Genomic DNA, 120,880 nt, shown 5'->3' with positions numbered 1-120,880 from the left:
GCACAGCCCATTTCCTTTCTTCAGAGTTTTGAACCGGGGTGTCCCCCATGACCAGAATGGACTCCCTTCTCACCTTTTGGAATCTCTAGTCACCTTAATGTTCATTTCAAGCTGTTATGTGAGGGGTTTCCTGATTCACCCAACTGCTTAGTGACTTCTTCCCAAAACCACATTGTCTTTATTTTGTGAATACTTATATGTGCATGTATTTTTCTTCCCTTTTAGAATGTAATCTCCTTAAAAACAAAGCAAAACAAAAAAATGTAATCTCCTTGAGAGCAGGGACTGCTTCATTTTAATTTTTATATCCCTGGCACCTAATACAGGACCTGGTATATAGGAGGGGCTTCATAAATGCTTGTTGACTAACTGATAGGTTGAAAAGACCTTAGAACATAAGTCCAGGTCCCCTTCTCTTTGGCCTCAATTTTCTCCTCCATAGCTCTAACATCCTATGGTTGTTATTTATCATTTCCTCTTGAAATAAATCCTCTATATGATTTACCTATACTTATCAGTAGTTCTATCATTCCCTCCATCACTCATACTTGAAAACTTAATATTATTTTTTACTTTTCCCTATTAGTCAAAGAACCTGGGTTCAAATTCCTGCTCTGCCATTTATTATTTGTGTGAAATTAAGCAATTAAGAGACCTCTAGGTCTCAGATTCCTCATCTGTAAAGTTAAAAGTTCTAACTAGTGGACCCCTTCCAGCTTTAAATCTATATGTAAAATGATATGCAATAAGGGTAGCTAGGTGGCACAACGGATAGAGGATCAGCCCTGGAGTCTGGAGGACTTGAGTTCAAATCCAGCCTCAGATACTTATTAGTTACCTTGGGCAAGTCACTTAACACAGACTGCTTCCTGTATGGGACAAGTGAAAGTTTCTCATGTTAAGATGTAAGCTATGCTCCATAAATGTAGTAAGGCTTCAGCATGAGCTGGGGAAGGGGGTTGTGCACCAGCCGCCCACCCCCTCCCTTGTTTTGTAACCACCCCCTCTGTTGTTTTGTGCCTTAACTTTACCAAATAAGGCAATCTTCTAGCTCCCAAGCTAGTTTTGAGTAAAATGTATCTCTTGGGTTCTAAATACAGACTGTGAGGTCTCTTGCCTCAGCCAATGAGGATGAAGAGATTGAGACAAACAGGTGGGGAGGGGGCTTTTTGGAGTGGTTTGTCTAAGACTATGTATACTGCTTGCTGTTGTTTGTGCTTCGCCTCTCTACACCAGTCTGCCCTGGGTAGGAGATGCCCAGCTCTCTCCTGAGACTTGCTAGAATAAAACCTTCTGTTTTCTACCTGGAGATACCTCTTGAGTTTTTATTTGGGTAAGTGGTCTCTATTCCAGTCACTTCCCAAAAAAATCATGTGTAACGATATCCAATCATAATATACAATTAATGACCAAGTCCTGTGAAGTTTTCCTTTGTAATGTCTCCCAAATTCCTGCCATCTTTTTCATGACCACTACCACCATCCTCATCCAGGCCCTTATAACATCATACTGCCATCACCCCAGTGGCTTCCTAACTGACCACTGTGCCTCCAGCCTATGCCCAACTAATCTATCCTATTTATTACTGCCAGTTTATAAAACATTGGTTTTATTATGTCACTCCCGTACTGAAAATCCTTCAAGAGCTCCCTATTAATTGATCTGAACATATGGTTTCATCTGTGTGATGAAGCCCTGGTTTGGAAACTTCCTCCATTGATTCAAACAGATTAAGAACTCATCTGTAACTTACAGTCTTAGAAAGCTGCTTGGAACACAGAAAAGTGTCTTACTTTTACAGTAGTCACACAGTTAGTATGTGTCAGAGGCAGAACTTAGGCCCAAGTCTTCCTGACTGCAAGGCAAGGCCAGCTCCCCCTTTCTTATGGGACAAAGTTTAAATTCCGTAGCTTGGCTTCTAAAACTCCCTATAGTCTGTTTCTAACATACTTTTCCAACTTTATTTTTCATTCTTCTATTATTCTCTGCTCCAGCTACTCATTATCCTAGAAGAGATCATATACATTTCTACCTTCCAGATTTTCCCCCATGTTTTCTTGATGCTTACTCTACTTTCTTCCCACTTCCAGAAACTGTCTTTCAAGACTTGATCAAGTTTCACCTCCTCCAGGAAAGTCTTTCCTAACTACTACAGTTAAGTGTTCTCTCCCTCCCTAATTTCATCTGGGACTCAACTACAACCCAATGACATAAGGCAATAAGTATGATCATCCCCACTTTATAGATGAGAAAACTTAGGCTCAGAAAAGTTAAGAGACATGTCCAGGGTCATAGCTAATAAGCATCAAAAACAGGATTTGAACCCAACTCTTCCTGATAAGGATTTAGCATTTACTCATAAATAAGAGTGTTTATTTGGCAAAAGTTTGGCTCTTTTCGATTGTGTTATCGTCTTCTATTGTTACTAATTCATTTTGTTATGTAACTGTTCATGTTTGTGACTGTTTTGAATCCTTTGGGGGCAGGGACTGGGCATTATAGGCTATATTGCCCCACTGTGTCCAATGGTGTGCTTTGTTCATAGCAGGTACTCAATAAATAACCAACAAAGGACAAACTAACAAAAATTAAAGGATCATTAGATGTACAGAGCCTAAGAATTTATGATTTTGTGTGGGGGAAAACAAAAGTCTAATAGGACAGGAAAATCATCCTGTCACTTCACTCAGTCAGGGAAGAAGACTTCATGGGTTTATTTTAACTTTTAAGTTTGAAGGAGAAAGAAAGCACTAACCTGCAGACTACTTCCAAATCAAGTCAACAAGCATCTATAAAGCACTTGCTAGTGCCAGATACTGTGCCAAGCACTGGGAATAGAAATACAAACAAAAAGAAAGTTCTTGTATTCACGGGCTTACATTGTAATGGAGAAAACAATGGGTAAAAGCCCGGTGGGGGTAGGGTAAAGGTACTGGGATGGGAGCATGGTAGAGAAAATTCTGAAAGTGGAATGGAGCCTGGAGAAGAATGAAGACTTGGCTCCCCTGAGAGCTTTTCTCCCCCCCCCTTCTTATTTATATGTATGTATTAATGACTTTGTTTAAAATGGAGGTTCTGGGAAGAATCAGCCAATCAGAGGAAGGGGCTGCAGGGGAAATCCAGAGGTGAAGTGAACTTCCAGGGTAAGGAGGCTTTAGGGGTATGGTAGAGGAGGTTCAGAGGGTCAGGAATGAATCCTGATGAGAAAATATATTGATATCAGTCTTTGCAGAAAGCCCTTTGTCACTGTCTCTCTTTTGTTTGTTTTTTGATGGAGAAAGAAAGCACTAAATTGTCAAACAGAAACAGTCCTAGGGCAAGTTACCATCTGCCTATTCTATTTTTATTGTTGGTTGTCCTTTGATTTTGAAGAGGACCAATGACATCATAGGATGATGTCTTGACTTGTGAGTGATTTGGATTTAAGTGAGGCAGAGTTGCACAAAGGCGTAAAGCCTCTTTCTGTCTTCCAGATTCATTGAAGTCCAGTGGCAGGACAAAAGTCAAGACAACCTGCAGTGGCCTGGGATGCAGTGGGACACCTTGGCTTCTACGATGTCTGACCAAGCTCTAAGAGCTCCACAGCACCTCTAAGAGCTCCACAGCACCTACTTTCAGCCCACTTCACAGTCATTGGAATTGTTCTCACCACCACCACCCCCATTCCACTAGGGGAAGTCTTTACTTGCTTGGGGTAAACATCCCTCAACTCATTGATGGGTTTGAGGCCTGTTTCAACCTGGTTTAGCATGTCTGCCGAGAAGGTTTACCAGAGTGTGGTCACTGTGTGGGTTACAGTTTCTTGGAGGCACAGGTGAAAGTTGGGTGAATCAGATTGACTCCAGAGGTGGATGAGCAGCCCGGAAAAGGGCTCAGCAAGCCCTCATACCAGAGGCAATAGTCTTCCTGGTACGTCTCATACTTTTTTAAAGACTCGGTCTCCTCATCTTGCCCAAGCAAGTCTCTCCCTCTCTGATCATCATGGGAGCTTTCACATGCTCCACTTCCAACGTGGGCTGGTTAGCATGTACTTGGCCACTTGGTGGTCCTTCATGATACTTTAGCCCAGTGCAACTCAGAACTCCTAAGCTCAAGGAGATGCACCAGCCTCAGCCACCTTTGCAGTAATGTATACTAAAGTGCCACCACACCTGGCTCCATTGTTCTTTAATATTTAATGTCCTCTGGACTATTGTTCAATCAAATCCCAGGTCTATGGGGGGGAAAGATCATAGATTTAGAGTAGGAAGAGACCTTGGGGTCCAATCCCCTCATTTTACACATGAGGAAACTGAGGTGGAGAGGAGCCTGGGCAGCTTGCCCAGGATCACAGTTAGTTTGTGTCAGAGGAAGAATCTGAATCCAGCAGGGCCTTCCTCATTCCAAGTCCGGCACCTGATCCACCATACCACATTGCCTCTATTATTATTGTCGTTAGTAATAATTATAGTTAAATGCCAAAGATGTATTAGGATATAAACAAAGTGCAAAAATAATCGCTCCCTTCAGAGTTCATAGTCACCTCAGAGATGGAAAATCTTATTTTCACTTTACACTAGAAGAAAGAGTTCAAATTCTTTATCAGGTGGCTAACACTACCCCTTTTCTAGTACCCTTCCCCATTGCCACACACATTTCTATTCCCCTCTTCAAGATTTCCGAAAACAGATTTTTTTAAATAAAAAAAAAAAAACAAAAACCAAAGCAAAAACCTTCTCATTCCCAGCCCCAAAGAGGTGGGCCACATGGAATTTAATAAAGCCTGTCATTTAAACTCCTAAAGATGAAAAGTGGTATGATCACACAATGTCTATCCTACATTTTTAGGTGCTTTTCAGTTTTCTCTGCATGTTCATTTCATCTTATTGACTTTCCTGCTTCTGGTTTGTCACTGGACCTCTGAGCTGTTGAAGATCTTTCACCCGGATTGTTGTCAGTCTAACCACCATTTATCTATTTTGTTGTTCACAACCTGTGATTTCATTGGCATGGTGAACTCCCTGTGAAGAAACTCACGTGTAGATGAGTAACTCATAATTTCAGAGTTGCTGGGACACTGAGAGAGGCTTGTTCAGGGTCACACAACTACTATGTTAGAAATAGGATTTGAATCTAGGTCTCCCCAATTCCAAAGGCTACCCTCTCTAACCATCACATCATCTGCCTCTCCTATCAAACAAGAACTAAAATTTTTTTCTCTTTTACATTCTCCTTTTTTCAGGCATATGCAAAAGCAGTAAATTGTCATTTGCGGGCTACTCATCTTTCTGCTGAGCCAAATAAAAACTAGGTAATATTTGTGTTTTCCATCTGAAAAGAATTTAGTATGATGTGAACACTTTTTATTGCTGTCTACTGCTTTTCCCCAAAAGTGATAATGCTAAGGGATAATTCATAGCAGCTTGCATTTGACTCATAAATCACTGCCCTCCTAGGAGCCATGGACAGAGCTCTTCACATATTAAATAATAAATAAAAATTTGCTGGTTGATTTACCAATAGAGGGTTCACCCTCTCCCCATAAAGCTTTTGGCTGCACCAAAAGCAGACAAGATACCTGAATTCTATTCTGCACAGTGAAGAATAAGAATCCGAGGGACTGAGGGACCATTGAATTTGAGGACCTAAAAACTTTGGAGAACTCAAGATAACTGGAGGGATCAGAAAACTCTCCTACTCCACACCCCTCCCCCCTCCCTAAACAGGATAATTCTTTTTATTTGCAGCCACTTTCTTTTCTATAAGCTTTCTGGAAGAGGGCTGGGGGAGGATAGGGGGGTTGGAGGAAAACTCTTTTCATGAACTGCCAAGCAATACAAAGGCAGTCACAAGAATAAATACCCTTCTACCAATTCAGAGAAACTTCTTGAATCCTGGGAGGTTCGAATTAGTAACTCATTAGCAATGTTTCCCTAACTAAGGCTCTTCAGGAGACCAAGGAAAGACATTCCTCTGGAATCTACCTTGCTGTGATTTTTGGTTATCCATCAGATTTCCTAGTCCAAGGCAACATTGTGTAGCAGGTGATTTTTTTCTTTGATATCTTCATCCTCTCATTTCTGTATTCTTATGACATCTCCCAGTGCCCTAGTGCCCTTTTGCCCTTATCCTGCAGAATCCACCTCCAGGCTTCCAATTGTCTGTCCAGAAACTTCTTTGGTAGCATTCTACCCTTCCTAGAAGTGTCCCTGCTCCAAAATTACCTCTTCGTGCACTGGATTTGAAGTTAGAAGACCTTGATTTATATTTTAGTTGTACCAGTTATTGCCTGTATGGCCATATGAAGAAATTTCACCTCTCTGGGTTTCTAATTCCTCATCTATAAAATTGGGAGTTGGCCTAGATGATCTCCTAGGCTGCTTCCAATTGTGTGATCCTATGATCCCTACCATAGCTTCCTCCTCCCCCCAGAAAAATTTCCATTGGCTGTTGATTGGTTGAACTGATATCTGCTTATTAAGTGTTAGTAATAATAGAAATCCTGTTGAACTAATTCACCACAAGGTGTGAGTGACTACTGGGTTTAATTCTAAAAGAGAGTAATTTCCTTTTAAAAAAGGAACTGGGGAGGGGTTAACCCACAAATAGTCTCTAATTGGTAGACTGTGGGTGGAAACATTTTTGAGCAGGGTCTAGAATCTTTCTGTCTGTTCCTTGCTAACTCAGGGTTATAACCTATAATCCTCCTGCCTGCCTCTCCCCCTCCCTCCACTACTTCCCAGTGAAAAACAGTATTCAGCTGCTTTGCATCTTCTGAAAGGTTGCTGACTGAGACCTGAATTATAATATTCTCTACAGCATAATGGATAATATGAGAATCCCTTTAACTGCAGGTTTCAAAAAAAAGAAAAAGAAAACTGAGGCCCAGAAAGGTGATGTGATTTGCCCAAGGTTTCACAGGTAATAAAACAAGAGTTTGGGATTTGAGCCCAGGCCCACAGATTTTAGAATGAAGCTAACAACTTTGTGCAACTCTGCCTCACTTGAATCCGATTCATACTCCAGTCCAGACATCACCCTCCTGATGTCACTGGTCCTCTTTGAAAACAAAGGATAGGGGCAACTAGGTGACACAGTGGATAGAGCACTGGCTCTGGATTCAGAGGACCTGAGTTCAAATCTAGCCTCAGACACCTGACACTTATTAGCTGTGTGACCTTGGGCAAGTCACTTAACCCCATTGCCAAGAAAGAAAGAAAGAAAGAAAGAAAGAAAGAAAGAAAGAAAGAAAGAAAGAAAGAAAGAAAGAAAGAAAGAAAGAAAGAAAGAAAGAAAGAAAGAAAAAGAAAGAAAGAAAGAAAACAAAGGATGAACAACAGCAATAGATTCCAAACCCAGTATTCTTTCTACTAAATTTGCCACCTGTATGCTTCTATTTGAGCAGTTAGGTGGTGCAATAGATAGGACGATGGGCCTGAAGTGAGGAAGACTCATCTTCCTGAGTTCAAACTTGGCCTCAGATACTTACTAGCTGTGTGACCCTGGTCAAATCACTTCATCCCGGTGCCTCAGTTTCCTTGTCTGTAAAATGAGCTGGAGAAGGAAATGGCAAAGTACCCCCGATATCTCCGCCAAGAAAACCCCAAATGGGATCACAAAAGGTTGGATGCAACTGAAAACAACTAAATGACAACAAATGGTTCTATTCAGTGGTTTTATAAAAGTCTATGTGAGTTAGCTCACATCAGGTTTGACTGCTCTGGAAAAGTGTTGACTTTTGTCCCTAGCAAATAAATTGGAAGAGGACAAGGGTAGAATCATGTCCTCTACTAATCATTTTCCAACATCAAGTGGCCCGTTCCAACAAACTAGAAATGGGCAGGCAGACTAATCTTCGAACAGGTTGTTGTATATTTGATGAATGCTGGGAACAAGCCACAAAGTTGAACAAGCCATTATGCAGCGTGATGGGTTATTCATTTAAGCAGGGTGTGGGCCTTGCTTGATTTAAATAGTGTGTCAGGGACCAATCAGACCTCATCTGCCTTAGTCATACAGACTAGTCCAGGAGCTTCCTCAAACTCTGGAAACTTGAATATCTGTGGCTGAGAAAGGTGAAACTTCACTGGGCCAGATCCAAAGTTACAACCCTCAGTCACATTGCCCTTTACCCTCAGCCCTGCGGAGGAAAAGAAGTCAAGGCACGTGACCTATTCAAGTACCTGGAAACCACACCCGTAAGAAAAGAATGTGACTGATTTCCTTTTGAGTGAATAAAAGATAAGACAAAAGAAAAGGTGGAAGAGAGACTGGGTGATGGAGAGAGACAGAAAAACGACAGAGACAGGGAGGGAAAGAAAGACTTTTTTCTATTTTTTCTATTTTATGTCCATTCAGAGGCCTTAGATGCTTTAGAATCATATGGTACTTTTGTATCTCAGGCCAGATCCTGTTTAGAAACAGGGGAATGCACTATATCAGTGGTGGCAAACTCAAATAGAACCGAGGAGGGCCAATAAACAGTACATAAATATCCCTGTGGCCTGCATGTTGACTCAGTTTTAAAACACAATATTATCTCTCTCTTATTGTATTTTTATTTATTTTGCTAAACATTTTCCAATTATATTTGAATCTGGTTCTGGATGCATTCAGGAGGGCTGTAGGCCACATGTACCCCTGGGGCCAGGTGTCTAACGCTTCTGAACTAGATGACTTCAGAAGGTCTCCCTGACTAGCTAGAAGTAAGGCAAAATAGAACTTCCATGACATGCATTTCCACCTTTCCTTATTTATGTTTTTATTTAATGTATATTTCTAATATCTCTGTCTTCATCATTAGGGTCTGTCTTAGATTGTTTTAAATTCCAAACCATTAGGAAGGACCCTTAAAGTTTTGGTGTCTAGAGATCGAAGGTTCTTAAATTTTGAGTTGGAAGAGACTTTGGAGTTTATTTAATACAACCCTTCCATTTTACTGGTGAGAAGAGTCATTCTCATAAACATTAAGTGATTTATCTAAGGTCATACAGGTAGCAAGTAGCTGAACTAGGATTTGAACCCAGATACTTTGGACTCCACAAGCAGCTAGGTGGCACAGTGGATAGAGAGAATGGGGCCTGGAATCAGGAAGACTCATCTTTTTTTTTTTTTTTGGCTAGGCAATGTGGTTAAGTGACTTGCCCCTGGTCACACAGCTAGTAAGGGGCAGATTTGAACTCAGTTCCTCCTGACTCCAGGGCAGGTTCCCTATCTACTTTGCCACCTAGCTGCCCCAAGACTCATCTTGATGAGTTAAAATATGGCTCCAGACACTTATTAGCTGTGTAACCCTGGGCAGGTCACTTCACCCTGTTTGCCTCAGTTTCCTCATCTGTAAAATGAGCTGCAGAAGGAAACAGCAAACCACTCCAGTATCTTTGCCAAGAAAATCCCAAACAACTGAACAACAACAACAAACTTTGGACTCCAAATCGAGACACTCTTTTCAGTATACCATTGAAGATGCTTGACAATATTACTTTCTTTGTACAGAAAGTAATAAGACTCTTTATACAGAGTCTAGCAATGCGTGATACAAATATAGGTATTTAATTAAGACATCTAACGTAACAGATCAATAAGATGGAGTGCCTTTGTTTCAGGTTTTGAAGTAAGCCATCTTCTACCTTTATCCCTTGCAATCCTCTTATGCAGAAAATGCAGTTCCAGCATTCTGAGACAAGGCAAGTCGGAGAATGTGATCCCTTCTCTCTTTTAATTGTGTTCTTACATAATGAAAACTTGTTGCTGCCTGTGCCAAAAATAAACAAGAAAGAAATTGTTTTGGGCATGATGGAACACACCTATAAGCCCAGCCACCAGGGGAGCTGAGGCTGATGTATCACTTGAGTTTGGAACTTCTATGCTGTATGGTCTGGGGACCACACTGTTTGGCACCAGCATAGCGCACCCTTCAGGATGCCCAGCGAAGGGCAAACCTACCCATGTCACTGGTGGTTAGAGCTTTCCATGCTTTTCCAGTAGTGAGATCAGGTCCGGGAATGGTGGCTATATTTTCACCTGGGGTAATGAAAGGGGAGCTTGTCTCAACAAAACAAAAAAATGTTTGGAATTGTACCATCTTCTGGCTATATGCATCTTACACTTCACAAAGTTTTAAACAAGTGGCAGTTTTTCTTCCACAGCCTGGCAGAAGTGGAGTTGAAGTGAGTGCATGAATAGTAAGAATGTAACTTCCCTTTCTTTTTTCAGTCACAAATACACAGGCAATTTTTTTACATTTAATAGACAATTAAAGAGAGCTTTTTTAAGGAAAGTGTAAACTTTGACCACCAAGTTGAAGTTTTGGTACAAGGTGAGTGACTCTCCCCTCCTTTCCTCCCAGTTCCTTCTTTAGGAATGTAAAATAGTGGGCAACACTTATTTACCTATGTTCCTCATGAATTTGTTTTTAAAGGACTTTGAAGCTTATGGACCCTCTGGATCTGGATTTGGAACTACAAGGAACCAAAAAGGCTTAGGGCTTGTCCCACTGTTACACAAGTACAAAGTGGCAGAGCTAGGATTTTAATCCAGATCAGATTTGGTTTTTTTGATTTTTTTTGATTTGTTTGTTTTTAGGCAATTAGGGTTAAGTGACTTGCCCAGGGTCACACAGCTAGTAAGTGTCAAGTGTTTGGTCTGAGGCGGCATTTGAACTCAGGTCCTCCTGACTTCAGGGCTGGTGCTCTATCCACTGCACCACCTAGCTGCCCCTATCCAGATCAAATTTGAATAATAATAATAGCTAACATTTATATAGCACTTATCGTATTTCAGGTGCTGTACTAAGTGCTTTACATTATTATCTCATTTGTTCCTTACAGGCAACTCTGGGAAGTAGGTGCTATTACTTGTCCCCAGTTCACAGATAAAGAAATGGAGGCAAACAAGGGTCAAGTGACTTGCCTAGGGCCAGCTAGTAAATACCTGAGCACAGACTTGAACTCAAGTCCTCCTGACTCCAAGCCCACTGCTCTGTCCACTGTACCATTTACCAATTAAATGGTGAATTACAGATGGGGTTGACCTGCTAAATGCTTAACAACTAGCTCTCCAAAAATGAAATATATACAGGATACACTTTTAAGTTTAATTTACATTATTAACATTTTCTTTATCACTTTCTTAAGTCTAGGCAATCAACAAAATGATAAATGAATCCTTGGTTTGTCGTTAGGTCATTTTCCAGTTGTGTCCAACTCTTCTTGACCCTACATCCCTTAAAGGATGTTGAGGAATCTTTCTTAAGTTGTAGAAAAAAAGGCTCTTCTCACTAGATTTCTTGTGATTCAACTCCAAGCACAAGAAAAGATGCCCAAAGGATGATGTAATAGAAGTTTTCAAATACATAAAGTATGCTAGTCTCCATTTCTATGGAAATGAAACAAATTCTTGAATTTCAGCATGAGGAATTTATACCATACACCAGGGATAATTTCCTGACCCTGAGAGCTGTCAGACATGAAGGAGTGAATGGGGGAGAGGAGGGCATGCCATCTCCTCTGTACATCTGTTGCCTAGCACAGCATTCTGTACAAAATCCACATGAAATAAATATTTATTGAGTTTGTTAAATTTTTAAAAATAGGTCTATATTACTGGGTATGGTTCTTCATATTGGGATCCTCAGAGTCAGAGGTAGGAAGGACCTCATATGTATTACCTTACATATATTTATCTGATAACATGATATATCCCTCTCCCCTGAAGAATGTAAGCTCCATGAGGGCAAGGGATAGTCTACATTTCATAGACTATAAGTCCAGGGCCTAGGGCAATGCCTTGCCCATTATAGGCTTTAGATTGCTGGACCCGGAGTCAGGAAGGCCTGTGTTCAAACACAGCCTCAGACATTTAGTAAATGTATTAGTTATATGACCTTGGGCAAGTCACATAACCAATCTGGATTTTAGTCTCCCTCATCTATAAAATGAGGAGTTTAGACTAGATGGTCTGTAAGGTCCCTTCTACCTCTAATATCCTATGAATGATTCCATTAAATTTAGATGAGGATTTTAGATTTCAGGAAAAAAAATATTTCAGGGAAAGAGGTGGAAATAACATGAGACTGGGTTGGGTGAATACAAAGAGTAAGGTCACAAAGGTTGACTGGTAAATATTTAACAATCAGCTCTCTGGGAAGAGGAGGAACCAAAACCATGTACACAGGACACACTTTTAAGTTGAATCCACATTACTAACATTTTCTCCATCACTTTCTTTAGTCTAGACAATCAACAAAATAGTAAATCAAGCCTTAATTTTTAGCATTTGCCTGTTTCAAAGATGTAAATGCTCACACTGAAAATTTAACCAAAGTTCGAGCCAGTTCCATCATACCCATGATTTGAATCTTGTTGAGTCCTACTCTTCATGATCCCATTGGGGATTTTCTTGACAAAGACACTGGAATGGTTCACCATTTCTTTCTACAGCTCATTTTACACATAAGGAAACTGAGGCAAACAGGTTAAGTGACTTAACGAGGGTCACACAGCTAGTAAGTGTCTGAGGTCAAATTTGAACTCAGGTCCTCCTGACTCCAGGGCTAGTGCCGATGCACCACCTAGCTACTCTACGGTCTTGGCCTCACTTAAATCCAATTCACAGGCAAGTTAAAATAGTGGTTCTCTTTGAGAACAAAGGGTGAACAACATGAAAACTCACTAGCTGTGTGAGCAAGAACAAGTCATTCCACTGAATTCTGAATTGACCTCCCCCCTACCCCCTGCCCATTTTGTAGATGAGGAAACAGAGAGGGGGAGTAATTTGCACCAGGTCTCAAAAGGCAGTCACTAGTAGAATTAGGATGCTGGTCCTGGTTCCAGGGTCCTCTGACCCCGAATCCAATGCTCTTTCTGCTACCACAAACTATAAGTCTATCAATAATATTGAGGCTTTACTAGGACTGTTAGGACAAACACCAATAGTTAGACTACCCATAATTTTGTTGGTGTGGGTAATTCTCCCACCAGTGAAGATTATGGTCTCTGAAACTTAGCGATCTCCGAGAGTTGGTGTGGCTGAAAAGCCCACCCTCCTGTGGCCCAGCTGGTGATGAGCCTTCCTGAACTCTGTTGGGCTAGCCCTTGAACAGCAGACATCTTCCAAACCTGTACAGCTTGGCAAGGCCTACAAGACATTGTTCTCTACTGGCATCGGTTCAAGAACCCAGGCTCAACTTCACACCACCAGGAGGCATCAGTGGAGGACTTGAGTAGAGGATGATTAGGACATTTTTTTTGGGTCCAGATCTGTGGTTAAGTCAAACTTAAAAAAACAAACACATATTCCTTTTATTCCTAATTAAATTTTTAATACGTAGTAAGCACTGGCTATGGGGAAGATAGCAAATAAGAAGAACTTGAATTTTGTTTGGGATCTTCAAAAAAGGATGCATAATTTTCACCTTAACAAGCCACTCCAAACAACTTTCCTCCCTTACTTCAAATCTGGGCCTATCTCAAATGCCCTTTTACAGTCTGTCTGAAGTATATGTGCTGATGGATAGGAGCTGCTTAATTTTATATCATTGTCCAGACAATAGGCATCCTTTATCTACTTATTTTTCCTCTGTGGATTGTTATACTAAACTCTTTTGAGTACTTGAGGGTCTCATTTAAGAGACTCTGTAGTATCCTGAGGTTTGATATAATCAGCACAATGCCAGCCACCAGAAGGACCTCACTTCTTCCATTTGGATTCCATAGTGGATTTCCTCTATGACAAACATCTTTAGTGAGCATGAATCTCTTTGTTTTATGCCTTATTTGATGCTATATGGCTATGAGTCATGGAACACCACAGTCAAAAAATGTGGGTGACCAGATGGCAACAGAGAGATATACAATGGGAATAAGTAGGCAACAGAATATTCAAAATGATGGCTTGCATGAAAGAAGTAGTATAAACATTATCAGTCAGGAAGATAATCAGAAAAGGAAGTGATCAGTCCACGGACCTAGGATGAGGTGTATCATACTGATGTATGTCCTAGGTGCTGCTTTGATAACCACATGATATCAAAAGGCGTTTTGACACACTTTCTTGGCTGTGCTTCTGACTCTCTGGACCTTGCCACTGTAACTCAGCTGCCTTTTTGAACCTAGAACTTCCCTCAGCACCTAGAGCATCCTCAATGTGCTTCCATGCTGGCCCCCTTCTCTCACTGGTCCTTCTGGGGAACCTTCATTTTATTTTATTTTATTTTATTTTTTGAAGAGAACAAAAAGTTTGATGTGGGGAAATAGATACGCAGGGTCATTTTGTTACTTGAGTTAAATTTAACATACAATCTTTAAAAAAACAAATTGGACATAATACAAATTCACAATTAAATATATATGCAATCCTTTTTCTGTTCTTTACATATTGAAATATTCATTTTAAAGATTCCATAATATCAAAAAAGAAAATGAGAGGCTTAACTGGACTGTCAATCCTTAAAGTGCCTGCTTGTTCTAAATCTATGATTCTATAAATCTATACAACAAAAATATAGTGTTAAGACAATTTCAAATAATGAATGTAAACAGCAAGGTGCTATTAAAATTTGTTAAGAGGAACTTTCATTTTAGGGAAGGGTTGGGGTTGCTTCATTTCCTTCCTGGCTATGATTCTGACTCCCTTGACTTCCCTACCATGCCCCAATGCTCCTCCACCTTTTTAAAACAAAACCCTTTTATGTGTTATCTTCCTCTATTAGAATGTAAGTTTCTTGAAGGCAAGGACCACCTTTCTTTTTGCTTATATTTGTATCCCAGCAATTGACACAGCACATAATAAGCACTTAATAAATGCCTGTTGTCTGCTTATTGCCTTTCCAGCCTGTGGGGTGGGCTAGCTTAGAGGATTTATGTATGGGAGGACCTAGAGAAAAGTTACATAGGATGAGAGGTCAAGGATGGAGATGATCCATACGAGTACCCATATCCACGCAATTATGGAGCCATTGAAGTATTGAAGTATGATCTAGGCTCTGGGAAGAAAAAGATGAAACATGACACAATTTCTGACCTCAAGGAGTTTCCAGTCTAGTGTGAGAAATTTTCCATTCTGAGTGTCTGTGAGGGAAAAAAATGGAAAGCTTGATTTCAAAATGTACTTTTAAATATTTTGGCAGACATTATTGGTGTAGGTATTTTTTCTCTTAATGCTTCTTACAACCCTTCCATGAGTTCTCACATCTTGTGTAATTTTTGTTTATTTCTTTCCATAAAAGTTCCATTCAACTACATACCTTTCTATTTTCCTTTTAATCTTTATATTAATACATGAAGCTTCAAAAAAAGTATTTAAGGGAAAAGATTAATTAAGAGAGGGAAGACACTAGAATTAAGAGGGATGGAATTTTAGTTGGGACTTAAAGGAAAGCCAGGGAAGTGAGTAGGTAGAGTTAAGGAGTTAAGGAGAGAGCATTTCAGGCTTGAGGGACAGCCAGAGACAATGTCCAGATCGCCTAGATTTCCCCCTGGTTAGATGGAAGTCCTTTTCTTTTTTTGTGCGAAGTTGGCAGAGATTCCCCTTAAGTGTGAAGCATTCTGCTAGGCTTAGGGGGTTGTGACCTTTGTATAGTTCTGAAGCTACCTCTCCTCTGCCTGTGTAGTTTATCCTCAGACCAGAGCTACTATTGCCAATGGGAAGTCCAAATCTTCCAACCCTTTGAAGATCACAAGGTTTTCCATTGGTCAAAGGGGCTCCCCTCTCTGACCTTCCCCCAAGTGATGCCTACTTATGGACTTGGCTGTAGCTGTTCTAGTACTAGGCTGGCCAGGTACTGAAATTCTGGATTTCAAATTCACATGCTGTTTTATCCCAGCCCCCTGGGGCATGACTAATTTTCTTCAGCCAAGCCCAATATACTTCCTGTGCAGTGTCATCTCATTTTATCTAATCCCCAGGAACATTTCAAGTTGATCACAGACATTTCCACACTAGTTTATGCCTTTGATTGATTGATTGATCAATCCAATAGAAGTGTCCAAGAATTGTTTATACCTACTTTAATCTCTATGTTTAATTCTAAGATTAACTCTATGTTTGGAGACATTTTCAGCAGATAAAGGCAGTGGGGCCTACAGCATTTTGTTATTTACCTTAATTGGGGTTGAGAGGTATGAAACACCCCTTTTATACTAGGTAATAAATTCCCTAAAGGAAAGGTCTACCTCAGGTTTTTTCTTTTCTTCTCCCTGCACATAGTAGGTGCTGGATAAATATCTGTTTAACTTATTCAATTTTAGTTTTGGAGTGGTAGGAGTGAAGAAAGGGAAGGACATTCCAGGCCTATGACTCAGCTTAAGAGAAGGCCTATGGAAAAAAAAAATTGGATAGACAGGAAAAAAGAGCTTTCTAAGGGTGTGTCTAAATACTTTTGGCAAGACAACAGAGTGAGTAGTTGTGACTACACCCAATTTCCCTGCACCACCTCCAAACAATGACAAATACATCTTTTTTTTTTTTAAAGGAGAAGAAAGGGAAGAAGCCCTTACAAGAAAATCTTTTATAGGAAAACCTCCCAAAGGAAAATCTTTTGAGAAAACTAGCACTAGCAGAAAAAGTTAAACAAAGAAAGTATTAATGAAAAAAGAGGCATCAGAATGTTACTAGAGAATAAAAGAAAGTGAGGATAAATCTCCAAAAGGAAAGAAAAGTAATGTAATAACAATGACAGCTCTGAAAGAGAGAATGCATCTGTTTCAAAAAATTCCAGAATGGTTTACAATTATAATAAAAGATATGAATGAAGAGCTGGCATCTCTACAACTGGAGATAAGATGGCCAAAGGAAGAATTTAAAGGGGACAAATATGAAGGTTGATAACACGAAAAAGATAATGGAACATTTTAATGAAACAATGTATTCTCTGAGAAATTGATCAGCTTAGAGTGACTGAAAAAAATTCAGAGATGGAAGAACATACAATTGAGAACAAATTTAAAATGGCAAATCTGGAAAAAAAGACAAAAAGCAAAATTTCAGATCTCCAGAAAACAAAGAAACAGATAGAAAACAGCTTAGTGAGATAGCCTCAGAATTATTTATTTCCTTGAAAAATATAAATAAAAAATAATTTTAATACTATATCCCAGGAAATCAAATAAGAAAATTGTGTGGAGGCATTAGAAACAGAGGGCAGGATGCAAAAGACCAGAATCCACAGGATGCCAACAGAGAGGATCTACATTTAGATCCTAAATTTAACTCACCCAAAAATGGTAGTTTCATAGTCCAAGAGAAAATCTTACAAATCAGAAGGAAACCATTTATATGTTGACGAATACCAATTTGAAATGTACAAGACTACTTGAGGGCATGAAACGAAAGAAGAAATTTAGAGTCTGGTATAATAAATAAGGGAAATTAGTAATCCTAATTAACTATCCCCCCAAATGATTCTTCAATGATATCAGAAAATTTGTATTCTGATGAGAAATCCAGACCTGGGAATGGTCTTCAACTTGCGGATCAACTAAATAGCTGGAGATAATCCAGAAGTCAATGTTAGTGTAGCAATTAGAGCTGCTGCTGGGCTCAGGGGACTTGGGTCTTTCACCTCCCTCTCCACTAAAGAGCCCCCTCAGCTCTGAACCTCGGCATCTATGGACTAGGTTCAGTCTCAAAGGAGCCTGACCACCTACAAAAGGGAAGAGATTAAGAAAAATAGGGGAAGAGAATAAGCAATATATAGAACCTATTATGTACTAAGCACTGTGTTAAGTGTTTTTACAAATAGTATCTCATTTCATCCTCACAGCAACCCTGGGAAGTAGGTGCTATTATTATCTCCATTTTACAGATGAGGAAACTGAGGCAAGCAGAGGTAAAGTGACTTGTCCAGGGTCACATAGTTAGTAAGTCTCTGGGGCCATAGTGTATTCAAATTCAAGTCCTTCTGACTTCACACTTCACATTCTATCATTGAGGCCACTAGCTGCCCCAAAAAGGTTTATTAAAAGTTAATGGGGGCAGCTAGGTAGCACAGTGGATAGAGCTCTGGCCTTGGAGTCAGGAGGATGTGAGTTCAAATCAAGTCTTACTAGCTATGTGACCCTGGGCAAGTTACTAAACCCCGATTGCCTCAGCAAAAAAAAAAAGCAAAAAAAGAAAAAGAAGAGAAAAGTTAATGATGAGCTCAATCATCTTAGAAAGCCTTGGAAAGACTTGCATGAAATGATGAGCAAAGTAAGCAGAATGAAGAGATCATTGTACATAGAAACAGCAATATTGTTTTAAGAACAACTTTGAGCAAGTACTGTCATTTTGACTATTATAAATATACAAATTAAAAATAAACATGCGATGAAAGATGCTTATCTGCATCCAGAGAAAGAACTGATGTATAGAATAATTTTACACACACACACACACACACACACACACACACACCCCTATTTGTGTCTAATAGTAGCCATCTCTAGCGTTGAAGGGAGGGAGAAAAAAAGGGGAAAAAAAAGAAATTTACATAATAACTGTTGTATATTTTGAGGGAATAGCAAGTTGTACATGGTAAATTTGCAGTTTCATGTGCCATCATCTTTTTATTATACTGTGTTATGGAAATGCTTGTTTTGTTCTATAAATTGAAAATAAAATAAATTTGTAATACAAAAAACAGTTAATGGGCTACAAATGACTCTAAAATCTTGTATACCCTTTGACCAACAATACCACTACTAGGTCTGTACCCCAAAGGGATCAAAGAAAAAGGAAGATGACCTATATGTATACAAATATTTATAACAGCTCTTTTTTGTGGTGGCAAAGAATTGGAATTTGAGGGAATGCCCTTCAGTGCTGGAATAGCCAAACAAGCTGTAATATGTGATTGTGATGGAATATGATTGTGCTGTAAGAAGTGATAAGCAGGATGGTTTCAGAAAAACCTGAGAAGATTTACATGAACTGATGCAAAGTGAAATGCATAAAACCAGGAGAACATGGTACATAGTAAGGGAAATATTGTATGATGATCAACTATGAATGACAGATATTTTTAGCAACACAATGATCCAAGACAATTCCAAAGGACTTATGACAAAAAATGCTATTGACTTCCAAAGAAAGAACTGATGCAGATTGAAGTATACTTTTTAAACTTTCTTTATTAATCTTGGTTTATTTTGGTCTGTGTTTTCTTTTGCAACATGGCTAATATGGAAATGTTTTGCATGACTGCACATGCAAAATTTATATCAAATTGATTGTCTTCTCAAGAGCAAGGGAGAGATGAGAGGGTGGAAAAGAATATACAATTCAAAATTTTTAAAAAAGAATGTTAAAAATTTTTGTTTACATGTAATTGAGGAAAAAAACAAAACAAATGTTAAATGAGAAAAGGAGAAAAATTAATGCTGTATGAGAAAGTGACTTCTACTGTTATTTTAAGACACACTTGGTATAAAGGTTATTGAAAGAGAAAAAAGACTAGGAATTTGAAGTAAGAATCCCTTGGAAAGGGAACACATAGAACCTGATCATCTGAAGGAGGTGGGGAGAAGGCAGGCAGGGAGAGGGCTGAGGAGAAACAAAGGAATACATACTAGTTACACTAAGGAGAAATTGTAAAGTGGACCTGTCACTTCCTTTTTGTGCTTCCATTTAGAGACTTACTGCCATACTAGACAGTAAGAACTCCTAATAGGCTGGGGCACAACAAATACTTACTGAGAAGGCTCTATAGGGCAGTGGATAGAGAATAGGACCTGGAGTCAGGAAGACCTAAGTACCTTAGCCTCAGTTTCCTCAACTGTAAAATGGAGATTATAATAGCACCTGCTTCCCAGAGTTGTGAAAATCAAATGAGTTAATATAAAAACATTGTAAACCTTAACATACTTTATAAATGCTTTTATTGTCATAATTCGTATTATTTATGTGGGTACTCTGTCCTCTAGTGTAGATTACACTCCCTACATACTTTCTTGTCCAAGGTTAGTACTGTCCAAGTCTTTATTTATTTATTTATTTATTTTATTTTTAGGCAGTTGGAGTTAAGTGACTTGCCCAGGGTCACATAGCTAGTAAGTATCAACTGTTTGGTCTGAGGCCACATTTGAACTCAGGTCCTCCTGACTTCAGGGCCAATGCTGTATCCACTGCGCCACCTAGCTACCCACCTGTCCAAGTCTTAATCCATGAAACCCAAAATGGAATTATGAAAATCTGCATTTGTATATAGTAAATGCTTACTTGGTGTATGATTACCTACACCAAAGAAATCATAGGTCCAGTCTAAACAAAAAGCTCTTAGCAAGTAGTTATTACATAGAATTTAATTGAAATGATGAAGTGAGAATTAACATTTCTTTTATTTGACTTTACCAAAGTATTAAAAATAGGATGATTTTAAATTACTCCTTTTTTCCAGACCTATCATTTCATTGGTATAGGGAACTTTCTTAGAAACCACTTTTCTACCAGTGGGGATCAGCCATTATCCTGAAATGTATACTCTTGGAAAGACTAAATGATTTGCTCAGGGTCATAAAAGCAGTCAACATGCATGCATTATGTGCTTACTATGTGCCATGCACTGTGCTAATGGCTCATGTTATAAAGCCAATATGTATTAGAGGTAGATCTTGAACTCAACTTGTGCCAGCTTGCTTTCCATGATGACACATTGCCTTCATAAGTCACCATTAGTGCATCTAAAAATTATTTTACTTACAGAAATTCAATTTAGAGGCCAATTTTTTAGAAACTCATCAGTTTCACAAATTGAGGGCCTCTGTCTGGCACTGTAGCACTAGAGCATTAGAGTATCTCAAGAAAAAGGCATTGGTCTATGTGGGCATTATTATCAATTCTGCAGATTATTGTTTATAGAATGAATCTCTATCTCACAAGGAATTTAAGATGAAAACAGTATAGTCACAGAGACTCTTATAGTAGTTAGGGACTGTGCCGGGATGTTCTGATAATCAGGAATTCATTAAGGCTTTGATGATGGGCCTCTTCACTGGGAAAATATTCTAGAAGGCCAGTGGATGGTATAGGCCTGTCATCCCTGCTACAGGGAGAGGTTGAGGCTGGTGGATTGCTTGAATTCAGATGTTATGAGATGCATTAGAGCTAAAGCTCATTGAGTATTGGAACTAAGACTACACCACTATGGTGAGTCTTCAGGAAGCTGAGGGCCACCAGGATGTCTAAGAAGAGATGAACAGGTCCAGGTCAGAAAAAATGGAGCGGGTTTAAAGCTTCTGTGCCAATCAGTATTAGGTTCTGGCCATGGTTAGCTCTTTTATTTACACAGGAAGAAGGAAAGAGGGAAAGAAAGAAAGGAAGGAAGGAAGGAAGGAAGAAGAAAGGAAAGAAAGGAAGAAAAGAGAAAAGAAGGAAGAAAGACAAAGGAAGAGAGAGAGAAAGAAAGAGAGAAAAAGGAAGAAGGGAAGGGAGGGAGGGGAAGAGAAGAAGGAAGAAAGGAAGGAAGGAAGAGAAAGAAAGGGAAGAAGGAAAAAGAAATAAGGAAAGAAAGAGAAAAGAAGGAAAGAGAAATAAGGAAGAAAGAAACAAAGGAAGAGAGACAAATAGAGAAAGAGAGAGACAAAGAAAAAGAAAGAGAAAGAAAGAAACAAAGGAAGGAAGGGAGAGGGAAGAGAAGGAAGAAAGGAAGGAAGGAAGGAAGAGAAAGGAAGGAAGGAAGGAAGGAGAAAGGAAAGAGAAAGAAAGAAAGAAGAGACAAAGGAAAAGAGAGAGAAAGAGAAAAAAAAGAAGGGAAGAGAGGGAGGGGGAAGAGAAGAAAGAAGGAAGAAAGAGAGAAAGGAAGGAAAGAGAAAGAAAGAAGAAAGACAAAAGGAGAAAGACAGAGAGACAGAGAAAAGGAAAGAAAAGAAACGAGGGGAGGGAAGGAAGGTGGGGGAAGAGAAGAAGGAAGAAAGGAAGGAAAAAAGAAAGAAAGGAAGGAAGGAGGGGAAAAAGAAAGAAAGAACGTCTAAATGAGACCAAAAATGGCAATGAACATTTTCAAACATTTACTCTTAGGAAGATCAGACTTATCTTCTCCTACCTTAAGCAATCTATGTAATTCTTGTTCCACACCCTAGACTCATGCTTCTATCTAGATTATGCACTGTTATCCTCACCAACTGACTGAATCTACTGCTTGTGTGGGAGGTGTTAAAAAAAACCCTTTTTTTAGAGAGATAATTGAATCAATTGAGGGAAGTGAAGTGTTTTATTTCTGGCGGGGTTTCTTGAATAATTTGTTATTAATTTTGTATTTTGCTTGAAATATTGCTGTTGTCTAGTTATGTTTTTACAACTTTGGGGGGTGTGCGTGTGTGTGCGCGCGTGTTTATTAAGTGTGACTTTGCTTTGTCTGTGAGTGTCATAGATTCCTAGATATGAAACATAATCACTTTGTGATCATTCAAATCTGCATTTGTGGGTCGATGTTTGGAAGAAAGATTGTCTTGCTCCTTTGAAAGGAACAAAAATGTATAACTTTGGAATATCTAGGTAGTTGCCTCTCATCTTCACAAGTAATTTTTCATCTTTTAACAGACTGTGTCAACACGACATAAAATACTGATTATCAAGTATAAAAAGCAATCAATCTTTTTTCAAAAGTTTTTATGACACCCCAAAATTGGCTTGACTGTTTTTTCTCCTTCTGAATTAATAAATGTTGAGATGAAGTCTGACTTTGTGTGCTGGACCTGAAGTCAGGAAGACTGATTGGTTTATGATCTGGTCTTTGATACTTCCTAATCTAACCCTGGGTAAATCTTTTAACACACAAATCCCTAGGACATAGTCTATAGCTATATAGGTAGATTTTTATCTCCTTCTTTAGAAGGAATTCCAGGCTAGATGGAGTCTCGCTTCCCTGTCCCTTCCCCCAACCAAAAAACCAACCCCACCATCCTAACAACAAAAGACCTATTACATATTATTTCTGTAACAAATGATAAGTGAATAGATGTTTTGGCATCGTATAGCTTTGTGCATCTTCAATTGTGTAAATACCAATTTTCATATAAAAACCTCCAACCTCAGGGTTGTGTGTTTCTGTGTGGTTTCTGGTTGTGAGTGTGTACTGAATAAACTGGCTTGCTTAACTCACTTCCTGCCTTCAGGGTTCTTGGTGTTTCCAAAACAGCCTTGTGGAAATTCCTTTTGCCTTGGTTTCCCTCCCCCTTGACCTCAAAGGATAAGCTAGTAAAGGTGAGATATGTATATATATCTCCAGTTTAGCAGAGGGTCTGGCATGCAGTAGACATTTAATAAATATTTTTTAATTGATTGATTAATTGAAATGCTTAGCATAAAACCTTAAGGAAGTTCTTACTGTTCATATAGTACTTTTTGTGTATATGTGTATTTTTCTTACAGAATATACTTAAGAGAATCTCTTCCATAGTGAAAAGCTCTATGGACTAGCTATTCACCTACAAGATGTAGGTAGCATAATACAAGAGCACTGGGCCTGGAGACCTGAGTTCAAATCCAGCCTCAGACACACACTACCTGTGTGACCCTGGGCAAGCCACTTAACCTCTGTTCGCCTCAGTCTCCTCATCTGGAAAATGAGCTGGAGAAGCAAATGGCAAACTACTCCAATTTCTTTTCCAAGAAAACCCCAAATGGGGTCACAAAGAGTTGGACATGACTGAAAGCAACTAAACAACAACAAAAATTAAAGTTGTAGAGCAGGGTTGATATGCACTGATGGAGGAATTATGAGAACAGGATTTAAAGCTAGAAGCTACCTTAGAGATCATGTAGGCCAGAGATTTTAAATGAAAGATCCACAGACCCCCATGGATAAAGTTCAGGACATGCTTGAACTTGAATGGGAAAAAAAAATGGCATCTTTATTTTCACTAACCAACTGAAATCCATCATTTCCTTCAACAATGAATATAACTATATAACCAATGTCAAATTACTTACTGTCTCAGGGAGGGGGGGAGGTGAGGGAGGAGGAGAGAGAAAATCTAGAACTCAAAAAATATTTTTTTATTAATTTATTTTGATTTATCAACAATCACTTCCATGAGCTTTTGAGTTTAAAATTTTTCTCTCCCTCCTTCCCCACCACCCTCCCCAAGACAGCGCATCATCTGATATAGGCTATACATATACATTTCTATTAAACATATTTTCACATTAGTCATGTTGTAAAGAAGAATTAGAACTGATAGGAGAAACCACCAGAAAGAGGAAACAAAACAAAACAGAAGAAAAAAATAGCAAATAGTACGCTTCGATCTGTATTCAAACTCCATAGTTCTTTCTTTGGATGTGGATAGCATTTTCCAACATTAGACCTTTGGAGATGCCTTAGGTCCTCTCATTGCTGAGAAGGGCTAAATCTATCAATGTTAGTCATCGCACAACATGGCTGTTACTGTGTACAATGTTCTCCTGGTTCTGCTCACCTCACTTGACAAGTCTTTCCAGGTTTTTCTGAAGTCTGCCTGCTCATCATTTCTTATAGCACAATAGTATTCCATTACATTCATATACCACTCAAAAACATTTTTAAATGAATATTAAAATTTGCCTTTACATGTAACTGGGGGGAAAATAAACTATTATTTAAAAAACAATGAATGTAAGCAACAAATATTCTAATAAGGGGTACAAAGATTTTGCCAGACTGCCAACGGAGTCCATGACACACAACCCCCCCAAAAAAACCCTTAATCTAATCCAACCCTGTCATTTTACAGGGGTTGGGGAAACTGAGGTTAATTAACTTAAGTTGTCATATTTGGCTCAATGTAGAGATTGATTTGTATAGAATAGACCAAACATCTACTTGATTAATATTTGTCTTGAATTGACTGACCACACATTGAATTGATGTTTGGCCATATATCAAGGTTGTCTCTGGTTTCTTTCCCTTGTAAGAGGAATACTGTCTTTGTTGTATTTATCTCTTTTCCGGCTTTTAGCTTGAAAAAGTACCTTGTGAGCTTTGAAAGGTCAGGAGAGTGAGCCACCCTAAACCTGGGAGCTGGAGTCCATGCTAGGATTTGCCTGAATTTAAAGAGAGAGGATCAAAGTCCTGTGGACCTGCTTGACTCTGTCCAGCAGCCGCAGCAGCCATTTGCATTCATTCATCCATTCATCATTCATCCAAAGCAGCTATGCATTTGGAAGTGAACTTGGTGGGATGAATGCTATGTAGAAACTGTTTTAAGTTTGAGCCCACTCTTTCCAGGGACTGAAGCAATGTAGTAGAGAATATACTCTCCCTATTTATCTCCACCTATTGGCTTCCCTGTCTTCCTTTAAGTTCTGATGAAAGTCTCATCTTTTACCCCAACCTCTCTTAATTCTAGTGCCTTCCCTCTCTTACCTACCTCCTCTTTATCTTGTACATAGCTTGTTTGTGCACATTTGTTTGCTTGAGGGCAGGGATTGCTTTTTGCTTCTTTTTATACAGGTATATTATATTATATTATATATTAAATATTTTTTCTTTCTGTGCTTGGCACATAGTTTATAGAGCATTAGTAGTAGGAAAAAAAAACCTTTAGGCTTCTTAGCACTTATTCAATCTAGGACAGAATGAGATATTGATGGAGAGATGGCATTGGACTGGATTGGCAGCATGTAGGAATGATGGAGGAGGGAAAGGAGAGAAAGGGAAGGTGAGGACAGGATATAACTGAAAGGGGTGGGGAAGATACTAGTGGAGGGATCGGATCAAGATGAGAAATCAGAGGAGTACCTGGGGAGAGGTAAACGGCAGGTCCTTTATTTCAGTCTTCCTTGGGAATCAAATCTTCTCTCTGCTAAGTCCTGGAAAGCTTTCATCAATCCAATGCAATTCAAAACATTTGCTATTCTGTAACTCCTATTTCTGTACTCAGCATTGTGCTAGACCTAGAAATACAAGGCAGCCCCTGTCCTCAAAGAGTCTGCATTCATTCCTCTTCAGGCTGTGCTCTCTGGGACTTTCTATCCAACGCCCCAGAAATCTTTTCACCCTGGAGCTCATTCTGCCCTGAACTCACATGTTGGAAGTACCTCTCACTCTGATTGGCTGGTTCTTCCCAGGATCCCCGAGTGCAGGAGGAGGCCCAGGCCAGGCCAGACATGTCTTCATTTCCCCCAGGTTGCTCTCCTGACTCTCTCTTTTTTTAAATTTTTTTTTTAATTTTTAGGCAATTGGGGTTAAGTGACTTGACTAGGGTCACACAGCTAGTACGTGTCAAGTGTTTGGTCTGAGGTCCTCCTGACTTTAGGGCCCATGCTGTATCCACTGTGCCACCTAGCTGCCCCTCAGACTTTCTCTACAATGCTCCCAAGCATGTCTTCCTCCATTTCCGATCCCTTTTATGTATTGTCTCCTCCCATTAAAATACAGGCTTCTTGAGGGCAGGGATTGTCTTTTCTTGGCTTGTATTTGTATTCACAGCACTAAGCACAGAGCCTGTCACATTGAAGCACTTAAAATAGTACTTGTTGACTTGGCCTGGGCTAGGCTTAACATGGTATTGGGTGGGTGGGTGGGTGGGTGGGGATTCATAAAACAGCGTGTAAACTCACAAGTTTATACAAGGAAGGAAGAGGCACAAACAGCTAAAAGATCAGTAGGAGGTGACATGTGAACTATGGATTATGGGAGACAGAAGCAAGGACATGGGGGACATCCTCTGCAAAGGCAGAAAATGGAATATTTGGGGATTACAAGGAGATCACTTTGATAGGATCACACAAAGAAGAATAATGAAAAATAAGTCTGGAAAAATAGACTGGAGGTAAAGCATGAAAGGCTTTATGGTTTGTTTCTTTTTTAGGCAATTGGGGTTAAGTGACTTGCCCAGGGTCACACAGCTAGTAAGTGACAAGTGTTTGGTCTGAGGTCGCGTTTGAACTCAGGTCCTCCTGACTTCAGGGCCAGTGCTCTATCCACTGTGCTACCTAGCTGCCCCTCATGAAAGGCTTTAAATGCCAAGTGAAGGAATTTATGTTTTATCCTAGAGGCAAAAAGGAGCCCTTTACTTCAATTCTTCCAGTGATAGGAAGTTTATTTCTTTGAGCTTATTCCACTACTGTACATTTTAATCCTTTTATTCAATTTCTACTGGAGGTAAATTAAGGAAATCAATTTATCCACTCAAAAGATTTTGAAGTCATGTATTATTTTGATTTTAGACCCTTTAGATTTAGATTTTGTTCCTTTCTCGGCAATAATGTGCAATATTAGCTTTAATTGCTAATAGCCTGTAAAACTTAAAAAAAATATAGTCATCATATTTGTTGTTGTTCAGTCATGTCTGATTCTTCATGACCCCATTTGGGGTTTTCTTGGCAAATAAATGTACTGGAGTGGTTTGCCATTTACTAATCCAGATCATTTTACAGATGAGGAAACTGAGACAAACAGGGTTAGATGACTTGCCCAGGGTCACACAGCTAGCAGGTCTGAGGCCAGATTTGAACTCAGGAAGAGGAGTCTTCCTGACTCCATGCCTGGTACTCTATCCACTGTGCCACCTAGCTGCCTGTGATGTAGTAAGGAAATATTAACTTATATAAACTCCTGCTAGTTAAAAATGACAGCTTTCCAATAAACGTTTCTTTTCCTTTTTAAGCAATTGGAGTTAAGTGACTTGCCCAGGGTCACACAGCTAGTACGTGTCAAGTGTCTGGTCTGAGGTCACATTTGGACTCAGTTCCTCCTGACTCCAGGACCCATTGTCTATCCATTTCACCACTCAGCTGCCCCCAATAAACGTTTGTTTAGAAATGTACCTCCGTATTACATTAATATACAATGCTCCAGTTATGATTTACATAAGCTATTTTACTGGAGAAATGCATCTTTAGGAAATTATATTTATTTTAATGAAATGTGGCACCAAATGCAAGCTGCCAAGAAAGTCTCATGACTCACCCAAGAAGGTGTTTACAAAGGGAAGATTATGCAAAATAATTGCTGTGTTCACATGTTCTCTGATGAAACCCAAGTCTCATGCTGTGTGTCTGCAAAGAGATCTTATGGCAAATTCATTTAATCTATCGTTGGCTACACCAAGATACACTGTAACTAGAGACCAGCAAGGCACAGATGTCAACAGCAAGAAGAGTTAGCACTTCCTTTTCAGATTGCCCTGACTCTTGGGTCACATCCAATGATGGACTGATGCCTGGAAGTGCCCTCCACCAGGGAATTATGGTGAAAACACTTTTCCTTGCCATACAAAAGAGGTAGTTGCTTATGAAGTCAAAAAAAGAAATGTTTGGATCTTTTTTTTTTTCACTTCAAATAATCCTTACAGGAGCAGCTGGACAGAGTGTAAGGTGGGGTTAGGGGTAGAGGAAGGAAGACAGAATAAGTCTACAATTTCTCTTTCAAAGCAATGGGGGCAGAGGGCTTTGCTTCATGTGAGCCAGTCAAAGACTTAAATCATAAGACAAGTGCTTCCCAAAATGGAAAGTTTTCAAAGGAGGTAGTATCCCCTAAACAGAGCAGAGGAAACAATCCATTTAGTTCTACTGCGTGGCGGAGGTACTTGTTAGCATGTGCTACGCTCATATAAAGGGGCAGCTAGATGGTGCAGTGGATAGGGTGCTAGGCCTGGAGTCAGGAAGACTCATCTTCCTGTGTTCAAATCTGGCCTCAAACACTTACTAGCTGTGTGACCCTGGAGAAGTCACTTAACCCCATTTGCCTCAGTTTCTTCAATTGTAAAAAATGTCCTGGAGAAGGAAATGGCAAAGCACTCCAGTATCTCTGCTGAGAAAACCCCAAATGGGGTCACAAAGAGTCAAACACAACTGAAAATGTCTGAACAACAATACATATTCATGTATGGCTTAAAATGTATTTGACACAAATATATTCACACGTAAATGAGTCATGAAACTGGGTTATTCACTTAGGAAAGTAATGGACCGACAAGTGATTGGTGTAGCCAAACCACCTCAGTGCCCTTTAGCAGCTGCAGTGTTGAGTCCTTGGGCTAAGACACCTCCAGAAAGCCTCAAATGTCAACCTTCACATTTCTCCCCTCACTTGGGCTTTTGTCTTTGTGATTGGAGTTTTCTACATTTATGACATAGGGATGCATTCCTCCCTACTCCCACCCCCCACCGGAAATGGGGTAGGGGCCTCCTGACCTCATGCTTCAAAATGACTCTAAAAGAAGGGCCAAACCAAGATGCAGAGAATCAGAGGAAGACTCATATGAATTGATGTAAAATGAAGTAAGTTGAAACAGGAAAATAATTGTAGGAGAAGGCATCTCTTCTCCCTTCTTTGAAGAGCTGGGGATGGCGGCAGGGTAAGGGTGGAACACTACAAAATATCAGACTTTTTTTGAATGTATTGGTTGACTTTGCTGGACTGTTTTTCCTCCCGCCTTTTGATTCTTTGTTATTCCTGGAGGACTGGGAGGGAAAAGGGTTACTTTGGGGAATGTAGGTAATGTAAAAGCAAAATATATAAATAAAATTTATTTTTAAAAAAGGTCAAAACCTCTTTCTCACCTCAGCTCTAAAGGGAATACAGTATCTCTACCTCCACAAGGGCAAAAGTAATTCTCCATCTCCTCACTTCTATCAATAACACACAAGCTAGGACTGGCGGTGCCACATTTTTATAGAGTACAATCAAGATAGCATAGGAAAGGGGTTAGTCATGGTAGCTAAAGTGTGAGCCCCAGCTGCTTTTGGCTGGCAGCCCAGGAGGGTCAGGTCTCCAGTCTATGTCTCCCTCTCTCTCTTCCTCCTGTGCTAGCCAGGAAGAAGAGTGGCCTGGAAATGATTGACTCATAGTTAAACTGGGATTTAGGGACTTTGAGCTAACCCTTTAGCAGCTAGATGGAGGAAGCAGCACTCAGGTGACCACAAGGAATTCAAACTTCAACATGCCAGGCATTTATAGTAGTCTTTGGGCCATTCCCTTTATTTATCCTTCTCCAGTGCCTTCTTCAGCAACCCAGAGTTGAAGGAAAAAAAAAAGCCCAGAGAAGGGCTCATCTCTCTGACTCTTCATTCCAGCCCTACTCCTCTGTTTAGTTTAGTCAGACAGATTTTTTTTCTATGGCATCTTCCTCCTTCTGTGGTCTCTTTCTCTTTCCTATAATCCTTGTTAGGCCGAAGTCACAGCATTTCCTCCAAACTTGGGAATCTGGCTAAACCCACCTGTCCAGCAAGCAGGTCAGACTCCTTCCTCTAATTATCTCTATCCCCCTTGGGGCGTGGTCAAAGACAAGTTTTGCTGGGTTTGGAGTTCCAACTCCAGTTAGGGCCCTGGGGTCCCAAATGAGGCAAAGGTACTTTTGCTAAAATAATAATAACAATAACAACACCAGTGATAATAGTGACTAACATTTATATAGTGCTTTAAGGTTTGCAAAGTGTTTTACAATGCAAATATTTTCTCATTTTATCCTCACAACAATCCTAGGATAAAGGTTTTCTGGTCATTTCATTTTTTTTTTTTAGGCAATTGGGGTCACACAGCTAGTAAGTGTCAAATGTTTGGTCTGAGGCCACATTTGAACTCAGGTCCTCTTGATTTCAGGACCGGTGCTCTATCCACTGTGCCACCTAACTTCCCCCTCTGGTCATTTCATTTAACAAACATTTATCAAACATCTCTTAATAATAATAGGCAGCATTTATATGTTGCTTTAAGGTTTGCAAAGTGCTTTACATATAATCTCATTTGATCCTCATAATAACACTATGTGGTAGGTGCTATTATTACCACCATTTTACAGATGAGGATGCTGAGGTTCAGAGAGGTTAAGTGACTTGCCCAGAATCACACAGCTAGTAAGTGTCTGAGGCAGGATCTGAACCCAGGTTTTCTGAGCATTCTATATACTTCAAGACCTAAGCTGTCTCTTACCTGCAAGGCACTGGAGATACAAAGATGGAAAACAACACAGTCCTTGCCCTCAGCTTATGCCATAGGTACAGTGCATTTCTTCAAAATTTCAATGACTATCATGTTGTCATGTGGAAAAGTCATTAGGCTTGTTATGCTTGTCCCTAAAGTGCAGAAAGGACTAGGAGCAATGGGTGAAAGTGGGAGAAGCAAATTTAGCTTAGATATAAGGGAAAGATTTCCTAAGGATTGGAGTTACGTAAAATGCAAAATACTGCCTTGTGAATTTCTCCCTTATTGGAGGTCTCTAAGCAAATTCTGGATGATCATCAGCCAGGCATATGATGAAAAGAGTTCTTGTTCAAATACACTTAAATTAGATAGCTTCTCAGTTTCCTTTCAAATTTCAGATTCTGATTCTCTGAGTCTGTAAATGAAAGAATCCTTCGTTTCCTAATTTGGGGTTTCACTTAACCAGTACAGACTGCAAACTTTCTACTACAGTGTAGTAACTGCTCAACAAGAGATATCATGGTCACAGATTCATTAGTCTATGGCCAACGTGGTGACTAATCTCTGCATTCAGCTAGGTTGGTCCTTTTTTTCAGCTCAGTTGTTTTTCATTTGTGTGCCGACTTTTCATGACCCCATTTAGGGTTTTCTTGGCAGAGATATTGGAATGATTTGTCATTTCTTTCTCCAGTTTATTTTACAGATGTGGAAACTGAGGCAACCAAAGTTAAGTGACTTCCCCATAGTCACATAGCTAGTAAGTATTTGAGACTGGATTTAAGTGATGAAGATGCATCTTCTTGACTTGGCACTCTATCCATGGCACCATTTAGCTGCTTTAGAAAAGAGATATATCTTGCATTGCTTGTTCCAGATGATATGTATACAGTTCAGTGTGATATAAGGTAAGGATTTATGGAGATGAGGGAGAGGTGCCAACTAAGTATCCTAGGAAAATCTGAGGAAAGAGGGAAGTCATTCAATTGGGGAATAGTGAAAACTACACCAATGAGGAGACACCCTTACTGGACCTTAAAGGAAGAGGAAGATTTCTGTATAAGGGGAGGTGTTCCTTCTTAGAAGGCTAAGGTTCTGCCTATTCAACTTACTTTGATCAATGTCCAACATGACACCGTATCACAGAACATTTGACAAATTTTTTTTTGATAAGAGTGATGATTTCTTCATAATTCTCAGCCAACCAATTGATCAAACAAATGAATGTTTGTGTTTCCATGTCTCTGTCAGAAGTGGGGTTGTTGGATTGGAACTTGGTACCTGATTGCCCTTGAGTTTGCCAACACCAGCAATAAAGCTCACTGGAAGAATATTTATGGTTTTGTCTGGAAAACTCTCTTAAGTGTAGCAAAGGTAAGAGGGAAGGTTCAGAATTTGAATTTGGTGCCCCGAAGTCCTGAGTCTATAGGACTCAGAGTCCTGCCAGAAAAGGATTGGTGCTTTTAGAACAATGCTGTGTTAACTAATCCCTGGATAGAGGCAACATGTTGTGGCGGTAGTTGGAGTTGTGATGGCTGGATTTGGAGTCAGGTAGACCTGGATTCAAAGCCTGCCCCTGACACTTATAAGCCTTGTGACCTGGGACAAACCACTTTAAGCCTGTCCTTCAGGCTGTTTCTTAGGACTTATCTTTTAAATCAAAAAGTGATAATGACCTCTGTTGGTGGATGGATTTCCCATGCAAGCAGCTCCCTACAATGCTGAAATCAAAGATTCTTCAGGTATACCTTAGGACTTCTGAAGGGAGAAATGAACTTTTCTATTATACTAAATAGTTTACCCTTTGGGATCAAAGTCATCTTTAGGCAAAATCATCCAATGGTTGAAATTTATTTTTAGAGTTACTCCATCCTCCTTCCATTGCTCTTCCTTTTTGTTCCCCCTCTGCTTTTCCCTGAGCTCATGTACTGCCCCGTGGCTGTTCAGACACTTCCTGAATTCTCTCCTCCCCCCTCCCCTCCCCATTCACTTTAGAGTCCTTCAGTACTCTAGTCTTTCCTCTCCCCGATAGCTCACAGGAAAATTTCCCTGGTGTATTTCTCATTTCTTCAGCTAGGGCCTGACTAGATACCTGGAGCTAATATGATATATAGTAAATTCATGCTGATTGCTTAATAATAATGATGATGATGATAATAGCTAGTCAGTGTGATTTCACATCCATTATCTCATTTTATCCTTTCTACATCTTACCTATGAGGTAAGGAGTGAAAATGTTATTAACCAATTTTGCAGATGAAGAAACTGAAACTCAATTAGGCTATGTGACTTGTTTGGAGAAATAGAGGTAAGAAGTGGCAGAGCCGAAATTAAAAATTGAAGTCTGATAACTCCTACATATGTATGTATGTGTATGTGTGTGTGTATATATATATATATATATACACACATACATACATATATTATATATATATTATACACACACATATACACAGGTATACATACATATATAGAGAGAAATTATATAACTACTATACATCATTATATAAGTTATATATTGTAACTGCATTTTTCATATTACTGTATTGCTTTTAGTACCATATTACCCTTTCTAGGCAAACTAGTTCTACTTTAGCAGGTTATTCAGGGCACCTTCTTTAATGGTGGAGCTTCCAAGAATAGTGGTAGGCCAGTAAAAAAAAGTAACTGAGTAAAGGGGTCTTGTTCCATTTCTCAGATCAAATTTTCATTCATTCATATATACATTAAATAAACATTACTTGAGCATCCACTATGTGTAAAACACTCTTCTAGGCACTGTGGGGAATACTCAAAAGAGTAAGAAATATTCTCTGCCCTGCAGGAGCTTACAATTTAATAGGAAAAATAAAATGTACAGTGAAATGAGCACTGGATTTGGAAGGCAGTTAGGGGGTGCAGTGAGTAGAAGTACTTGACCCCAAATCAAGAAAACCTAAGTTTGAATTCTGTCCCAGACACTAACTAGCTGTGTGACTTGGCACAAATGAGTTAATAATCTTTTTTGCCTTAGTTTTCCCATCTATAAGATCATTATAATAATAGCACCTACCTCCCAGGATTGTTGTGAGGATTGAATGAGATAATATTTGTAAAGCATTTTATAAACCTTCAAGCACTATATAAATGTAAGCTATTATCATTATTAATAATCATCATCAGAGGACCTGTGTTCAAATGCTGGCTGTGCCTTGAATACTACATCACTCAGGCAGTGGCAATCTTGATTTCAACTTAAGTGTTTAACTTAGAATCAGTCAATAAAATCAATAAGCATTTATTAAGCACCTGCTATGAGCTAGGCATTATGTACTAAGTACTGTTGATTAGAAAAGTAAAACAGTCACTGCTCAAGGAGTTCATAGTCTAATGGGGATCAATATGGAAACAACTATGTACAGGATAAATTAGAGATAAGCAAGAGAGGAGAGAATTAAGGATATTAGGAAAGGTTTCCTGGAGTTTTTAGCTGCCTTTTGAAGGAAAACTAGGGAAGCCAGGGATGCTTTAAATTCCAGACTTTTCCCACTGTACTATGCGACCAGAATACAGAGGTCTTTTTTTATTCCTCCGTGAATATAAGACTTTGCTTTCCATATTTGAGACTAGAATTCAGATAAACCAAGGGTGGGGGAAAAAAAGGAAGTCAATAGAGATAAGGTTGGTACCTAAGGGTTTTCTAGTGATAATATTAGTAAGTCACATTGACATAGTACATTTGTGGTTTGCAAAAAACTTTTCTAACAGCCTTGTGAAGTAGATAGTAGAGGTATTATTCTCAGAGTTTTACTGCTGAGGCTACTAAGTGGTAAGGTAGCTGGCTTATTGTCACACATGCAATTAAGTATCAGAGTCAGGATGTAGCTCATTGTCACACATGAATTTCAGCGTCAGAGCCAGGATGTGAACTCAGGTTTCTGACTCTGAATGCTGTTTCCATTAGGCAAGAGAAAGTTTTCTGAGCAAGGCAGGGGCAGGTTTCTGGGTCTGCTTCAGGAAGATTACTCTAGCAGACATAGACCACCTTCCCTAATCATGCCTATTTTTGAAACTGCTTTTTTTTTCCACCTTGGGGCTCTGAACCCTACCCTTACTGGCTCCCTTTCTCCCTATGACCTTACCTTATCTAGATTCAGTTCCCAAATATGTAGGGCATGACTGTTCTCACTATTTGGGGAAAAAAAAACCCAATCAAAAAACAAAAACCTCCATCTCATGTGCCTAACCACACAGAGACTAGGTCAGATCCAGAGATAAGGAGCCCTGAACCCACAGCAACCAGAGATAAGAAAAGAATCTGGCCTTTTTCCTTCATGTGGAAATGGGAAAAGATTGTGAGCCTTTGTGTTCTCAAGGATACTCAAGGGCATGTCACCACACCCACCTTTTGATATGGCCTGGACAATTATAGGGAGAATTGCAAAATGATTTTCATGCAATTATAGTGAAAAAAAATAAGCTTAAATTATTTGAAGATGAAACCACAGTTAATTGAAGGGAAAGGTGGTATAATGCCTAACATTCATTTTTTTCATATTAAAAATTATTTTCCTCCCCAGTGTAGCGCTTCTCCCTTTCTCTTTTACATTACCCTCTGTTCCCCACATCCGTTCTCCCCAGTATGGGAATCATGAGCCATGATCCAATCAACTCTGGTATTATTTCTGGATGAGGTGTGTCATCGGCTGGCCCCACTCACTATCCCTGTAACTTTCTGACCAAAGTGCACCTTCCTAGGCACTGCTTTCCCCCATTATACAATAAGCTACAGAGTATGTCTGTTTTTCAATTTGTATCCCTAGCACTTAGCACAGTGCTTACTTGGTTCATAGTAAGTGCTTAATAAATGCTTTTTAAATTCTTCATTGGTTCATTCAGGTTTCTACTTGGGTTGCTTTCCAGAAATCACCAGGTGTTTGGGAGGGGTTTCAGTTTGTTATAAATAAGCCCACCAAGCCCCTCCCTAAGTAGAGCAAGGCTCAGTTCCTGGCCAATAATGAAACTACGGTCCAGAGTGAAAGAAGAATCGTTTACTACGTTTTTTGCAAGAAGCAGGTGCGTTCCCTGCAACAAGAGAAATGCGTTGATAAAGAAGCGGGAGCAAGCTTTTTAACCTTAGCTTTCGCCCAGTGCAGCCCCTCCCTTCAGAGCTCAGACTGGTCCGAACTCTTCCAGGTTACAATCTTCTGGAAACCACCCATCCCATGTTCCTCCTTGACATGTTTCTCCTCCCTCATCATGTGTCCCATGTTATGTAAATCAGCAAAGTTCCCTCCTTGGGGTATGTCAGATAATATGTATGAGGCTAATTAAGCATGCATGTTAGCAAAAACTTGGTGACGGTCCCTTTGATCCTGACCAGTTTGAGCCCGTTTCAGCCTGGGCCCCCTCTATCAGAAAGTTTGCAGCATCCTCTTCTAAAAGCTGATTGGTTGGTGGTGCTCACACCACCCCAACACTGCAACATCCTATGGAAACCTAACTTCTTAGTATTATTATTTCTCACAAGTTCTATCCCTTTTATTCGTGCTTTCTTGTGCTTAGATGATGAGTTTGCTTTTTTTCTTCCCTCTGAAAACCTTGCCCTCTAGTAATACTTTATTCATTCTCCATCAGCAGCTCTGCTTGGTTTCCACTCCAAGCACACTATGCTGGCAGCTCAGGGTACACGCTGCTTTTTAGCTTCCTTTGTGTATTGTCTTCTCCAATTAGGTTTAAGCTCCTTGAGGGCAGAGAGTGTTTTTGTGTGTGTTTGAATCCTCAGAGCACAAAGTAGGCACTCAATAGATGTTTATTGACTATTGACTCCCAAAGGAAAAGGTCTAACACCTTATTGGAGCTAGGTTCAAATATTTGGGATCTAAGAAGCACTGCGTTTGAAAAGTACATGAATCAATCTATAGCCATCTTTAGAAAGTGCCAGAGAGTTCCACGAAGCAATCAACTCTAAATAAATTACCTGATGGGTAAACAGCGGAATTGTTCCAGGCCTTCCCCATCCAGAATCAAATGGGATGCCATGCAGAAATAACCACGAATACAGCCAGGCCTCATTGGAGAACCTTTCATCTGAGGATCTTGTGGGGAGATGGGAATAATCAGGTAACCAGGACCAGACGTTTTAAACCAAAGCACAGTTTATTGAATTTGCCTGTAAAGGTAACTCTGTCATACAAATAAAGTCACACCATTCAGGGAGAGAGCAATGTTTTTATAGAGCCAGAGAGGACTAGGGATGGAGTATGTGTTTCTAGGACCTTGGGGAAGATCTTATTTCATACCTCTTTGTCCATCGAACCCAGGACATTGCAGTTAAGCAGTTGGGGTGCAAAACAGGACATGTTGATACTTTATTCCAGGTTGGTCAGGGAACATGATGAGGGGGCATTAGCAGGTGACAGAATGAAGGGGTCAGGATCCATAATTCCTCTCTCTTTGTGTTATAGAAGCACGATATCCTGACAAAGAGCCATGGATCATATTCTTTTTTTTAATCTTTATTTTTAAATTAATTTTTAATTAATTAATATTAAAATATTAATAGTTTCCTCCAACACATGTAAAATAAGTCTAACATTTAAAAATAATATTTTATTTTCCCCCAATTACATGAAAAGACAATTTTAAACATTAAATTTTTTAAGATTTTGAGTTCAAATTTTTTCCCTCCCTCCCTTAGCACCTCTTTTCTAAGATGGTAAGCTATTTGATATAGATTATATATGTGCAATCATAACATTTGTTTTTTAAAATTTTCTTTCTCTGTTTAAAATTCTCTTTTCCCCTCCTTTCCCCTCCCTCCCCTCCCCCCTCATTGAGAAGATAAGCAATTTGATATAGGTTAAACATTTGCAGTCATGCAAAATATATTTCTATATTAGTCATGTTATGAAAGAAAACACAGACCAAAAATCCCCCAAGAAAAATACAGTTAAAAAAAAGTATGCTTCGATCTGCATTCAGACTCATTAGTTTTTTCTCTGGAAATGGATAGCATTTTTCATCTAAGTCCTTCTGAATTGTCTTGGATTATTGTGTTGCTGAGAATAGCTAAGTCTTTCACAGGTAGCCATTGTATAATATTGCAGTCACCATGTATACTGTTCTCCTGGTTCTGCTCACTTCAATTTGCATGAGTTCATATAAGTCTTTCCAGGTTTTTCTGAGAGCCCTTGTATCATATTCTTGCAAGTGGGCTGGGGTTACATGAAATGGTCAGAGGTGCCTGTGGAAGTTAGGGTTTCCAAAGATCTGACAATCACAGAGTAGCTGGGGATCCAAAAGCTGCAGTGGTCAGCCATCCTGAGGAGAGAATGAAGAGCCCTTTTAGTCTCAGGGGGCTGTAAGTCAAGGGACTTAAACTTATACTAGGAAACAATTACACTACGGCCATGAACATCATAAAACATTATAATCCCATGTTTCCTTCAATGTCATAAAAGTTGAACAAACTTAGTGAAACAAAAGTCATAATCTCATACATCCCTTAAGGAGACACACCTTATGAAGCAGATTCTATAGGTAAACTAAATCAGGTTACAGATTAAATGCTAATTAAAATAATTATTTATATAACTAAAATATTAATTTAAAGGGTTCACAATGGACTAGTTGAGAAGGAAGATTTGCATATCATCAGTTAGCTAGGGTAGCTGACAAATAACTAAATCACTTTAAGAAGCTCAAACTTCTCTTTCGCTCCTATTTGAAGGAATGTCAAACAGTTAACCTTATTATTTTAAGTTTTGGCCAGGTCTAATATAAGTAGAAGATAGGCTTTCAGTTGACCAAAAGTTGCAGGAGGAATGGCCCTGATTCTCAAACAATAAATAAAAGGAATTTAGGTATACCTCTCTTACAGATAAATATAAATGTCATGAAACATTAAACGCAAAATAATACAATAATAGTCATCAATATTATATAACATCAAGGCTTCTTGTTCCCAGTAACCCACTCCCAATGTCCATTTTGAGTCCCACTTGTGCTCATCTGCTCCTTAGAAACTTCTTCCCTTGGAAATTCTAGAATAGGCCTCATTCTTACAGCAGCTCTGCAGTGGGCTTTTCCTAGAAGATCTACTTCTCTGGTTCCAAATCACTTGTAGTGATTCCCTATTTTATACTGCTAAAATCTGCCAGTAACCGAGACTCAGTAAAATTTAATAGTACAGCCTCCTAAATTTGCTTCTCCAGTAACTAGTTCATATGGTGAAAACCAGTTCAAACCTTATGGAGCTAATCCTATTAACAACAGAACTATAGAACATCAAATTAGAAACCTGTAATTGACCTGAAAATTCAGAGAATTTCAGTTTTTACATACCATTTGCTCATACTATCTTTACCCTGTACCTGACACGGACAATGCTGTCTGCAGGCTGAAGGAATTTTAAAAAGGACCTATGAAGGCCTGACTTGGAAAATGAGCCCTTCTGCCTCTTAATATTATCAGAGAGACACTTCAAAATAGGAACAGAACATGATTTTAAAATTTATTTATGATTATTAATATAATTTCACATGTAAAATCCCTAATCTAATTTTGAGGACTTACTACTAAACCATACTCAAAGCCTGTATAGCTCATTAGAAACCTTTGGAAGCCAACCATATATGTATCCTAGGTCTTAGAAAACAGTCTAGTCTTATTCTTTTCTCAACGTTTACTACTTCATCCAAATTATAAACTTGTCCAAAGAATTATAAAACTATGTATACCCTTTGACCCAGCAATAGCCCTATTCAGTCTGTTTCCCAAGGTGATCAGAGAAAAATGAAAAGATCCTATATGTTCTCAAATATTTATAGCAGCTCTTGCTTTTTCTTTTTTTAAACAGTATTTTATTTTTTCTAATTGCATGTAAAGACAATTTTTAATATTCTTTAAAAAAAATTGAGTCTCAAATTTTTCTTCCTCTCTCCCCTCCCTGCTCTCTAAAATGATAAGCAATTTGATGTGGGTTATAGATGTGCAATCATGTAAAATAAACTTCCATATTAGTCATGTTGTGAGAGAAGAGACACACCAAATTGAAAAAAAAAACAAAAAAATTAAAAAAGTGATAATAGTATGATTTGATCTGTATTCAGACTCCATTTAGTTCTTTCTCTGCGTATGAATAGCATTTTCCATCATAAGTCCTTTGGAATTGTCTTTGATCATTGCTTTTTTGAAAAGAGTTAAGTTATCAAAGCCAAAGAACTCTCTCATTTTCATTGCCGTGGAGTATCCTTCCGTAATCTCCTTTACAAATGGGCTCTGTGGCCTAGCGCCCCCTTCCCCCGAGCCGGGTCATCCGCGATCGTCCGCCGCAGCCCACTGTCTGACAGGGGCTGCTCGGGAGCCGCCACTAAGGTTTACATCATCACAATAAGAACAAACAACATGGCAGCAATCCCGTCCAGCGGTTCACTCGTAGCAACCCACGACTACTGCCGAAGGCGTCTGGGTTCCACTTCCAGCAACAGCTCCTGTGGAAGTGCTGAGTATTCTGGGGAAGTGATCCCCCATCATCCTGGTCTTCCCAGATCAGACAGGCCACTGGTGGGCAAGCTTCTTCTTCGGGAAGTCGAGTCATCCATTCATAACAACTGTAATGGAATCCCCAGAGCACTCAGGAACTTTCCAGGTTGCTCATGGTACGATCACCTGTGACCTGGCTCAGGAGGCCACGAGGAAGCGGCATGTCAGCGAGCCCAGCGAGCCCAGCACTGGGCCTTCTGCATGAGCAGCAGCACCCTCCTTGCTGCTCCCCCCCCTTCTGAAGTGTGCTAGGCATCAGAGCCCATTTCCCCCTTCCCTCCCCTCCCCTCCTCTTCCCCCCCTTCTCTCTCCCACCTATTCCCTTAGAATAGACAGGCTGCTTAAGTGTAGAAGTAGTTGTTGTGCGCGTGTGTTTTTTTTTTTAAGGAAAACAAAAGCAAAACACCAAAAAATAGTAAAAGAAACCACACTGTTATTGTTTGGTTTTTTTACTATCTGAATCACGTATGTGCTTTCCAGCAGCCTCAGTAACCTGTTTACTTTGCACTCAAAGGAAACTAATAAACTTTGAGCAGCCTTAAAAAAAAAAAGAGTTGTTACTCATAGTTGATCATCACATAATGTATGGCAGCTCTCTTTGTGGTAGCAAAGAACTGGAAATTGAGAGAATGTTCATCAGCTGGGGAATGGCTAAACATGTTGTGGAATATGATCATGTTGCAATACTATTGTCTTCTAAGAAATGATGAAAATAATAATAATAAAAAAAGAAATGATGAGCTGGTTGATTTTAGAAAGACTTGCATGACATAACAAAAAGTAAAATGATCATAACCAAGAAAACATTGTATACAGCAACAGCAGTATCATTTGAAGAATAATTGTGAACAACCAAGTTATTCTGAGTACTATAAATACTCAAATCAACTATAAAGGACCTACCTCCAGAGAAAGAACTGATAAATTGAAGTAAGCATATTGTGGTTTTATATGTATTTTATAAATGGGTGTCAAATGATGGCTTTTTCTAATGTGGGATGGGGTGGGAAGAAGGAAGACTTAAAATTTAACAAAAAATAAATTAAATTTAAAAATTGTAAACATTAACATTTCCATCTATCCCCCTCTTTTGAGAATATATGTTATCTTTATATCATCCTGAAAGAATGTGATACTATAAGGACCTACTCTTATACATGAATATATAACTATTAGCAAGGAGATGGCAAACCTAAGAACTTATTCACTGTGATGATTGAACATTTCTGAAAGAGTTTCTGGGTAAATTATAATCAGTTTTATTAACTAAATCTAGAAATCAGTCCAAAACATAGGCTTATTGTTCCCCTCAGTGAGCAAAGAGACAGAGCTTGTCTTTGGAAAGGGGGTGTACCTGAGGGTAGAAATCAAAACTGATTGGTTAACAAGTAATGAGAGAATGAATATTATAATGAGAAGTAGGCTTATTCCAATGAGGGTTATAGGGTACTGACACTGAACACTCAGATCTGGTGAAAGAGAATTATTTGTATCCATATTACCCATCTGACAAACGGGAGAATTCACATTTTCCCAGATCTCTCTGAATAAAGATAATGAGCAGGAATCCACCAATTCACCTAAACTTAGAATTTCTTTATTCTCTTTGATTAGATCTTAGCCTTCTTGGCTGGGTAAATCTTACCCAAGATTTCCCACAATGGTTGATTTCTGGATGAGGAAGTAGAAAACCCTGTAGTTCTAATTTAATGATTGGCTATTAATATATGAAAGAAATAATCATTTCTTTCATCACTTAATTGCTTGGGATATAGAGTTGACCACAGATGCAGATTAAAAATAGTAAGATCTTTCATGCTTGCATGCTACCACAGTAACTCAGAGATGTTTCAGTATTTATCTATCAATTAATAGATTTAATATTGCAATGACAAAAACTTGTACTATTCACCTGCCCTGATTATACAAATTTGCTATAAAAGGAAAAAGGAGGGACATGTGACAACTGTCCTGTCAAGTGCACAGTCTGACCCAATATAAGCATGACAGGGAAAAACAAAGAACTCCTCAAGCTCTGTTCGATTCCAGGTAAAAGTCAAAGATAACAGCCAATAATACAACAAAGTTTCACATTATTCACAAGGTATCATGACTAAGCTCAGAATTAACCAAGTGGGAAAATTTCCTATTCAGAAAGGGAATAGAACAATGGGGAAACTATGTCAAGAGGATCTTACCTTTACCTCTGAAAGGGTGGCCCTTCAACTTTTCCTAGGCACAGACCTCTACTTGTAGTAGATCTCAGACTGCACTCACTCTGGGAAGCACATAGCATTTCCCTTGCATGGTAGACTATAGCTCAATGACAATTCAGACAACCATGTCTGAAATCAAAACTCAGAATAATGTTAAATTATAGTCCCAAGATATCTTACCTCAGATAGCAAAATTTCATTAATCATAGCTTAGGGCTAGGTTATTATTGTTGCTTTCAAATTGCAGTAGTCATTAACAAAAAGCACAAAGTTTAAATCCATCCTGAAGCAGAAATCAAGTATTTAGAAATTAAGAGTGACCACATTCTGGAGTCCCATACACACAGTGGATGCAAAAACCCCAGAAAAATTCTGGCTACTGTAAACTTTCAGACTAACAGATACTTGTATTACCTGTTAACCTCTAAAACAAAATAAAATCTCTAAATCTAAGTCCTATTGTTACTAAGTTGGCTCAAAGATGTATTATAATTATATTATATATATATATTATATATATATATTATATATATATTATATAATTAACAGGTAAAATTTCATAATGTTCATAGGTGATGGCAAAACAATCTATCAGACAGAACTTACTCTTTACTATAAGTAAAGTCCTTCCCCTTTGCCTGGGAGTGGTCTTAGTCCCTCATCAAACCATTCCATTATTTTTGCAGCTTCTTTCATAGGGTTAATGAAGTTGCCCAAATAGAAAGTCCCAAGGAACCTCACAGATAAGGACAGCCTAAGAGGTCTATGGTACTCTTTTCCCAAAAAGGAAGTTATTATTATTAGAATAGAATAGAATAGAATAGAATAGAATAGAATAGAATAGAATAGAATAGAATAGAATAGAATAGAATAGGATAGGATATAACAATATTTAATAATATATAATATAACATAATATAATAACAGGAAGATATTATTATCCATTTTAAAGCAAAATATACCCAATTAAATATCATACAGTTTTAAACTTAGTGACCACATTCTTTACCTGTTCCATTTATAATCCAAGAGCATCCAGATTAAAAAGGAAGTTACTTTTCTAATGATACAATTGTATCACCCTCTGGCTATCATTTTTCTCAAAGTAATAGCAGTTCATATATGACAATTTCCCAAAAATCAGAATACAAGAAAAATTAGAAGCCTAACAACAAATAACATTATAGATTTAAAAAACACATCACAAAAGTTTCCCCCAGTCAAATAACATCAATTCAGCTGAATGTATTTCCAAATTCTCTTATATAGAAACTAGTTCATCTATCAATTTGGTATTCTGTACCAATTGCATTCAAAAAGCAGTATAGGATAATTACACTAAATAAAAATAACAATAGCTAACATTTATATAGTGTTTACTATGTGATGAAAATCAGTTCAGATCCTATGGATTAATCCTATTAACAACAGATCAATAAGAAGAACACCAAATTGGGAGCCCATAATTCACCTGAAACTTCAGAGAATTTCAGTTTTTACATAGCACTTGCTCTTTCTACCTTTGCCCAACCCTGTATCCGATATGGACACTGCTATCAACAGGCTGAAGGAAGAATCTTAAAAACAAACAAACAAACAAACAAACAAAAAACCCATGAGAACCTGACTTAGAAAATGAGCCCTTCTGTCCCTTAATAATGTTAGACAGAAACTTCAAAGTAAGAAAAAGATGATCTTAAAATTTCTTTATAATTATTAATGTACATTTTAATTTTATGAATTAAATCCTTCATCTAATTTTTAGAACTTATTACTAAACATACTCAAAGCCTGAATTTCCCATTAGAAATATTTGGAAGTCAATTGTATATATACATACATATGTACATAAATACATGCATACATATATACATATACACGAATACATATATACACACACATGTGTGTGTGTATATATATGTATACGTATTTATATTTACACACACATGTGTGTGTGTATATATATGTATATGTATTTATATTTATACAGCCTAGGCCTCAGATTCATAAAAATGCATGAATATATAACTATTAGCAAGTAGTGGCAAACCTAAGAACTCATTTACTCAGTTGCTTAGAATATGGAATTGACCACAAATTCTATAATCATAACCACGTTCCTCCTTTTTCTTAGCAATTGGGGCTAAATGACTTGCCCAGGGTCACATAGCTAGTAAGTGTCAAGTGTTTGGTCTGAGGTCGGATTTGAACTCAGGTCCTCCTGACTTCAGGGCCGGTGCTCTATCCACTGCGCCACCTAGCTGCCCCTCCTTTTTCCTTTCATAGCAAATTTCTATAATCTATAAACAGCAAAAGTTTTGTTGTTGCAATACTAAATCTATTGATTAATAGTTAAAATGAAAATATCTGAGTTACTATAATAAGATACAAGTATGAAAGATCTAAGTATTTTTTTAATCTAAATTTGTGATCAATTCCAAGGTCAACCCCTCAACCTTTCTGGAGCACAGATATCCCCCTGTAGCAGTTCTCAGACCTTTTGGGCGACACATGACATTCTCCTCGAATGGTGGACTATTGGCTTAATAAGACAATCATACTTGGAATCAAAACTCAGAACAGCATTAAATTACAGTCCCAGGAGTTTTTATCTGAAATAGCAAAATTTCCCTAATTACAGCTTAGGGTTGCACTATTATTATTTTTCTCAGGTTGTGATAACAATGAGCACATATAAGGGCATCTTATTTATCCTTCATTTATAAATTAAGAATAACCACATTCTGGAGTTTCACATACACAGTGAATACATGTTAGTTAATTCAAAACCCCAGAAAATGCTGACTGCTGTGAGTTTCCAAACTGTACTGCCTATTAACCCCAAGGCCAAAATGAAATCTTTGAACCTAAGATCTATTGTTACTAAGCTGGATCAAAGACATAACTTCAATACGTACTATTTATTAACAGGTCTAGACTAGTGCTTTCATTAAAGTGGAAACACCTGGTATGGAGTCTTCTTCCACCAATGCAGATATGCAACCGGTCTGTAAAGTATTCTTAGATAATTACTTGGGAAACCAAGATGTTAAATTACTTGCTTAGGGTTAAACATTTAATATGTGTCAGAAATTTGAACCTGACCTTTCCTAACTCCAAAACTTTCCACTATACTCCATTGTCTCCCATGGACCTTGTTATAGTCATTAAATTGGGAATAACTAAATAAGAGAGAGGGGAAACAATCAGAACTTCCTGATAGATGTGAACATTATTCCCAGAAACATTCTTGTCCTAAATGACAACAATTCCTTATTCAAAGGAGTGAGAAGGCAAATAGTAAAGAGGACAACGAAAATCTCCTTCTTACAAAGGTTAGGATGGAAAACGCTGCTGTGTCCAGAACTATCTGCTAAAGCAAAAATGAAAGGAATGGTTATTATTTTAATTTCTCCAGAGGAGAAAACTCACCATTTTACCTAAGTGAAAAAAAAAAAACCCAAAACCAAAAATCTAATAGCCACATTTAAGAGGGAACAAAGTTTGAAGAAATAGCACAGATGCTCCCCACCTTGGCCCAGAGATAAGAGTGACTAATCTAAAACTGCTCATGTGATTGTGTACCTTGCCCAGGGAAGAAAACACTTTATGACTCATCAAGGAGGAAATGTGTCTGCTTTCTCGGAAATGTTGGAGAAGACAGGTAGAACCCTCAGCTGCTCAGGAAGGCAGATGAGGGAAAAGATATCACGTTGAATTCAAACGCAAAGCACCTATACAACTTCCAAAACTGGGAAGAGATGATAGCCAGCATTTAAATATCACTTTAAGGTTTACAAAATGCTTTACATATGTTATTTAATTTGATCCTCAAAAGAACTCTATGAAGTAGATATTACTATTATACCCATTTTATATATTCTTTATATATTTATGTATTTTTCAATTCAGTACTCTTTACTTCCCAGAAACTCAACTAGAGATTTCATCATGTTCTGAATTTTTTTAATGGAGGAAATAATATTTTTATTGGAGTCCAAAAGACAATAGACATAAGAAGTTAAAAGAGGGAACTGAGGTGCAGGTACATTTTGGAGTGGCTTGGTTTTTGAGGAACTGATTTTAGGGGCATTCCATAACCATATGTATCACCTTCCTTGTGAGAAATCCCCAAAAGGAAGCTGCTTATTTGCCCTTGTGAATAGATTATAGGATTTAGAATTCATCTAGTATGAACCTCTCATTTTATAGATGAGGAAACTAAAGTTCAGAAAGATATTTGCCAAAGATAACGATGAAGCAGTATTTGAACTGAGGTCCTTTGACATTAAACACAGGGCTCCTTCTTCTACATCACAGAGAAGTTTGACATTTAGAGCCATAATGACAGATGAATGAAGCACCAGACCAAATTAACAAGGAAGGAATTTAGGGAGCTTGTGTGGTTTGTCCTTCATTCTCGAAGAGGACCATGACATCAGGGAGATGATGACATGACTTCCAATTGACTTTGATTTGAGTGAGGGGAGAGCTGTGCAAAGTCACCAGCCTCATTTTCTCCTTCAGAACCATCTGGGTCCAGTGGCCAGATATAGATCAGGATGACTGGAGATGGCCCAGGATGCACTGGGAGACCTTGGTCCTTTTAAACTAAGGTCTTTTCAGGACTGGAAAAAAAAACATTGACACTGGAGTTGGAAGATATGAGTTCAAATCTCTCCTTAGACATTTACAATCTATGTAATCCTGGGCAAGTTCCTGACATGCAAAATATGGAACTGAACTCTGAGGTTCCTTCCAGCTCAGAATCTATCACCCCATGAGCTTCATGAATGATCTAAGAATAACTGCCCCAGTAATCTACTTTATTTTGGATCTTTGATTATAAGATTGCTTACAAGAGACAAATTAAAAATAATTACCAAAGTAAACCTGGTATATTTTTAGGATGTAAATACATCAAGAGGGGAGATAGGATGGCAGAATGGATAGCATCAAGCCTTTTAGGTGTGGGTCCTGCCTTTGACACGTATTAGCTTCAGTCACTTGACTTCATCTATATTGGGGAAAGGAGTTTTCAAACCAAGAGTTCACCACACAGGTAAAAATCATAGGTCTAGACCAAAAAAACAAAAACCAAGGACAACAAAACCACCTTCACTGAAGCAATGAGACTTACGACCTATTTTCATAAAGAGGACAAAAAACACACATAAGCACACAGACCTCCTCTTCTTTCTGTGGGAGCTCAACCATGCAAATAAAAGCAGTTACTCAGGAGACCATGGTGAGAAGAGCATGGGTTCAAATTCCAAATTTGCTGCTAACTACCCGTGTGACTTTTATCTCTCTGGGTCTCAGTTTTCTCATCTGCAAAATGAGTGAGCTGTACATTGTGATGTCTAAGGTCAATTCCAGCTCTAATGATCTATAATTCTGAGATGGATCCTCTAATCCCTCTGACTCACCTAGGTCAAGGAGCCACATACCCCTCTACCCCTTGAAAAAAGTAAAAGAAAAGCATTTAGAAGCCACTTAGTACCTTGTAACCCTGTTCACTACAACATTAGTGTAACCTGTTTTTTTCCCTCATCCACTCCAGCATTTCTCAGTTATTTTAATTTGCATTTCTCTAATCAATAGTGATTTAGAGCATTTTTTTCCCATATGACTGTTGATAACTTTGGTTTCTTCTTCTGAAAATTGCCTGTTTATATCCTTTAATCATTTATCAATTGGGGCATGGCTCTTATTTTTATAAATTATAAAGAAATTTTTAAGAAGAAAAAAATAGGAAAAAAATTTAGCAAAACTGATTGATTGATTGATGTATAAAAAGATCTGTCATTGTATGCAATGTTCCATACTTGAGGAACTTCACTTCTACAGTTCTTGATGCAAGAAATTGCAACCTCTCTGGATCTCAGTCCCTTCATTAGTAAAATGAGGGGACAGAGTAGGTTACTTTTAAAATCCATTCTAATCCTAAATCTAGGATCCTATGAGTTTGTTTATTGACAAGTTTCGAAGAAAACTCTCTCTTTTGTGCTTATGCACAATTTGAAGCATGTTCCATATTTATTAATTCTGGGATCTTAATTATGCACTTGCTAATCAGTAGTAGCTAGGTGGCACAGTGGATAGAGTGCCTGGCCTGGAGTCAGATTCATTTTCCCGAGTTCAATGGCCTCAAACACTCACTAGCTGTGTGACTCCAGTCTGGAGAACAATTTGGAGCTATGCCCCAAGGGCTATAAAACTATGACCCTTTGACCAGAAATACCACTGCTAGGCCTGTATCCCAAAGAGCTCAAAGGAAAAGGAAAAGGATCTATGTGTACAAAAATATTTATAGCAGCTCTCTCTGTGGTGTCAAAGAATTGGAAATTGAGGGGGTGCTCATCAGTTGGGGAATGGCTGAACAAGTTGTGGCATATGATCGTGATAGAATACTATTGTGCTATAAAAAAATGACAAGGCGGGTAGTTTCAGAAAAACATGGCAAGGCCTGTATGAACCAATGCAAAGTGAAGTGAGAAGAACTGGAAGATTGTTATGCACAGTAACTATAATGCTGTAATGATGATCAACTGTGAAAGATTTGGCACTCTGCTCAATACAAGGATCAAAGACAATTCCAAAGGACTCGTGATGAAAAACAAATGCTATCCATCTCCAGAGAGAGAGAACTGATGGATTCTGAGTGCAAATTGAAGTATAATTTTCCTACTTTGTTTTTTTTTTTTTTGCTTTTTTGGGAAACATGGCTAATATGGAAATATGTTTTGCATGACTGAACATATATAATTAATGTCATATTGCTTGCCTTCTCAGTGGGTAGGGGAGGGGATGGGAGGGAGGGAGAGAAGCAAAATTTAAAAAAAAGAATTTTAAAATAAATAAATAATAAATTAGAGAGAGAGAGAAAGAGAGAGGGAATAGGGCTCATTTTGTTCTTTGTACCTATATCCCTACTACCTAGCATAGTGGGTGCCTGATTTATAGTAGGTGCTTAATTAATACTTGGTGAATTTAATGTATCGTGGTACTTGTGTATATGATTAATCCTCGACTATTTTATAAATTGTTTTGAGGGCAGGCACCACATGCCATTTTTTTAATACTTGTGGTCCCCGTGCCAAGCACAATGCCTTGCAGCTAGTAGATGCTTAATAAATGTTCGTTTATTTAAAAAAATTCTTTGTAATAAGTGATGGCTCTCTGGTAAAGGGTGGTAGGAAAGATACAGGGGAAATCTAGGCAATGAAGAAACCACAGACATTAACAAAAATCTATTTTTAAAAATAGGTGAATTTTTCTTAAGGTATAGGGTTCTTTTCCTAGAGTCAAAAGAATTTCTTGGTGAGAAAGCTGATAGGAGCTTTTGGAAATTCTGTTCAGTGACCTAACATTTTGTGTATTTTCCCAGCCTCCTCTGTGATGGTTGCCCTCCTCCGAGAGAGTGATTGTGTATGTTAAATTATGGTACAAAATCATGGTGCTGACAAATTACAGTCAACCATTTCTAGTAGCAGAGAAGACATTTATAGGTGTTTCCCTCATTCTTCATCTGGGACACTATCGTGCCTGGGTAAGACCCACTCCTCCCCTACCTGTATTGGTTGGTTAGCTTTTCCCTGTCTCTGCCAACCCTCACCTCTAACCCACTTGTAACATTTATTCCTGGCTCCTGACTTTAAAAAGAAATATAACTAAATGAAATTCTGAGGAGGTGACCCTGGCATCTTCAGACACAGTTTTTTTTTTATCTTTAAATTGCTCCCAACTTAGAGTAATTGGCTGAGTAGTTGGAAATCAGAGATTCAGCAGCACAGAAGAACTGATGATAATAATAACTCACGGTTATATAGGCTTGACTATTTTCAAAACACTTTCCTCACAATAGCCCTGTGAGGCAGATAGCACTACATTATTATCTCTATTTTTCACACATGACAAAACTGAGGCTCAGATTTGCCTCATAGAGACATAGACTGATATATGATAGATAAAACACTTATTAAGTTCTTACTAGACGTCAAGCATTGCGCTAAATAAGTGCTGGGGATAAAAAAAATTCAAGGGGCAGCTAGGTGGTGCAGCGGATAGAGGTCTGGACTTGGAGTCAGGAAGACCTCACTTCAAATCTGGCCTCAGACACTTGACACTTACTAGCTGTGTGACCCTGAGCAAGTCACTTAATCCCAATTGCCTTACCAGGGGGAAAAAAAAAAGCAAAAACAAAAAAATTCAAGAACTCAAGTTAGTCTCTAGTCAATGAACATACATTCTAATAGAGGAAAGACAACACATAACTGAGAGGTGGAAAGTGGGGGGGGAGGTAGAGGAAGGTAAACGGTCTAGCGTTAGAAATTCAAAGTCAGGCCTTTAGACTCTGAGTCCTGCCTATCTTCCACATATTCTTGCTAGACATTATCATTTTAAGAATAATCCTTAATTTGTGTGGCAGTTGATGTGCACAGGTATTGTCCTAGGTCCTTATCGCTGAGACGTTTTGTCCTGGCATTGACTCATTTCCTTAATAAGATGTGAAATTCTACGAACAAGTGAGATTTCATTGTTGTTCAGTCCTATCTGTCTCTCCGTGACTCCATTTAGGGTTTTCTTGGCAAAGATACTGCAGTAGTTTGACATTTCCTTCTCCAGCTCATTTTACAGATAGGAAATTGAGGCAGAGTTGAGTGACTTGTCCAGGGTCACACAACTAGCAAGTGTTTGAGGTCAAATTTGAACTAAGCTGAATCTTCCTGACTCTTGGCCAGGCACTCCATCCACTGAGCTACCCAGCCACCCTTTGGTAAGATAGTAGAAGATTTGTAAATGTTTTTGATGCCCTTTTGACACCATGCTGAGGATGCTTGATAAGGCTAGTTAACAACCTTGAGCTACATTTCTAGACTTTAAAAAAGAGGTAAAAAAAACCCCTGAAGATCTGGGGAAGTAGAGAAAGAGAAGAGAAGGGCTGAATAGAGACTTGAACTCCATTTCCAGGAAGGACTAGGCTATATGTGTGGTTGCTTAAGGGAACTATCCAGCTACAGAGATGTGGGGAATTGGAGTTCTTGGACCAGTAGAGAAGTACTCCTAGTTTCTGGACCAAGCAAGAAGATCAAGCAATGTAGCCATGGCATGGAAGACCAAACCCAGAACTTTCCTTTACTGGTATCGTCCATATGTGATCTGTGCGGGTCCACGAAGGGGAGTCAACTCTCAACTGATCCCCAGCCCTTTCTCTTTGTTGGGAGGGGTGGGGTGTCCTCCATCCAGGCTAGTATTATTCTAAGTCAGGAGGACTGTCTAGGTCCCTGGGAAGTGGTTGCTTGACTCTCTAGAAACACTAAATTATTTCCTTTTTTTCAGGGACTGAAGGTGAAAGACTTTCAAAGTAAGTCTGAATACTACTTGGGTCTCCAGGGAGGTAGTGCTCATGGAAAATGAAAGGGAGTTGTCGTATCTGTTTATGGACTTGATGGTAAGTCCTTTGCATTTATTGTTGCAGAGTTAAATAAAGCTTGCATTATTTTTTGACGTCCTAATAGCGTTAGTGCTTACAGAAAAGCTGAAGGTCCTCATCCTTTTATGTAGCTGTCTAGACATGAGCAAATCTCACATTCCAGGGAGAGCTTTGGAGAAAAAAAGAGATTTTGGAGAGAAGACTAGTAGAATTGAACATAGTCCATGTAAACCCAAAGCTTTTCTTTGCCTTGCATTCTCCGGTGTTTCAAAATGTTTTTACATGTATTATCTCATTAACTATAGTTTAATATTAACGAGTATTTAAGATGCAGTCTTTATTTCTAAAATACTGCTTAGACTTTTCTCAAGGATACTGTCATCAAACTGCAACATGCACAAACACACACGCGCACACACATACATACACATAAACGAAACAAGATTAAAAATAATGTATGTATAAACTGAAAGAAATTGAACAGAATGTCACACCTGCATTCAATACCAAGTACCAAAGAAAAAAAATTCCTCTTGCTACACTTCCATTAACTGGCACCAACAAAGTTTTCTTTGTTTGAGCTCTTCCTCTTCACAGCATTGACCCAAAGATATAGTAGCTGGATTATTTACAGGACAGAGGCCGTATTGTAATAGCCCGTGGTCAAGATTCCAGCTTTATGTCTTGCTCAGGAAAGGAAATTTACTGTGTAGCAGTGAACCACAGTTTGACAAGTAGTTCTCTCAATTTCCAACATCTCTCTAGGTTGCCTGAATTCATTATGAAAAATGACCTGGCATTCCCTCTACCACATCTCTCTCTCTCTTTCCCTTGTGCTTTTTCTAGTATTACCCCTATAGGCAGAAATTTCTGGGCCTGCAAAGCTGAAATTTACATATACATATACCCACATATACATACTTATGGGTATGTATGTAGGTATCTCTATGTATATACTCCTGCACACAAATCAACCCTCCCAAGCACACCATGTCATTAGGACTAGGCTCTAAACTTATGTTTTTGCCTCCTGTGCAAAATTAACCAGTTAGACTGAAGACTGTTTGGCTTACTTCTTTGATGTCATAACAATGATAAACAAGGGAAACTGGGGAAAGATTTAGGAGTTTGCTGGAATTGCCTTCAGATGAGTCAGTAAAAAAGAAAAGGAAGTAGATGAGAATAGGCCCTCACTGGAGTGGTTCTGGGACTGGGACTGGAGTTGGAGCTAAAATAAAAATTCAGAGAATCCTCAGTAAGAGCTGGTTGCATGACCTAATGGATAGGACTCTATACTTTAATTTGGGAGGACCTAGGGATAGAGTGCCGGGCCTGGAGTTGGGAAAATTCATCTTCCTGAATTCAAATCTGGCCTCAGAGATTTACTAGCTGTGTGACCCTGGGAAAGTCATTTAACTTTGCCTCAGTTTCCTCACCTATAAAATGGGCTGGTGAAGGAAATGGCAAACCACTCCAATATCTTTGCTAAGAAAACCCCAAATGGGGTCACAAAGAGTCAGATGTGACTGAACAATAACAAAAAGGTTCAAGTCCTCAGACTCTTACTAGTTATATGATTTGGGGTAAGTCTCTTGACTTCTTTGTGTTCTAGTTTATTCATCTGCAAAATAGAAGGGGAAAGAGAGGAAGAAGATTGAACCTGATGGTCTCTAAGTTTCCTTGCAGTTATAAATCTATGATATGAAGGTAAATATGACATGGCACTTGCCCTCAAAGAGCTTACTACCTAGTGGGGGAAAGAAGAAATCGCTATTGTACAATGTGGTCTTCTCTGAGAAATTTCTTAATACTTTCTGTTGTTTACATTGGATTTCATATGTCTTCATTTGGAATTAGGGTTCAAGTATAAAACTATGATTAGAATAGAAGAAAAGTTAAAAGTAGGGGTAGCCTTAAAGATCATGTAAATTGACTTCATTATTTTGAAGCTAAGGAAATTGAGGACCAGGAAGTCAGTAAGGTGCCCAGTCACAGAAGAAGGCCCTGGTAAGGGAAGGACAGGAAGCTAGGCCTGCTGATCCTTTAGCTCAAAGGTTCTTAACTTGGGGTCTATGGATCGAGTTCATGGAGGTCTATGAACTTAGATGGAAAAAAAAAGTATGCCTTTATTTTCACTAACTTCTAACTGAAATTTAGTATTTCCTTCAATTATTCAAAAATATTTTTTCTCAGAAGAGGTCTATAGGCATCACTGGATTGCCAAAGGAGTCAATTTCATGACAAAGCAATGCTTAAGAACAAAAAATGCTTAAGAACTCCTACTCTAGCCCTTTGCTCTTTTGCTACATCACTATTAAGTCTCCCTGGTTTTTAATAATTCAGCATCCTTTAGGCATTTTTTTCCCTCTCACTTTCTCTAGCCTTCCCTTAAACACAATGATCACCTCTGTACCAGCAACTTTCTTCCAGAATCTTCTCCTTTATTTTGGTGGTTAACAATATGAAAATACAGCAGACATTTGATTATTTCAGAAATTTCAGTTCTGAACGAAGAGTGACCAGTGAGTTTCATCCAGCCTTCTACAGGGACTCACATTCTGAATCTGATTTATCCTACCTGGATTGCTTGACTCTCTCCACTCCCACCCTCCCATTCCTTTTAATTTAATTCTGTCGGACCTGAGAATTCCAGATCGTTTGATTTCCCTTGAAATGTTTTCATTTCCCTCTGACCCATTTCCTATCTGTTTCTTCGGGATGGGAGCTGAGAGAAATGCATTCATTGGTTGTCTTCTCATTTGGGTTGGCTCTGATGGGTATCATTAATCATTTCTTGATGGTGAGCTTAATTACATGGAGCAGCCTGTAGATAACCACCCAGCCCAGCTGCTAGCTCCTGTGAACAAAGTCCTACCAGGCTCCCAGGACAGGAGTAGCTTAGGGTAGAATAATTACTTCCAATATTTCCCAGGGACTTGTGGTTTAGGTTCTCAGCGTCTGGGGACTTTGGCCAAATGTATCGGTTCCATTTTTTTCAAAACTGTCATGCTTGTTCCTTAGGGACAAGGTTCCTTAGTGTATTGAAGTTAGACATGAGGCATACTTTTGAAATGAACCCTGGAATCAATGCTTCCTTTTGGGGAAGAAGTCAGAGGGGTCCCTCCTAGGAAGAGATCTAAGAAACTGAGACATACTCTGGTTCCCAATGTTTAGGGCAGATTTATAGGGGAGGTAACGATGGAAATGCCATATTTCTAATCTCCAGACATCAAATATAAAGTCTTTCTCTCAAGAACTAGAGTGTGACCTTAATTATATTATGAATTTTCCAAGACATAGTCCTTCTAATTTCTTGGAAAAATGGGTAAATGCACTCAATTGTTTCTGAGGCCAATGGCCAGAGAGAGAAAAGGACACCATGTTTTGCATATAGCACAACACTCAGGGTTCAATCAGCCAATCACTAAGCATTTATGCTGACCACCTTGTTGTTACTGCTATTTAGTTGTTCAGTCATGTCCTACTCTTCATGACCCTGAGAACCATCCTGTCCATAGGGTCTTCCTTCTCCAGGGGATTAAAGGAAACAGAGGTTAAGCAGCTCGCCCTACAGGTAGTAACTGTCTGAGGCCAGACTTGAACTCAGGTCTTCTTGACTCCAAGCCCACTAAGCCACCTAACTGTTTACTAGGCAAACAGGAGTTAAGTGACATGCCCAAGGTCATACAACTATTAAGTATCTGAGGCCAAATTTGAACTTAGGTCTTCCTGACTCCAGGCCTAGCACACTATCCACTGAGCCATCTAGCTGCCTCGTATTGAACATCTGCTATGTGCAAATAGAACACTGTGGATACACTGTGAAGATACAAGAGAAATATAAATATGGTACCTCTAAGGAGCTTATATTATTTTTAAGGAAACATGACAAATGAAATAATTAGAAAACAGTACAAGGCTATATATGCTGAAGTGACAGATTGTGTGTGGGGTAAACTGTACATGCTGTAAAGAAAGCCTAGGGGAAGAGAGGCAGCATGGTCCAGTGGAAATAGACCTCCATTTAGAGTCCAAGGACCTGGGATTTAATCCTAGTTCTTCTGCTTAATACCTATGCGACTTTGGGCAAGTCTTTTTAACCTTTCTGGGCCTCAGTTATAAAACGAGGAAATGAGACTGTATGACTTCTGAGTCCTGGGAGGCAGAAAAGAGGACTGCCTCCAAAATTAAAGAACCTGGTTTCAAATGCTACTTCTGACACATTCTGTTTCCTCATCTGTACATGAGGGTGTTGGACAAGATAACCGCTGGGGTTCCTTCCAATTCCAAACCTGTGATCCTACGATCAACAGGTACTGAAACATTGTCTTCTAGAAAAAATAAGACAAGCTAGTGCTCATAGGATAGACTGCTGTTGTTTTGTCTGACTCTTCATGACCCCATTTGGGGTTTTCTTGGCAAAGATACTAGAGTGGTTTGTCATTTCCTCTTCAGCTCATTTTACAGATGAGGAAACTGAGGCAAACAGGGTTAGATGACCTCCCCAAGGTCACACACCTAATAAAGTGTCTGAGGCCAGATTTGAACTCAGGTCCTTCTGATTCCAGGCCTGGTGCTCTAGCCAATGAGCCATGTAGTTGCCCTATAGGATTGATGGAATTGGATAAAAAGAGGAGTCAGAACTTTAAAAGATTGGAGGATAAAAGATAGAAGGCTGGTGCAGTTGCTCTGATCTTTGTATTACTGATGAAGCCAAGAAACTTAAAGAAACTTGGGCTGAGATGATCCTCAGGGTACAAAGACTGAGCTAGAGTTAAAATGCTCAGTCACTTAGTGGTTAGGCTGTTGCTTATCCCACCCTGAGTCATTTCCCCACTATATCCCTATGGATGTCAAATGAATATAATAATACTTATGCTAGTTGCCTGGCAGGATTGTTGTAAGGAAAGAGCTTTTAAAACTTTAAAGCACTCTAGAAATGTGATGATGATGATGATGATGATGATGATGGAACAGAGCAATCTTCCTCTTTCTCTCTGTTAAATTTGGTGGCCCACTCATGACAGTATGAGGAAGGTCCCGAAGAATCCCCCAGAAAGGTTCTCTATATATGTTTCTGAGGGCAGCAGGATGTTAAATCTCGCCTGATTCCCTGATTCGTGGTACTATCTTTCTTCCAGCTGTTCCACCTTCATCACACAGCTCCAGGGCAGGCTTCAGGCTGCTCTGAGTCAGCCCAATCCTAAGACAAATGCCTAGAGAGCCAGTCTCTAATGATGATTGTTAATGTGTTCAGTGCCCACCTTTTTAAAAAAAAAATTATGGCTATCTTCTGTTTTTACATTACTTTTCTTAAAATTTATTTATTTATTTTTGGTTTTTAGCATTCACTTCCACAAGATTTTGAGTTCCAAATTTTCTTCCCATCTCTCCCCTCCCTCCATCCCAAGAAGACCATGCATTCTGATTACCCCTTCCCCCGATTTACCCTCCCTTCTATCAACCCCACCTTTCCTTAGCCCCTTCTCCTTCTATTTTCCTGTAGGGTAAGGTAGATTTCTATACTCCATTGCTTGTGTATCTTATTTCCCAGTTGCATGTAAAACCAATTTTTTACATTCGTCTTTAAAACTTTGAGTTCCAAATTCTTTCCTTTCCTCCCTCCCCAATCACCCTCATTTACACTACTTTCATTTCCAGATATATTACTCTCCCCTCCTCTACCCAAATAGCCATCCTTCGTAACTAAGAATTTTTTAAAGGAGAAAAAAAAGCAATGAAGCAAAATAAACAACACATAATTCCAAACTGACAGAGTGCAATACTAAAACGTAAAATATTAAAATAACTTCTCTCAATTTCAGTCTCCTTCTCTATAAAATGGGGATAATAATAGCACCTACCTCATAGGGTTGTTATAAGAATCAAATAAGATAATGTATATAAATCAATTTGCAAAACTTAGAGCACTATACAAATCTTAGCTTTTGTCATTCCTCACTCACAGCCTACCACTCCTGTAAAGAAGAAAGATGAGCTGATAGTTCTCTTGGTTGGTTGTATTGGGACAGCTATCTGGATGAAGTAGACTCTCAGATTCCTGGAGGATGTTGGGAAGGGATCAAGATGGGATGTTGAGGTGAGGCAGTGGAGTTGAGCGGGGAAGTAGAAGACTCTGGACTTCTCTTGAGACTTCCAGAGAAGTCTAGAGACTTCTACTTCCCCTTTTGGCCAAGGAAAAAGATACGTTTGGCCTCGAGGCTTATGAAGTGCTAAGCCAGGAAAATGTTACCATATCATTTTTCATTAATCTCTAATAACTTGGTGAAAGTTAAAGCTATAAAGAAGGCATTTTCATACTTGAACTGACAATGAGAAGAAAAGATCAAAGTCACCTGGTTAGTTTAAAATAAAATCCTCTCTTCTCACAGTTTTACAGGATCATCTTGGAAATATAAAAATGTAACCTCCTTCCCCATCCATTTTCACAGTCATTTGCAGATGGAAAATTTCACGGAAGACTCTCTCCCCTCCTGTGATCCCCTTAGGGAACAATTAATTGAAGATTTGTTCTTTTCCACTTAAGCAACAGATTTTTTCCCTCTCACCTGGGTCTTCACATGGAGGTGGAACAGGAACGTCTGGATTTGTCTGAACAAAAATCACATTCTAGCCTGTACCCACAGCTTCTTAACCACGCCAAAGTGCTGATGCTGCTAAGCATGCCAAGAAAGGGAATCCTGAGACATCCCTGCCCTGGCTTTTGTGCATTTAAAGGCCTGACAGGGTGGTATAGTGAGAGTCAGGAAGATCTACAGTCTAGTGGGATTCAAGTGCTACCTTTTATACCAGTTTTGTAAGCCAAGGCAAGTCATTTTAACTCTGTAGTACCCCAGGTAATTCTCTAAGATGAGTTACAGTTCAGCATTGGTAAGATAAATTTCTTCATTGGGAGCTGCTATAACCAATGAAATCATAGTTCTGGGAAAGAGTCATTAATAAGGAAAAAAAATCAAATGTCTTTGTGAACTTTCAACTGTTTTTATGCAGTCTGGTTGTTTTTATTCTTTTGATGTATCAATTCATTCCAAGACTATTTCATTCAATCAGATGACAGAATGATACAGCTTAGCAACCGGTTTGATTATTTTTGAGGAATTGATCAGCTATTTTGTTATATTGATCAAATCAACAAGTATTGAATAACAATAATAACTACTTAATATTTATGTAACACTTTAAAGGGGTAAAAAGTGCTTTATGTAATATTGGACAACTACTACTTAATATTTATACAATACTTTAAAGAGGTACAAAGTGCTTTATATGGTATTGAACAACAATAAGTACTTAATATTTATATGTTACTTTAAAGGGTTCAATATATACATGTATATATATATACATATATATTATACATATATATGTGTGTGTGAGTGTGTATATATATATGTGTGTGTATATATATATATATACATATAAACCTCAGAATTTTAGGGGCTAATGATTATGGGATCATGGATTTCATGCTACAACAAAACTTGGAGCTCATCTAGTCTGATTCTGTATTTTACAAATGAGAAAACTGAGACATTGAGGGGTTAAGTGATTTGCTCAAGATTACATAGGCAGTCAATGGCAGAACTGGGATATTTCGGGCACATTGCTTACTATTGGGGTCTAAACAGAGCTCTACAATGTCTTTTCTAAAACTGGGATTCAGTAATAATACTCAGAACATAAGACTATGTACTTACTAACATCTTACTAAAGGTACATCTTAAAGGCAGTTTGGTGTAGAGACTCGAGTTGGCCTTGGAATCAGGAAGGATTCAAGTGCTGCTCCTGACAAACATTGGCTGTGTGAGTCTAGGCAAAGCACTAGACTTCTCAGTGCTGCCAGGCAACTCTCTAAGACTAAATTATGGAGGAGGGGTTGATGGGCATTGGCTGATGTTCTCTGAAATTCCCTACATCAATGAGATCAGAGGTTGAATTCAAACCACTCCTGCTTTCCCCAATAATAAATGCAGCAAAATCTCAGATTCAGGTTATATCAGCTTAAGGAATCTAGTTCAACATGTATTTATTTGAAGGTGGTACTGGGTACTGGGCATTAGACATGTGGATATAAAAACCTGAAAAAACAGGCAGTACCTGTAACCTGAGGGTCTGAGATTCATATGGAAATGAAGATGATAATACCTGTATCACTTTTCTCCCAGCATTATTATGAAACCCAAATGTGATAATATGTATGAAAAGCATCTCCTTCTCTGAAATCCTACAGGATTCGCAATTTCTTCTTCACCATTTAGCATTCATCTATGTACTTACTGTTCACCGTTGTTTCATGTATATTCATTTTTATCTGCCTGGATTATAAATTCCTTCAGGGTAGGGGGTCTTCTTTTGTGTCCCCTTTCCACAGCACATAGATGGCCCAGTGCATAGAGCACTCAGCCTGGAGTCAGGAAGACCTGAGTTCAAATCTCAGATACTTACTAGCTGTGTGACTCTGGGCAAATCACTTAACTCTGTTTGCCTCAGTTTCCTCATCTGTAAAATGAGTTGAAGAAGGGAATGGCAAACCACTCCAGTATCTTTGCCAAGAAAACCCCAAATGGGGTCATGGAGAGTAGGATATGACAGAAAGGACTACATAATCCATAGTATCTAGAAGAGTGCTGAATGAATATTCATTGAGCAACTCTGTGATATAGTGGAAAGAATCCAGGATTCTGAGCCAGAAAACCTGTGTCTGAATTCCCATTCTGATGTCCCCATGGGCAAGGCACTAAATCTTTCTCAGTATGTTTCACCTGATCCCCCCAGGCATTAGTGCCTGCTGTCTCTTGAAATTATTTTGTGAAGACCTGGATTCAAATCCTGCCTCTGACCCACAATAGCTATGTGTCTTAATCTCAGTGCCCTAAGTAACATTTTAACAGTAAAAATTAATTGGTCACAGTGGTAGTTTCTTCAGTGGGAGCTTCCTAAACAGATGAAATCATTGGTCCAAAAACAAACAAAACAAAATAATCATGAATTATCTTCTCCCTCCTTCCCCTCCAACCCCAAGTAAGCTCCTTGAGGGCAGTAACTGTTTCACTTTTTTGCCTTTCATACTCAGTGTCTAATTGGGCTGGAAGTCAGGAAGACTCATCTTCCTGAGTTTGACTGTGGCCTCACAAATTTACTAGCTGTGTGACCCTGGACAAGTCACTTACCCTCTTTGTCTCAGTTTCCTTATCTGTAAAACAAGCTTGAGAAGGAAATGGCAAATCACTCCCTTCTCTTTGCCAAGAAAACCCCAAATGGGGTCATTCAGTGCCTATCATAGCACGTTATACACATAGAAGAAGCTTAATTCTTAATAACATTAATTCTTATTAATAGAATCTATTAATTAATTAATCTATTCTTAATAATAGAAGATGAATTGAATTAAAAAAGGGAAAATAATACATTTACTATCTAACTCACAGGGTTATTGTGGGAAAAACAAAGGGATAGGTTAGATAAAAGGTAATGAAAGACAATGTCACATACAGGGTATCCCAAAAGTCTTAGTGCAATTTTAAGCTTTAATTGTTTTAATGTAAGCTATTAAATTAATAAAAGCTATTAAAGCTTAAAACTGCAATAAGACTTTTAGGATGCCCTGTATTAAGAAGTTATACTCTTGAGAGGAAGCTAGGAACCAGAGGGTAAGGGAAACAACAGAGAATATTTGGGGAGAAGGTCTAAGGAGAGAGAAAGAAGCAGGTACAATTTTGTCAGTGGAGAATAATATAGAGCACTTGCATAAAAAGAGGAAATAGATTAGGAGTTTGACAAACAGATGAGAAGCCTGGTACAGGGGTATGATAAAGTAGTGATGAGGGACTTTTGTTATCACAGTAGAGAAAGAGTTTCTCTCTCTCTCTCAAAAGTAGAGCAGCTAGTAACTTCTTAACTTGACTCAGTGATAATTTAATCCTTCAAAAAGTGGAGAAACCAACAAGGGAATATTTTCTTTTCTATCTGATTTTCACTAACAGGGAATAACTGGTTTTGGGGAGTTGAAAGGATGAGAATCCTGAAGGGAGAAAGTAACCACTTTATCTAAGAGTTTATGACAGAGGAGAGGAAGTCCAATTATTGTCTGATGTGTGCCCTAGATTTTGGGAAAGCGAATTCCATAGGCGTGAGAGAGCAAAGCTAGGTGGGATGACACAAAATAAAAAGCTGCTGGGGAAGCCAGCCCAGGAGGAATGGGAGATGCTCCAGAATGAAATTTTGAAGATTCAAAGGGAAACAATTCCAATGAGGAAGGAAAATAGGATTTGTCTAATGAGACCTATGTGGACACACGGGGAACTCACCAACCAACGTAGAATTTTAAAAGAAATGTACAGCAGATAGGAGCAAGGCCAGGGCACAGAGAATAAATATGAGTGTGACGTGGTCTTATAAAATAGCATTAGGAATGTTAAAGCTCAGAATGAACAGAGCCTAGAGATTAGGGTAATCTAAGGATAAAGAAAGAGGCATTTTGGTGTGTTTTTAAAAGCCATATTGGGGAAAAAACAGAAGAATAAAAATGACTAATAGGGATTTGATACCCAAGATCAGCAAGGGTGTACTATGAGAAAAGGTAAATGCCCTTGTTGAATTCAAGAATTGGAAGATATGATTGCTGAGCTACTGTCATTAAAGTTTGAAAGATCATGGGAAATGGGGAAGGAGGACAAATGTCATCTCAATTTTTTTTAAAAAAAGGAAAATAATAGAGTCTGAAAATTCTAGGTTGGTGAACTTAGTTTTGATTCCTGGGAAAATTCTAGTTCGGATCATTAAAGAGATGGTTGGCCAACATCCAGCTAGGAAAGCAGTGATTATGAAGGGCTTCGTCAAGAACAGGTCATTATGAACCTCTTTTCTTTTTTGATGAGATTACTGAGCTGGTAGCTGAGGGGAACACTACAAAGACAGTTTACCTAGACGTTAGCAAAATTTTGGATAAAATATCTCACAAGATTCTTGTGGAGATGGAGAGATGTGAATAAGACAGCAATATAATCAAATGGATGATGAATTGGTTGGATGGTTGGATTCAAAGATCAGCTGTTAGTGGCTCAGCATCAACGTGGCAGGAGGTCTCTGGTAAAGTCTGTTTGACTCTTTAAGTTTAACATTTTTATCAATGACTTGGATAAAGGCATCGATGGTATGTTCATCAAATTTGCAGATGACAGCTAGCATCTTGCCACTTAATACACACATAGGAAAGAAGGTTTTTCAGTGCAGGAGTAGGTGAGTTGTGGGAGTCGAAACTGGAAAGGCAGGTTGGTGTCAGAATGCGGCCAGCCTTTAAATATGAATACAAAGCTTGGATTTTCTTTGTCAGAGGAGTGATTTCCTCCTTTCTCTGTGTGACCCTATTTATATAGTGCCAGGTACTGTGCTAAGCACTTTACGAATATCACCTCATTTGATCTTCACAACAATCCTGGGAGGTAGGTGCTACTATTATCCTCATTGTACAGTTGAGGAAACTGAGGTAAACAGAAGGTAAGTGATTTGTCCAAGGTCGCACAGCTAGAAGTGTTTGAAGCTGGATTTGAACTCAGGTCTTCCTGACTCCAGGCCCAGCATTCTATTTACTGTGTCACCTACTTGCCTCATCTTTAGACTTCATCTGGAATATTATGTTCAGTTCTGGGCAGCAGAGGAGGGCAACAAGGGTGATGAAGGGCATAGAGTAAATATCATATCAGGATTAGTTAAAGACTATGTAGGTGGTGCCATAGCGCATAGAGCACCGGACTCAGAGCCAGGAAGACCTGAGTTCAAATCCAGTCTCAGACACTTACTAACCATATGACCTTGGGCAAGTCATTTAACTTCTGTTTGCCTCAGTTTCCTCATCTGTAAAATAGGGATAATGACACCTACTTTCCAAGGTTGTTGTGAGGATCAAATGAGATAATAACACTTCTCTCAAGTACTATATAAATGGCCCAGGTGCTATATAAATGTTAGCTATTGTTATTATTATTAATTACTCAAAGAGGGGTGGACACATTAGAGGTTTTTAAGTGTATTGAAGGGCTATCATGTGACAGAGGGATTAGATTTATTCCATTTGGCCTCAGAGAACAAAACCAGAAGCATTGGGTAGAAGTTGGAAAGAGGCCAGTGCCAGGCACTGTGCTAAGAGCTGGAGATACAAAAAGAGGCAAAAGACAGTCCCTGCCTTTAACGACCTTACAGTCTAATGGAGGAGACAACAAGCAAATATGCACAAAGCAAACTATATACAGTATAAATAGGAAATGAAGAGGAAAAGACTGGAATTCAAAGGGGTTGGGAAAGGCTTCCTGTAGAAGGTGGGGTCTTAGTTGGGACTTAAAGGAAGCCAAGAAAGTCAGTAGTCAGAGAGGAGGAGGGAGAATAAGGTGATGTCAGGAAAAGCTATGTAACAAACAGCACTGTCCTAGAGGGGACTGGATGCCTCAGGAGGTGGTGGGATCCCCTAGTGGGGTCTTCAAGCAGAATTTAGACATCCACTGTGTCATAATGGGGATTCCTTTCACATATGGTTTCAACCAGACAACTATTGAAGTCCCTTCCAACTTCAAATTCTGTGATTCTATGATTATAATAGAATATGGCTGTTCAGTAAGAAATAGGGAATATAAAGAGTTCAGAGAGCACTTATGTAAATTACTGCAGACTGAAGTAAGGAGAACCAGAAAACAATATAGACAATGACTAAGCTAAGTCAACTGAAGGGATTTTACAGAAAGAAGGGAAACTGAACCCTGTGTAATTATAATGACCAAGCATGGACCTGGAGAAGAGGTATGAAAACCGTCTTTTGTCCATCCTTTTCAGAGGTGGGAGACTAGGGGGATGGAATGTTGTATACACCGTCATATTTGGTTGATACGGGGTTTTTTTTTGGCTGAATTGCTTTTCTCTTCTTTAAAAAATTATCTGTAACAAATACAGTTAATCACTGTATCACTTTAAGCTTTATAAAGTGCTTTCCATGTGTTATTTTATTTTATTTTACTCTTACAATAACTCTGTGAGGGAGGTGCTGTTATTATCCCAGATGAGGAAACCTAGAAAGGTTAAGTGATTTGCAGAGGGTCATACACCTATTAAGTGTCTGAGTCAGACTTTGAACTCAGATTTTCTCCGTCTTCAAGGACAGGGCTTTATTCATTATGATACCTAGCTGTTAGAAGAGATGGCATGACGGGTGAGGAGAGGGCAGGGATATATTTAGGAATGAATGTGATGTAAGATCAAAAGAGAGAGATAAATTAAGATTTTAAAACTTAAAGGGGTCTAGAAATATGAGTTATTATCATTGTCTGTTGCATCCAGTGTTTAATGAAATCAAGAGGAAAAGCAGCTGCCCACAGGGATTGCTTTTGTTAGTGAACAAACATTTATTAAATACTCACTCAGACTGGCAAATGCTTGGACTCTGCCCTCGAGGTTGCTTATTGTCTAATGGAGGAGACAATATACAAAATAAGCAAAACCCCAAAACATCCAAGATGCCCCAGACCCTGGTCCTCCTCCATTATCATCTCTCGATCTTGCCCACATCCAAAGGAACCACAAGGTGGTGCCCATGAGCCTCACTGGAAAGCTTCCCATAAGGCAGAGTTTGTCAACATAAACTGACAGTTGTCAAGGGATACAGATGGTCTGGTGGTTCAGAGCCAAATGGGGTTCGGAAGTGAGGGGGTGGACCCGAGAGGTTGAAGTTGGGGGTGGGGGCAGGACTCCTACAGTCTGCCTCCGGGCAGATGCTTTCCAAATCCAGCTTGTTTAAAGGGCTTAGGTGCCACATTAAGCATAGCTGAGACCCAATCAAGGGGCTATGGAGGTGAAGTGAGTAGGTGTAAAGTCCAGAAGATCTTTTGGCTCAGGAGTCCTTAGCAAATGAATCCCTGACTCTTGCCCTGGTCTATGAGTCGGCAAATTCTATTTTGTCTTCACCTTGGTTCCCCTCTGTGACCCTCGTCATGTCACCTCTCTAGACCTCAGTTTCTCTGTCCCTAAAATGGGAAGAGCAAAGTGTTTTTTAAAAACCTCATGGAAGACGGTCCATTCAGAGTTAACATGGTGGAGATTCAGTTTCCTTCTTTGACCATTCTTTTAATTTTTTCTCTTATCCTGCCCCCAATAGAGAATTTACTGATTACTTCTTGACATTGGTCAGGCCCGGGGCTTGATACTTTGACTGAGGTTACTCTTATTTGGATCATCCTTCTCTCCTTTCCCAAATGTCTATTACAGGATTTTTTTTTTCACTTCAACACCTTTTCTAAATGTACTGCCTGCTACGTGATCCTCAGTCAGGTCACTTTTCTAGGACTCTGTCTTCTCATCTGTTAAAAAAAAAATGATCTGACCATATGATTTCATTGGGACAGGGAACTGAAGGTGAGGAAAATCCCTTTATCAGGCCAGTGATTTTTAAGAGATGTAAGGATCTTTGTATAAACTCCCTTTGTCTCATGCAGATCAATAGCATGGGCACCCAGGAGATATGTGATTTACCAAAGGTAAGCATCCAGTCACAGTGTCAGAGATGGGACTTGAATTTCGGGTTTCTTGACCTTCTGCCACCCTCCAAATTGGACTTCCTAGAACCATGCCTAGGAGGACCTAAGCCACTCCACTAAGAACTCCCTATGATCATGCAGCCTCCTCTTGGCCCAATCATTTTTTTCTGTCCCACTTCCTCTTGGGGACTCTTACCCCACCTTCCCTTTGCAACCGTAATCAAAGTAGCACCACCATTGGCCAAGGAAAGGTTGTGTGAATTGATTGTACTATTGTTCCATTTACTACCATTCCAATTTCTGGACCATAATGCTCTTCTCTGGCCACCACTTCTCTGTATGTGTTGCCTCCATTATTAGACTGTGAGCCCCTGAGGGCAGGAACTGCCTCTATATTGTGTTTATTTCTCATTCTCTCTACCTTCTATGCTATGCTACATCTCCATTTACAAAAAGGGGGGCTGAATCAGATGATCTCTGTGGTCCTTTCCAATTTGTCTCAAGTTCAACGAATCCTGTTCTATAGCTTTTCTGTGCCCAGTAGATTAGCACTTTCTATGCCCTTTCTAAGTTCCCAGGATTCACAGAAGGTATGAACCTTGTTCACTGAAATGATCTGAAATGATTCCCACTTTAAGATTCCAAGATTTCAGGAAATCCATGAGTTTCTGGGAGCATAAAAGGAAGAAATTTCATTTCTTGATAATTTCCAAGTGAATGGAACAGTAAACATATTAAGGAAGGGAATAATTTTTGAAGGAAATTATGTTCAGCTATCTTGGTAAATCTGGTGTTTTCGCCACATAAGGCAGCTAATTTTATTCTAAAAATCTCTTAACAATATCTCTCTTTTAAGGTGACTAACAGTACTTGACTCATAAAGATCAAAGCCTGTTTTTGCATAGCCCGACTTGATAACTTCAGTAATTTATGGTAACTAGCACCACAGTGAATGTGTGAATTTTATGCTTACTTTGAAGCATGACTTGACAATGAATTCTGGAGTGTTTCATAAACCCTCCTGAGACTTCATTTTTAGCTTTCCAGCAGGTGTAGTAGAAAGAGCTCTCGTCTTGGAAATAGAAGATCTGGGTTCAAATCATGACCCTGCCAACACATAGCTGTGGGATATTGGGAAGACACTTCACTGATCTCTGGTTTGACCACCAGACTGGACCAGGGTCTCGCTACCTGCCTTCCTACTACTACTTATGTCCACCCACCTGTGCCTCTTTGCTTTCAACTTCTAGCTCAAGGACTAATAATCAAACTTACGCTATGATTGCTACTGTGACAATATGCTGTCCTATGGTTCCACTTAGAATCCCCGTGATACTGAGTCATGGGCTGTGTGGCCCACCACTCCTTGCTCCCTCCCATACCCATTCGTGTCAACCTCATCCAACCCATGTCCCTAATCCTCTCTACCCTATCCTTCTCTGGTGCCCTCTGAAACTCCCATTCTTTTATAAACACACTGTCCTTTATGTTAGATCTGAATTAGAAATTACTTTGTGCGTGTTTTGTATTTTATTTTCTATGTATATGTTGTATCTTCTCCCGGTAGAATATAAGCTTCACGAGGGCAGGGACCATATTTGTTGTTGTTATTGTTGATTTATCCTCAGGGCCTAGAACAGTGTCTGGCATAGAGGAGATGCATAATAAATGCTTATTAAATTGAATTGACCTCTCTGGGCCTCAGTTTCCTCCTCTGTAGAATGGTGGGGTGGGGGTGGACAAGATCATCTCTAAGATACCTTCCAGCTCTGATGGACTATATCTGTGAATTTCACTGTGAATGATATGAATTTGATTATTCCTCAATGCTGGACTCTCTTTTTTGCTCTCAGATTTTGCTCATCAATTTTACAAAAAAACTTGAATTCATTAAAAAATTTTTTAGTAAATTAATAAATGTGATACAAATTTTCTTTAAAATTTTTATTGGTAATTTATTTGTTCCTAAAGTCTATCTTTCTCCTAAAGCATAATCAAGAACTAGAAGGCAGGATGTTAGCCCTCTGACTACTTAGACTGCTCTAACTGCTTAGCTTTCTCCATCATGTTCTCTAGGACAGTTAGTTTACAAAAAATTTTATCACATATCAGTCAAAATTTTTGAGCACATATCCTACCATATACACATATTTATTTATTTACAAACCATGTATGTATTACTGTACTAATAATTGTGTATATTGTAAAATTTATTTAAAAATAGACATGAAAAGATCACAATTGTAATAAAAGCATTATATAGTGCTATGTGAAGAACTTTATATATGTTACTTCATTTGATCCTCACAACAACCTTGGGAAGTAGGTATTATTATAATCCCCATTTTACAGATGATGAAACTGAGTCACAAAGTGACTTGCCCAGGGTCATACAACTAGTAAGTGTCTGAGGCAGGATTTGAATGCGGGTCTTCCTGATTCTGGGACAGCTAGGTGGCACAGCAGATAGAGCTCTGGGCCTAGAGTAGGCAAGCTGTTGTCATCATTGTTGAGTTGTTTTTCAGTCATGTTCAATTCTTTATGATCCTGTTTGGGGTTTTCTTGGCAAAGATATTGTAGTGGTTCGCCATTTTCTTCTCCAGCTTGTTTTACAGATGAGGAAACTGAGGCAAACAGGGTTAAGTGACTTGCCCAGGGTCACACAGCTAGTGTGTCTGAGGCCAGATTTGAACTCAAGAAGATGAGTCTTCCTGACTCCAGGTTTGGCACTCTATCCACTGTGTCACCTAGCTGTCCCAGGGTCAGGAAGACTTGAAGTCAAATATGACCTCAGACATTTAGCAGCTGTGTGACCCTTAGCAAGTCACTTGACCCTATTTGCCTTAGTTTCCTCACCTGCAAAATGAGATGGAGAAGGAAATGGCAAATCACTGCAGTATCTTTGCCAAGAAAACCCTAAATGGGGTCACAAAGAGCCAGACATGACTGAAATGACTAAATAACAACAACTTTCTGACTCGAAGTCCAGCACTCTATATGCTGTACCACCTAGTTGCCTAGTGTGAAACAACATTTGATCTTAAAGTCAATAAGGAGTTTATTGAGAAGGGCATTGAAACGGTCAGACCTGTATTTAGGAAAATGGCTTAGTGTGGGGAGGCTTGAAGCTAGAAGACCAATTAGGTGTCTATTAGAATAGCCCAAGTGAAAGGAGAGGACAGCCAGAATTAGCATGGCGGGTGTGTGAGTAGATAAAAGAACAGATGTGAGTGATGTGTAGAAATAGAAACAACAAGATTTGGTAATTGATTGGGTACATGGGGTGAAGGTTAGCGAGGTGTTGAAGATGACCCCGAGGTTGTGAAATGGAGTGACTGGAAGAACAGTGATGCCCTTGGGGCAGCTATGTGGCATAGTAGATAGAGCACTGTTCCTGGAGTCAAGAGGACCTGAGTTTAAACCCGGACTCAGACACATAACACTCACTAGCTGTGTGACCCTGGGCAAGTCACTTAACCCCATTGCTCCATTTAAAAAAATATCAAAAAAAGCTATAAATAAATAGATTAGTGATGCCCTTGATAAAAGAAGTAAGAAGGATGGGTAGGTGGTGGCAAAGAAGATGTGGTGAGATCTACAATGCAGATCACAACCTACTCATGTTTGCTATACTGTGAGACTCACTTTGTCTCACCCCTATGGAGAAGTGTGGGCTTTTACTGCCTAGTGTCTGATCCCAAAGGATAGAGTCTGCCAGCTAGGTTGGCGGAAGCAAGGAAGTAATCTGACACGGGAGAAATGTTCCTAATGGTACCTGAACAACTCCTGCTTTGCACGTCTGAGTAGAGGCCAGGTTATAGCTACCCTGAGGAAATATCAGACTCAGAAGCATGTGTATAGGGGAGGAGAATTTGGGAGCTTGCACAGTAGATGGAGTGGGCTGAGTGCTAGTGGTTAAGTGTGGGTATGGTTGTGCTGGAGATAAAGCCTGAGGGTTGGCTATCTTGAGGAACCTAAGACATGACCTGTCTTCTCACTCTCCAATTGGTCGGTCAGGCCATGTCCCCCTTAGAGACCTTCAGTCCAGGGTTCCCAGCCTACAGGTGAAAAAACTCTGGATCCTCAAAAGAGGGCTCCAGACATCAAAAAGAATCTAGTACTCTTCAATGGAACAGTATAGTACGGCCATATCACAAAAGAGATTATTTTATGCAGCATTTCCCCAACACTAATGTCTTCTCCTTTCTTGTAATCAAATTTATGAAGAACATCTGGCCAGCTTCTGAAGCACAGTACCAAATTCATCTTAATGGCAGGCAAGGAATAGAGTGGGGGAAGGGATGGGGGTGAAGGAGCGGGGGAGAGAAATGCCAGAATTGCTTTGTGGGGAAAGGGATAGTAAGAGTCAGTAATGGGAGACAAAGCAAAATGTCCGGTTAGTTGTGAATATCATTTGACCCACTACTTTAAACAGTTGCCTTGGAATAGGAGAAGGGAAAAAGACATGGAGTTCTAGGGAATCGGAGGCATTCAAAGTAGACTTACAGTAGAGGTGCCTGTGATTAAACATGACTTCCTATGAAGTCAAGAAAATAATTTTATTGTTGAAAATAGTGACAAACTGGAGGGGGTCCAGGGAAGGGTGACTGGGATAATGGGAAGACTAGAGACCCTTCCATACTAGGAATACTTGAAGAAAATGGAGATGTTTAGCACTGAGAAGACTTGGAGGGGAGGGCATATCAGTAGTTTCCTTCAAGTATCTGACAGGCTATATTGTAGATGAGGTGCATATACTTGTTCTGCTTGGCCTCCAAAGGACCAAAGAGAGAATATCCACAATGAAATGGAATTTCTAGTGGCAGATTTAGGCTGAACACTTAGAAAAACTTCCCAGCCCTTAGAGTGGGTTGTAAGTGGAATGCAGTGTTTCAGGAGGTGGTGAGTTCCCTATTACTTAGTCAAGACATCACCCCTTCCTCTTTGAAAATGAAGAATGTGGGGCCGCTAGGTGGCACAGTGGATAGAGCACCAGCCCTGAAGTCAGGAAGACCTGAGTTCAAATGCGGCCTCAGACCGAACACTTGTCACTTACTAGCTGTGTGACCCTGGGCAAGTCACTTAACCCCAATTGCCTTAAAAAAAGAAAAAGAAGAATGAAAAACAACAATAAGCAGAGGCAAGTGACAACTTATTGGAGATGTCTGAAATTCCTGTTTAGGTGAACCAGGTGAAATCTGAGGTTCCTTATAACTCTGAGACTGTGATTCTCTGAAGGGAAGGGGAAGTGGACACCATTCTATAATCTCCACTTTCTCCCTGCCGCCTTGTGGTTTTGTTCAGGGACAGGAATAATTTCCTAACAAAATATTACTCCCAGTATCAGTTTAGAGAGCCAACAGAGCAATCAATCAACAAGCATTTGTTATGGTCCATGCAGGGGTGTGCTGGAAAATGTTTAACAACTGGCTCTCTTAAAAACAAAAGCCAATATTGCGTGTACAGGACACACTTTTCAATTTAAATCTGCGTTACCAATGTTACCCCTGTCCTAAAGCCCATTGGTATAGGATTATCTTCTTTTTTCTTTTTTTTTAATTTTTAGGCAATTGGGGCTAAGTGACTTGCCCAGAGTCACACAGCTAGAAAGTGTCAAGTGTTTGGTCTGAGGTCAGATTTGAACTCAGGTCCTCCTGACTTCAGGGCTGGTGGTCTATCCATTGCATCACCTAGCTGCCCCAATGGGATTATCTTCTTATTGGTGGAGATGGATGCCCTGCCCTAATAAAGGGCAGGATGAAGTTGGCTAGAGGACAGCATCAGCTTTCTTCAGTCTTCTTTGGGACTCTTCAAGGTCGGACTTCTGGCTTCTAGCTTCCAGAGTGAAGATGGAAGAGGCCAATCCCACTTCAGTTTGCTGAAGGAAAAGACTAAGAGGAGTCTTATAAGAGGAGCTTATAGTCTCCATCACGTCCCTAACGCTAGAGACTTCAGAGAATTTCATTTTGGATAACATCCAGGATCTCTCTCTTGGTTAAGCTGAGTTATCTCACTTCCAATGGGAGAGCTCCTTCCCTCTGGTATGTATTATTCTATGTATATCTTCTCTCATTTCATTTTGCTATGATTTAGATAAATGGGTTTTCTTTGCTATTAGCTATGTGTGTTCATCGCAGAACTGGTATTAGGTGAGACAGGGGTTAAGCCTTGGATATAGAGCTTCGGGTTATCCTTCTCCCTAATAATAATTACAAAGAAATCAGAAGTTAGATTGAACCTGATCATATCTCCCAACTAACAATATTTAAGGAAGCAGATAGACATAATTCTAGCCTGGTACAGACTCTCTGAGGAGAGAACAATGGTCTCTAGCCCCAACTTCTCACTTCTCCTGGTATGAATGAAAATATCCCTTGTAGAAGGGTGGGAGTAGAAGAGTTCAAAGATATCTATTTTGGCTTCCTATGAACCACACAATGACACCCCCATGCTACAGATTCAAGGGATAGCTGTTACCACAGGAGTACCTCCTTACACTGATATTGTCTTTATTACTTTCTTAAAATCAACAAAACAATAAATCAAACCCTGATTTTTAGTGTTTGCCTATCTCTGAGGTAATAATACAGAAAATTTAGCAATAGGTTAGAGATCCAAGTACAGTCCTGGGTGCTAGGGATACAATATCAAAAATAAAACCTTCCCTGCCCTCATAGAGCTTGCATTCTTTTGGGAAAGTCAATATGCATACAAACAGTTAAACAAAATAAATACAAAATAATAGGATCAGAGAGGCAACTGAGGGATCAGGGAAGGAGTTTGCTAAGCCAAAACTTTTAAGAGAAAGAGAGAGAGGGGGAGAGAGAGAGAGAGGGAGAGAGAGAATCAGATATGAGAGACAAACCAGTGCAAAAACATAGACAGACCCATAACCCACGAACTGTCAAAACTGGCCCATGATATAACTGACATTATTCAGTGGAGAAACAATTTATATTCCAGAGTGAGCCACAAAAGACATAATGATCTCCTCTTTCAGGCAAGTGAGATCCTTGTTATCTGTGCATTGAAAGGGAGTCTGGATCAAATGCTCCACATGGCTTCTGAGAATGAGCCTGCAGGGTCCCCTCCCATTTGTCCCGTTCCTCCTCTCCCCTCCTCTCCACTCCCTGTACTGTTTCCCAGACTACAGGTCTCTGTTTTTCATATTCCACCTCCATGGTGCTGCAGACCAGAGAGAAAGCTACCTGCTCTTTTGGTCAGTGGGAGTATTCTGGAGAGCCTCCTGACAACTGGCACTTCAGAAAAGGTCATCAAATATCCATCTGGAAATACCTGAATTGCTCGAAAAATGTGATAGACCTCACTCAAAACTAAATAGGGGGAAGAGAGCAAGTGGGATTCCTTTTGGGAAATTGTCATTTAGTTAACACTTGCTACACTTATTAAGCATTACTGTATTTCAGGCACTGTATAAGCACGGGAGATACAAAGAAAGGCAAAAACACCATATCTCTTCTCAAGGAGTCCACTTTCTGATGGGGGAGACAACGTGAAAATAACTCCATATATGCATCCTCCATGTATGTTTGTTGTTGGGTCTTTTCAGTCAAAGGCAATCTAAGAAAGAAGGCACTAGCAGAGGGAGGACTGGGAAAGGACTCTGGTGGAAAGGGGGGCTTCGAGTTGTCTTGAAGGAAGCCGGGGAAGCCAGGAGGTGGAAGTAAGGAGGGAGTAAATAGAGGACAGCCAGTGAAAACACATGGAGATGGGAGATGGAGAATCATGGTCAAGGAACAGCAAACAAGTCAGTGTTGCCAGATCATTGAGTATGTGGAGGGGTTAATAGAAGAGGACTGGAGAGCTACTTAGTCAACAAATATTTTTTAAGCACCTACTATGTGCCAGGCATTATGATAAGCACTAGAGATACAAAGAAAGGCAAAAAGCATTTTCTGCTCTCAAGGAACTCACAATTTAATGGGGAAGACAAACATGCAAACAACTACAGTTATCCCTTCCACATCTCGACTTCCTCTGTTTCCATATATCTTGGGTCAGCATAAGAAATTAAGTGGGAATTTGGGGGGAGTTTTGAGGAAGCCAAAGGCAACACAGAAAAAGTTTAGAAACTCAGAAATACATAAAATATATGTATAGGATTGTATAATGTCAACTTATTTTATCTTTTAATAACAAAATAATTCAGATTTCTTCTCTGGTACAGAGGGAGGGCCAAAAAATTTTACACATATTTTCCAGATTGCAGAGATGCCATGCCCTTAACTCTCTTAATGTAGAAGAGTTAACTGTATATACAAACAAAGATATATAGAATAAATTGGAAATAATCAACAGAGAAAAGGGATTAGAGTTAAAAAGGATTGGGAAAGGCTTCCTATAGAAAGTAGAATTTTAGTTGAGACTTGAAGGAAGCCAGGAGGCAGACTGTGGAAACTTAAGAAGAGAGAGGAAAGGAAGTGAAGTTAACTATTGTGCGATAGTCTTCTCAAGGATAGAAGAGGCAGAGTTGCGCAGGGCTTTAAAAGCCAAACGGAGGACTTTATATTTGATCCTGGCAGTAACAGGGAGCCCCTGGTGTTTATTGACTAGAGGAGTAACATAATCAGACCTGTGCTTTTAGGATGATTGTTTTGGCAGCCAAATGCAGGATGGATTGGAATGAGGAGAGACTTGGGATAGGGAGATGAGTGAAGAGGCAGTATTATAAGTCCCAGTGTGACTTGATGAGGATCTGCACCAGGATGAGGGATGGTGAGTGGAGAGAAGGGGCATATACTAGCCATGTTGTAAAGGTAGAAATAAAAACAATGTAAGAGAGGAATGGAGGATGACACTAACGTTGTGAGCATGGGTAACTGAGAGGATGGTGATGTTCTTGAGTGTAATAGGAAAGTTTGGAACAGGGAAGCATTTTGGGGCAAAAGACAATGAGTGAGGGGGCAGCTAGGTGGTGCAGTGGATAGAGCACCAGCCCTGAAGTCAGAAGGACCCGAGTTCAAATCTGGCATCAGACCAAACACTTGACACTTACTAGCTGTGTGATCCTGGGCAAGTCACTTGACCCCAAATACCTAAAAAAACAAACAAACAAACAAACAAAAACACGGAGTGTAGAAATTGTTACCTCACACTTCTCCCCCAAAACAAAGGCCTGTATATTAGTATCTGTACTGGTCTGTACTATAATCTCCTAAGAATTAAGACACATTTTGGGGCATGGCCAGTATGGGGATTTATTTAGCTTGATTATGCTTATTTGTTACAAGATTTGTTATTATTGTTGTTCTGGTTTTTTCCAAATGGAAGGGAGAATTTAAGGGAAGGGGCAGGAATAGCAACAATAGGAATATCAAAAAGGAGAAAAGAAATAAAAAAGGGTTATTGTGGCATCTTTTTTAAAAATGACCAAAACAGATCATAAGGTAAAAGAGACAGGACAGCCATAAAACCAATGTGTGGCATTTATTACATAATTTTAAAAAGAAATGCAAACTTTATGTAATGAAAATATGAGGTTTCTTATGCAAGCCTCTTTTTCTGTTCTCTGTACATGGAAATACCCATGTTGTCAATTTTTGTCAAGTTAAAAATAACAAAAAATATTTAGCACATATAGGTCCTGGGCCCACTTTGCCAATCCCTGCCTTGCAATGGTAGGTCAGGTCCCCAGAGCTTGGCTGCATCTCCCCTTAGGTTCTACATGTAGCCCTAAGGGATACAGAGTGTGTTTCTAATACTACAGGCTTAAGCTCCTATGTGGTGTGTTCTTCCCAACAATAATCACTAATATCATTGACCAGTGCCAGTTAAAATTTCTGCAGTATCATTTAACTAGCTGATATCTTCAATGATATTATCAAAGAGTGTTTAACATTGATTAATTTTTACAAAGACATATTGACTGAGAAGCTATAGTAAGAAGTACAAAGACCTCTGAAATTGAGAGCCTATTCAAATTTAAAGTGGTTGCTACAAACATTCATCCCATCAAGTCCATTTCTGAGTGAAGCATAGACGAGTCTTACTTGTAGGACACAGTGTTTTAGTTTCCTAATGGATTCTTTGCACTCTGGTTCATGCAGGTTGCTGTTCGAGGTTATGGTGATTCCTTGTCCAGCTCAGCTGTGGTGGCTATAGCAATCTCTGCCATTGGCTCCCAAAACTGGATCTCTGGCAGAGCTGCTGACCCTTTGAAGCTCATAAGGTCCTTCTGTCTCCAATATTCTTTTACTCAAGCTTATGAAGGAATAAACACAGCAGAGACAGAAGAAATATCAGGACCATGCATTCACATGGCAACTCAGGTAGGGAAATGAGATAGCCATAGCTATAGTTGCTACTGAATACCACTGCTAACTACCTCTCTCCCCCACCCAGACATTCAGACTATTTCTTCTTCACTTGAAAGCTGCCAGGAGAAAGAGCTCAAGTTCTTCCATTGGAGCTTTTGTTCCACTGGGGCACACAGTCCTGGCTCAATACTCAATCTTCACCATTAGTTAAGCAGACAGGAAGCAGTCAAGTGCCTGTACGTGACTTGGGTTGGGAACAGGATCCTTCTATTATGAGTTATCAAGAATTTATGGAAGCATTTTCACTAAGTATCTAGTTGCGTAGACACCCAGTAGAGAAAACTGTGCAGATTCGAAGGAAAATTGGCCAGTCCCCTACGACAAATAAAAATTATTATTATTTTTAAATTTTTAAATTTTAATTAAATTTAAAAATTTTTAAAAAGACTTCAGACTATGAACTTGGTTCCTTGGTTAAGTGCCAAGGTTTTTCATTTAGGTAAAACCAAGGACATTGACACAATATTATGTCTTAATATTTTCTAAAAGAAAAGGAGGCTTTAATGGGTATTATTTCCATGATGTCTATTGGCACTTCTGTGTGGAAATAAAGAGAAGAAATCAATTCCATCACGGTTTACCCATTTCACTGATAAACTTTTTGATTTTAAATGTTGCCACAACCTCTTTTCTCTCACTATTCTAAATGGCATAGAATCTTGTATGGAACCATAGATTTAGGGATGAAAGGGACCTTTGAGGTCATCTAGTCAAAACCTCTCATTTTATAGATGAGGAAATCATGACCCAGAAAGTGCAGTGATTTCCCCCCAGGTCATACAAGTAGTAAGTGGGTAAGTTGGGATTCTCAGCCTTTGGTAAAGGTACAATCCAGAACTTTCTCCTAGGAGGGATCTTATCTATCCAGTCTCCATCCAGTCCCTGTGGTAGCAGGAATTTTTCTTGAATTTCTCAGGATCATAGCTCTCAAGTTGGAAGGGAATTAAGAGGCTATCTAGTCCGTACCCACCCTCTTCATTTTAGAGATAAAGAAACAGGCTAATATTTTTTTCACTTTAAGAATTCCCAATTTTATTTAAAGATTTTCTAAATTGATTTAGGCAACTTTGAATAATGGGATTTACATAACAAAATCCTGAGACAATAATAAACAAAAAAAAGTTTTTAACACACCAAATTAAAATTTCAAGTTCACGGGTTTGTGTTATACCAAAAAGTATATACTGAAACAAAATTGAATTTATACAAATTTCATAATGAAATAATAAAAAGGCAACACACGGTGATGGAACCATAAGAATGAAAATATAGAAATAGCATATAATTATTAAATGGAGAACTGGTATGGATGAAACAGGCTAATTTTTAAAGAACCGCACTACCTGGCCCCAACCTATCGTTAAGCCCCATTGGACATTACTCCGCCACCCACACTCTACCATCCGTAAACTGGTTTGTTCTTTGTTCCTCACGTTCAACACTCCATCCTCTGTCTTCATACTCTTGCACTGGCTGTTCTCCATGTCTGAAGTATTGTTGTTATTGTTATTCAGTTGTGTCTGACTCTTTATGATCACCACCTCACACCAGTACTGCCCCTGGGGTTGTCTTGGCAAAGATACTGGAGTGGTTTGCCATTTCTTTCTCCAGTAGATTAAGGCAAATAGAGGTTGAATGACTTGCTCAGGGTCACATAGCCAGTAAGTGTCTGAGGTTGGATTGGAACTCAGGCTGTCCTGACTCCAGACCCAGTGCTCTATCTACTGAGCCATCTAACTGCCTGGAATATATTCTCCCCTTACTGCCGCATCATGGAGTCTTGCTCTTCTTTTAAGAAGCAACTCAAGGGGGCAGCTAGGTAGCACAGTGGATAGAGCACCGGCCCTGGATTCAGGAGAACCTGAGTTCAAATCTGGCCTCAGACACATAACACTTACTAGCTGTGTGACCCTGGGCAAGTCACTTAACCCCATTGCCTAGCAAAAAAAAAAAAAGAAGTAACTCAAACACTGACTTCTGCATGAAGACTTTCCTGATCTCCCTAACCACCAATGCTCTTTCAAATTCCCTTCACTCCTCTTTACCTATTTATATTCATTCGCTTTACATTTATACTGTATATATTTGTGTATGTACTTGCTGTTTCCCTGATCAGAATGGAAGCTGTTTGTGAGTAGGGATTGTTCTATTCTTTGTGCTTGCTTCCCAACCACCTAGCATAGTGTCTAGCTAATAATAAATACTTGATTATGTGAATTACCTAAAGCCACATTGGTAGTAAGCATCAAAGCTGGGGCTTGAACCTAGATTTTCCAGCTCCAGAGTTAGCATGCTTTCCATTTTACCATGTTTACCCTAAGCAAGTCACTTAACTTATGCCAGTCTCAGTTTCCTCATCTGTAAAATGGGAGTAATAGTTACTGAGCTAACCACTCCACTGCATTGCCACTGTGAGGCAAGCATCTTGGTAACCTTAAAACACTTTATAAACGTGAACCATTTTTATTATTTCTCCACTAATATTTTGCTCCTGTGCATCATTATCACACATATGTAACTGTCAATGCATTTCTTATTCTCTTCTGACCAGAGACGAAGAAGACTAAGACAGTCCCAATAGCACGCTAACCTTTGCCTTCCTTTGACCAAATAGAGTCCAAGTGGCTTTGTCAGCTCCTGCCTATGCTCAGAATGAGTCACTGGCAAAGAATGTGGGTATCCAAACATGCACAGCTTCTGAGAGGTGTTAGAATATCTCTTTCTTGCTGATGCAAATCTCCACCCACTGAGAAAAGGGCCCTGCTTCACACATCACTGTACACTGGATTGCCTCCAGTTGCTTTACTTACCGTTATACAACTTATCCCCACACCACCTGATAGCTTCAGACAAAATTAGCATTGCATAAATACGTTTGTATCATTTCTTTGCTGACCAGAATAAGAGCCCTTTTACTGTGGAGGTCTGAGATAAACCATAGGCAGCGGCTGCTGGTGGGGACCCGCGGTAGCCTATCACTAGGGCATGGTTCATCATTCAGTGTCCCTTAGAATCCTGGTTGTTTGGCTGCAGGTGCTCCAGGATGAAGAATACTAAAGACAGACATGCTGGGAAAACCATATGGTTGTAAACGAGGGAAAAATCTGGATTTTGAGCCCATGATAGTTCAAGAAAGAGAATAACAACCAGTGAGAGAATAGAGACTCCAGTAACTATTTTAAAATACATTTGCAATTCTAGGCTGGCTGAGATACAGGGAGAAAGAAATGTGACATTAACAATAATATGGAGAGTCACCTAGAACTTCAAAGAGACATTGAAGGATCAGAAGATCACAGATGTCGATTTGGAAAGGACTCCAGATGATATTGGTAATTTGTCCCAAAACCTGACTCTGTATAGGTCTTGCCTTCACTTTTTGGCCTACTTTTAAAGTATTTTATAGATTTGGAAACTGAGGCCCAGAGACTTGTTGCTCAAGGTAACCCAGATAGTGACAAAGGCAGGATTTGAGCCCAGATCCTTTGGTTTCAAATCCAGTAATTTTTAAACTGTAATACGAAGATGACACTAGAGTTATTTCCCCAATAGTAGGGATAACTTGTTGGCCTTGTCTTTCTTGTGATGGACCGGGTATGTTGGCAGCATTTGACTGGCTGGGTTAAGGGCTCATGGGCCAAAGCAAAGTTAATTGGCTCACAAAGGGCATCAAAACCCATCATCTAATTGGGTAAATCTACATCATTGCTCTAACCCAGAGAAAGCAAAACCAAGGACTGCAGACCACATCATCAGGCAATATTCCCCAGCAAGGCCTAAACCAGATTAAGATGAAATTGGGAAATATTTAACAAAATAAATAAAAATATGATAAAACATAGATAACATTACATTTTAAAATTAAGTCAACATTTATGTTTGACACCCCTAGAACTAATCTAGATAATTAGGGAATAACCAATGGTAATTATAAACAAAACTTTTGGTTCAATGCAACAGTAACCTTTGACTTTCCAAGAAGATGACTGAGCATTTGTGAACAGCCTTGCAGGATAACCAGAACCTTCTGCATGCTCTAGATGAGGGGGAACCAACATGTAGCACCATCCCTGGAGAGACTGCCTAGTCATCTAGTGTCTGTGGAATTTTCCTGCCCTGCTCTATGGAGGTCATCTACACTTTTTATTGTTGTTAGTTGTTTTTCAGTCATGTCTCACTCTCTGTGACTTTCTTGGCAGAGATACTAGAGTAGTTTGGCATTTCCTTCTCCAACTCTTTTTGCAGACAAGAAAACTGAGATAAAGAGGGTTAAGTGACTTGCCCAGGGTCACACATCTAGTAAATGTCTGAGGTTGGATTTGAACCCAGGAAGATGAATCTTTCTGCCTCCAGGTCTGGTACTCTATCCACTGCACCACCCAGCTGCCCTAATCTGAATTTAAAGGGGCAGCTAGGTGACACAGTGCATAGAGCACCAGCCCTGAAGTCAGGAGGATCTGAGTTCAAATGTGGCCTCAGACCAAACACTTGACACTTACTAACTGTGTGACCCTGGGCAAGTCACTTAACCCCAATTGCCTAAAAAAAATTAAAAAAAAAATAATAGCACCTAATCTGAATTTATCTATGCCAATAAGACAATCAGAGGGGCTGGCAAGATAATTAAAGGGTTTTGACTCCTCCTTCTTATAGTAATTTTACAAAGTTCCAGGGGGACCCCCCCCCAAAAAAAGAGGAATTGGTATAGGTTCCTAGCAGCTAGAAAATACTGCCAGAAGCTTGGGTGAAACTTAGCCTAAAGATCAACCTGCATTTTCATCAATCCTGAGATAAACTGCAGAGATGGAACAAACAACCCACCAGCTGTGTGACTTTGGGCAAGTTAAGTGGACAAGTCACTTAACTCCTCTGCATGTCAGTTCCCTTATGTGTTGAGAGGATGCATGCTGGGATTGGAGTCAGAGGACCTAGATTCAAATGCAGTTATTGCCACCTACTACTTGGGGTGACCTTGGGCAAGTCACTATATGTCCTCGGGCCACAGTTTCTAAATAAGGGGACAGACTAAGTGGCCTCTAAGGTTCTTGCCAGCTCTAAATCTGTAATGTTGTGAGAGGCTCGATAACCCCAAAGGGTTTTCCACCTTCCCCAGATTTCTAAAATAATAATTTTATGTTTCCTCAAAAATCATACCATGTTAATTTAAAATAGAAAGAGGGAGAAGAAGAAAGCTCTCCTTGTCATTGACAAATCCATAACCAATTTGTTCTACCATTTTACTTCCTGTCCCTCCTATCCCTATGATGCTGAGAGGCAAAAGAGATCTCTTGGCCAATAATGTGACCAAGCACATGTACAGTGGGGGAGGGGCAGGCATATTAAGAGCAAGACGTATGGAGATTCCTGATTTAGCCTTGCCACCTTTCTGCAGCCATGCCTCTTGATTCTCTGTGATTCCTTGCTTTTTTTTCCTATGCACTGCTTCCCTGCTGGATTCCCCCCACCCCTCACCCTACCTGCTGGCCTGATAGATGCCCTGTTGGCCTCTAGATCTGTGCTCTGCACTTAGCTGGTATGCCTCAGTGTTGATGGACTTGATCTTTTTTTTTTCTGTTGGTCTCAGTGGAAAAGCAGTTTGGAACTGTGCTCCCAAAGATACTAAACTCAAGAAAACTGTTTGACCCAGTGATACCATTTTTAGGCTTATATTCCAAAGAGATGGGGGGAAAAGTATGTACAAAAAATATCAATTGTGGAATGGCTGGACAAATCATGGTTCATGAATGTGATGGGATGTTATTGTGCTGGAAGAAATCCTGAGAGGGATGGTTTCAGAGAAAACTGGGAAGGTTTATATGAATTGGTGCATAATGAAGGAGGCAGAACCAGGAGGGATGGGGAAAGGGAAAGGTCATATTATCATATTAAAGAAACAGAGAGAGAGAGCTCTTTAAATTTGAACAGAGCACAGAAATTATTCAGAACATCTCTGCACTTGGAGTAAAGGCTTTGCTAAGTTTTTTACTGTTATAAAACATATTGCCCCCCTTTAGGGAATAGCGCCCTTTCTGGAAATAGTCTGTGTTCTTTTGTGCAACTGTGTAGTACGGTGGTACAGTGGAAAGAGAACTATACCTAGAGACGTAAGACATTACACTGAGAACTGCAAGGGACCTCAGAGGGAGCCCTTGGGCCTATATCTACATATATATCATATGTAAGATATAATACATAATTCTATATACATCATATATAATGTATGCATTATGTGCATGTACGATATGTATGCAATATATGTATTATATATTATTATGTATACAGTATTAATTACATATATACATAATATAAAGACTATGTAATATGTGATTATACACATAACATAATTATATGTTACATGTCATATCTTATATATCGTAATACATTATAACATATCAACAGAATTGATTCTGTTAATAATATACTATTATTAATATTAACTAATAATAACATTATTATGACTTACTAATATTATTATCAATAGGCCTGTACATTGCTATTTGCAAGGAGCCATTTGGCCTCTGGGTATATTGGCCCTTATATAATATGACTTGCACAGAAGGGGACTAATAGTAGTATAATGGAAAGAGCACTGACTCCACAGTCAGAAGAAGTAGGTTCACATCTCCCCTCTAACATGATCTTGGGCAAGTCATTTAATTCTCTGTATGCCTTGGTTTCCTCATTTGTAAAATGAAGGGTTTGGATTAGATAGCATTAGAAATCCCCCTCTCGTCTCTGGACCCACTGACTATCACTTTAAAAAAAAGTCGCTGTCTGTAGGGAAGTTACCAGGGATCAAAGCGGAGAGGAGAGGACACTTTAGAGTCAGGAAGACCTGGGTTTAAGTCCTAACTCTGAACATATACTGGCCAGGTGACCCTGACTTAACCTTTCAGTGCCTTTTTCTCATTCAGTCATTTTTCAGTTGTGTCCAAGTCTTGGTGACCCCATCTGGGGTTTTCTTGGCAGAAGTCCTGGAGTGGTTTGCCATTTCCTTCTCTAGCTCATTTTATAGATAGGGAAACTGAGGCAAACACAGTTAAGTGACTTGCCCAGGACCATACACCTTACTAGTGAGTGTTTGAGGCCAGATTTGAACTCATGAAGGTGAGTCTTCCTGACTGCAGGCCCGACATTCTATCCATTGCACAATCTAACTACCCCTACAGTGTCCTAGGCAACTCTAAAATTTTAAGTTCACAGGAGGCCATCAAATCCAACATCTTCGTTTTACAGGTGGGAAAAATTAGGCTCAAGCAAGTTAAATGACTTGTGCAGGGTTACAACTACTAAGTATCTTGGGTGGATTTGAACCCAGGTCTTCCTGACACTAGGTCAAGGACCCCATCCATTATACTTAGCTGTAGGTGCCAATTTGTACTATCAGAAGTAGTTCCTTTCTATGAAGTCCCCATACCAATGAAATCATAGACCTGGTCCTAAAAAGGTTATGGTTATATTTGAGGGAATGACAAAGCCTGTATGAGCCTCTGAATCAAGGATGGAAAATAATTTGAAGTGTTTTCAGAGAGAAGGTATATTGCTGTAGAAGGTGAAGCAAGTCTTAAGATAGGCTCAGCACTGAAACTAGGATGGGCAGCTGTCCTGACATTCCTAAGGAATTCCATTTTCTGAGCACCCAGACTGGGCTCCCAGAGAGATGGGCTCTTGGCTGCCCGCTTCCTTGGTCATCTGTCAGTAAAAGTCCTCATGCCCTGACAATAAGTGACCCGAGGATTAAACCACCAGCACATTTTGGCCTGTAACTCCCTCATCCTTCATCTCCAGGTGGCATGTTTCTGATCATATTTCAGTGTCTGGATTGCCTAAAGGTAACATGGAAGGAAAGAAGGAGGGAGGGAAAGAAGGAAGGAAAAGAAGAAAGAAAGGAGAAAGGGAGATAGGGATAAAGAGAAGGAGGAAGGAAAGGAGGGAGAGAGTGAAGGAGGAAAAGAGGAAAGAGGGGAGGGAAGGAGGAAGGAAGAAGGGGAAGAAGTGAGGGAAAAAGGAAGGAGAGATAAAGGTAAGGAGGATGGAAAGGGGTGAGTGAGGGAGAGAGTGAGGGAGAAAAGAAAGAGAGGGAGGAGAGGAGGAGGGAAAAGGGAAAGAAGGGAGGGAGTGTGGGAGAAAGAAAGAAAGAAGGAAAATTTCTAAAGACCTTGAGATGCTTACATTGGAGAATAGTAACTATCATGCTCTTCCCCCTATCTTCCTTCCCATTTCTCTTTGGAGGTTGGAAAATAATACTATCTAAATTTAAATCAAATCTTCCTCTTTGATCTGAGCATTCTGATTCTGTGCTCCCAGCTTTCATAAATTCCCTTCAAAAGGGAGCTACAAATAAAGCCAGAGTCCTTAGTGGACCTCTGACTTTAGGATAAACAAGTCATAAAATGCATCATCTTAGCTATTTGGAGATGCTCTGAAATAGGCCCTCTGAACTTACAACTCATTAAGGCCCTTTTTCCCATCTTAATAGAAAAAATTACCGTAATTTCTCAAGGGAACCATATCTTTTGTGGGACCTCAGAGAGCGGGGATCGGGTAATTTAATTTTTATGACATCAGTGTGGTCCATCTCTTTTTCAATCTTTCCTTGTTTTCAATTTTTCTGGGAAATTGTCTTGTATGTTTTCCTGAAATATAATGGCTAGATGCTTTTCTTCATAGTGTTCAAGAAGCTGGGTAATTCTAACCTTAAAATGCCCCCGACTCTTCTCATTGATCTGTCCTCCCAACCCATCTCTTTTGCTTCAGTTTTTCTAAATCCTTTTTCAGTTGGGCTATTTTATGTGTTTGTTTGGCTGTTTCCACTGTTATTCCTACTTTTCTGTCCCCCAGTAAAATGATTCTAATTTTCATTGATTCTATTAATACATTTATATTCTCCACACATATTTCTTAACTGCTAAGTTATGTCATCTTGTCCTTAAATTTCACACACTCACCCAGTTCCTACTTTATTTCTTTTTGTGCTTTTTTTTTTGGCTAATTCTATTTCTCCCTTTAATTTTTCAGGGCACTGATGACCTATTTTATAATTGATAGATAAAACATATATTAAGGACTTAATAGTGCCAGGAATTGTGCTAAGTTCTTTAGGGATACAAATAGAAGAAAACAACACAATTCTTACCTTCAAGGATCTTAATATTCATTCTAAAAGGGAAGATAGTATATAAAGGGCTAGGTGGTGGGGTGGAAGAGGGAAAGAACCTATAGATATAAAAAATTTATAGTAGCACTTTTTTGTTGTTTCAATTAATTGGGGAAAAAGTGAGTGCCCAAGAAATGGAGAACAGCTAAATTAATTATGGTATAGGAATATAATGGAATATAATTGTGTTGTGAAAAATGGCAAAAGGGACAGATTCAGAGAAACCTGGGAAGACTTATGTGAACTGATAGAGGGTGAAGTAACAGGAACCAAGGGACTGATTTGTACAATTATTACAATAGAAAACAATTTTGAAAGACTGATCAATGCAAGTGGCTAGTCATGATGGTGAAGAATGCTTCGCTCCTCTTGGTAGAGAGGTAGTGGACTGTGCAAAATGAGACCTACATTTTAAGATATGACCAATGTGTGAATCTGTTTGCTGGAATATACTTATTTGTTACAAAGGAGGGCTTGTTTTTTTTTTTAGGAGAAAGGAGAGTTGTGAGAAGAATAAGAGGTAGTGATACTGATGCAAAATTTAAAAAAAATAATAAAAAAAATCAATAAAGCATTTTTTAAAATATGGAGTGCAGAAAAGTTCAAAAAGGGACACATACAAGCATGGCAGTATTGATGCTAACATGTTAAAACATACTTTAAGAAACTCACACTATACACAGAGATTTATGTTTTTAAATGCCTGCCTCTTTTTTTTGCTCAACTTTGTATATGGACGTGTTTATGTTTGACAAGTTCATAATAAAAAAATTAAAGAATGTTGCCTAAAATACAAATGTTACCTTGAGAGGTGCCATAGGGAGCCTTGTAAGTAACTTGTCTTCAATGAGTCTCTGAGGTTGTGTTTAGGCAGAGTAGCAAAAATCAATCCAGTCATGAACTGATGCAAAGTGAAGTGAGCAGAACCAGAAGAACATTGTATACAGTAACAGCAACATTGTGTGATGATCAACTATGAATGACTTAGCTCTTCTCAGTAATACAATTACTCTCAGTAAGACAATTCCAAAAGATTCATGAAGGAAAATGCTATCCACATCCAGAGAAAGAACTGATGGAGTCTGAATGCAGATTGAAACATACTATTTTCACTTTCTTTATTTTTTTGTGTTTTTTTTTTCTTTTGGTCTGTTTCTTCTTTCACAACATGACTAATATGGAAATATGTTTTACAAGATTGCACATATATAACCTATACCAAATTGCTTACTGTCATAAGGAGGAGGCAGTTAGAGGGAGGGAGAAAATTTGGAACTCAAATTTTTTTTAAACAAATGTTTAAAATTGTCTTTATATGTAAATGGAAAAAATAAAATATTTAAAAAGAAAAAAATCAATTCAGTCAGAAGTTTACTACAATTCCTAGGAACCATTCTAACTCCAGATTTTGGTTCCAATCTACCTTTCTACCCTTTCAGTCAAATCAATCCATATTCGCCACCAATTTATACAAAACAGCAGAAACCCTACAAAATTTTCCTTTTTTTCTCCTTTTACATCTCTAGTCACAGGCTCAGTAAACAAGCAATAATAATCTAGCATAGGATGATTATATTTTTGTGCCCAAGGACTTTTTTCTGAAGGTTCCCAAGGACTCTGATGCAATGAAAAGTACATTGGATTTGGAATTAGAACATCTGGGTTCAAATATTGCCTCTGCTACTTACCAGCAATGTGACCTAAGGCCTATCTCTGAACCTTTCTGGGCATCTGTTTTCTAGCTGTAAAATGAGACAATTGGACTAGATGATGTCTAAGGATCCTTTCATTTCTAAATCTGTAACCCTGTGATACTCGTCTTTCTCTGCCTGGCCTCATGTGCTGAACAATGGTGTTTCAAAACCCCAGGGAACTCACCCTGGGGCCCTCAAATATAATTTATTTTGTCCAACATTTCCCAACCTAGAAGCAAATCATTTCCTGCAGTAGACAAAGTTATTTTAGGCTGCACTTTTTTTTGCCCACTTACTTCATATTTATGAGCCTCCTGTGGACTTCACATCATAGCCCCTTAGTTACCTCACACTTTCAGAAATATAACAAAATGAATGGTGTGAACTCTTTTCCTGCACAGATGGGAAAGGCAGGTGTAATTGACCGAATATACCAGCAAAGTCTTTTCTTTTCCTTTAGCATCCTCAGAAAGATGACAATTTACCCATCATCTTTTAAAAACAGCAACAGGGGGCTAACAAACTGGAAAAGATGTTCTGTTTGCCTAAAATTCTAGACCTACATATGATTATTCAAATAAGTCCTACAGTGTTTGTGTGTGTCCTGGCATTTACGGTTATTGTCTGTTTTAGTTTAAACTTTCATAAGGTTCACAGTATGTGCATTAATAAAAACTATGTCATTGTGTCACAAAATTATAAACCACAGAATTATGTTGATAAATTGACTACTGATTTTTGCCAGCCATTCTGCCCCTAAACAAAATTTATTTCAATTTTTTAGGAGAAAAGATTACTTACTAAACTTCAGATCTAACATCTTATCATATGCACTATCGTGTTATCTTATTTTTTGTTTGGTGGGATGCAAAATACCCAAAGGACTAAGAACTGGTTTCAAGTACAGATTGCACCACTGACTGGCTGTGTGGTCTTGAACAAATCCATTTAACAACTGTCCTGCTCAATTTCAAAAATCCTGCTCAGTTTCTTCACATGAAAAATGATGGGGTTGGAGCAGATGAATGAATGAAAAAGCATTTATTAAGCTCTTGCTATGGTCCAAGGATAATGATGGGATACACAAAGCAAATGTGAGAGAGTTCCTGCTCCCAAGGAGCTCATACTGCGGGGAGGCAGAGCCAAGATGGTGGCATGAAAGCACTGACTTGCTTGAGCTCTCCCCCAAACTCCTCCAAATACCTGTAAAAAAATGGCTCTAAACAAATTCTAAAGCAGCAGAACCCACAAAAAGACAGAGTAAAACAAATTTCCAGCCCAAGACAGCCTGGATGGTTGATCGGAAAGGCATATTGCATCAGGTGGGGAGAGGAGCTCAGGCTGCAGTGAACCTGGAGCAGGCCTCAGAGGAATGAATCACAGGCAGCTATGGCCGTTTCCAGACTCCTCAATCCACGAATGCCGAAGACAACTTAGAAGGTCAGTGGGAAAAGTCTGTTTCTGCGGTGCTGAGAGAGGAGCTAGGTCAGAGTCAGATCCAGAGCACACAGCGTGGGCACCAGGGCTGTGGCTGTGTTCTGAGCTTCTGGTCCACAGACTGAGGGGGAAATCAAGCGGCTGATCAGAGGGGGACTGCAGGGATCTCTTTGCTGGTGCTGAGGCAGGAATCTCTTGCTTTGCCCGTGCTTGGATCTGGGTCACAGTTCTGGGTGGCAGTCTTGGGGTGAGGAGGAGCACTGGCCCGGTAGAGCTTGTCGTGGTGGTGGAGAGGAAGCCCTCCTCACAATTCCAAGAGAGAAAAGACTGCTTGTGGCGGGTCACTCAAAGACCAGAGCACAGGCCAGGAAAAGAGTAAACACCTCAACCCTTACCATACCACCTTGGAAGAACTGAAAATTTACAGGTCCCTAGAAGTATCTCTGAAAACAGCTGTACAAACCCCCGAAGCTTGGGCCAGTACATTCTCCACATTGGAAGCAGACTCTTACCTTAACAAAGAGTTTGAAACTCAAGTAGTTGGCTGGGATCATGAGCAAACCTAGCAAAAAGAGTCAGACTATATTATCTTACTTTGGTGACAAAGAAGATCAAAACATACAACCAGAAGAAGACAACAAAGTCAAAGCTCCCACATCCAAAGCCTCCAAGAAAAATATGAATCTGTTCCAGGCCTTGGAAGAGCTCAAAAGGGATTTTGAGAAGCAAGTAAGAGAAGTAGAGGAAAAACTGGGAAGAGAAATGAAAGTGATGCAAGAAAATCATGAAAAACAAGTCAACAGCTTGCTAAAGGAGACCAAAAAAAAGACTGAAGAAAATAACACCTTATGGCAAAAGAGGTCCAAAAAGCCAATGAGAAGAAGAATGCCCTAAAAAGCAAAATTGGCCAAATGGAAAAGGAAGTCCAAAAGCTTACTGAAAAAAATACTTCCTTAAAAATTAGAATAGAGCAATTGGAAGATAGTGACTTTATGAGAAATCAAGACACAGTAGAACAAATCCAAATGAATGAAAAATTAGAAAACAATGTGAAATATCTCATTGGAAAAACAACTGACCTGGAAAATAGATCCAGGAGAGAGAATTTAAAAATTATTGGACTATCTGAAAGCCATGAAAAAAAGAGCCTAGACATCATCTTTCAAGAAATTATCAAAGAAAACTGCCCTGATATTTTAGAACCAGGGGGCAAAATAGAAATTGAAAGAATCCACCAATCTCCCATTGAAAGAGATCCCCAAAGGAATACTCCTAGGAATATTGTAGCTAAATTCCAGAGTTCCCACGTCAAGGAGAAAATATTACAAACTGCCAGAAAGAAACAATTCAAGTACTGTGGAAACACAATCAGGATAACACAAGATTTAGCAGCTTCTACATTAAAGGACCGCAGGGCATGGAATATAATATTCCAGAGGGCAAAGGAGATAGGATTACAACCAAGAATCACCTACCCAGCAAAACTGAGTATAATCCTTCAGGGGAAAAAATGGTCATTCAGTGAAATAGAGGACTTTCAAGCATTCTTGATGAAAAGACCAGAGCTGAATAGAAAATTTGACTTTCAAATACAAGACTCAAGTGGAACATGAAGAGGTAAACAGGAAAGAGAAATCATAAGAGACTTATTAAGGCTGAACTGTTTACATTCCTGCATGGAAAGATGATATTTATAACTCATGAGACCTTTGTCAGTATTAGGGTAGTGGGAGGGGAAAAAGTATATGTATAGATAGATAGATAGATAGATAGATAGATAGATAGATAGAGGGCACAGGGTGAGTTGAGGACGAAGGGGTGATATCTGGAGAATAAAATTAGGGGTGAGAGGATTATACTAGGAGAAGGAGAAAGGGAGAGGTAGAATGGGGTACATTATCTTGCACAAAACAGACAAGAAAAGGTTCTTACAGTGGAGGGGAAACAGGGGAAGGTGAGAGGAAATGAGGAATCTTATTCTCATAGGATTTGGCTTAAGGAGGGAATAACATACACACTCAATTGGGTATGGAAATCTGTCTTACCCTACAGGAAAATAGGGGAGGAAGGGGACAAGAGAGCAGGGGATGATAGAGAGAAGGGCAGATTGGGAAAGGGGTAATCAGAAGGAAGTACTTCTGAGGAGGGACAGGGTCAAAAGAAAGAATAGAATAAATGATGGGGGGCAGGATAGGATTAAGGGAAATAGAGTTAGTTTTTCACAACACGTCTACTATGGAAGTGTTTTGCATAACTGCACATGTATGGCCTGTATTGAGTTGCTTGCCTTTTCAATGAGGGTGGGTGGAGTGGGAGGAAGGGAGAAAGTTTGGAACCCGGAGTTTTAGAAACACATGTTTAAAAAAAATGTTTCCACATGCAGCTGGGAAATAAGAAATACTGGAAATGAGGTACAGAAATCTATCCTGCCCTGCAAGAAAGTGGAAGAGGAAGGGGATAAGAGAAGGGTGGGGGGAGAGATAGAAGTGAGGGCAGACTGGAGGATAGGGTATTCAGAATGCATGCCATCTTGGGGTGGGGAGAGGGGCAAGATGGGGTGAAAATTTGGAATTCAAAATCTTGTGGAAGTAAATGTTGAAAACTTAAAAAAAAAAAGGAGCTCATACTCCAATTGGGAGAGACAACAAATAAAAGAAAGGTCCACAGTGAGCAAATAGAAAGGTCTAGAAGTCCTAACTGTGCCAAGAGAGGTCTGATGACAGAGTCCAAGGGGACTTAGATATCAATACTGAGTAGGTCAGATGACAGCAAGGCATATGGTATGGACTAGGCAGTGTCAGAGCTAATGGTAAGGTCTGGTGGTCCACCATCATACCAGAAGGAATAGCATTGGTGACTCCCATCTTGTTTGAGTGGTATAAGCAGTCTGGTAATATGAATGGGGTCTGCGCTGCCAAGGGAGGGGACAAAAGGAAAACAAGTGAGATGAAATCATAATTTAAACCAAGAGAGAGAGAGACTCTGATTTCACTCATGTGAAAAGTCAAAAGTATACAAAGTCTCTAGGGAGGCAAGCTAGAGAGGAACCAGCCTTCCCTACATGTCTATAGATCGCAAAGTCTTTTTACATGTCTTTTTACTCCCAGCAAAGAGCTCAGTCAGTTGCGCATTTACTGGTATATTCTAATTTGTAGAACTTTTCTAGTTTCTGTTTTGCTCTTTTGCTTGATAAGTGTATTTTTCACTATTTGTTATTTGTGATGATTTTTTGTATTAATAGCATTTTCCTTAGGGTTCTGTCCTAGGGCCTCTTCTCCCTCTATTCCACTTCACTTGGGGATCTTATCAACTCTCAAGGATTTAATTACCATCTCTACGCCAATGATTCTCAGATATACCTATCCTGCCTTAACCTCTCTATCAACCTCCAGTCTTGAACCTCTAATTGTCTTTCAGACATCTTGAACTGGATGTCCTGTAGACATCTTAAAGTTAAAGCTGAACTCATCATCTTTCCCTCTACAACCACTTCTCCCCACCCCTTCCACCTTCTCTATCACTGTAGAGGGCAACACCATTCTCCCAGTCCCTCAGGCTCACAAGCTAGTAGTTGTCCTGGACTTCTCACTGTCCCTCAACCCTCATATCCAATTAGTTGGCTGTTGATTTCTCCTTGGCAACATCTCCCAAATATGCCCTGTTCTATCCTCTAACACTCCCACCACTGTGTTGCAGGTCCTCATCACATCACTCCTGGACTCTTAGAGTAGCCTGTTGTTGGATCTGCCTTCCTCAAGTTTCTCCTCATTCCAATCTATCCTCCATTCAGTCACCAAAGTGATTTTCCTAAAGCACAGGTGTGACCATGTCATCTCCCTATTCAATAAACTCCAATGGTTCCCTATAGTTTTCAGGATCAAATAAAAAATGCTTTGCGTGGCATTCCAAGCCCTTCATACCTAGCCCCCTTCTACCTTTCCAGTCTTCTTATACCCTACTTTCCACCACATCCTTTGATCCAGTGACACTGGCTTTCTGGCTATTCCACAAACAAGACACTATCCCCTAGGTCTGGACATTTTCTCTGACTGTCCCCCATGCTTGAAATGTTCTCCCTCCTCAACTCCACTTATTGACTTTTCTGGCTTTCTTCTAAGTCCCAACTAAAACCCCATCTTTTACAGAAAGCTCTTCCCAACTCCTCTTATTCTAGTGCTTTCCTTCTATTATTTCCTGTTTATCTTGTATATGGTTTACCTTGCATGTATTTGTTTTCATGTTGCCTCTCCAATTAGATTGTAAGCTCCTTGAGAGCAGGGACTGTCTTTTGCCTCTTTTTTTTTTTTTTATCCCCAGTGCTTGGCATAGTGCCTGGCAAAAAGTAGGAACTTAATAAATGTTTTATTGTTGTTCAGGCATTTGTATCTTGGCTCTTCATGACTCTATGGACCACAACATACCAATGTTTTCCATGGGGTTCTCTTGGCAAAGATACTAGAGTGGTTTGCCATTTCCTTTTTCTGTGGATTAAGTCAAATAGAAGTCAAGTAACCTGCCCAGGGTCACACAGCTAGTAAGTGTGTGAAGGCCAGATTTACACTTAGGTCTTCCTGACTCCATGTCCAGCACTCTATCCACTGAGCCACCTAACTGTCTCAAATGTTTAGTGACATTGAAGAATTAATATTGAAATTGACATTTTGTGGGAAGAGATTAAACTTATAAGCTTGAGGCTACCTCCCTCCTTAAGAGAAAATAGGGAAATGGCTTTGTTTTGAAACCCCCCCCAAAAATTATACCCCTAGACCAATAATATTTGATAGGACAGGTAGAGATAATTCTAGTCTGATACCCTCCTTAAGACAGGCAAAGTAAGGAGTGAGCACCCAGCCTTTTACTCTTCTCAATGTAAAAATTTAAGTATCCCCTGGAAAAGAATGGACCAGATTCTAGATATATCCATCCATGTTGCCTGTGAGATGCATTTCTCTACATTTAGATGGCCCATGTAGGCACCCATTTCTTACGTGGAGGAACCTAATTTACAGATTGCAAGTGCCCTAAGGTCAGGGAACATGTAATTTTCCATCTTTGTATCCTTACCCTAGCACAATGCCATGGTATATACTAGGTGTTGAATAATTCTTTGTCTTTGTCTTTAAATAATTCTTCGATAAGTTGAATAAGTCATAAGATTATTTGATCATAGTTTTAGAGCTGGAAGAGATCTCAGAGGTCACCTGATTCAATCACCTCAGACCACATAGATAGTAAATCTAAAAACTAGGATTGGAACCTAGATCACCTGACTCCCATACCAGAGTTCTTTTCTACTTTACCATGCTATATCCATGCTCAATAAATACTAGTTAGTTGATGAGTGGGTTAACATAATCAGAATTTCTTTGGGATAAATTTTTTCCAAGCACAAAAATGTTGTCTAAACATGATACCAGGTTACCAAATGAAAAACCAACTATCTAGATATTCAGATGTTTGGCATCACACGACAAATGTTTTAGTTTATCTATGTTATTTTTATCCTAGCAGATGCCTGGATTTTCCATTTTCAGTAAGATGTTTGGCACCATATAGACATGACTTAATTTCCTACATTATGGTGTGTGACATTAGTGAATGAGGGACAGTAAAGAAAATGAAACTATATCTGCAATTCTAATTTTTGAGAATAATGTCTCTTTATGAGCATCTAGCTCAGAGTGATGTCTAACGCTTTTACTCATCTCCTAGTACACTGAAATGTGGGGAAATTAGTCTATAGCTGCTTTATTGTATTTTGAAATGTGAAAACCATTCTTCGGTCAAGGGCCATATAAATCTGGCAGTAGACTGGATGTGATCCCCAAGTTGTAGTTTGCTGACTCCTGGTCCATAGTATATTTCAATAGCTCTTTAAGGGTTGCATAGTAGTTCACTAACAGCAATCCTGTGAGGTAAGTAGCATATGTTTCATTCAATAATTCACACTTTAGGGGCAGCTAGGTGGTGCAGTGGATAGAACACTAGCCCTGGAGTCAGGAAGGACCTGAGTTCAAATCTGACCTCAGACACTTACTAGCTGTGTGACCCTGGGCAAGTCATTTAACCCTGATTGCCTTCCCTTCCCCCCCAATAATAATAATAATTCCCCACTTCATCATCCAATTTTTACAGATGAGGCTCAAGGTAGTTGAGTGATTTACCAAAGGTTATATGGTTAGTCTCAGAGGCAGTATTTTAAACTAGATCTCTCTTGACTCCAAGGTATAGACATCAGAGAATTACAGATTTAGAGCTAGAAGGGACGTTGGAGGTCAATGAGTTTAACTCCTCCATTTAACAGATGAGGAAACTGAAGCAAACAGAAGTTAAGTGACTCTCCCAGGATGACAGAGCCAGTAAATATCTGAGGCAGGAGTTGAACCTGTGTATCATGTGACTTTATGTCCTAAATTCTTTTTTTAAATGTTTTTCCCAATTGCATGCAAATACAATTTTTAACATTTGTTTTTTAAAATGTTCGGTTCCAAATTCTGTCCCTTTCTCTCTCCCTTCCTCCCCTCCTCACTCCCTGAGACAGTAAACAACTTGATATAGGTTATCATGTCCTAAATTCTTTTCACTATTCCATAGTACCTTTTAGAAAAACACATACACACAACTGCATTCAAACAATGTATTTAAAATCAGATTAGATACAAAGCCAGATTCCAAGATCTGTCTGTAACTTCCACAAGCTTGCTGTACATTTTTTATGGAATAGTCCTTCCTGAGCATGATGGGTTCTGTGATCAGAATAGAAATGTACCACTTTGGCACTTATTATGTATAATTTTGAATTTGCATAGATTTGGATCATGCGATAAACTTCATCTGAGCAGGGAACACGCATCATCTAAATGTTGCAACTCCTTCTAGGCCTAGTACAGTATGCTGCATAGAGTAGGCAATGTGGACAGGGGCTACTTAAAGGTAATGGTGAAGGAACATTTGCAATGGAAGTGAGAACCACTGGGAAGTGGACTCAGGAGAACTGTTTGGCCTATGATGAAGTCATCATGACTCAGCAGGCCTGTATTCAGCCAGAAAACCCTGTCCAGAATTCACTGGTCTTAGAGCTGTCTGTCCTGTATGAATGAGCAAGCTGAAAATGACTGCAAACTGCAAATGAAAGACCTATACAAAAAAAAATACTCATTCATCCAGAAGACCAGGTCTCATAACAATTGCTTCTACCAAATATTGGGATTTTCCCACCTGAAGGTCCTGATGGAGGACAGTAAAGAGCTGAAGAGGTTTGAAGTCATCTCTGCTAGGAGCAAAGAGGGCCTGGTGTCCCAAGACTTCACCGAGTTCACAATTGAAACTTTCCATGGACTTGATAGAGGAGACAGAGAAGCAGACAATGGTGGCTGCACTGCTATCCTCTTTCAATGACCAGAACACCTCAGACTACCCATGGTTGCCTACCTCTGACTCTCTGCAGTGGGAGAGTAAGCTGAGCATTTGATTGAGGGTGGACTGGTGATCAAAGAGTTTGGCGAAGGAGATGGAGTCCTTGTGCAAGAAGAGTGACCAAGTCCACATCATTGCCCTGGCCCAGGACTTTGAAGTCTTCATTTAGGTGGAGCCCGTGGATGGAATGAAGGCAGCACCACCAACCCCTAAGTCTTTCCTGAGGGCTCTGAGCATAAGCTCTTTAAGTTAGTTGATGAATGGGTTACGTGACAGACATCCTCTATAAAAAGGTGTGACAGTACCCATAAGCCCTCAGTGATTTGCTAGTTCTACTACTTTGGGGGGGGGAGAAAAAAATAAAGTCATTTTCCACAGGGATGTTGGTGCTGGCTATCATGCCGAACAAAATTAAGTAATTTGTTGTTGCCAGGTATGCATGATAAGGCAGGAACATGGAATAAGAGTGAAGGCTAATGAAGAAATGTCTAACTCAGCACCCAGCAGAGAGAAACATGATGACTCCACTATAGGATACTGGCAACTTGAAGCTTTAGAGGTGTGCATTGTCCTGGCCACATGTCATCATGAGTCCTTGCAGTGAGTCTTTTCAGTCACAGTGCCTGGCACAAAGCAAGTACTTAATAAATGCTTATTGATTGATGTGGCTGTCACATTCTCTACATATATGCCCTTAGGATCATCGATTTAGGACTAGGTGGGATCTTAGATGTCATCTAGTTCAATCCCTCTGTTTTACAAATGAGGAAACTGAGGACAGAGAGGTTAAGTTACTTGCCCAAGGTCCTACAGGTAATGAGTGACAAAGGCAGGATGTGAGTTAGATCCTCTGACTTTAAAGCTAATGCTCTTTCCACTCTACTATACTCCCACCTAGAGATGGGGCTAACTGATAAGAGAGTCAACAAGTCAACTGTGGGATCATGGCTGACGTACCATGAAGGAATACAAGCACTCAAGAATCCCAAGTCAGGCAATTTATCACTCAGACATGCGAGCATGCAGTGCTCCAGCCCCTTAGTAACATAGGCAAGCATGGACTTGTCATTTGGTGGGATGCCCACCCTCTCAAGTCTCTGGGAAAAAGCTGACACGATCGAGGTTCCAAGAAGGAACCTCAACTACTCACGGATCACAAGTTTAGGAGGTTTATTACTCACAGATATGCAAGAATGCAGCTCCCCAGACCTTCAGTCCCACAGGTGAGCATTGGCAGTGGCTCAGGCATATGATGGGGTGTATGCTTTGGTCAAGAGCCCAGAACTCTGGGTCTGTTTGATAACTCGAACCTCAAAGCTTATTTGTATAAGACTCTGTTAATTGCTAGACTGATTATTAAATGCTCCACAGATGCGTGGGGACAAGAATAGGCGAGAGCTTGTGATAAAAGAGATCCTGGTCTTTTGGCTTCCAGCTTTAAGAGAGAAGACAAGGTTCCAGACTCCCTTCAGATCCCAGAAGCGAGAAAAAGACCCTGAGAAGAAGCCAAAGCACCTCAATCATGTCAGCTTCTCCCCTCAGAGACCTGAAGAGAGTCTGGAACCAAGTGTTTTCCCACTCTAAGCTGGAAAATAGAAAGATCTCTCTTACTCCAAGCTCTCACCAACTCTGCCTCTGTTGCAGGTGTGGAGCACTGAGTAATCAACTGAGCAGAGTCTCATGCAAATGGGTTTTGAGACAAGGGTTAAAATTAAATGTCTTTTGCATTGAACTATGTGTTGGCTGGTAAAAATAAACTCATCAATAAAAACCCTAGTTTTTGAGTGCTTTAAACCTAGGGTAGTTTTCTAGTGGCCCAGGTGCTACATAAGTGTTTAGTTTATTCAAAAGTGTTTAATTTAATTGAAATACACACAGTTCCGTGTTTTGATGATCTGATTGCACACTGGAATTCAGGCACCTGGGCTTAGCTTTCCTATTTCTTCCAGCAGCCCACTGCTGATCCTCAATCTCTCAATGTTTACTGGCTGTTTCCCTACTGCCTACAAATACACTCATGTCTCCTTCATCTTCAAAAAACCCTTACTTGATCCATCCATCTCAGCTAACTTTTGTCCCATATCTCTTCTGCCTTTTGCAGCTAAGCTTGAGAAGACCATTACAATAGGTACCTCCACTTTTCTCCTCTTGCTCTCTCTACTCTGGCTCCAACTTCATTATTCAATCAAACCTCTCTACAAAATTACTAATGATCTCTTAATTGCCAAGTCCAGTTTTCTTCCCTCATTTTTTCTCATCTTTTCTCATTCCTCATCCTTCTTGACCTCTCTGTAGCCTTTGACACTGTTGATCACCCAATACTCTCTTCTCTCTAGGTCTTTGTGATACTACCCACTCCTGGTTCTCCTCCTACCTATCTGGCCACTCTTTCTCATACTGTTTGCTGGATCTTTATCTATGCCATGCTCACTAACTGTGGGTATAGTACAGGGCTCTATTCTAGGCCTTCTTCTCTTAGTAATCTCATAATTTCCTATGGAGTCAAATATCTCTATGCTGAGGATCTCAAATCTACTTATTCGGTGCAAACCTCCCTACTAACCTCCAGACTTACATCTCCAACTGCCTATTGGACATCTCCAATTGAATATCCCAGACACATCTTAAACTCATCGTGTCTAAAACTGAACTCATTATTCTTTACCCAAATCTCCCTTCTTTCTAATTTTCCTATTACTGTTGAGGGTACCAGCATCCTCCCAGACATCCAAGCTTGCAACCTGGGTATCATCCTTGTCTCCTCACTTTCTCTCACTCCTCGTATTCAATCTGTTGCCTAGGCCTATTGATTTTACCTTTGTCAAATCTCTTGCATATACCTCTTCCTCTTCTCTGACACTGCTGTTACCCTTGGTGTAGACCCTTGTTACTTCATTCCTGGACAAGTGCAATAGTCTGCTGGCTGGTCTTTCCCCACTGCAGTCCATCCTCCGTTCAACTGTCAAAGTGATCTTCCTAAATCACAGATCTGATCGTGCCACACACACCCTCCCTGCTTACCTCGTGCCCCCTCTGCATTCAATAAATTCTAATGGTCCAGGAACAAATATAAAATCCTGATGTTCAGAACCCTTCATAATCTGCTCCCTCTCCTTTTCCATTCTTCTTATACCTTATACTCCCTCTATCTACTCTGCAATCCAGTGACCCTGACTTCCTTCTTGTTCCTCAACTCCCCACTCCATTCTCCAGGCATTTTCACTGGCTATACCCTATGGTGGGAATTTTCTCTCTACTCATCTCTACCTCCTGACTTCTTTCAAGTTCAGCTACAATCCTACCTTCTAGAGGAAGCCTTTCCCAGTGCTCCTTAATCCAGTGCCTTCTATCGCTGATGATCTCTAATCTATTCTGTATGTAACTTGCTTGTACAAGCTTGCATGCTGTCTCCCCACTAGACTGCTAGGTCCTTAAGAGCAGGGGATGTCTTTTGCCTTTCTTTGTATCCCTAGAGCTTAGCACAGTTGTTGCTTAGTTGTTTTCAGTGGTATCTGACTCTTCATGATTCCATTTAGGGTTTTCTTGACAAAGATGCTTTGCCATTTCTTTTTCCAGCTCATTTTAAGGATAAGGAAACTGAGGCAACCAGGGTTAAGTGTCTTGCACTTTGTGTGACCATGCTCACATACCTAGTAAGTGTCTGAGGCTGGATTTGAATTCAGGTCTTCCTGACGATAGGGCTGATGCTTTATCCACTGTGCTCACTTAGCTGCCCCCAGTATTTAATAAATATTTAATAAATGTTTATTGACTGACTGAGATGTTAATAATCCTGACTGCCCTCCTGGGGTGACTGGTAGATGAAGGATGTCGGGGAAACAAAATTGGTAAACACTTGAAGTGCTTTTGTAAACCCATAGCATTGAAAATAAATAGGAAACTGGTCAGAAGAGCCCCTTCATACTTTAAGATCAAGGTTTCACTTTGATAGGAAGGAGGTCATGGGATCTCTCACTCCCTTCCTTCTTAGAATTTGGGTGCTGGGAAACAAGATAGTCATAGAGTCAGAGATCTGCAGCTAGAAGGGACTTTCGAAGCCATGTGGTCCTATCTTCCTTTCTTTTTGCTGCTGTTCAGTCATTTTCAGTGGTATTCAACTCTTCGGGACCCCATTTAGGGTTTTCTTGGCAAAGATATTGGAATGGTTTGCTATTTCCTTCTTCAGCTCATTTTGCAGATGAGGAAACTGAGGCAAACAGAGTTAAGTGACTTGCTCAGGGTCACACAGCTAGTAAGTGTCTGAGGCTGAATTTTCACTCAGGTTCTTCCAACTTCAGGCCTCACACTCCCTTATTTTACAGATGAAGAATCTGAAACCCTAAGTTGTTAAGTGACTACATAGGTAGTAAGTGGCAGAGGTAGAATTCAAACTCGGGTCCTCAGACTCTAAATCTAGCTCTTTCCTCAGCACCAATCTGTTAAGTCAAATGTTCTCTAAACTGGCATGAAGAGAGAATAAGGAAGAAGAGGAGAATCTCAGCTGTTTCTTCTTTTTCTTTTCAACCAACAGAGTTCAGATTCTCTCTATTCATTTCCTCCAAGTAAATTATGAGTTGAACATTGCAGGCCAAGATTCTTCCCTGATTTTTTTCCTCCCTGTACACCATCTACTCAGGATGATAACAAGTTATCACACTAAAAAATTTATCAAGTTTCTCTCATTGCAAGACTAGTTTGGTCCAGCTGATTCTCTAGTCCTGGGGTCTATCCCAACAGACTTGTCTTTCTTCTTGGCTCTGAGCCTATGGAAAAAGTCAAAACTTTCTGCTTAAATCATAAGAAATTCAATCTGGTGAAACCCTTTTCATAGTGGTGGCTACTCATCTTGTTTCATTTGCAAATATCATATGTATTCTCTTGAGATAAAAATAGGGTGAGATGATTAGTTAGGCAAGTTCATCTGACACCGGCCGTCTCCATCCCTCATACCCAGACCAAAAATCTGTATATGGTCTACAACTTAATGTGTATTTAAGTAGGGATCAGGTCTCAAGGAGCAGCGAGTAAAGTTCTCTGCTTCCCAGTAACACCTCTTTATAGAGTCAAGAACATCCTAAAGGTAAGTAGAACAAATTCTTCTGCAGGTTTGGAAAAAGGAACCTAACGCCAAACAAGCTTGCATAAACCCCAAGCATTGAAGGAAATAATCTCTTATATTAAGCACAGCACAAAGAGGCAGAGGATTAAAAGCACCGGTTGCTGGGTGACCTCTCTAAGGCATCAGGGACTAAGTAGTAAAAGTGAGTGGTTGAGTTGCAGCTTAACTCCCAGCTCACTAAGAGTTTGGGTGGAAAGGTGTCAGGACCACCCAAGAGAACGCCTGACCTTCTGTGTGCATTTACTCAGGACAGCACAGGCTGTGGCTAGTCTTCCATGTCTCCTGTGGACTCACTAGCCCATGAGAGGGCAAAAGAAGGGGGTGGGGAGAACCCTAACTGGAGGGGGAAAAATAGGGAATGTGTTTGTTCGTTAGGAAGTTTTCTGAGGCTGTAGGAGATTAAGGCTGTAGCTGTTTCCAAGTGAGTGGCTTTTGGATCAGGTTCTTGTTGGTGGGTCCTGATGCCTGAACTTGTTAACTCAGGGCAGGCAAAAGAGTTTCTCTTTGCCACCTAAACGTGGAGTACTTTGGAAGTCCTTGAAACTTTCCACTGGGCAAATTTTTTCTGGGTTCTCAGAAAGACCAGATTGGTTTTGAGATCTGGCAGTTTTCTAAATCAAGGAGTGGATCTGGCTCGTCCCACCTTGGGAAGTGAGGAAAGGGGCAAAGGGTTCCCTTGAATACTTTCCCCCATTCCCAGGGAAAGCTTCCTCATCAGGGGGTGGAGTGTGTTTGCATCCATTAAAAGGATAGCCAAGGAAAGTAAGTATGACAAACTGTGGACGATTTTTTCTTTAATACTGGGGACTTTTTTCGTTGCCTAAGAATGCTATAGAATAAGGTTTTTCACTTGGGGCACGAGGAAGGACCCGTTATTTCAGGGGGACTTAGTGAACTTGGATGGGAAAAAAATATATATATATTTTGCTAACTTCTAACTGAAATTTGGCATTTGCTTCAATTATTTAAAAATATTATTCTGAGACGGGGCTCATGGGCTCCATCAGATTGCCAAAGGGGTCCTTGAAACAAAAAAGGTTAAGAACCCCTGCTTGTAGCCATCATCTTCATTCACCCATCATCTTCAGGGCAAGTACAGTGTGGTAGGTAAAGCCTGTTTGATTTCATTCTAAATAGTCGCTTTCCTCAATTAAATGCCATTCCTATTTAGTCATTGGAAGATACTTTTAATGTAGACTTTTCAGGGGTGTCGCTTTAAGGTTTATCTGGCTGATGGACAGGATTATTACCTGAAAATATATTACCTGGACTCTGAGTGCGTCATTCTTCAATATCTCAGTCACAGGTGAGGAAAATGCAAGAGATTCCTCATTCGCTGCCTAGATCCCAGGCAGCTAATGTGTCCTTTGAACTCCTTTGGGCATCAATAATTCGAAATGTTCCCAGCCAAGGTTAGAACCTCTACAAAAGAAAGACAGAACACAATTTCAAGGGCAAAGTAACTCACTCTCAATTATTACTTTACAGCATCAAGATGAGCATGACAGACATCCTCTCCCCTGAGGATATCGAAGCAGCTCTGTCCAGCTGCAAAGGTGAGGAGCCCGATCTGTTCCTGAGCCTTCAGCATCTTTTTCCTTTTAAAATTGTCATAGCATTGGAAGTCAGAACTGGAAGGGGCCTGACAGACCATCTAGCCCAACCACTCATTTTAGAGATAAGGAAACCCAGGCATAGCATTGGAAAGAGCTCCTAGACCAGGGGTGGGGAACCTGCAGCTGGCCCTCTAAGTCCTCAAGTGCAGCCCTTTGACTGAATCCATTTATGTTCTGTGAAGTTTGGATTCAAAGGGCTGCACTTAAGGACCTAGCAGGCCACGTATGGCCTTGAGGTCACACAGGTTTCCCATCCCTGTCTAGATTCTAAGCCAGGATTCTTGGGTTCTAGCCCCAGCTGTGACACTAATTTGTTGTGTGTCCTGGGGCATGTCACTTAATCTGTCTTATTTGACATCATGACTCCCACTCTCCATTCCAATCAAACTGGCTTGGTAGCTGCTGCTCAAACACAACATTCCATCTCTTACCTCCAAGCCTTTGTCCAAGCCTCCCTCCATGCAGTCCTCACTTCTGCATTTGAGGATCTCTGGCTTCCCTTAAAGCACAGCTTAGGTACCATCTCTTACATAAAGCTTTTTTTTTTATTCCCCCAGATGTGAGAACTCCTTCCCTTCTGAAATGACCTTGTATATACTTTGTATTTACTTAATTATGCATCCACTGGGTAGAAGGTAAGGGGCACAAGAGCAGGGCCTTTTTTGTTGTTTTTTTTTTTTTTGACTGTATCCCCAGTGCCTAGCAGAGTGTTTTGCAACTAGTAGGCACTTAATAAATATTTGTTTTCAATTAAATTGGATTGGGAAAAGAAAAGAATAAGCACTTCTTAAGGCACTGTACTAAATGCTTTATAAATAATACCTCATTGAGTTGGGTTGGATTGGGTTGAATTAAATTAGAATTCTCTAGGCTTTGGTTTCCACCCTTGTAACATGAGAAAATTGGGCTAAACAATCTCTAAGATCCCTTCTAGCTCTGAGGTAATGAAATACAGGTTCAGTGACCAGGGTAACAGTCAGGAGAACTAGATCTTTTTATCCTGGCTCTAAGGACCAATCCATTCCGATGTACTTTCTACTATAACTCATTGACTCTCAGAGAGCAGAGAATATTCTCATAAATCCTGCCATGCTTTGAATGCTAAGTGAGTGCCCTACCCACTGAGCTCATTGGGAAGACCTACTTGAGAACCATAGCAGATGCAGTCCTGCTGGTAAGCAAAGAGAAACACTCAAGTTGTTGCCTTGGGTACCTGGTGCTGTCCAATCACTAGCACTGAATTTAAATGCAATAAAGCTCTTCTTTTTGGTACCATCTAACTATATCTGGATGACAAACATCATGAATGCCTCTTATAGTTAGGAATGTCAGTCAAAGACTTGGCTGGAACCCATTGCTTCCATGCATAGATCTTTTTTAGCTGCCTATAATGTGATATTCTATTTTTTAACTATATCAGATATGTCATTTTATTTATAGAGGGAACTCCCAGTGACGAAAATGCAGATTAACACCTGCTCTATACTTTAGAGTCTTAGAGAGTTTCCTGGGGGGTACTGAGAGATTAAGTGTTCTCTAACAGATAAAATGGGCAGCCTCTGATATTCTGATTTGTTTCCTCTTAATAAATATATGCCAGGAATAATATGAAAACTCTGACCTTGCCTACATAAAAACCTCATACAGTTAGTAATAGTAGTGTGACCCTGGGCTAGTCACTTAACCTCTGACTTCCTCAGTTTCATTGTCTGTAAAATTTAATTGCAGAACAACTAAATCTGTAAAATGGTAGAACAGATCACAATCTTTGACCTTAGCAACCTTGAATTTTAGGCCAATTTTTTAAAAAAAGTGAAATCACAAAGATCTCTGCTTCTTTCAGCTGCTGGCAGCTTTGACTACAAGACTTTCTTCTCCAAGGTTGGCTTATCTGGCAAGACTCCTGACCAGATCAAGAAAGTTTTCAGTATCCTTGACCAGGACAAAAGTGGATTCATAGAAGAAGATGAGCTTCAGTAAGGGTGCCTTTGCTGCTTGTATTAGTGTGAAAAATATGAGTAAAATGCTAAACCATATAATACAGTGGAGAAGAGTAATCTTGAAGCCAGATGACCTGGGTTCAGATCCTGACTTTGATATTTACTAGCTGTGTGACTATGGGCAAGTCATTTAACCCTTTGAACCCTCATCTATAAAATGTGAGGGTAGGACTAGATGGCCCCTAAGGCAGGTATTTTTTTTTGTTTTGTTTTTGTTTTTTAGGGGTTAAGTGACTTGCCCAGGGTCACACAGCTAGTAAGTGTCAAGTGTTTGGTCTGAGGTTGGATTTGAACTCAGGTCCTCCTGACTTCAGGGCTGGTGCTCTATCCACTGCGCCACCTAGCTGCCCCCAAAGACGACGCAACCTGGGATTTTTAATACAAGCTTTGTAAGCTTGGTTTTTAAAAAATATTTTGATAAATGTATTTCAGTATACTTGGTTTCCTTTGTAATCTTTTTGCATTTTATTTTACTAATTTAAAAACATTTTTTTCTGAGAAGAGATCCATAGGCTTCCCCAGACTGCCCAAGAGGTTCAGGACACAAAAAAGCTTAAGACCTCCTGTTTTAAGGTCTCTTCCAGCTCTATAGCTATGATCTTATTATCCTAAGCTAAGGACCACTAAATGGTATTCCTGAGAAGGATACAATCTGGTGGCCCCAGAATAGAATCTCTTTCATTTGCTCAACACGTAGCCACCTTTTAGGGTTTTTGTTGTTGTTGTTGTTGTTAAAGCTTTTTGTTTGTTTTGTTTTGCTCTGTAGGTTGCAGCCTTATATTTATGTATTGTTGGAAAATGGAGGCTGTTATTTCAGTATTTGGGCTTTGGCATGGTCTGCCAAGGAATAATGTTAGGCCATGCCAAAATGGCCAAACAAAAGCCCATTTTTGGGTAGAGGACCACATTTGTGTGCCCATAAAGGCCAAACCTAAGTGGGTTCTTTTAAAAGTTACATGTGAACCTTGAAAAAGAAATAAATGAGATAACATGGCCACTTATCAACCCAGGAACTTCCTGCAGAACTTTGCCCCCGATGCCCGAGCTCTGACACCTGATGAGACCAAGATTTTTCTCACAGCTGGAGATTCTGATGGTGACGGCAAAATTGGAGTGGATGGTGAGTTTTTCCGAAGGGTTTTCTAGAAGCTAGCCCACATTGGATGCATGGATGATCTCAAACACTGAACTATAGATTCATGCCCTGCCCCCTTTGATTACAATTAAAACAACTAAAAAACAATATGATAACAAGATGCTTTTTTTCCGCCTTTTCTATACTTACCAAATTCACAGTGATATCCATAAAATGCAGTGTTAGTGCTATGGTTTGTATTCTTTTTATCTTTGTAAAAAAAAATAAAGGCAGCTTTATTGCTGCAGCTAGGTGGTAGAGAGGATATAGTGGTACGCCTGGAGTAAGAAAGACCTGAGTTTAAAATCAACCTCTGCTACTTATGTTGGTGTAACCCTGGACAAGTCACTTAAGCTCTGCCTGCCTTAGCTTTGTCATCTGCAAAATGGAAATAATGATAGCACCTACCTCTTGGGGTTGTTGTGAGGTTAAAATGAGATAATATTTGGAAAGTACTTTAGAAATTTTAAAGCCCTATATACTTTGTTGTTCAGTCATTTTCAGTCATGTCTGCCTCTTAATGACCCCATTTAGGGCTTTCTTGGCAAAGATAGTTGGAGTGGTTTGCCATTTCCTTCTCCAGCTCATTTTATGGACGAGGAAACTGAAGCAAACAGGGTAAAGTGACTTGCCCAGGGTCACTCAGCTAGTAAGTGTTCAAGGGCAGATTTGAATTCAGGTCTTCCTAACTTCGGGCCTAGCACTCTATCCATTGTGCCACCTAGCTGCCTATATTTGCTATTCTTATTATTATAAATCCTACTTGCCCACAGATTAATTTATTTTAGGTCCTCCCTTCCTTTAATTTCTTGTGAGCCCATGATAATTTGTCAGATTGATATATCAGATCATGGAAGGGAAGAGAAAAGACTGGGCATTTGGTGCTGCTCTATCAGTCCAAAAAGGCTATCTTATCCCTTTGTACTTAAGATACAGTGCAATACCCCAAGGAATCCAGCACATTCTACGTTTGTGACCAACTCATTCATCTATAACAAGTCTTGGGAAGGAGGAATGTCAAGTAGGGAAGGGAAGAATCAATGAGCACTTTGCAGATGGTAAAAAGGGGATAGACAGGTGAAGTGCTTGTCTGCCAAGGCTTGCTTCCTTCTTTTTCTCTCCCACCTCTTTTCTATAGCCTGGACTACTAGCATCTCCATACGGAAACAAAGAATGCAGAACTTCCCATCCAAACCAGTTTAACTGTGGTCTCGGTGACCATTGAGCAATCCTAGGTACCAGTAATGACTTGTGTAGATCAAGTGCTGGACCAAGAGTCAGCATATCTACATGTTACATCCTATCGCTAACCAACTGTGTGACTTTTGACAAGTTGCACGGATTCTCTGGTCCTCAAATTCCTAATCTGTAGAATTAAGGTCATAGACCTGAGTTCAAATCCATCCTCAGGCACTTACTACCTTTGTGAACCTGGGCCAGTCACTTAACCTCTGTCTTTTTCAATTTCCTCAATTATAAAATGATAATAATAACAGTATTTAACTTCCAGGGCTGCTGTGAGGAAAAAAAATGAGAACAGTGGACATTTAAGCACAAATAGTAGGTGCTTCCTAAATGCTTATTTCCTTCCTTCCTTCTCTCTCTGTCTCCCTCCTTCCTTTCTTCCCTCCCTCCCTCCCCCTTCTTCTTTCCTTCCTTCCTTCCTTCCTTCTTCTTCCTTCCCTCTTTCCTTCCTACCTCCCTTTCCTCCTTCCTTTGCCTCCTTTTCCTTCTTTCTTTCCTTCCTTCATTCGTTCTCACCTTCCTTCCTCCCTTTCCTCTTCTTTTTTCCTTCTCACCTTCCTTCCCTCCTTCCCTTCTCTTCCTTCTTCCTTCCCTTCTTCCCTCTCTCTTTCCCTTCCTCCATCTTTCCTTCTTTCCTACCTTCCTTCCTTTCTGCCTGCCTGCCTGCCAGCTGCCCTTGAATTTTGGTTAAAAGATCAGAGATTCTAGGCTATCACACTTTGTGAGAGGTGTAGAAAAAAAATAGGAGTTGGAAAAGTATGAGAATGAACTGAAAGACTGATTGTTCAGAAAGAAGTTAGAGATTTGTGCTACAATGGTTTAGCTCAGTAAAGTAAAATATTCTTTAAGTCTACTGGATAAAGTTCAAAGGAAAATAATCCTTCATGAATCCTTGAATTGTTTACTTCTCTTCAGCTTGAGTATTTTAATTGAATCATTACAGCATAGTAAATGCTGTATTAATATGTATCCTTATTAATTTATGAGACAGCTAGGTGATACAGTGGATAGTGCACCAGGCCCGGAGCCAAGAAGATCCGAGTTCAAATATGGCCCCAGATACTGACTAGCTATATGACTCCAGGCAAGTCACTTAATCCTTGTTTGTCTAGTTTCTCAGTAAAATGGAGACATACTAGAGAAGGAAATGCAAACCACTCCAGTATCTTTGCCAAGAAAACTCCGTGGACAATCCATCAGGTCATAAGAGTAGGACATGACTGCAAATGGTCTATAGGAATAGTTTTTTGTTTTTGTTTTTTAAGGAAAGACATAGTTTTTTTAAAATTCCTAGGTAGTGGAAAACAGTAACGTCCTATTTCCCTTTTGATATTGATAATGATAATATTTTTCTTGGTGATAATGCTAAATTTATGATGATGCCTTAAATTTAAAAAAAACTTTACTTTTTAAACTTAATTTTATCTTTTGTTTTTATATTACCTTCTTATCTGCATATAAGCCTCCCCACCTCTTCTATTCAACAAGTTGCCCCTTGTAACAAAGATTAAAAAAAGAAAAAGAAAGAGAGCAATTTGGCAAAACCAACCAACACATAACAATGTCTGACAGTATATGCAATATTCTACACCCATAGTCCCCTACCCCTGCAAAGAAGAGAGGGCTGTTACAGCGTTTTTAAAAAAGGATGTTCACATTTTATTTTTGTGTTTTCCTAGGGTAGTTGGAGACCCAGAGGCACTCAAGAAATAAACAGTCTCATAATGGTGTAGTTCAGACTAGAGCCCAAGTTATCTGGTTTGTAGCTCAAATGATTTTTTTTCCTTTAACAGATTTTTATTGATATCTTTTGTTTTTCATCATTCAGACCATCCCAATCTCTCCCTTTTTCCCCTTCCTAGAAAGCCATTCCTTATAAAAAGATTAAAAAAAAGATAAAGAGGAAAAAGAGAAAAAAATTCAACAAAACTGATCAAAACATTAAAAAAGATGGGACATCATATATACTGTTCCACATTCATGGTCTCCCCCAAAGAAGGGAGGGATATTAAATAGTATTTTTTCAAAAGGATTCCGTATTTATTCTAATACCCTCCTAGGGCAGCTGGAGAAACTGAGGCATTTAGAAGATAGATGATTTGCCTAGATTAAGAATCTAGAGACAGTTCAGAATTTAAAACATAACAACAACAACAAAGAAATCTGGGCGTAGCTCAGACAGGAGTCAAAAGTCCCATGGCTCCCAGCTCAATGCTCTTTTCACTAATTATAACCTTCAGTTAGTAGCGGTTGAATTAACAGTGGTCTTATTACCCGTCTGCCCTTCCCCACTCCACATCTATTCCCTTTCCAAGGGATGGTGTATAAATCATAAACTGGGAAGACATTTTAAGAAAGAAGAGGCAAGAAGTGGCCAGGCTGGGAAATTTTCCCCAAACCTTTACTAGGAAGAAAGTAGGGCACCCAACAGAATGTGCTGGGGTGATGCAGCTAAAAACTGTGTTTGTCCCAGCTAAACTGGGACAGGTGTCAACGCAGTCCAACACATATGCTAATCTTAGCCAGACTTTGAGGGGAGAGGGTTATGCTGCTATGGGGAATGTGCTTTAGAAGCAACTCTGGTGTCTCTAATATAATAGCTCCAAATAGGGTGTTGAGTTATATAAAACTCAGCTGGCTTCAGCCTTATCATGTTGGTGTGTGGAACAAGTTCTGGCCTGTGGCAAGTTAGGAGAAGTGGACTTGTAAACTCCATGTTGTAACCAACTGGCAAGTCTCTGTGCCTCATCGCCCTCATCTATAAAGTGAGATGGTTGAACAAGGTGATCTTGGAGGTTTCCTTCTAGCTCTACCATTCTACAATTCTGATTCTACCCCATACAGTCTGGTTCCCCGTGCCAAAGCAATTTTCTGTAATGGCAGACACAGAGAACTCCCCCCACTTCAAAACATCATTTGCAAAGGCCATTGACTTCAGCTTCAAATCTGGGATCCTTACATGTACCTTTTCTAAAGTGCTTGGCCACTGCAGTCAATGTGGTTTACAAAGTCCTTCTTGCTACATTATGAAAGTCTGAGCTTTTTAAGCCACTTGAGGAGATTTAAAGACTGTTCAGCTCTGCTTGGGAATTTTTAGAAAGTGGTCATGCATAGAGAGAAGAGCTGACCACCTACCTGTCAGTCATCCTGCTGAATACCATGAGTATAAAGTAGTTCTGGAGAAAGAAAAGATATTCACTTTATTTATACTTCAGCCGGCAACCCTAAGGACCTGATTACATAATCTAGAAATTCCCATTGAACACAGAGAAAGAATTCTCCTGAGGCAGCTAAGCAGGTGGTACAATGGATAAAACAGTGGACCTGGAGTCAGGAAGACCTAAATTCAAACCCAACTTCAGACACTAGTTGCTTGACCCTTGGTAAGTCTCTTAACTTCTGCCATCTGTAAAATGAGGTTGATAATAACAGCATTCCTCCCAGGGGTGTTGTGAGGAAAAAAATGAGAATAACAGTAAAGCACTACATAAATGCTAGCTATTATTACTATTATCTTCAAACTCTTGTTTAAACCCCATAACTTTATTGTGTTGCTTAACAGCAACCTGTAAAATGATTGGGATTCCATGAATGCCATGACCTTGAAGGTTCCTTCTAGCTCTGAATCTATAATTCTTTGAAGATTCTTTACCAAAGAATTTTTGTTTCATTTTCTTTTTCCTGTCAAAGGTTCTGGGTTCCTCTTGTATGTGTGTTACCTTCCAAGGAATTCTAGCAGCTACTCTTAACATCATTGTATTACTCATTTTCTTCTTCCTTTAACAGAATTCCAAAGTATGACGAAGTCATAAATGGCATTAGACCAAAAGGCAACATATGGACTGACTTCAGATTTTCTTCCAGTAAGCACCTCCTTGGCACATCTTGGTACATTTTTGTATTTGTCACATGCCATTCTTAAAATGTCTGTATGTTGTTAATTTCACAAATGCTATTGTTTTCGAGATCTTGCAATGTACAGGTGTTCAGGTCATGTGGTGTTGTGTCTTAATAGGGACACAGCCAGCAGTGTGACTATCACCAGTCACACTGTTGAAGCTGTAGCTGGGATAAGGGCAAAGCAAACAATAAAAAAAAATCTGTGAAAGAAACTCTACCTTGTTTCTATTCTATCCCTTGCAGCCTCTGGTCTTTTAAGGTCGTTCCACTGGTATCTTTAACCTCAAAACCTTTTTGCTTTTAGATGGAAAATTTTTATTCTACTTGAGTCATGCAATGCCGGGATAAGAAGAAAATTTTAAATGTCACGGACCTCCTTCTATCCCACCCCTATTTATTTGAAAGGAAACCCTACAAAGTGTAAAGGAGTTTACTCTTAAACATTTAAAAATTAAGAAGAGCTATTGTTCTGACATAATTGAATATCCACTTTTTTCTATACAATAGCTTTCCAACATGAAAACTTTGTAGAAATCAAACTACCATTTTTGCTAGTCAATTGTCAAGATTAGGGTAGCTCATTCAAGGTTACTATGTGCTTGTAGTGCCCCTAGCTTTTTCCAAGCTTTTAAGGCCTGGTTCTGGCTTAAATCCATCCAAATCAATGCTAGCAAGCCCCCATTAATGTCGGTCTTTTTTTTCAATTGGGGTTGTGACTTTCCCAGGGTCACAATAATAAGTATGTGAGGTCACATTTGAACTCAGATCCTCCTGACTCCAGGGCTGGTACTCTATCCACTGCCCCAACTAGCTGCCGCAATGTGTTTCTTTTAATGGACTAACGAGGGACCTCCCATTCAAAGCAAAAATATTTAATTAAATAACAACAAAATAAGTGACCAGAAAGATTCCCTTCCCTACCATTCCACTCAACCCCAGAGATAGAAGATTATACTCTTTCATAAGTTATTACCAATTGTAGAGGGACAAAAATAAGCAATGTGCATGGTCAGAAAATACAGGTAGCAACTTAAGCTCCTAGTTCTCCTTAAGTTCCCAGTGGAACCTCTCTTCCTCCAACACTGTTGCTTGTTTCTCCACAGTGCTATTGATAGCCTCTAGTGATGTCACTGAGTTGTGAGCTACATTTTCTACCGATTCTCTCTGTGGATGTCTACATTGGACTACTCTTGAGTGGGTATCTCCACTGAGCTGTTCTCTGCAACTTTCTGCTTGGTTTTTCTCCTGAGATGCTCTCTGCTGCCACCTTCTGGTCTTTAGTTAATAAGGTTTTTCTCTTTGGGAAGGAAGATCTATTCAGCTCTTTTAGCTCATAGCCCCCATAACTTGCCCTTTTTCACATGCTCTTCGCCCTCTCTCTCTGTCTCTCTCTCCCCATCATTCTCTCTCTCTCTCTCCTTATGTAGAATAGAATCCAGCCAATTCTACTCTGTTAGCTGGCTACAATTCCTTACTTTCGGCCTCAAGCTGTCACTCTCTGAATTCAGTTCATTTTTCAACTGAGAATGAGAAAATTCCTTTGAATTTATTTCTACTTTCTTGAAGCCAATCATGGTCCATGCAACTTTTACTTCAGGAATTATAATAAAAGGGCCTAGGTGGAATTAACAACCTTTGTTCTGCTTCCTGGTGAGTAACAGTCATTTCCCTCTCTACTCTCTGGAATTGAATTTGTGGGAAGATTTCTTACCCAAAGAAAAGGATTCCTTCTGCTCTCATTTGTCACAATCTTTTGTCTGCACTCTCATTTAAAAATTATATCTAAATTGACAACTCAAGTCTACTGGGTTGATTGTTAGCTTCCACAAATTGGAAAATGAATCCTATTCAGATCTTTACCCATTCTTTAATGTTGGCATTTCTTAGAAAAGGTAGCATATTATATTACACTACTTGGTATTTGCCTCAAGGCAGGCAGCTGATCTATTCAGTAGGTTTAGGTCTATGAATGATCTATGCTCAAATTTAGGCTTCAAATAATAATCACTTATAACCACAATTATAAATCATTCTTGATTTTCCTCAATATTTTGGTTTCAAAGAAAAGGTCCTTTTCACTTCTTTTCCAGGTAGAAGAAGATTATTGGATATTTACTGCTTTATCTACTCACTCCCCCACCCATGTGAATAGCACTTTAATATGCGTGCATTTGAAATGTAACAAATATTTGTGGAATCATAAGATTTTAGAGTAAGGTAGATCCAATCATTTATTTGAGAAACTTTTAAGTGCCAACTATGTACAATGCATTGTATGAGACAGATACAGGAGAGATATAAAGATAAAGAAAAAGGACTCCTTTATTCAAAGAATTTATGATCTTGTGGGAGGTGATAGAATATGTATAGGGTTAAGTGGGATACAAATCAGAATTTATATATATATATATATTTATATATAATATATATAAGTAGATGAACATAGTACAAACTTCTATGAGACTAAATGAGAGAAAAATAACTTAGCTGATCAGATCAAGGAAGACCTCATGAAGCAGCTAACATTTGAGTCGATGAATAACTGAATGAATGAATGAATATGGCACTTTACTTAATAACAACAAAAAAGGTAAGTTCTCTCTCTCTTAAGTTAGTCATTCATTGTTGTACATTCCCACTGATAGCCCCCCTGTTCAAAGTTTCTCTTCCTAAGGTAATATAATACACAATTCGTTCATTTAACAAACATTTAAGTGTTTACTGTGTATAAGGCATTGTGATGAGTTCTGGGGATGCAAAGACAAAAACAAAACTGTCCCTGCCCTGAAGGAGCTTACATTCTACCAAGAGGATGAAGATACATAGAATGTATACAAATAAATATAATACTAAGAAAATTGAGAGAGGAGAGAGGAAGGAAGCAAGCAAGCATGTACTAAGTGCCTACTCTGTTCCAAGAATGATTGCCAAGTACTTGTAAGGATACAAGGTTTGTAGGGGGGCAAACTATCCTGCCAGCTATGCCAGTTGGAAGGAGGCTGATCTGTTCTGCCCTGAAAGGTCGATTGTAGTGACACAGACCCTCCAAGAGAGTACTGAGATACCAAAGAAAGAGGTACTAACTTGGTTATTAATAGGTTTGATTAGGGTTAATTGGGTTAATTGGGGGAGTTTACTCATGTGAAGCAGTTCTTGGTGGCAGGAGGACAGAATGGTGGAGCCCCATACCAGCCTTAGGCTAGGCCAGGTATTATACGGAAACAACAAGGAAGGCAGGCATGGCTCATGGTCACGCGCAAGTTTTCCCATGGGATAGTTAGAGCTTCTTTTGCTTTTTGCTTTTTACTCAGGTAGTTTACATTCTCTGTGGAGTCATAGGTCATGTTTCTAGGCTCTGGCTACCATCATATAGTACTTTACAAACATCTCACTTGATCCTTACAACAACCTTAGGAGGTAGGTGCTATTATGCCCTCCCTTTTACAATTGAGGAAACTGAGGTAGACAGAGATTAAGTGATTTGCCCAGGGTCACACAGCTAGTATGTGTCTAAGATCTGATGTGAACTCAGGTCTTCCTGATTCCAAGCCCAGAACTGTATCTACTGCACCACTTAACTCTTTCTAGAGCACACTAAATATGGGGGATCAGAGAAAGCTTCATGGAGGAGATAGTTCTTGAGTCAAGCTTTAAGGAGAGATAAGGAATACAAAAAAATGAAATTGAGAAGGGCGTGCATATTGGGCCTAGAATGGCCTATGCAAATTCATGGGGGCATGAAATAGAGTACTGACTTTAGGGAGCAGCTAATAGTTCAACTTGGCTTGAATATAGAATTGATAAAGGAAAATAATATGGAATCAGGCTGGAAATATAGATGACAGTCAGATTGCAGAGGGCCTTATATGCCAGGTTAAGGGATTTATATTTTATTCTGTAGACAATGGGGAGCCATTGAAGGTTTTTGAGCAGGAGAGTGACATGTCAGACTTTTTGACTTAAAAAGCTGTGTGGGGAAAATCAGAGATAGGAGAGCCAGGAATCAGGTAAACCAATTATGAAGCTATTACAGTAAACTAGGTGAAAGGTGATAAGGACCTGAACTTAGAGTAGCGGCTGTGGGAATGAAAGGAAAGAGGATAGATGGGAGATGTTGTAGAGGATAGAATCAAGAAGACTTGTCAACTGATTGGATATGTGGGATGAAGAATTAAGAAGAATCAAGGATGACTCCCAGATCATCCCGGATGATTGCCAAGATGGTGCATCACCTCAACACAAAAAGAGAAGTCTGAAAGAATGGCGTGTTTGAGTTTAGGGGAACCTGATGAGTTCTGTTTGGCACCTGTTGAGTTGAAGATGTCTATGAGCCACCTAGGAGGAGCAGCTGACAAGGATCATAGGATCATAGATTCAGAATTGGAAAGAACCATAGAGGACATCTGTTCCAACCCCCTTGTCTTACAGATAAGGAGCTGGGGTCCAGGGAAGTTAAGTGAATAGCCCAAGGTCACAAGATCATAAGCCTAGCTGAGATTCCAACTGAGGTCCTCTGACTCCAAATCTAGTGTGGTTTCCACTGTACCTTTCAAGGTATGACTGGAGTTCAAGAGTGATATAAGGGTTATTTTTATTGTCGTTCAGTTGTGTCCAACTCTTCACGCTCCAATGGCTATAGCATACCAAGCCCTTCTATCTTCCACTGTCTCTCAAAGTCTGTCCAAGTTCATGTTCATTGTTTCCATGATACTATCTGCCCATATCATTCTCTGCCATCCCCTTTTCCTTTTGCCTTCAATCTTTCCCAATGTCAGGGCATTTTCCAATGAGTCCTGTCTTCTCATTATATGGCCAAATATTTAATCTTCAGTTTCAGTCTTTGACCTTCCAGTGAGTAGTCTGAATTAATTTCTATAAGTATTGATTGATTTGATCTCCTTGCTGTCCAAGGGACTCTCAAAAATCTTCTCCAGCACCACAATTTGAAAGCATCGATTCTGTAGTGCTCAGCTGTCCTTATGGTCCAACTCTTATGTTGCTATTGGAAAAACCATAGCTTTGACTATATGGACCTTTGTTAGCAAGGTGATGTCTCTGCTTTTTAGTGTGCTGTCCAGATTTGCCATAACTTTTCTTCCAAGGAGCAAGAGTCTTAATATCACGGCTACAGTTGCTGTCTTCAGTGATCTTTGAACCTAAGAATATAAAATCTGACACTGCGTCCATTTCTTCTCCCTCTATTTGTCAGGAAGTGATGGGACCAGTTACCAAGAACTTAGGGTTGCTTTTTTTTTAATGTTGAGCCTCAAGCCAGCTTTTACACTCTCCTCTTTCACCCTTATTAAGAAGCTTTTTAATTCCTCTTTATTTTCTGCCATCAAGTGGCATATCTGTATACCAGTGATTGTTGATATTTTCCCTGGCAACCTTAATTCCAGCTTCTGAATGTGAATTTATACGTGTAGATTTGGGAGCCCTCCGGATAGAGATAACCAATTAGATCTCTAAGAGAACACGTGGCACAGTGGATAGAGTGACAGGCCTGGAGTCAGGAAGACTCATCTTCCTGAGTTCAAATCTGCCCTCAGACGCTTACTAGCTGTGTGACCCTGGGCAAGTCACTTCACCTTGTTTGCCTCAGTTTTCTCATATGTTAAATGGAAATGGCAAATACTCCAGTACCTTTGCTTAGAAAACCCCAAATAGGTTCACAAAGAGTTGGACACAGCTAAACAAAAACATAAAGAAAAAAGAAGATGACTTAGTGGAACACTCACACTACAAGGACGAGACACAGATCCAGTAAAAGATGCAGAGAACAAATGGTCAGACGTATAGGAAGAGAACCAGGAGAGAATACTGTCACAGAAGCCAAGGGAGGAAAAAAAATCTGACCTCAGACACATGATACTCACCAGCTCTGCCACCCTCGGCAAGTCACTTAACCCCAAATAACTCAAAAAAAAAAGAGAGAGAGAGAGAGAGAGCAATGGTAACCTTGGAGAGAACAGTTTCAGTCAAGCAGTCAGGCTGGAAAGGAAGGGATGAAGAAGTGAGAGGTGAAAGAGTAGATACAGCAAGTATAGCTGAGTCTTTCTATGTCTACTCCCTCTCTTTTTCTTTCCTGCCACTTCTGCCTAGAGGGTACAGTGAGTAACAGCACTAGACTTGGAGTCAGGAAGACATGAGTTCTAACCCCACCTTAGAAAATTATTAGCTGTGTGACCCTGGGTAAGTCACTTATTCTGTTTGCCTCGGTTTCCTCATCTGTAACCCAGGGGTGAGAATAGCCTCTACCTCCTGGGGTATGAGATAATATTTGTAAAGCTTTTAGCACAGTGCCTGGCACATTATAGGCACTTAATAAATGCTTGTTTCCTTCTTTGCATCTGCCAGTAACACCCAAGGAGATAACACAATTCCTCAGTAGCCTTTCGTGCCAAGATGATCGCTATTCCCTGTAGTGCGCTCTTGTCAAACAGCAGCCACTTTGACGGAGCTGCGCCTCTTATAAAACAGGACTTTGGTAGAGCAAACATCCCTTTGGCTCTGCTATGATTTGAGTTATGCTTCATCTCATGACCCAGAGTCAGACTGAGGATGTCTAAGATACTGCGGGCTGAGTCCCAGACAAAGAGCCATGCAGGAAAAGTAGGTTTCCAAAGTAGACAGAGTAGGGAGTCACGAATGTCTGTGAATGTCGGCACACATCTATGAAGTTGCTGCTGTTGCTTAGATGGTACTGTGCTTGGCTGGGTGGGGGGGGACCAAATACATCCAGATAAACCATTGTTTGGTTCATTGATTTGGCACCAGAAAGACCCCTAGAGGCCATGTTATCTAAGTCCCCAATTTTTATAGTTGAGAAAACTAAGGCCCAGAGAGTTTAGGGTTTGTCCAAGATCACAGAACGAAGGAAGTATATGAGGAGAGATGTGAAGCCAGGTCTTTCTGACTCCAATTCCATCTCTTCATCCATTACAGATGTGGAAACCAAGGCAGACAGAAATTAAGTGACTTGCCTGTGGTCACACAGCAAATAAGTATCTGAGGCCCAATTTGAATTCAAGTTTTCCTGACTCCAGGGCCACTAACCACTGTTCTACCTAGCAAAACCTTGAGGAACAGGATATCATAGGGAACCAGGATGACCTGGGTTCTAGTCCTGCCTCTGGCTATGTGACCATGGGCAAGTCATATAATCTCTCAGTGATTCCAAACCTGTAAATTACAGAGCAACTGTTGCTCTGTATTGGTAGAGGAATTTTCCTCACTGGAAGTTCCATATACCAGTGAAATAACAGATCTTTAAAGAAAAGAGAGTGGGGGAAAAAACTTAGGAAACACAGAGCATGTAGGTTCTCCACAGTTCAGAGTCCCAGTTAATTGAGCAACAAAGTTATAGGAAAAACAAAATTAGGAAAACAGTATGCATTTAAAGGATTGGGAGGAAATGGTTGAGATTGAGACACCTCCCAGGGCCAGTGGATTTATATTTGAGGTTAGGAGCAATAACACAATAATACAATCCTAAATCTCCTAATACTTAATCCTGATTTAAGGACAGTTCTTTGCCTCTTCTTGAGGGGGTGATTAAGTAGGCACATAAAACCCCATTTCAGCCCCTCAGAAGGTAGCTTGCCAAGTAATTCTATTTTAAAACCACTTCTGGAAGCTTGAGATTGAATGTGGTGTGTCTGTGGGACATAAGAAGAATGGCTGCAGGCTGTTTTCACCTGTTCTTCATTACCAAGTCAATAAGGTTACTAGTAACCTGGGCAGGCTGAGTTTAAGAGTCATCGCTCCTTGCTTTGGAAGGGCCATTTGGAACACTAGCGTGCAATTCACAGTCGGCATTTACTGGAATGGTTATGATCGCCCTTCTCTTCTCTTGCCAATAAATAGCATCCTGGTGATAGTCTAAGAATACGATGCTCTTTATATTTAAGAATCCAGTCATGATGTTATAATTTATGCTCTCAAGTGTCTCTTCTTGCACTGTGAAAATCTTTCAGAGGAAGGAATGAAGCTGGATGGTGTAGGGTAATGAGATACTGGGCTTTTCACATCTCTAGGTTACTAGTTCAACTTGGGCTTCAGTCAGAAGTAGCCAAAGCAGCAGTTTCTCTCTCTCTCTCTCTCTCTCTCTCTCTCTCTCTCTCTCTCTCTCTCTCTCTCTCTCTCTCTCACTCTTTCTCTCTCTCTTTCTCTTCTCTTCTTTTCTTTCATTCCTCTTTTGTTCCCCCTTTCCTTCATTTCTTTCCTTCCTTCTTTCTTTTTCTTCTTCCTTCTTTTCTTTTTCTTCTGCTTCCTTCATTTTTTTCCTTCCCCCTTCCCTTCTTCCTTCCTTCCTTTCTTTTTTCTTCATTTCCTTCTTTCTTTCCCTTTCTCCTTCCATCTTTCCTTCCTTTCTTCCCATAGGTAACAACTTAGAAATTCAATTAAACAGACATTTATCAAGCATCTATTATGTGCAAAAGATTGAGACATACATGAAAAAGTCTGAGTCTAACACCTGCACAGAAAAGTATCCAAAGGATAACTGACAGTTAAAGTTATGGTCATTATCACTGGCTTCAAATAGCATTTTTCTTTTATATTAAAAATTATTTTTATTGGTAGGTCTTTTTTTTGACATTATCTAGATTTCCCCTTGTGTCCCCCCACCATTGTCCCTTATAACAAAGTTGTTATTGTTGTTTTTTAAGGAAAAAAAATTAAAAGAAAGAGAAATTCAGAAAAACTTGCCAGGTCATCAAAAAACCCCTGACATTGTATGCAATGTTCTGTATCCATGAACCCCACAACTCCTTTGCAAAGGATTGGGGTGAGGAGTCTTCTAATATTTCTTCTTTGAAGCAAAGGTTGTTTTTCATAATTCCATAACATCAAATAATATTTATTAATAACCCTGAAATGGTTCTATGCATGTATAGAATCAGCCTGTGAATGTCATTAATGTCATTTAAATGTCATTTAAACCAGTAAGCCATTCAGGAGCCCTGTGGTAAAGCTGTATTCCCTGCACTAGCCCTAAACTGGGGGTGGGGGGATGTGATACAGTGGGGAAAAATCACTGGATTTGAAGTTAAAGGACCCGAGTCAGAATCCTGGCTCTGCTCTCAACACCTGAATAACCTTGAGCACATCACTTAATCTTTCTGGGCCTCAGTTTCCCCATCTGTAAAGTGAAAGGGTTGAATTAGGTAACCTCTGAGACCCCTTCCATCTCTAAATCAATGATCACATAAGGGTGTTCAGAGAGGACTTGCATCTCTGGTGTGAGGGCTTGCTGAGCCCTTTTCAGGTCTTTCCATCCACCTATCCTCCAACTCTGACCTGTGGCTCCA

The 120,880-nt window shown here is 39.6% G+C and overlaps 1 protein-coding gene, 1 long non-coding RNA gene and 2 pseudogenes across 2 annotated transcripts; 3 read left to right on the top strand and 1 right to left on the bottom strand.

Annotated features, from left to right (window-relative positions):
• The first annotated feature begins 40,026 nt into the window (after positions 1-40,026).
• Positions 40,027-40,617, top strand: LOC110193522 (pancreatic progenitor cell differentiation and proliferation factor pseudogene; annotated as a pseudogene).
• Positions 40,618-68,442: 27,825 nt separating this feature from the next.
• LOC144456855 (uncharacterized) lies at positions 68,443-98,177 on the bottom strand. The gene is made up of 4 exons (XR_013486030.1): positions 97,736-98,177; positions 76,524-76,734; positions 75,530-75,569; positions 68,443-72,712 (listed from the first exon to the last, which is right to left on the bottom strand). It is a non-coding gene; the product is annotated as an uncharacterized LOC144456855 (long non-coding RNA).
• On the top strand, positions 96,089-96,827 carry LOC110193497 (ubiquitin thioesterase OTUB1 pseudogene; annotated as a pseudogene).
• Positions 98,178-103,162: 4,985 nt separating the features above from the next.
• LOC110193517 (parvalbumin beta-like) lies at positions 103,163-111,781 on the top strand. Its single transcript, XM_020965389.2, has 4 exons — positions 103,163-103,229; positions 105,133-105,265; positions 106,300-106,409; positions 111,456-111,781. Exons 1-4 carry the CDS (start codon positions 103,169-103,171, stop codon positions 111,479-111,481), a joined length of 330 nt encoding a protein of 109 aa, XP_020821048.1. The 5' UTR covers positions 103,163-103,168; the 3' UTR covers positions 111,482-111,781.
• The last annotated feature ends 9,099 nt before the right edge of the window (positions 111,782-120,880 follow it).

This window comes from Phascolarctos cinereus, unplaced genomic scaffold, assembly GCF_003287225.1.
Source record: "Phascolarctos cinereus isolate Bilbo 61053 unplaced genomic scaffold, phaCin_HiC Scaffold_4;HRSCAF=312, whole genome shotgun sequence".
Lineage (NCBI taxonomy): Eukaryota > Metazoa > Chordata > Mammalia > Diprotodontia > Phascolarctidae > Phascolarctos > Phascolarctos cinereus.
The sequence above is the reverse complement of the archived record's forward strand: the minus strand, read 5'-3'. Positions and strand labels throughout refer to the sequence as shown.

Bases quoted from the DNA above. Each gene is read 5' to 3' on its own strand.
- LOC110193517 (XM_020965389.2), top strand. From the start codon at position 103,169: ATGAGCATGACAGACATCCTCTCCCCTGAGGATATCGAAGCAGCTCTG. The intron at 103,230-105,132 runs GTGAGGAGCCCG...TGCTTCTTTCAG, and splicing joins AGCTCTGTCCAGCTGCAAAG to CTGCTGGCAGCTTTGACTAC. The intron at 105,266-106,299 runs GTAAGGGTGCCT...TTATCAACCCAG, and splicing joins ATAGAAGAAGATGAGCTTCA to GAACTTCCTGCAGAACTTTG.